The sequence below is a fragment of the Oryx dammah genome, unplaced genomic scaffold, assembly GCF_014754425.2.
Source record: "Oryx dammah isolate SB20612 unplaced genomic scaffold, SCBI_Odam_1.1 HiC_scaffold_27, whole genome shotgun sequence".
Lineage (NCBI taxonomy): Eukaryota > Metazoa > Chordata > Mammalia > Artiodactyla > Bovidae > Oryx > Oryx dammah.
The window spans coordinates 10,825,615-10,969,793 of NW_024070211.1; the positions used below are offsets into that span (position 1 = coordinate 10,825,615).

The following is a 144,179-nucleotide window of genomic DNA, read 5'->3' on the forward strand; positions in this document are numbered from 1 at the left end:
ACCCCCGTGTGCTTTATATACATCACAGCTGTGTCTCCTAAAGTGTGCTGTGGAAGTCGTGGGGCACGTGAGGTGACTGTAGATAGGACGCCAAGAACATTTTGACTTTAATACTGACATTTTATGTTTATGTTTACCCTCTATGTGTGCCAGGTGGCATTCACCTTCATTTACAGTTTAGTTCTAAAGCAACCGTTTAAATAGGCGCAAGTTTTAAAAAGTGACTCAATCTAGAGAAAAATATTTATTGAGCAAAATGTACAGATGATGCATGGATCTTGCAAAATTCATGATATGGGTACACAAACGGATGAAATTCAAGAAACACTGCTTTAGCATACAAGTATTTATCTCCTTCAGAGCTCTTTCGGTTGCAAAGTAATCAATATTATCACTCATTCAAATGAACATGAGCAAAATAGGAGAGTGTATCCTAACAAGGGAATCTCACAAGGACCCAAAGGAAGTAGCGCAGATTGGAGCGTTGAGAAGGGCTGGACGTAGGCGGGGGGAGCCAGCCAGGGGTCCCCTCTGGTCTCTGCTTGACTCTGCACATCTCTTCTCTCTGAGCAAAGCTACTATCTCTACTACGTTCATGCAGATGCCTTCCCCACCCTGCTGTGCTGGCGGCACACACCTCACACGTGTAGATACACACACACTCGCAGCTCCAGAGTTTGTATGCATTCAGGGGAGTGGCCTGCAGAACCTGAAAGAGCATCCCTGAATTTTGCTGCTTATTCCCGAGCGAGAACCTGTCTGGCCCCACAAGAGCCAGACACTCACCTCTCATCCCCTGTTGGAAGATTTAGGGGGAACAAAGTCTCAAAAACAGAGAGACTCTGGGAGGAGCAGTCACCCTGACCAAGAGGTGTCTGGTCCTCCTAACGACTCTGAGGTAGGAAAGCCAGCTCACAGTCCTTTGGCAGGAAGTGACACAGCCACAGCTTGAACCTGGGTCTGTGTGACACCAAAGCTCAAATCCACTGTTCTGTTCACATGGTCGCCTCTGCTAAGTCCAGCCCGTGGTGACTGGGCCAAGCAGGTCACTGGCCCATTGAGAGGCATTGATCAAAATCAGCTCAGTGTGCCGGAATCCAGGATCCCAGCCTTGCAGGGACACTGGCTGGCAGGGAGGATGGTTTCTGGAAATTGAGGCAGGCTCCTCCAAGCCCCTAAGTCTGAGGCTACCGGGTTCACACTGCAGGTGCTCAGGGTGCGAGAGGAGGATCAGACATCCAAAGCTCCTCAAGAGACGTTTCTCCCTCTCTTCTGCACCCAGAGTTCAAAGTGCCTGCATGCCCTAGGGATTATCGTTGCTCCCCTCACCTCCTGGGAGCTAAATCAGAGGGGCCTTCCAGAAAGTGAGGCAGGGAGGGGAGATGACAGGCTCCTTCCACCCTGGAGGCCTTACCCACCCGCAGGCACTTCTCAGCCTGAGCGTTGTTTCCCATGGACGCCTCCAGGCATCACAGTGGCCTGGAGGGCCCCAATTTGGCTTTGGCGGGCCTTGCCTGCCCACAGTGGGTGGCTGCCTCACAGGAGTTACTTTCTCAGAGCTCCTTGTTGAGACAGACAGTGGAAGTGGCGGTTGAGTCTCTCCCGCTGCCCCAGAGCTGCCCCAGGCCGGTGGAAGAGACGCATCTGATTCAGGAGAAAGGCTCCCTGTCCTAGTTTTTGGTGCATGCATGTTGTATCTTCGCTGGTCACCACTCAGTAGAGGTTTATACATGAATTAGGAAGATGTTCCACCAAGCCAGGTGGAAGTGGCTCCCCTTCCACCTGGGACACTCCCCCAGGGACTGTTGCAAAGACCTTGTGCCCGTGAGTGGAGACTGGGTGGGATCTTCCTGGCTCAGAAGGCAATCCCGAACACAGTGCCATAGCCAGGGGAGCATCCCTTTCCCCAAACCCCTTCTCTGCCTTTTCAGTGATAACAGGAGTGGTGGGCCAAAACTGTGGGCCTGGCTCATTTGGGACTGCCACCTTGGTAGGGTGAACTGGGTGACTCAGGGTTTGCTCCCAAGGACTGCCCCCCTGGTCCTGACATCCCTTCCAGAGCCATCAGACTGGGATGACTCTGCCAGCCAAGGTTATATGGCATGTGTCCAAAGGTGTCTGAAGGGGTTCATTCAAGTTCTGAATTTCCCAGCGGTCTGGTTCTGTCAGCACCCCCACCTTCGTGAGGTAGCCTCCATACTTAACCGGCCACCAGTGCCCAGGGAGGAGGTGCCAGGACCACAGCAGACACCCCCTTCCCTCCCCCACCCCTCAGGTCAGTCGATGATGTCCATGGAGAAGAAGCCTCCGGGCCTGGCTCCAACAGTTAGACTAATATTTGAGGGATTTGATAGGGGCGTCTTTGAGCTGCATGACCACTTCCGTGCCTGTCTCCGAGGTGGCCCGGGAGCACTTCCGGCTCTCGCGCATGCTGTACAACTTCTCGGTGAGGTGCTTGCGGAACTTCTTGGTGAGGAAACAGTAGATAATGGGGTCTAAGACGCAGTTGGTACTAAGGAGGCAGAGGGTGACCTGATGCGCATCGTTAATCCCCTGGTGGAAGTCGGTGTCCTGGAAGCCCAGCTCGGCCAGGGTCCAGGGCAGCTGCACGAGGTGGTGGGGCACGAAACAGATGATGAACACAGCCAGGACCGTGCAGACCATCCAGAGCGCCCGGCGCTTGACCTCGGCGTTGCGCTGCATCTGCACCTGCTGCGTGAGCAGCGTGCGGATGATGACCAGGTTGCAAAAGAGGATGATGAGGAAGACGAGGAAGAAGCTGAACACCAGGAAGATGTGGATGATGAGGACTGGGACGCTGCCCTTCTCGTAATGTTCGAAGCAGCGTGTGATGTTGCCAGAGCCGGTCTTCTTGGGCTCCCTGTTGGTCGAGTCCAGGACGAAGAAGTAGGATGCTGCGCCCACAATGGACACCCAGATAATCAGGGACAGAAGGAAGCCACGCTTGCGGGTGGTAGCCTGAGCAGTCTTGATGGGCCTTGTCACTGCCTGGAAGCGGTTGTAAGTGATGACAGCCAGGAAGGCCACTGAGCAGTAGGTGTTAATGAAGAAGAAGCAGCCAGCCAGGTTGCACAGGAATTTGGGAAGAATCCAGTCGCCCTGGTTGTAGTAGTAGACGATCCACAGGGGCAGGGTGACCAGGAAGAGCAGGTCAGCCATGGTGAGGTTCACCATGAAGATCTTTATCTCGTTGAATTTCTTGGAAGGGTACAAGCGGGCGAAGACCCACAGCACGTAGCTGTTGGCAATGACCCCCAGCACAAAGACGATGCTGTAAAAAATTGGGAAGAGGGTGTATCGGAACTCGGAGTCCACACGAAAGGAATTATTTGGCTCCATCTCTATGGGCTGGAAGCGGTGGCTGGTCATAGGATCCTGCCTGTTCCTGAAAGACCACATAGGGATTCTGGTCAATGAAGGGCCAACATGGTACTATCTTATTCACTCTGTTTCAAGACTCCTGTTTTGCACATTTTAAAAACTCTAAAATTGATGGCATTTTCCAATTAATTGACAATGTTTTTTCTTCCTACATAAAATAATGGTGTGCTTTTAAAATGAATGGCCTCTGAGATTCAATAAAAATCAGTGGCAGTGGAGTTTCTTTTCTCTTGTTTCATTTTAAAACATATCTTTTTATTCTTGACCTCATTTTGACTTAAAGTTTTAGGTAATCTATTCCTGGTGATGAAATATATAAAATTTAAAATATTAATTTAAATTATAATGATTTTAATTTTCTGACAAAATTTGAATATTTTTGTATTGATGAAATTTTAGATAGAAATTTTGATGATAATGTGTTCTATGTTAAAAAAATAATTTACATGCTCATACAAAATCTGGAAAATACAGAAATGTAAATTAGGGTCACCCAGAGAATGAAATAGCGGCTATTTATTAGAAAGAACAAGTTGGATCTGATTGTACTGACATGGAAAGTTGTCCCTAGATAATATTATTAAGTAAAACAAAACAAAAAAAATTGGTATGAACAGCATTATATATGTGTATATGATGCAGAAAATGGTCTAGAATGATATACCTCAAAGTGCTGACAAGTAAGTAACTTCTAGGAAGGTGAGGTAGAGGTGGTGGGAAGGATATTTACTTTAAACTTTTTGTTTGTTTGAACTTTTTAGGAGTGTGTTTTGCTTTAGTAATTTTAAATTTTTAAATATCATCTTAAAATAAAAGTATAGTGGAGAAACCCAAAAGACATTGCTTTAACCAAGCAATCAGGAGCAGCATCATTGTTAGCAAAACATAGCAACACCAAGTACACCTGGTATGATGTACTGAAAAGCACACATCTCTTCAGTGGTACTTTTGTCAAAAAATGCAGAATCTCAATTTAGTCATGAGAAAACATCAGACAAACTTAAACTGTGTGACAATCCACAAAATAAATGATCAAAAGTGTCAACTTCCCTGGTGGTTCAGTGGCTAAGATGCCGCACTTCCAATGTAGGAGGCCTGGGTTTCATTGGTCAGGGAACTAGATCCCACATGCCACAACTAAGACCCAGTGCAGCCAAATAAAAAATAAGGTCATGAAAGACAAGGAAAGACTGAGGAGTCATCATAGATCAGAGGATACTAAAGAGACATAGGACAACTAAGTGAGACATGGGATCCTGGGTCGGTACCTGGGGGAAAAAGTCATTAGAGGAAAAACTGGTGAAGTTCAAATAAGGTCTATAATTTAGATATCTCGGTATCCATGTTCATGTCCTGGTTTCGATCACTGTACTGTAGTTTATGAATTGAGAATGTTGGGTGAAGTCCATACATGAGCTCTTTGTACTATTTTGCAACCTTCTTAAAGGCCTAAAATCATTTAAAAACAAAAAGTATTTTTTTAAGTATGGTTGATCCTTGGACAACACAGGTTTGAACTGTGTGGGTCCACTTATACATGGATTTTCAGGTTCGATGCATGATACTGGATGCTTGGGGCTGGTGCACTGGTAGGACACAGAGAGATGGTACGGGGAGGGAGGAGGGAGGGGGGTTCAGGATGGGGAACATGTGTGTACCTGTGGCGGATTCATGTTGATGTATGGCAAAACCAATACAATATTGTAAAGTAATTAACCTCCAATTAAAATAAATAAATTTATATTAAATATATAACAAAATAAAAAATTAAATACATACTACAATACCACACAATCCATGACTGGTTGAATCCACAGATATGGAATCCCATAAAGGGAAGGCTGACCAAAATTATAAGCAGATTTTCAATTGCAGGGAGTTGTTCAAGATTCAACTGTATATTAAAGAAGATTAAAGCTAGCCATAATCACACTAATCAAAGTCTGGTCCATTTTCAACAGTTCATCACTCCCATCCACTCTCCATCAAAACCAGTGTTTCCTCCCCGCTACTCTTGTTGCTCCTACTATGGAGCCATCACATAAGCCTGGAAGCCCCTCTGGTGTTTGTGTTGCAGCTGAGGGGATGGCATGGCAAGAGACTCCGCTGGGATTAAGCAAGGCCTGAAGCTCGTCATACATATTTCACAGTCCAGAGAAAAAAGCAGGGAACTGACAGCGAGAAGCAAGGAAGACAACACTTAGGAGCGGACTTCCCTGGCAATCCAGGAGTTGGGACTCCATGCTCTCAAATGCAGGGGGCACAGGTTCAATCCCTGGTCAGGGAAGTAGGATCCTGCACGCTGCCCCCCAAAAAAATGTAGGATCCTGCATGCTGCCCCTGCAAAAAACCAAAACACTTAGGAGTACCTCTTTTGAAGCCAGGCATTCTGCTCAGTGCTTCCACAGGCACTACTTCCTTCAAGTCTCACAAAATCCCTTTGAGATAGGAAGTAAAATCCCCATTTTACAGAGTATAGTGTGGTCATGTGACTTGTCCAAGGTCACACAGCATTACGGAATGGAGCCAGAATCTCAAATCTGGTTCATTCATACATTTATCCAACAAATCTCTCTGAGCTCCAACTGCATGTCAGGCTCACTGCTAAACACAGGAGAGGCAGGAGGGACAGGACAGACAGGACCATGCCCTCGGGGAACTTACAGCCTCACAGGGGAGACAGACAAAGGCAATGTAAACAAACTTAGTTGCTATGCAAAAAAAATGGGGTGTTGATATGAAGAAAAAAAGAGACCGACTTTGAAAGAAAGTGACACTTCTCTTGAGGCCTGAAAGAGGAGCCGAGGAAGAGTGCTCCAGGCAGAGCGATCTGTGTAGGTCTAGGACTAGGGCAGGAAAGAGTTTCAGGAACTGAAAAACACGGCCTGATGACCTGACGTCTGGCTGCAGTTCCACCTGCATCTCGTGCCACCTTCTCACCAGACTCCAGCCAAAACGGACTTCCCAGGTGGGTCTCCAAGCCCATCCAGAACTCTCCTGCCTGAGCCGGCTGCATGCACACCCACGCCCCTGCCTGGAACACTCTTCCGGATCCACATATACTTCCACCTGGCCAGCTCCAACTCTTGCTTCAGACCTTTGCTTCATTTCACTCCTTCACGGAGTTTCTCAGTGAGTTCCAGGTCAGGTCAGGTCCCATCTCAAAACTCCCTGTATTTCTTAAATCTTAGCTCGATTGTCATCATATTCTTGTTTGTATGATTGCTTCACCCTCTCCCACTTAACTGTGCGCAAAACAAGATCAAGGACTTTGTCTGTTCTACTCTATTCCCAGCACCATGAACCAATAAATAAAGAAGGGGCTTCCCATGGCTCAGTGGTAGAGAATCCACCTGCCAATGCAGGAGATCCCTGGTCTGGGAAGATCCCATTTGCCGTGGAGAAACTAAGCCCATGCACCACAATTACTGAGCCTGTGATCTAGAGCCTGTGCTCTGCAACAGAAGAAGCCAGAGCAATGAGAAGCCCGCACACCTCAACTAGAGAGTATCCTCTGCTCTCTGCAACTAGAGAAAAAACCGCGCAGAAACGAACATCCAGCACAGCCAAAAATAAAAAATAACTAAATTTAAAATTAAAAAAAGGACAGCCCAAAATAAAAAATAACTAAATTTAAAACCAAAAAAAAAAGGACAGCCAAAAATAAAAAATAACTAAATTTAAAACCAAAAAAAAAAAGGTTTAAAGAAATGGGTTAGCCTTGTTAATTACACCCACCCTTTAAGGAGCCCCAGAGCACTGGAAACACTTGAAGACATCTAGGACTACTTCCAGGTGAATTTAAAGAAATTCATGGTTGTAACTGGAATTTTGTTGATTGAGAAAATTTTTGTTCTTTGCTCCATTTAGTATGGTGGTGGTTTGTCTATGTTAGCTGAATAAATGTAGGTTCCATTATTCAAATACATCATTGTGATTCCTTTAAAAACAAAAAACTCACCCTCCAGTGAAATTGTGAATTACATAGTTGATTTGAATTACATAATTCTTTAAATTTCTACCACAGTACAGTTGATTCACAATGCTGTGTTAGTTCCAGGTGTGCAGTGAAGTGAATCAGTTTCACACATACATAAGTTGCTTCCTCAGCGGCAAATTGCTAGCTTCTACTCAGCTGGGAACTTTCCCACTCCTAAAGGTGACCTATCCTGCCAGTTTATTTCAAAGGTACAGGATAATAACTCACAAAGAGTGGTCCACGTAAATGAGGGACGAGAGAAAGCTTCCGGGGGATCCATGAGGTCAAAACGATCATCATAATAATACCAAGACAATATTTGTCCTTTTCACTGTGTTGACATTTGTGCTAATGTTACAAAAAGGGTGAATAAAACTGCTGATTCCTTAGCACCAATCAAGGCAGAGACACCAAACTGTCACAGGTGCCAATTCTTCACAGCCATGCATTCCATGTAAAAAAAAAAAAAGCCAATTTCACTTTTAAATGTCCTTGATAAAGAAAGGAAATTATTTTATTAAATCTTAAGTACACTTCTTTTATTTTAATTTTTTCATTTCTTAAAAGTTTTATTTTTTAATATTTTTCTTTTTTGGCTGCCCTGAATCTTAGTTGTGGCATGCCAGATCTTCGATCTTTAGTTCCGTCATTTGGAATCTTTATTTGAGGCATGTGGGATTTTTCGTTGCAGCACGTGGGATCCAGTTCCCCAACCAAGAATCTAATCTGGACCCCAGAGCTGGGAGCACTGTTAGCCACGGGACCACCAGGGAAGTCCCTACACATCTTGTTAATAATCTGTGTATCAGAATGGGAGACACGTAGGAAAATCACTGCTGCAAACTGGAATACAGTGGTTGTCTTCAGAAAAAGACCATTGTGCCACTGTTTGAGTTGTGAGCTGTTTTTCATATTACCATTATCACTTGAAAAAATGACTGGCAAGCTACAGTGTTTTCAGAGACCTGGGTATTTGGCAGACCTTTTCTCAAATACAAATAAAGTGAACTCGTCTCATCAAGGAAAACAAATGACGCGTTCTTGTTGCCGATGATAAAACTTGAACTTAACAAGAGAAAACTAGAAGTTTTGAAAAATTGTATCTGCCAGCATGAGGTTGACAGCTTTCCAACAGCTAAAGAATGTTCTGATGAGCTTCGTAGTTACATTAATAAATGCAATTTTTATACCTTATAATTGTTGTTCTTGTTTCATAGCTGAGTTGAGTCTGACTCTTGGCAACCCCATGGACTGCAATGCTCCAGGCTTCCCTGTCCTTCAAATACCTCATAATATAATGAAAGACCTATATATCTCAGTGAACCAATGTTTTCCAAAAGTGGAAAACATAATGTTTCCAAGTTACACAGAGGTAAAAGATTCAAAGGGCAAGATAGACCAACATATTGCAGTGCTAACAGATGACAAGGGACTTCCCTGGTGGTCCACTGGTTAAGAATCCACCTGCCGATGCAGGAGACACAGGTTTGGCTCCTGGTTTGGGAAGATCTGCAGAGCAACTAAACCCGTGTGCCACAACTTCAGAGCAGTGCCTACAGCCAGTGCTCTGCAACTAGAGAGAAGCCACTGCAAGGAGAAGCTCACGCACTGCAACTAGAGAAAGCCCACTCACAGCAACAAAGATCCAGTGTGGTTAAAAAGTTAATAAATAAATAAATAATGTTTTAAGACAGAATATCATCAATTAGTCTGAAAAAGTCCATTAAAATATTTCTCCCTTTACAAATTAACAGCTGTGGGAGGGCAGATTTTCTTCACATGCTTCAACCCAAACAGTGTATCACAATAGATTGAATGAGGAAGTGGCCGTGAGAACCCAGCTGTCTTCCACTGAACCCAACAGTAAAGAGATTAGAAAAGAAAAATGTGAATTAATGCTACTCTTCTCCCTAAATTGTTTACGTTTTGAAAACTTTAGTTACTTTCTACTCAAACTATGATTTATGTTAACATGAACTGAGTTTATTATTGGTTTCATATTTAATAACAAAATGTTTTAGAATGTCATTTTTGCTTTGGAATAGAATAAACATTGGGAGATATAACCCATGTAAACAAAAGTTCCCTGGAGCCCTCAATAATTTTGAAGAATATAAAGAGATCCTGAAATTAGAAAATTTGAAAATCGATGCTCCATCATGTCAGCTCCTCCTCCTTCCCCTCATTTCTGGTGAGCCTGAGATGCCCCTTCATCTGGGACTGCCCTTGTTTCTTTTTCCTGCTGGACAAAACCCTCATGCCTTAGGGGACCTTGTTCCTGGGGTCTGAGAGGCAGGGAGGCAGCCCACAGCTGGAGACTGGGCAGTGTGTGGTGCTCACTGTGGTTCTTTAAGGAAGCCACATCCCTAACCACCCCCCCAACCCCTCTCCCCAACCAAGTCCCTTTCTCTTCTTAGGTTTAGGCTCCAGTCCAGCAGGGTAGGGAAAACTCCAGAACAATCTTTCTCCAGGCAAAGGACTCCACCTAGGACACTCTCCTGGGCCCTGACCATGCCTGTCCAGGCCTGTTGAGGAAATCTTCTTCCCTCCCAGATCAGAATTAGAGTAAAGTCTGTGAGATGTTCACCTGGGTACAAAATTTAAGGGAGCACCAAAAACCTCAGTAATCCAGATAAATAACATTTTAACGCAATTTTAAAGAATCTAAATCGGTATTACTGAGTCTTCCTTTTTGCCTCAGACCCTAGTATGGCCCTGCCTGGCACTATTACGCAGACTTCATTTAAAATTTTGGTATTTTGTTCATCATGGATTTGGGGGGGGATGGGGTTTTGGGGGGCATTAACCAATTATTTTAAAAATACTCTCACCATGTGAACGGGGCATACCACCTCACAGCACAGCTCACCTATTCTGTCACTCACTCACACCTTCACTGGACAAGCTCACAGCTGGGCAGAGTCCTGAGGCCTCTGAAAGCAGACCTTGTCTCTGTCCTTCAGGGACTAACAGGACATTTTCAAGAGAGAAATGCAGAAATAGGTAAGTGATAACTGAAGGACAGGGAAGCCTGGCGCTCTGCAGTCCATGGGGTCACAAGGAATCGGACACAACTTAGTGACTGAACAAGTGTTATGGTGGAGGTTCTAGATGTCAAGGGTCATTCTGAGTGGTGCCCATGGCCCAGACTCAAGGGTCCAGAACAACTTCTGCTTAGGCTGAAGGAAGAGAAGGAGTTAGCCTGATGCAGCTGGGAGAGAGGAAGAGACCTGGAAGAAAGTAGAGAATGTGCCTTCTTCTCTGGGAACTTGAGAAGATCGGTTTGGCTAAAACTGGAGAAGGGAAAGGCTACCCACTCCAGTATTCTGGCCTGGAGAATTCCATGGACTGTATAGTCCACGGGGTTGCAAAGAGTCGGATACGACTGAGCGACTTGCACTTTCACTTTTCACTAAGGGGATGGGGTGGTGGTGAGGAGAGACAGGACCTACAAGGTAAGCATCATCAGTCTACTGAAGTAGGGTCTTGAATTTTAGGCTAAAGGAGTTTGTATGTGATTCTGCAGAAAACGGGGAGTCATTGACGTACGTAGCATTTTGTGTTTACGGAAGATGACTGAGCATTGTGTTGATCAGTCATTAAGTCTTGTCTGACTCTTTGCAACCCCATGGACTGCAGCACACCAGGCTCCCCTGTCCTTCACTAACTCCTGCGGTTTGCTCAAATTCACATCCATTGAGTCAGGGATGTTATCCAACCATCTCATCCTCTGTTGCCCCCTTCTTCTCCTGCCCTCAATCTTTCCTAGAATCAGGGTCTTTTGCAGTGAGTCGGCTCTTCATATCAGATGGTCAAAGTACTGGAGCTTCAGCTTCAGCATCAGTTCTTCTAATGAATATTCAAGTTTGATTTCCTTTAGGATTGACTGATTTGATCTCCTCGCAGTCCAAGAGCCTCTCAAGAGTCTTCTCCAGCACCACAGTTTGAAAGCATCAGTTCTTCGGTGCTCAGTATTCTTCACGGTCCAACTCTCACATTCATTCGACTATTGTGTACAGAACAAACTGGAAGGGCTTCAGGTCAGAGGCAGAGAGATGGCGAAAAAGATCACTGCAATTGTCTGGAGAGCTGGAGGAGGCTTGGACCATGGCAGACCATAGGGAAATGGATGGCTGTGAGAATGATTTGGAGGTAGAATGGACAGAACTTAGTGATGCAAGGGACAGTGGTTGAGAGAAAGGGAGGAGACATGAATGGCCATGTTTCTGACCCAGATGATTAGAGCTGGGTAGTGTCTGTCTTCACAGAGATGACACTGAAGAGGAAGAGTGTGGGGGTAGGGAGGAGGAATTCCATGGGGGACATGTCACAGGTAGAGAGCCTAGGAAACACCCAGGAGGATCCTGAAGAGCCCAGTGTCAAAATAGAAGTCAGAGGAGGAGGGAAAATCTAGGAAGGAAGTAGGGACAGGATGGTCAAGAGACAGGAGGAGGACCAAGGGACGACCACACTGGAGTCCTCACGTGAAGAAAGTTTCGAGAGTGTGGGGAAAGTGGCCAATGGTGTGAAAAGCCACAGCAAGATCCAGTACAGTGCAGACAAGAAAGCAAGCATTGCACAGGGCCACTCGGAAATCTATGCCGTGTGATCAGAGGGAGAGCGGTTTCCTAAGCACGAGTTGAGGAGTGAATGAGAGGCGAGGAAGTAGAGTATCAAATTCTCGTTCAAGAATCTGAGCTGAGCAAATAAATGCTGTGTGTGGGCCTTGTGTGTATCCTGATTTAAACAAACTATGAAAAAATATTTGCTAGATAACTAGAACTCCAATACAAAGTATTGGATGGAATTAAGAAACTGATGCTGGGAATTCCCTAACAGTCCAGTGGTTAGGATTCCGCACTGGTCAGGGAACTAAGCTCCCTCAAATTGCACAGCACAGCCAAAAAAAGAAAAGAAACTGATGTTAATTTTGTGAGGTTGTAATTTAGATATATTGGTTATATATTTTTAGATTTTTTTTTTTTTTTTTTTTTTTGCCACACTGCCCAGCATTTGGGATCTTAGGTCACCAACCATGGATTGAACCCATCCCCACTATGGTGGAAGTTCATAGTCCTAACTCCTGGACCACCAGGGATGTCTCTAGTTTTAGATTTTAATTCCTGATCTATTATATACACAAACTAAAGTATTTATGCGAAGAGCCAACCCATTGGAAAAGACACTGATGCTGGGGAAGATTGAGGACAGGAGGAATAGGGGGTGACAGAAGATGAGATGGTTAGCTGGCATCACTGACTCAATGGACATGAGTTTGAACAAACTCTGGGAAACAGTGAAGGACAGGGAAACCTGGGGTGCTGCAGTCCATGAGGTCGCAAAGAGTCTGACACAACTTAGCAACTGAACAACAAAAAGAATTTACAGGTAGGATTATACAATATCTCAGTTTTGCTTAAAAATATTCCAGATAAAACACACCTGTGGGCTAATCTCATGTGAGAAGCATCTTCCCAGGAACCCAACTTGTGACAATGTGTACTTGGGTCTGTCCGACCCCAGATCCTTCCCAGTCCACGTGGCCCCACAGGAGGCCGAGCAGAAGTATGCCTCTTTCTTCCAGACACAGGGCCAGAATCAGTGTGGAAGTCTCAGGCGGACACCCTGCCTTTGCTCAGAGCCTCGTCCTTGGTGCCTCCAGTTCCCACCACCCAGACTCTTGCTACTTCGGCTGCTTTCCATCTAGTTCCAGGTCCCCAGGTGACGCCCACTCCTTTGGCCCTCATCCCGAATATGGTGCACAGAAGTCCCTTCACATCAACAGAACCCTTGAAATCACCCAAAATGTAACCGGTCAAGTCTCCTCGGGGTCTGGGACTCATCCATCCACACCTTCATTCCTGCTTCCCTCCCTCTCTCTGCCTGGTTGACTGCTGGTCATCCTTTAAGGCCTCTGTTCCTCCAGGGAGTTTTTCCTAGGCTTCCCTGACCCTATCATACCCTTCCCTCTCCCCCCAGGCCTGGTTAATGCCCATCCCCTGGACTCCCAAAACTCGCTGAAATTGCCTGTGTGCATCCTTCCAGCACTGGGCCATAGCTCCCAGAGGACCAAGACCATGTCCATTCATTCACCTGACACCCAACTGGGTGCCCAGCACTGTGCTGGGACATTGTGGGAATAAAACAGGCAAGATTCTTGCTCTTGAGGAGCTATACTCTAGACATGGAAAACAGACAAAAATAAGTAGAGAGATAAAAGAACAAGGTAATTTCAACTTGTGATATATTCAACAAAAGAAATAAAAAGCGTGACGTGATGATTATTGGATGGGGTCTACTTACAATAGAGTAACCAGGGAAGGCTTCTCAGAGGAGGTGACATATAAATGAAACCAAAGGCAGATCTACTGTGAGGCCAATGAAGCATAAACTTCAAGATCCCTTCCTAGGCCTTGAAGTTGTTCTTAGTTGTATATGAAGGCCTTGCTCTTAATTGTATATTTATAATTTAATATCTGTCATTTAAAGAAGGCCCCCCAAATTGTATAAACTTTAGAGTCTTACAAAATCTGTATCTTCTCATGGCTAAAATCTAAAAAATGAGAAGAAACAAGTCAGGAGAAAATGTAGATGAACAAATATATTCCAGGCATAGGGTATCATGTGCAAAGGGCCTGCAGTGGGAATAAATTCATCATACTCTAAGCCAAAAATAAAGGTGGCAGTTTCAAAGAACTGAAAGGTCAGTGTCTCCAGAGAAATGAGAAGAGTAGGGTAAAATGGGAAAGACTAGAAATCTCTTCAAGAAAATTGGAAATATCAAGGGAATATTTCATGCAAGGATGGGCACAATAAAGGACAGAAACAGTAAGGACCTAAGAGAAGCAGTAGAGATTAAGAAGTGGCAAGAATACACAGAAGAACTGTACAAAAAAGGTCTTAATAACCTGGATAACCATGTTGGTGTGGTCACTCACCTAAAGCCAGACATTCTGGAGTGTGAAGTGAAGTGGGCCTTAGGAAGCATTACTACAAAGCTAGTGGAGGTGATGGAATTCCAGTTGAGCTATTTCAAATCCTAAAAGATGATGCTATGAAAGTGCTGCCCTCAATATGCCAGCAAATTTGGAAAACTCAGCAACGGCCACAGGACTGGAATAGGTCAGTTTTCATTCCAGTCCCAAAGAAGGGCAATACCAAAGAATGTTCAAACTACCATTAAAATTGTGCTCATTTCACATGCTGGCAAGGTAATGTTCAAAATCCATCAAGTTAGGCTTCAACAGTACATAAACCAAGAATTTCCAGATGTACAAACTGGGTTTAGAAAAGGCAAAGGAACTAGAGATCAAACTGCCAACATTTGCTGGATCATAGAGAAAGCAAGGGAATTCCGAAAAAATATCTATTTTGCTTCATTGACTATGTGAAAACCTTTGACTGTGTGGATCACAACAAACTGTGGAAAATTCTTCATGAGATGGAAATACCAGACCACCTTACTTGTCTCCTGAAAAACCTGTATACAGGTCAAGAAGCAACAGTTAGAATCAGACATGGACTAACAGACTGGTTAAAAATTGGGAAAGGAGTAATCAAGGTTGAATATTGTCACCTTGCTTATTAACTTATATGCAGAGTACATCGTGTGAAATGCCAGTCTGGATGAAGCACAAGCTGGAGTCAAGGTTGCCAGGAGAATTATCAATAACCTCAGATATGCAGATGACACCATCCTTATGGAAGAAAGCGAAGAGGAACTAAAGAGCCTCTTGATGAAGGTGAAAGAGGAGAGTGAAAAAGATGGCTTAAAACTCAGCATTCAAAAAACTAAGATCATGGCCTCCAGTCCCATCACTTCATGGCAAATAGAAGGGGAAATAAGTGGAAACAGTGACAGATTTTATTTTCTTGGCCTCCAAAATCACTGTGGACAGTGACTGCAGCCATGAAATTAAAAGACACTTGCTCCCTGGAAGGAAAGCTGTAACAAATCTAGACAGCATATTAAAAAGCAGAAGCATCACTTTGCCAACAAAGGTCCATATAGTCAAAGCTATGGTTTTTCCAGTAGTCATGTACAGATGTGCAAGTTGGACTAATAAAGAAGGCTGAGTGCTGAAGAACTGATGCTTTCAAATTGTGCTGCTGGAGAAGACTCTTGAGAGTCCCTTGGACTGCAAGGAAATCAAACTAGTCAATCCTAAAGGAAATCAACACTTTAGGATTGAAATCAATATTCACTGGAAGGACTGAAGCTGAAGCTCCAATACTTTGACTACCTGATGCGAAGAGCCAACTGATTGGAAAAGACCCTGATGCTGGAAAAGATTGAAGGCAGGAGGAGAAGGGGATGACATAGGATGAGATGGTTGGATGGCACCACCGACTCAATGGTCATGAGTTTGAGCAAACTCCTGGAATTAGTGAAGCACACGGAAGCCTGGCACGCCACAGTTCGTGGGGTTGCAAAGAATCAGACATAACTTAGCAACTGAACAACAACAACAAGGATGAGCTCAGAGGGCAACAGACCCCAGATCTCTCTTATGCCACAGTAAGAAGTTTGGATTTTATTCTATAAGCACTGGAGGACTGCTGGACTATGTCAAGCAGATAAGCAGCATAATCCGACTCTCTCTGGCTGCTGGGCAGAGAATAAATGGTGAAGAACAAGTGTGGAAGCAGAGAAACTATTTCAGAGGCAAGAGATGGTAGTGACATGGACCAGAAAGTAGCATTTCCAATCCTTCTCTCTATCCCAGCACCCAACACAAACTTGACCAGAGGGGAACTTTTATTTTATTTATTTTTCAGTTGTGGCATGTGGTATCTAGTTCCCTGACCAGGGATGGAACTCGGGCCCCCTGCATTGGGAGCTCACATTCTTAGCCACTGGACCACCAGCGAAGTCCCCAGAGTAAGAGCCTGATAAACGTCTGTCTAGTAAACAAATATCTAGCAACCAATAAGATCAACTCTTGTGAGATGAGAGCTGAAAGAGGGCTGACCCAAGAAGATGGTGGAGGCCTATCTCTCCAGTAACTAAACAGCACAGTGGCTGCCGGCCCCTGAGAGCAGCCTCCAGAGAAGGCAGGGTGAGCCCTCTACAACCTCATGATGCAAATTGTGGTCCTTGCACCAGCAGTATTAGCATCAGCTGTGAGCTTTGTTAGACATGCAGAAGCTGACTCTACACCAGACTTGCTGTTACAACATCTATTTTAACAAGATTGCCCAGTGATTCATATGCACACTGAATTTTGAGCAGTACTATGCCTCAACACACTGCCAGCCACATATTTGCCCGTTCTAACACCTATGGCTCCGCCCTGCCCAGGACCAAGTGCAAGCTCCTTTCCCACCTCCTCTCTCACCAGCCTCTACTACCCCTTGCCCTCTACTCTAATCACACTGAATTTTTTTTTTCCTAATATGGTTGTATTAGGTCTTAGTTGCAGCATATGGGATCTTCACTGTGTCTTTTGGGATCCTCAGTTGTGGTGCACAAACTCTCTAGTTGCATCGCACAGGCTCAGTAGCTGCAGTGAGAGGGCTTAGTTGCTCCATGGCGTGTGGGATCTTAGTTCCCCAACCAAGGATCGAACCGGTGTTCCCTGCATTGCAAGGCAGATTCTTAACCACTGGACCACCAGGGAAGTCCCCACATTGAACTTCTTGCTGCTTCTCTAAAAACGATTTCTCCTCAGACCTCGGTGCCCTCACACATGCCACGGCCCCTCCCGAGAATGCCTTCTGCCTATCGCTTTACCCAGCAAAATCTACTCATCTTTGAAGATCTAATCTAAAGACGGCTTCCTTTGGAATGCTTTTTCTGATTGCCCCAGACAGAACGAGTTGCCGCCTTGCCTGGGTTGACATGGTACTGAGCACATTTCTCAGCATAACATGTTGTAAATATTGATTTCTGTGGCTGTTTCCTCACCAGGCTGAGAACTTTTTGAGGTTAGAGACTAGATCTTTTTAATCTCTTTTTTCTCAGTGTCAGCCACTGGGAACCGAATGCATGAATGACCATGCCCTGATGATTATTCAGAGGAAACTGGCATAAACAAAAGGTGTCCAGTCTCCCTGGGGGAGACATAGCAGATTTCGGAAAAGGCCTCTGCAGTCAAGAAGACCTGGGTTGTTACCTGACTCTGCCATTTGCTTACTGTGTGACCTTGGGCAAGTGACTTTACCTCTCTGAGCCTGGATTTCCTCATCTTCACAATCTTATAACCCTAACAAAAGTTCCAAAAATAAGCATGCAAAGTTGCCACAAATGGTCAGGACTTTCTCTCACTGTTGGCCCAATCACTTGGAGACATGGGGGTGGACTATGGGTCAGAGTCTCTAACATATTGCCTTTCCTGCCAGCTCCAGACACAGCATTGGGCTAATGCCAACAAAGCTTTCAACAACTCAGGAAGGGAATGAGCATTTAGAGGGAGAAGGAGGCGACTCTGAACCACCATCAGGGTCACCCTGATGGTTCAAGTCGAGGCAGCAAGCTCAGGCTCAACGTTTAGCTGAAGCTGGGCCAAGAGGGTATAAATATTCATGAAGACAAGAAGAATTCTACCATCTGTATCTCCCACCCTCTGCCCTGCAGACTATTCAGTCCCATCTCCCACTGGTACGAGTCTCATCTGCCTGCCAACAATCTGGCCCCTAGGGGACCTGAAGAAAGGGCTCCTGTCCTCAGCTGGACTGTCAGAGGGGAGGAACCACTGAGATCTGGGCAACAGGAAGTGTGTGCTGGGTACTTTCCCAGTGCAGACTGTGGGTTGGAAAGTTGTGTTTACCAGTCAGACTGGCCCCTAATACTGTGGCGCCATTTGGGGTCCAGAGTACAAGCGTCTAAATATTTATAAGCTAAAAATCAGTCATATCTAAGTTCATCCACATTCCATGCCTCAGCAACTCCTCACCATCCTGCAAGCCTGGGAGTGTGGGAGGAACCCAAACTCTGTGGGGGCACTCTTGCCTGGATTCAAGGACACCATGCTCTGTGGTGGACGATGTGACCGGGGGTGGGGGGAGCCACCCACCTAAGCTGAGGGCCTTGAGCATCGTTTACTAATTAAATGAACAGACACCTCTTACCCGTGATCATATTTCCTTCTCAAATCAGCCTCACAAAGTGAGTTTTACAAAATGCCCATTTTTCCAGGAAACGAAGTGAAGTCAGAGAATGAAACAGACTTGTCCACAGTCACACAACTGGGAAATGGCCAATGAGATTGTGAACTCCAAGGCCCAGCCTGTCTCTCCCAGGCCAAGAGGTGGCCCCGGCTGGAAGCAAACCACTCCGTGGCCAACTCCTCCACTCACAGACCTGTCCTATGGCCCGAGAGCAGGTGCTTCAGAGGCTGCAAGGACCCAGGAAGAGATGCCTTTGACCGGGGGCCCTGCTTTTCCCTCTGCTCCCCAAAGTGGGGAATTGAATGGGGCCATGGAAAGGAGAGTCCACTCTGTATCCATCTCACTCCTGCCAGGCAGCGGTGAAGTTGGAAGCAAATCCTGGTTCAAACACTAAACTCACTCCATGACTCTGGGTCTCTGTCTCCCTGTTGGTAGAATGAAGATTTTAAAAGGGGCCTAAGACTCTGTGTCAGTCTAGACGGGTGGGATGGGAAGGGAGATGGGAGGGAGGTTCAAAAGGGAGGGGATATATGTATACCTATGGTGGATTCATGTTAAGGTTTGACAGGAAACAGCAAAATTGTGTAAAGCAATTATCCTTCAATAAAAAAATAAATAAATAAAAGAAGAAGAAGATAAAATGGGCCTAAGAGAGAAGGAAATTAAGAAAACAATCCCAGGGACTTCCCTTGTATTCCAGGGGTAAAGAATTTGCTTGCCAATCTAGGGAACTGATTTCCATCCCTGGTCCGTGAAGATTCCACATGCCTCGAAGCAACTAAGCCCGTGTGCCACAGCTATTGAGCCTGTGCTCCAGTGCCCAGGAACCACAGCTGCTGAGCCCACGCACCCTAGAGCCTGCGCTCCGCAATAAGAGAAGCCACCGCAATGAGAGACCCACACGCTGCAACTCGAGAGTAGCCCGTGAAGCGACAAAGACCCAGCACAGCCAAAAATAAATAAGGAAAGAAATAAATAAAAATTGAAAAAAGAAAAGAGGAAGAAAACAATCCCACTGACAACAGCACCAAAAAGAATAAAATACTTAAAAATAAACTTAACCAAGGAGGCAAAAGACTTATACACTGAAGACTACAAAACGTTACTGAAAGGAATTAAAGAAGACACAAGTAAATGGGAAGACACACTATGTTTACGGATCAGAAGACTTAATATTGTTAAAATGTCCATGCTCCCCAAAGCGATCTACAGATTTAATGCCCTCTTAAAATCTCAGTGGCATTTTTTGTAGAAATAGAAAAAAATCCTAAAATTCATAAGAAATCTCAAAGTACCCACAACAGTCAAAACAGTCTTGAGAAAGAAGAACAAAGTTGGAGGCCTCACACTTCCTGATCTCAAAATATATTAGAAAGTACAATAATCAAAACAGGGTGGTATTGGCACAAAGATAGACATACAGAACAATGGGACAGAGTAGACAGCCCAGAAATGAATGCTCACATATATGGTCAAATGATCTCTGACAAGGGTGCCAAGACTACACAAGGGAAAGATAATCTCAACAAATGATATTTGGAAAACAGGATATTCACATGCAGAAGCAGGAAGGTGGACCCTTATCTCAAATCATATACAAAGTAACTCAAAGTGGGTTAAAGACCTAAACATTTAATACTGGAAAGTATAAAACTTCTAAAGGGAAAGCTTCATGACATTGGAATGGGCAATGATTACTTGGGTATGATACCAAAAGCAAGAAAAGCAAAAAGAGACATTTGGAACTGTATCAAACTTTAAAAGTTCTGTATACCAAAGGAAACAATCAACAGAGTAAAAGGCAACCTACAGATTTGTAGAAAATATTTGCAAATAATATACCAGATAAGGGGTTAATATCCAGGATATATAAAGAATCCTTACCACTCAATAATGACAACAACAACAACAAAAATTTTAAATGGGCAAGGGACTTGAAGAAACATTTCTCCAAAGACATAAAAGGCCAAGAAGCATAGGAAAAGCTAGGGAGAGAGGGATTGAGAGTTTGGGATTAGCAGGTGCTAATTATACAGAGAATAGATAAGCAACAAGGTCCTACTGGATGGCATGAGGAAATATATTCAATATCCTGGGATATACTGAGGGAAACAGAGGACAGTGAAAAAAATATCCTGTGATAAACTATAATGGAAAATAATATGGAAAAGACTATATATATATATATATATATGTATAACTGAATCACCGTGTGGTAGAGCAGCAATCAACACAATGTTATAAATCAACTATAACTCAATAAAATAAATTTGTTAAAAAATTGTCAAGGGGCAGGTGGGAAAAAAAGGCACATGAAAAGATGCTCCACATCACTAATCATCAGGGAAATGCAAATCAAAACTCCAACAAGATAGCACCTATTAGGACGGCCTCGATCATAAACACAGAAAATGACAAGTGTTAGTGAGGACGTGGAGACACTGGAACTCTTGTGCACTCACTGTTGGTGGGAATATAAGATGATGCAGTCACTATGGAAATTAGTATGAAGGTTCTTCAAAATATTAAAAATAGAACTATCATATGACCCAGACATCTCATTCCTGGGTGTATTTCTTTTTTTAAAAAAAAAAAGTGTAAACAAGATCTTGAAAAAATATTTATATACCCATGTTCACAGCAACACTAGTTACAATAGCCAGGAGGTAGGAGCAAATTAAATGTCCATCAACAGACAAATGGATAAACAAAATCTGGTAAAATACTAATATACATATAATGGAATACTATGCAGCCTAGAAAAGGAAAGAAATTCTGTCCTGAGCTACAACATGGATGACACTTGAGAATATTAATAAGTGAAATAAGCCAATCGCAAAAAAGACTGAATGATTCCACGTATATGAGGTTTTGAAAGTAATTAAACTAATAGAAACAGAAAGTAGAATATTGGTTGCCAGGGGCTGGAGGAAGAGAGAATCAGGGAGTTGATGTTCATCGGGCACAGAGATTCAATCATGCAAGACAAAAAAGTTCTACAGATCTGTGGTACAACGTGTATATAGTTAACAATACTTAAAAATTGTTAAGAGGGTAAATCCATCTTACATATTTTTATCACAAAGAATTTTAATGGGCCTCAGAAATGGCAGATTTGAAAATACATTGTATATTTTTAACTTGGAATCATATGGCTCAGCTTTTTCACTAACTTTGCAACAGTTAGTAAAAACTACTTCACCTCTCTGGACTTCATCTATAAAATGGGAACAATAACACATCTACCCTACAGAGCTTTCCATGAGCATCCAGTGAGACAGAAGATAGAAAGCATTTGGGAAAGGACGGTGGTTAAGATCACAGACTCTGGCGTCAGACAAACCTCCATTCAAACTCTGCCTCTGGTCACATCCTGGTTTCACGACCATAGTCAAGCTTATCATTCTCTGAGCCTCAGGTCCTTCCACTGTATATGGAGCTCATAATATTCCAAGCACATAGTTCCCAGCGTGATGCAAAGACTCAGTGAATAATGTAGTGCAGTTTCAGATACTCATGACCAACAGCTCTAAAAAGCTGTATTTACAGGAAGTCCAGGCAATCTGCTAATTAGATCAGATCAAATGTTTGTCAAAATAGCACCACTGTAATTGCAACTGCTCACATCAAGCTCATCTCAAGTTATATCCAGCTTGAAGCCGTTTAGATAAGACTTCCAGATATATCGTTAACCCTGAAGACCTCTCTGATGGTCCAGTGGCTAAGATTCTGCTCTCCCAATGCAGGAGGCACTGGTTTGATCCCTGGTCAAGGAACTCCCACATGTGGCAACCAGGAGTCTGCATGCCACAACTAAGACCCGGGGCAGCCAAATAAGTAACAAGAAATATATTTTAAAAAAGAAAACCCTGAAAACTTCGGGGAACCAGTCATATCATTTTATGGCAACTGGGGACAGTTGGCAAAATGCTACCAGCCAATCCTTAATGCTTTTGAACTGTGATGTTGGAGAAGACTCTTGAGAGTCCCTTGGACAGCAAGGAGACCAACCAGTCCATCCTAAAGGAAATAATCCTGAATATTCATTGGAAGGACTGATGCTGAAGCTGAAACTTCAATACTTTGGGCACCTGATGCAAAGAACTAACTCACTGGAAAAGACCCTGAAGCTGGGAAAGATTGAAGGCAGGAAAAGGGGATGACAGAGGATGAGATGGTTGGATGGCATCACTGACTCAATGGACATGGGTTTGGGTGGACTCCGGGAGTTGGTGATGGACAGGGAGGCCTGGCGTGCTACAGTCCATGGGGTCGCAAACAGATGGACACAATTGAGCGACTGAACTGAACTGAACTGAATCCTTGTCCAAGACAATTAATTTTACCTCCATGAGCCTCCGTTTACTCATCTGTAAAAAAAAAAATAAAACTAACCCTAACCCTATGTCATAAGGTTGTTGTAAAGATTGAATAGGAAATGCCTGATTCATAAGAAGAGCTCAATGAATGTTGGCTGTTAGTCATACTTCTCTACCCCAGAAGGAGTATGGGAACCACCTCTGGTTCCCATATCAGGTGTGGATATCGCTTTCCTTCCAGGCTGGGAACTCCCTGAGTATAGGGCCTCGGGCATTACACACACACACACACACAGAGTCACATTGTCCTTCATCCTTCACTTCCAAACCCTCTCACACCAGCCTCAGCCACTCCCAGCCCTTTGATTCCTGGAACCAGTAAAACACCATAGTTTAATCATTGCCCTTCTGTGAGTACTTAGTTTTCACATCTATCAAATGGAAATAATATCAACATTGACCTCACAATGTTGAGGTCAGTTGAGACTGAAGGCAGCTGAACCTCTAAAATCCTCAAGAAATAAGTTGCCACCCATTCTGGCCTCCTCTGACACTTGATACTTGTGCCCTGGCCTGCCCATGCCTTTGTGCCTCTGTTCATATCCTCCAAAAATTCCCCCCTCATGGAGTGGTTTCATTACCACTTGCCAAGGAAGCAGAGGGAGTTGAGGGGCAAAGGAAGGGAGCAAGTTTCCTGATCTCTGGGGAATTCTGCACTAGGCTCCCCATGGTTTCCAGTTCAAGGAGGCTAGCACCCCACTGGGCATGTTTATCAGTGAATGAACAGAGCTCCTTGTCTGGGGAGAGGTAGGGACAGGGTCTAGGGCCCCAGAGATGAGGGGTGGGAGGTGGCCTGGGTATCAAAGTTTCCCAGCTTTCTCTCTCATTTGGGGTCCAGCTGGTCCCAGGGATGTATATTACATTGATGAGACTCAGTCTCTGCTAGTCTCGACTCATCTGGCCTATGACATCCCCATGGAGCTGGGGGACCCTGAGCCTAGTCTGGGTCTCTCCTGGCTTCCAGATACGCAGATAGTATCTGTCTGTGAGTCACCCTCCCCACTCCTTGCCTCCTGGAAGTCAGCCGGGTCAAGGAGGGCAGAGAGGTGCTTCCTCCTCTGGGCTTCCGCAGCAAGGGCACACCCCTCCGTTATACCAGGAACCACTCTGACATCTGTGCAGGGCCTGGCCCGAGGGAAAACGAAGGGTACAGGGTGGAGGCCCTGCAGTCACACAGACCCCGATCTGCACCTGGCTTTGTTCTTTCCCAGCTGATCTTTGACCCTCAAAGCCTCTCTTCCTTCATTTGCAAAAAAGTGGTGACAATAAAACCTTCCTCACAGGGAAGCTATAAGTGCAAAATGAAGCAACTGCTACATCTGGTTATTGCTCAGTAATTGGGAGCTCCTCCCCAACCCTCAGGAAATGTTGCATGAATGAATGAGCAAACAAATCAGCCATGAACCAAAGCAGCCACCTCTCTTCCGTTAGAAGCAGCAACCAAGGTTGGATGAAGAGAAACATGAATCACGATTAGGAATTATGATCAGGGGACCTGGGCTCTGGCCTCAACCAAGCCCCTAACCATCTTGAGTGAGTCCTTCCCTAGCTTTGAACCTTGGGATCTTCATCTGCATGTGCCTCCCCCCAAAGCTGAAACATTGCTATGAAAAGCAAGATTGTTGGGAGTGAAAAAGGCTTTGGTAAACAGTCAAGAACTTAGGAAATCGAAACAGACTTTACAAACTGTGAAGGGCGCTGCACAAATTTTTGACACTCTTCTCATATCAGCCAGCTGAGCTCAACTCTAAACCTAGATCCTGAGGTTCCCCCTTCTATAGAAATAAACAGGTGGGGAGGGGCTACTAAATGATAGTTTTCCCCCCACAAATTCTCCTCCCCCTACATCTTACAGACATACACACACACACTGGCTCTGGATTCTCTTTGGCTGAAGACACAAGGGAAGAATGGAGTGCCAACCTCTCAGCTGGTTTTGTTGATGACCTTGCTTTGGGGAACTGTTGGGCTGGACAGGCCCACCTGTAGCTGGCCACACTCCAGGCACACATGGGAATACATACCCAGAGCCAGTTCTCCAGTCCACCCCACAGGCACACACGCACACACAAAGACATAGCAGAGGCTTCGCTCCCCTCCCACCATGCTGCCAAGGAACCCAAGAGCTGCTGATCAGACACATGGCTGCACGGGGGGCCCAGCAGATACCCTTCTGAGAACGGGCTCCACTCTGAAACCAGACACATTCTCCTGGGATCCATAAGGGGGCGTCCCCAGGCCAGAGCTCAGCTGGTGCCCTCTATATCCATGGGGAGGCAGAGACCAGGACGGGGAAGAAGGGACTTCACTGGAAAAGAAACAAGGGCGAGTTCGCAGGCGTAGGATAGGGAGGAAGAGGGCATTCCATAAAAGTCTTTCTATAAAAGGACAGAAAGAATCCCAGCCTCTCGTCACACCAGCCCCGGCTCCCATCAGTCCAGAGCAGAAACTCACTCCTGGAGGCCCATTTCGACATTACTACAGTAGACCATAGTCTATAGACTTCCCAGGGGGCGCTAGTGATAAAGAACTTGCCTGCGCGTGCAGGAGACAAAAGAGAGGTGAGTAGATCCCTGAAGGGGAAGATCCTGTGAAGAAGGAAGTGACAGCTCATCCCAGTATTCTTGTCCGGAGAATCCCACGGACAGAGGAGCCTGATGGGCTACAGTCCATGGGGTCGCAAAGAGTCAGACACGACTGAGCGACTTAGCCTACACACAGCAGAGACTGTGGCTTTCTTACCCAAACCTTCATTGGACAGATGGGGAAACTGAGACCCAGAGAAGAGAAAGGATTTGCCCCAAGTGACCGCAGAATCAGGAGGCAAGCTGGAACCAGATGCTGGACCTCAGGCTCACTGTCCATCCTCTTCCAGTGCAACACGCTACTTTCTCATTTCCTATTCAGTTCAGGTTCCAAGGCTGTATGACTTGCTAGACTCCACGTGAAGAGTAAGGATAAAATGAGGAACAAACAAATCCTCCTCCTTGAGTCATTTACAGTAAGAATAACAGCATCGGTACCAGCAGTAATACTGGCTCGTGTCTGCGCACCAGCTTACTATTGACAAAGCACTTTCCCACCAGCCTCTTACTGCATCCTCTCCCGCCAACGCACAGGTCAGTACTTAAACCCCAATATGCAAAGGAGGAAAGGGATGCTCCTGAATTGCCCAAGGTCCCAGCTCACAGGCAAGAGCTGATGCCAAAACCCCATTGCCGACCTCAGGCTCAGTCTCGTCTCTTTCAGGGCTTCCTTCCTTCACTGGGTAGTCAGTGCCTAAAGGCAAGGACGTCTCTTTCGTTTGTTTCCCTAGCGCCTACACACACACACACACACACACACACACACATACACACACACACCCATGCCAAGCACCTGGAACAGCTGTGTATTCAGTCAAGGGTTAAATCAGAGCTGCTTGAATACTCTGGGGAGCAACTCTGCAGGTTCCCTCATTCTTCACAAGTAAGCAAGAGTCTGAGCAGCAGCCTCCGTTCCCCACGCCCACATCTGACCTCCTGCCAGCAAAGGACTGGTGCTCCCAGCCTGTGCTCCGTCCCTACCACCTGCAACCTAATGGCGGGAACAGGCTGTGGGCCAGGACTCTTGTATCAGCAACCCTGTTATCTTCCTCATCATCCCCTCAGGAGAACCCAGCACCTAGTCAGTTCCTAGATACCCAGCCCGGTACTTGACCCTTTGCCTCCCGACCTTCCTGCTGGGGAGACGGCACTGGCCTCATTTGACACTCTAGGAAACTGAGGAGCAGGGCAGTGACGTGGCCAAGGCCACACAGCCACTGAAGCAGACAGCGCCCAGCCCCCCGAAATCTAGGCAGCCCCCCTCTCCCCACCACCTCCCAGGGAGGTCTCTGAGGTCACTTCAGAGCTGCCTTGACCTCAGAGAACCAGAGCAGGTAGCGGATTCCCTGGGAATGTCTAGTCACGAGGAATTCCTTCTAAATGAGAGCCTCTGGGTCTGGGGAAGATGCCAGAACTGTCCCTTAAAAACAGAAGCACACGTTTGCTCAGGCGGAGTCTAGGGGCAGGACTTTGATCTGCTGGGAACGCTATCACACACTTCCCCCCAGCCGGGGCAGGGCTGGGACCCCCTTACCTGTCCAGGGGCAGTGGCTGCCGCTGAGAGGTCTGAGCATGTCGGCAGCTGCGGGCTCTGTGCTGTCTGTAATTGCAGAAGTGAGGAAATAGCGTGCATCACTGCCAAGTCACCCCCAGGAGGAAATGCCGTGACCCCAGGGCCCCCCCAGCAGAGAGGACATGCCACAGAGCCTCGAGCTGGGTCACCCAGGCCCTGGGTGCCACTCGGAGGTTTTTTGCAGAATGAGGGGCAGAGTGGGGTGTGGGCAGTGGCCACCGGGAGAGAGTAAGGGAGAGTGGAGAGACACGCCGCCTAGCACAAGCGTGAGTGAGAGGAGCTGTGAGTGAGAAAGGAGAACGTGAGAGTCAAGGGAGAGGGGGCCAAGAGATGGAGAGAGAGAGGCCCACAGAGAGACAGGCAAATGTAAACAGACAGAGACAGCATGAGAGGGATGAGGAGATTCGAGGACAAAAACCAAGGGAGTGACAGAGAAAAAGATGACACAGATAGTGAGAGGGCCTGTGTGTGTGTGCGCGTGCGTGCGTGTGCACACATTTGCATGTGTGTGTGCGTGTGTGTGCATGTGTGTGTGCGTGTGTGCGTGTGTGTGTGTGCGTGTGTGTGTATGCCTGAGAGACAATACAAAAGAAAGGGAGCAAAGGAGGAAAAGGAGAGGCAGCTGGAAAATAGAGAAGATGAGAAGGGAGGAACTCCTAAGAACTGCTGCGGTCAGTGTCATGGCCGGGCTGGGCCCCCCTGGTGGCCGAGGGGCGCCGAGACCAAGGAACCCATGGGCACACAGCCCTGCGGCGCTGGGCTGGCACAGGAGGAAGGGTCATAAGACCCCAGGCAGGAATCCGGCAGCGAGTGAGTCAGTGGGAACAGGAGAGGGTGAGCAGGTGTGGGCAACTGAGGAAGTAAACACAAGCAAGAGAGTGAGCGTGTGTTTGTGTCAGAGTCCCATGTCAGAGACTGCGCGTGAACCGAGGTGAGGGATGGGCCCGAGCTCCCTGCCTCAGTTTCCCGCCCACTTATCCACTCCTTCTTTCAACCAATAACCGTTTATTGAGCTTGCAGGCCCCAGGCGCTGCAGTGGACACAAGGAAGTGAGCCCTTCAGTCAACAGCCAACCCAACAGCCTCCTTATAGGTGGCAGGGGTGTGAGGTGGGGGGGTGGAGCAGGCCTAGACAGGATCAGGGCCCCACAGTCAGGCAGGTGCCAAGCAGAGCTAGGAGATCGGGCTCCTGATTCCCCATGCATGGTCTAGCCTCAACTCCACCACGGGGGTCTGGACTGGCCCCTCCCACTCACTGGGACCCGACCGCACTGTTCCTTATCTAAGCCAAAAATGGATCTAAGGGGACAAGGCACCTCTAACATGTGGCTCAGCCCTGAGGAACTGGAGCCAAAAATCTGTCCCTCTTCCCCAACTCCAGCCCATCACATGCAGGCGAACACACTCAAACCACCTACACACAATCCTTGCACACTCAGTACAAACCAGCATACAGAGACACCCACACACACACACACTCACCTACACACTCACAAACTCAGGTGTTGCATCTGTCACACCCCCTAGGTCACACCTGCCCAGGGTTGCTCACTCACACTCTCCTCAGATCCCAAGATGCTGCCCCGGCCTCTGAGCAGGCCCCGTTTGGTCATCCCTCCTCGTCTCCCTCGGAGGCTTTTTGAGCCTTGAGTGCCTGAGACACAAAAGGACGTGGTGCTCTGTTCATCACGTTTAACCATCACGCAAACTGTCTACCTGAGTCGAGTCCTAGCTCTGCTCCCCAATTCAGACCCTCTTTCTCCAGCCTGGCTTCACCTTCTCAGCTGCCCCGCAGCCACCACTCCAGGAGCTGCCACACCAGGAGGGACAGAGGGGCCTCTGGGATCAACCTGGACTGCAGCTGCAGGACAGCTGGCTCGACCCCAGGCTCATGCCTGGTTTTCAGAGGTCCCTCGTCTAAGTGCACGGGGCAGTCACAGTTCAGCACCTCTTTGAGATGATCAGTAATCAGGGCAGGTAGGCAGAGGTTATTATCCACATTAAAGATGAGGAAACCGAGGTTGACTCTTCTCTCTCACACCTACTACATCCATGCTGTTACCAATTCTGTCTGTTCTGCTTTAACATATTTCCAAATCTGAACCTAAGCAAGCCTTTAGTGCCAACCTTCAATTTGTAGGAAACATGGGTAACAGAGGAACAAATTAATAGGCGTTTCAGTAAAGCAATCAATCAAATCCATAATGTGGGACCAGGACATTCTACAGGAGAACTGACGCGGTTCCATCAGCAGATCAACTACGTGCGAAGGGAGCGGGGTATGGGGAATGGAGAGAGGACTTTTAATCCAGGAATCTCTCAGTTAAAAGAGGCTTAAGAGACACAGAAATCAAATTCAGGGACTTCTCTGGCAGTCAGTGGTTAAGACTTGGTGATTCCACTGCAGAGAGTGTGGTTACGTGAGAAAATGTTCTTATATATGGAAATATTTAAGGATGGAATTACAGGGAATTGCTTTAAAATATTATAGTAAAATAAGGAGAGAGAGAGGAGTGGAGGGGAAAGGAGGGAAAGGAAGGGAAGGATGAAAGGAACAAAGAAAATAAAAAGAGAGAGAGGCAGAATATTGAATCTAGGGAATGGGTATTGCATAGGCTGAATAATGGCCCACCAAAATATCAGGTCCTAATCCCTGGAAGTTGTATACTTTGTCTTACATGACAAAGATTTTGCAAGTATCATTAAACTAATACTCTTAAAATGGGGAAATTATCCTGGATTATCCAAGTGAGCCTCAATGCAATCACCAGTATCTGAGTAAGAGAGGAAAGCTGGATACAGAGAAGAGGAAAAGGCAGTGTGGCCACGGAGGCAGAGAGACACAGCCACAACCCAAGAATGCCGCAACCACCAGAAACTGGGAGAGGCAAGGAAGGGACTCCTCCCTGGAGCCTCTGGAGGGAGCACAGCGCCGACTCCTTGTCCATCGAAACTGATTGTAGAGGGAGTCCCTGGCTGTGGAGTGGTTGAGACTCTGAGCTTTCACTGCTCAGGGCCCAGGTTCAATCCCTGGTTGAGGAGCGCTGTGTCGTTCAGTCCAAAAAAAGAAGAAAAGAAACTGATTTTGGAATTCTGGCCTCCAGATCTGTACGAGAATAAATGTGTGCTATTTTAACCCACCAAGTTTGTGGTCATTTGTTACAGCAGCTGTGTGAAACTAATCCGGGTATACAGAGATTTATTACACTTCCCTCTCTTCTTGTGTGTTTGGAAACTTTCCTAATAAAGTTGTGTTTGTGTGTGCTCAATTCACAACACTACTTATGCAACAGTCTTGCCAAGGAAATAGAAACAGAATTAGCAAATTCAACTACCAGTTTACAGAATATACAGAAAAGGAACAGATCATAGGGATATCCACACAAACTCAGACTGCAATGAATGCACAGAACAAACCATCTGGCTTCTCCAACAAATTATACAGGAGAAAATGATGATGGAAGAACCTATAGATTAAGTGAGAATTAAGAGACATAGCAACCAAATTGCTATGTGTGAGCCTTTTTTGGATCCCAATTCGAACAAATGAGAGAGAGAGGGGCAAAAAAAAGAAAAAAAGGAATTGCAAAACAACCAGAAATTTGAACACACTGGATATTCAACTATATTAAGGAATTAATGTGGATTGTTAGGTTAATGATTTCATGATTGTGTTAAAAGAATTCTTATCTTTTATAGGTACATATGAACTATAGGGCTTCCCTGGCGGCTCAGCGGTAAAGAACCCACCTGCCAGTGCAGGAGATGCAGGTTCAATCCCTGGGTCGGGAAGATCCCCTGGAGAAGGAAATGGCAACCCTCTCCAGTATTCATGCCTGGGATATCCCATGGACAGAGGAGGCTGGCATACTACAGTCCATAGGATTGCAAAGAATTGAACACGACTTAGCAATTAAATAACAACAACAATGACATGAAATATTTACAGATGAAATTATGTATTTGGGGTTTGCTTCAGAATAAAATGGAACATACCTCAACTGAAAAAAAAAAATGGGTTGATAATTGTTAGCGTTGGTTGATGGTACCTGAAGTGAAGTGAACTGAAGAACGCTCAGTTGTGTCTGAATCTTTGCAATCCCATGGACTGTAGCCTGCTAGGCTCCTCTGTCCATGGAATTCTCCAGGCCAGCATACTGGAGTGAGTTGCCGTTCTCTTCTCCAGGGGATCTTCCCAACCCAGGGATTGAACCCAAGTCTCCTGCATTGCAGGCAAATTCTTTACTGTCTGAGCCACCAGGGAAGCCCTCAGAACTTTTGAGTAGAAAGTTAAATCACCACCATGAGTTAAAGTTAAATGACAAGAATGTTTATCATATATTCCTGATGAGGTTTACATTTTTTACATATGTAAATACTTTTCATACTATGATTTCACGATTATGTTAAAAGAATTCTTATCTTTTAGAGACACATACAAAATATATAGGGCTTCCCTGGTGGTCCCTGGTGGCTCAGCAGTAAAGAATCCACCTGCCAATGCATTTTCAAACTATGGACAGAGGTTCATGACATTGTACAGAAGGCAGTGATCAAGACCATCCCCAAGAAAAAGAAATGCAAAAAGGCAAAAGTGTTGTCTGATGAGGCTTTACGAATAGCTGAGAAAAGAAGAGGAGCTAAAGGCAAAGGAGAAAAGGAAAGATATACCAATCTGAATACAGAGTTCCAAAGAATAGCAAGCAGAGATAAGAAAGTCTTCCTCAGTGATCAGTGCAAAAAAATAGAGGAAAACAATAGAATGGTAAAGACTAGAGATCTCTTCAAGAAAATTAGAGATACAAGGGAACATTTCATGCAAAGATGGGCTCAATAAAGGACAGAAATGGTCTGGACCTAACAGAAGCTGAAGATATTAAGAAGTAGCAATACACAGAGCTATACAAAAAAGATCTTCATGACCCTGATAATGATGATAGTGTGATCACTCACCTAGAGCCAGACATCCTGGAATGTGAAGTCAAGTGGGCCTTAAGAAGCATTTCTACGAACAAAGCTAGTGGAGGTGATGGAATTCCAGTGGAGCTGTTTCAAATCTTAAAAGTTGATGCTGTAAAAGTACTGCACTCAATATGTCACAAATTTGGAAAACTCAGCAGTGGCCACAGGACTGGAAAAGGTCAGTTTTTATTCCAATCCCAAAGAAAGGCAATGCCAAAGAATGCTCAAACTACTGCACAATTGCACTCATCTCACACGCGAGCAAAGTAATGCTCAAAATTCTCCAAGCCAGGCTTCAGCAATACGTGAACCATGAACTTCCAGATGTTCAAGCTGGTTTTAGAAAAGGCAGAGGAACCAGAGATCAAATTGCCAACATCCGCTGGATCATGGAAAAAGCAAGAGAGTTCCAGAAAAACCTCTACTTCTGCTTTGTTGACTATGCCAAAGCCTTTGACTGTGTGGATCACAATAAACTGTGGAAAAGTCTGAAAGAGATGGGAATACCAGACCACCTGACTTGCCTCTTGAGAAACCTGTATGCAGGTCAGGAAGCAACAGTTAGAACTGGACATGGAACAACAGACTGGTTCCAAATTGGGAAAGGAGTATGTCAAGGCTGTATACTGTCACCCTGCTTATTTAACTTATATGTGGAATACATCATGAGAAATGCTGGACTGGATGAAGCATAAGCTGGAATCAAGATTGCCAGGAGAAATATCAATAACCTCAGATATGCAGATGACACCACCCTATGGCAGAAAGTGAAGAAGAACTAAAAAGCCTCTTGATGAAAGTGAAAGAGGAGAGTGAAAAAGTTGGCTTAAAACTCAACATTCAGAAAACTAAGATCATGGCATCCGGTCCCATCACTTCCTGGCAAATAGATGGAGAAACAATGGAAACAGTGGCAGAGTTTATTTTCGGGGGCTCCAAAATCACTGTAGACGGTGACTGCAGCCATGAAATTAAAAGACACTTGCTCCTTGGAAGAAAAGTTATGACCAACCTAGGCAGCATATTAAAAAGCAGACATTACTTTGCCAACAAAGGTTCATCTAGTCAAAGCTATGGTTTTTCCAGTAGTCGTGTATGGATGTGAGAGTTGGACTATAAAGAAAGCTGAGCACAGAAGAATTGATGCTTTTGAACTGTGGTGTTGGAGAAGCCTCTTGAGAGTCCCTTGGACAGCAAGGATATCCAACCAGTACATCCTAAAGGAGATCAGTCCTGGGTGTTCACTGGAAGGACTGATGTTGAAGCTGAAACTCCAATACTTTGGCCACCTGATGCGAAGAGCTGATTCATTTGAAAAGACCCTGATGCTGGGAAAGATTGAAGGCAGGAGGAGAAGGGGACAACAGAGGATGAGATGGTTGGATGACATCACTGACTCAATGGACATGAGTTTAAGTAAACTCCGGGAGTTGGTGATGGACAGGGAGGCCTGGCTTGCTGCAGTCCATGGTTGCTAAGAGTGGGACACGACAGAGTGACAGAACTGACCTGAAATACTTTTCACTGTTCAACTCTTATAGCAATGATACACAGCTACAGTGCTGAGACACCCTGGCAGTTTCCAGATACCCAGTGTAGAGACCACATGTCCTAACTTACTTTTTCTTTAAGTATAACACCCAAGTTCATACTGATTTTGCTAATAAGCTAATAGTCTCAAATTAGTTCAATGTATGGTTCAAAAATTTGGTCCTGTTCGCTTACTCAGGCTTATGTAACTTTAAATGAGCCAAAGCTTGAGTCTACATGTAGCAAAATGACGTGCAATTAAAAAAAAAAACAACACTGTTTTAGTGCTACTTTTAACGTTTATGTTGTTAAGGAGGATGTGGCTTCGTAAGCTGATAATTTAATGAATGGCTAATGCATATATCAAAGTTTAGATAATTCCTTACTCTTAGGGTGTGTTGATACCTTGAATGTAGTATGCTCAGTCACTAAGTTGTGTTTAACTCTTTGACCCCATGAACTGTAGCCCACCAGACTCCTATGTGCATGGGACTCTCCTGTCAAGAATACTGGGGATCCATTATACCTTAGGTGTACTTTTGCATGAATTTTTAATGTTTTATAAGAAAGGGCTTTTTGTTGTTTGTTTTTTAAAGTAATTCAATATTTGTTTGAATTTTAGAGATAAGAACAACAGTGAAAAAGAGAACTGTCCTGAAGCCATTAAAAGCATAATTGTGTCTTGGGATGGACTTTTCCTATGATCGCATCTTCTTAGGACATTAAGTGCTGTATCTCATACAAGGTAAACGGAAGTAAAAATGATGTAACTGGGAATATTCTGTTAAATGAAAGAAAAGAACAATAACAGTAAAGATGCTGACATCAATGAGGTATATAATGGATGTGACTAAACTAGTTTCAGGAAATTTGAGCGTGTAAAACAGCATTACATATAAAATATAAATTATTGCCCAGAATGATTATGTTAGTAACTAAAAGAATAAATTAACCTGAATCACTCTGTTGTACACTGAAAACTAACACAACATTGTAAATCAATTATACTTCAATAAAAATTAAATAATTTTTAAAAAGAATAAGTTAGGGCTTCCCTGGTGGTCCAGTGGTTAAGAATCCACCTGCCAAAGCAAAAGACACAAATTCAATTCCTGATCTGGGAATATCCCACATGCCTGGGGGCAATTAAGCCTATGTTCCAACTACTGAGACAGCAACAGTAGAAAACCCAGGAGCTGCAACAGAGATCCAATGCAGCAAAAAAAAAAAAAAATTAATTAATTAATTAAGTATTATAAATAGGCATTTGACTCTAGCAGCCATTCTCACCAGGGGCTACTTTCCCTTCCAAAGACATGTGTCAATGTCTGGACACATTTGTGGCTGTCACAGGTGGCAGGAAGCGGGGGACAGGGGAACTGCTGGCATCTAGTGGGCAGAAGCCAGCAAGGCTGCCAATCAACCTACAAGGCACAGAGCAGTCCCTGCAACAAAACTGTACTTGGCTCAACATGTTGACAGTGCTGAGGTTGAGAAACTCAGGCTTATGTCATCTTCATTCCAAAGAGTTTATGTGTTCAAGCTGGCCTTAAAAAGCTTTTGAGGGAATTCCCTGTGGACCAGTGGACCCTGTGGACTCCTCCATCTCACTGCTATGGCCCGGGTTCGGTTTCTGGTCAGGAACCTAAAATGCCACAAACCGTGAAGCCAAAAAATAAAAAAATATCTTTGGGGAATCTTGTCATCAGGAAAATAAGGGACTGCTTATTTGAAGAGTGGCCTTATGTTTGGGTTTATAAGAGATTTTAAAGTTTCCTTCATCAAACAAATATTTTCAATTAGTAAATTTACCTTAAACTTTAAATGATGTTAGTTGATTGCTAGATTGATCAGTCAATCCAAAATCTGACCCATCTGCACTTTCACGGCTCAGGTCCAAGCCACCATCATGTCTCTCACCTGGCTGTGGCCCCTCACTGTTCTCCCTGCTTCCACTGTCACACCTCTTGTAGTCTGTTCTCAACACAGTAGTGCAGTTGAGCCTATTAAACGTCATCATCAGTCAGATCACATCATTCCTCTGCTCAAAACCCACCAGTGACTTCCACCTCACTTAGAGCAAAAGCTGAAGTCTTGGACTTCCCTGGTGGTCCAGTTAAGAATCCACCTGCCAATGCAGGGCACATGGGTTTGTCCCCTGGTCCAGGAAGATCCCACACGCCTCAGGGCAATTAAGCCAGTGTGCTGAATCTACTGAGCCTGTGCTCTAGAGCCTGCATGCTCTAACAAGAGGAAGAACTGCAATGAGAAGCCTCTGCACTGCAACTCGAGAAAGCCCGCTCACAGCAACAAAGACCCAGTGCAGCCAAAAAATAAATAAATAAAATTATCTTTTTAAAACCCAAAGTCCTTTAAAATGCCCCTAAGGACATACAAGACCTGAACTCATCTCCAACTTCTCGCCCTCCCCATCCCCAAGTCAGACCACCTTTGCTGATCTCCGGCAGTATAGCAGGCATGTGCCTATTTCAAGTTTTTTCACCTGCTGTTCCCTCGGCCTAGAATTATCCTCCCCAGACACCCAGAGTTAAGGTCTTTACTCAAATGCCACTTCCTCAATAAGGTTTCCCCAGTTACTTAAACAAATTGCAGCCATTCACGGACATGCCTTAGGCCATCTTACCTTGCTATATTTTTCTCTACAGCACTTATCACATTTAACACATCGTATATTTCCCTTGTTTACTTCACTCATTATCTATGTCCCCAACTAAGTTGTAAGTTCCTTGAGAGTAGGGATTTGTTTGTTGATTACAGTATTGTATCCCATTACCAGGAACACTGCCTGGCACATTGCAGGTGCTTCTTGATTAAGTTTATCGAATGAATGAATAAGGTTAAAAAGACAATGTGACTTATCCAAAGCAACATAGCTGGTAGGTGGAACAGGAATTAGAGTCTAGATACATTAAACTCTATATACCCACCCTAAACCCTAGTTCAGTCCTGCACGGCTCCTTTTTAAAATAATTTTATTTATTTATTTATTCGTTGTTGACTGTGCCGAGCCTTCACTGCTGCTCAGGTGTTTCTCTAGCTGTGGCAAGTGGGGACTGCTCTCTAGCTGTGGTGCGTGGGGTTCTCACTGCGGAGGCTTCTCTTGTTGTGGAACACAGACTCTAGGCGTGCAGGCTTCGGTAGCTGCGGCACGTGGGATCCAGAGCACAGGCTCAGTAGCTGTGGAATACAGGCTTAGTTGCTCCACGGCATGTGGGATCTTCCTGGACCAGGGATCAAACCCGTGTCTCCCTCATTGGCAGGCAGATTCTTTACCACTGAGTCACCAGGGAAGCCCTCCACAGCTGTTATAAAGGCTTTGGTGACTTCATTCTGCTCTCTCAAGCTATCCTTCACTCAGAATGATGTGGACACTGTCTTTCTGGGAACAATCCTTTCTTCACCCATCAGTGGAGGATGTGTGAGGAAGAGCATCAGAGAAAAGAGCATGGGTTCTAGAATCAAGGACACTTGAGTTCAAAACCTTGACTGCCACCAAGTCTCTGAATCTGGAAAAGCCAACTTACCTCTTCAAACTTGTTTCAGAATCTGCAAACTGAGAATATCATAAGTACTTCACTCTGTTGTGAAGAATAGGTGACAAAAAAAAAGTTATGAAGATTGAAAAAGAAGAGCAAATCATTTTCATATGCAATATGATTTATAGAAAAATTAAAGCTATTCCATGGGCAAATTATTAGAATCAATAAAAGACCTCAGTAAGATTTATGGATAGGAAATCAGTAATAAAAATCATTTATGTTCCAGAGTTTCTCTGGTGATCCCATGGTTAGGACTCAGTGCTTTTGCTGCTGAGGCCAGGGTTCAGTCCCTGGTCAGAAAACTTAGATTCTGGAGCCCATGAAGTGTGGCCGAAAAGAAAAAATAATCAATCATGTTCCTATAAACAAGCAATAAACAGAAAGTGTCATTTTTTTAAGACCCAATTTATGATACCAAGAAAACTATCTTGGCCTAAGATGTATTGAGTCTTATTGGAGGAAATTATAAAATTATTGAAAAATAGCTAAATGAGAACTAGATGCTGAAAAAATCAAAAAGGAAATCAAAATATACCTAGAAACAAATGACAATGAAAACACAACTCAAAACCTATGGGATGCAATAAAAGCAGTACTAAGAGGAAAGTTGATATAAGCCTACCTCAAGAAACAAGAGAAACATCAAATAAATGACATAACCTTACACCTAAAGCAACTAGAAAAAGAAGAACAAAACACCCACAAAGAAAAAAAAAACCATAAAGTCAATAGAAGGAAAGAAATCATAAAAATCAGAGCAAAAATAAATGAAAAAGAAATCAATAAGAACTAGATGAATGGGTAAATGCAAAATACTCATTCATGGAATTGTCAATATCATAAAGATGTAAGTTCTTCCCAATGAAATCAATAAGTTCTTCCCAATGAAATCAATAAGTTCAGTGCCAGTTCAATCAAAATCCAAATAGATATTAATTAACTATATGCTAGGAGTACTTTCACAATCTATATATATCAAATCACTATGATGTACACCTTAAATATCTTACAATTACATTTGTCAATCATACCTCAATAAAGCTGGGGTAAAAATAACATGTAAAGCACTCCAGAACTTTACGAGCTGATCCTAAAATTCCTAAAATTCCAGATGAAAAAGCAAAGAGCCAAGACTAGCCAAAAAAATTCTGATGCACACAAGAACATAGACATATGATAGAATTTCTGCTGTCTAATGTTGTTGTTGTTTTTCAGTTGCTAAGTCGTGTCTGACTCTTTGCAGCCCCACGCACTGCCGCTGCCAGGCTTCTCTGTCCATCACTCTCTCTCTGAGTTTACTCAAACTGATGTCCATTGACTCAGTGATGCCATCCAACCGTCTCATCCTTTTGTTGCCATTTTCTCCTCTTGCCGTCAATTTTTCTCAGCATCACGGTCTTTTCTAATGAGTCAGTTCTTCACATCAGGTGGCTGAAGTATCGGAGCTTCAGCTTTAGCATCAGTCCTTCCAATTAATATTCAGGACTGATTTCCTTTAGGATGGACTGGTTTGATCTTCTTGCAGTCCAAGGGACTCTCAAGAGTCTTCTTTACCACCAGAGTTCAAAAGCATCAATTCTTCAGCACTCAGCCTTTTTTATGGTCCAACTCTCACATCCATACATGACTACTGAAAAACCATAGCTTTGACTATATGGACCTTTGTCGGCATAGTGATGTCTTTGCCTTTTAAAACACTGTCTAGGATGACCCAGAAGGATGGGATGGGGAGGGAAGTGGGAGGGGTTTCAGGATGGGGAACACATGTACACCCGCGGTGGATTCATGTCAAGTATGGCAAAAATCACTACAATATTGTAAAGTAATTAGCCTCCAATTTATATAAAGTGAACAAACTAAATTCCTTTGCTAAAAAAATAAAACTGTATAGGTTTGACATAGCTATTCTTCCAAGGAGCAAGCATCTTTTAACAAGTCTTAGTATAAAGTTATAGTAGTAAGACAGGGTAGTATTAACAAAGGGACAGCAGATAGATAAAAGGAATAGAATAGAGATACTGGAAAGAGAGATCACAAAAAGAGATCATAAACATGGAAATTTGATATATATGACAGAGTTGCCATTACAGACCAGTAAGAGTAGATACTTGTGCAAATCATTGCTATCCATTCTGGGGAAAATACAACAAAATTAGATGCCTACCTCACACCATATCCAGAATTAAACTTCTATTGACATAAAGAACTAACTATGATGATAAAAAACTTTGTATAGAGGAAAATATCTTTATGAGCTAAGGGTCAGGGAAATTTTACAGATTCGATCATTAGTCAAGGAGTTAAGATCCCATATGCCTCACAGCCAAAAAGCCAGAGCATAAAACAGAAACAATATTGTAATAAATTCAATAAAGACTTTAAAAATTACCCACATCAAAAAAATCTTTAAAAAAGAAAACATTAAGACATAGAAATTATTAATATTATAACAAAGAAAAATTGGATAAATGTGATCATCTAAAGTTAAAAACTCCATACTTCAAAGGATACTACTAAAGTAGTAAAGAGGTAAGTCACAGACTGGGAGAAGATATTTATATCATATGTATCAAAGAATTTTCAGGCATAATATGATATTAATTCCTAAAAACCAGTAACTTAAAGAAAAGCCCAATAGAAAAAAATGGGTAAAGAAACAAGTAGGCAGTTTACAAAAGAAAAAGCCTGAAGGCTAAGAAACATAAAAATATGGTCAAAAGATACGGTCAAAATATGGTCAAAAATACGGTTTCAGAAAAATCAGGAGCTCAAGTTTAAACAAACCTACCATGTTGGAAAAAATGAAAGTCTGCCAATTCCAAGTACTGAGGAGGATGTAGAACAGTGGAAACCCTCATTACACAGATAAAAAGAAATGACAAATGGCGCCACCATTTTGGAAATTAATTTCATACTAAAGTTTAATGTGCACGTTCTTCTTAGGGTCACACTGGAGATATTAATATTTGTATGTTTCTCAGTGTCATCCTGTACATCAGTGTAATCCTGTACATATGTTAAAATGAACAGAGCTACATGTAATAACCTGGACAATAAACATACTAAACTAAAAAAGCAAGCTGCAGAAGGATGCATATAACATGATACTGGTTCCTAAGACTTTAAACATTAGTATTATTGGTGGACACAGCACAGATGCAACAATAGATAAAGACAGATTCAGGTTATGATTACGTCTGGGGAGAGAGGGAGGGAGCAGGGTTAGTAAGGATACACAGAAGGCTTCTATTATATCTGAAATATTCTAGTTAACTCAGCAGTAGGTGCCCAGGATTTTGTAATATGTATTCATAAATATACCCAAGCCTGGGATTTGCGGAGATAATTTAAAGAATGAGAAGTCAAGAAAGTGATACAGGGACTTCCCTGGTGGTTCAGTGGTTAAGAATCCACTTGCCAATGCAGGGGACGTAAGTTCGATCCCTGGTCCTGGAAGACCTCATACGTCAAGGAGCAACTAAGCCTGTAACTACTGAGCCTGTGCTCCAGAGCCCAACATCTTCAGCAATAGAAGCCACCAAAATGAGATGATCCCAGTTCCCACCACTAAAGAGGGCCCACTCAGCAACGAAGACCCAGCACAGCCAAAATAATTAAAAGAAAAAAAGAAAGTGCCACATTGTATATCAAGATTTACAATAAAGTTACAGTAATTAAAATAGGATGGGGTATTCCCTGGTGATCCAGTGGTTAGGAACCGAGATTTCACTGCCGTGAGCCTGGCTTTAATACTCCCTCATAGCTCAGTTGGTAAAGAATCCGCCTGCAAGGCTGGAGACACTAGGTCGATTCCTGTATCGGGAAGATCCCCTGGAGAAAGGATAGGCTACCTATTCCAGTATCCTGCCCTGAAGAATTCCATGAACTGTATAGTCCATGGGATCTCAAAGAGTCGGTCACTACTGAGTGACTTTCACTTTCAAGGAACTAAGATCTGTCAAGCTAGCCCGCAAGTGGTACTGCCAAGAAAAAAAAAAAAAAAGGACAAGGTTAGACAAATAGTGCAAATGGGCAGAATAAAGAATCCCTGGAGCGGGGAGATGACTACAAAACCAGAGCCCTCAGAGCCCGTAAGTCACTGGGGCAGCAGGCTCATTCGCTCTCCTGGGGATGGCAGCCCTGACGCTCGGCAGTCCCAAAGCCTCCATGACTCCTCATCATAGCCTCAGTTTCTCTCTCTGACTCTCTCACTTGCTCACCCTCCCTCAAACTTTGCCAGGTTGAATCCCGTCTCTGCCTTTTAACATGGTCCCCTGAGCCTCTTCATCCATGAAGCGGGAATGACACCTCCAACCTCATCATGGAATTAGGTCTGGAAAGGACCGCGCCTGGCCGCACTCTCCTCACTCCTCTTCCTCGTCTCCTCTCTCTCTCTCTCCCTCCTTTGGTCAGGGCTGAGTCCCAAGGGCTCCCTGTCTCCAGCCTGGGCACAACTTGGACAGCAGTGAGAACTGCTCCCCTCCCCTCGCTTGTAAGAGGAGTCTCCTCATCCTGCACTCGATCCTGAAAGGAAGCCTCAGGGGTGGGGCAGGGCCCCCAGGGGTGAGATAAGGGGAGAAGATGCAGGCCCAGGGGACTCAAGGGAGCAGGTCTACCTGACAATTTAGGGCAAGAGAGGACTTAGGATGGAAGGAGCCCTCCGTTTTCCAGCCCCCACTGCTCAACCTGCTAGACTGCCCCGTTAAAAGAGAGGCTGGGAATTTCCTCGCGATCCCGTGGTTAGGCACTTTCACTGCTGAGGACCCGGGTTCAATCCCTGTTTGGGGAAGAGAATGAAATCAGGTGTTCTGAGAACAAGGATAAGAGGGAATCATTTCACTGTGCATTCTTTCTTTCATATCTACTGAACTTTTAACTGGCTCCTTTGTGACTTCTTTATAACAACTTTTAAAAATTTTAATAAATAAAAAAGAGATGGAGTCTGGCTTTACAACCCCTTGAACTATAGCCCACCAGACTCCTCTGTCCATGGAATTCTCCAGGCAAGAATACTGGAGTGGGTAGCAATTCCCTTCTCCAAAAGTGAAATTGATAGTCACTCAGACTTACCTAGATCTAAATTCCATTGCTGCCTGCTAGCTGTGGCATATCAGGCATGTTTCTTAACCTCTCTGAACATCTATGGAAAAATAGCTATAAAATGAGGGTTATAATACAGTATCCATCTACTTCATAAAGGTGGTGGTAGTTTAGTTGCTAAGTCCTGTCCGACTCTTGTGACCCCACAGACTACAGCCTGCCAGGCTCCTCTCTCCATGGGATTTTCCAGGCAAGAATACTGGAGACGGTTGCCATTTCCTTCTCCAGGGGATCTGCCCGACCCAGGAATCGAACCCAGGTCTCCTGTATTGCAAAGCTGCTATTCTTTACAGACAGAGCTATGAGGGAAACATTGTATTACTTCATAAAAGTATCACATAATTAAATAAGATAGTACTCAGGAAAGCAGTGAGCTTGGTGTCTGACCCCCGGTAGGCATGTGATAAATGTTAGCTAGATTTTTAATATCAGCTTGGGCAGAGTCCCAGGATCATCAGGAAGCAGCACTCAGACAGCCAGGAAAGGCGTCCCCCCAGCCCATCATGCTCCATGACGTGGCCAGGACCCCCAGCTCTGCTCCTGGCTGCCTCCTCCCTGCCGCCGTGCACAAGCAGGGCCCAAGGTGGGAGGTGAGAAGTGGGGATAGCATTGCTGACTGGGCCCCAGCCCCTGCCTTAGCTGAGCAGTACCACCAAGGACCTCAGGGCCCTGTTTGGGGATGTGAGGCGCTTCTAGGCTATGTGTGTGTGATTGCATTGATCTCTGTATATGTGTGCATGTGTCTGTGTGGAGTAGGTTAGTTTGCTGTGAGTGAGGGGTGGAGGGTCTTTCATGTCTGGGCGTCTCATGTCCTGCATGGGTTCATGTGTTGTGTGAAAGTGAAAGTGTTAGTCACTCAATTGTGTCTGACTCTTTGCGACCCAGGGGATTGCAGCCCTCCAGGCTCCTCTGTCCATGTGGATTCTCCAGGCAAGAATACTCGAGTGGGTTGCCATGCCCTCCTCCAGGGGATCTTCCCGACCTAGGGATCAAACCCAGGTCTTCTGCATTGCAGCCGGATTCTTTCCCATCTGAGCCACCAGGGAAGCCGTCATGTGTTATACGAGTCAGTGCTACTGTGCATGCTGTGTGTCTGTAAGGACGTGTTTCGTTCTGTGGGTAATGATACACATCCCATGAGGGACTGTTGTGTCAACCGTGACAGCGTGGGTACTGTGTGTCGTGAGGAGTCTCGGGTTGAGTCAGCAGATGCTAAGGGTCTGTTGTATGATGTGTATTTGTGAAGGGCTGTGGATGGTGTCTGTGTGGGGATGACACTGTGTTTTCTATCAAGTGTGTAAGGAAATGCCATATCTGCTGGTGACTGTGTGTGATAAATATCTGAGTGAAAAAGGATGTATGCTCTGTGAGTGATAAGGGTGTTGAGTGTCCATGACGGGGTGCTGAGGGGAGGGAAATCCGACGTGCGCCTGACCAGCCTCAAGGATCCCGAGGAGCAGCCAGACAAAGCAACCAAACCTGACCCTCTCACCCAGGCCACCAGCCTCTTACCTGAGAAACTGCAGGAACAGTGGTCCAGGAGGTGGCAAAGAGGCTGAGGGGGAGGCGGGGGCCGCCGTCCTGCCGGCTTCTCAGGGGACTCAGGAAATGGGGCCAGGAACTGGGAGGAGGCAGAAGGCAGGCCCAGACCCAGGTGCATGACTCACTTTACGCTCCAGTCCCCAGTGAGCAGTGGTAGATAATGGATTAGGCTGCGGGCTCTACTGGGTGGGCACAAGGCCAGGAAGCCAGGTCCTTGGGTGGGGCCCCAACTCCAAGGTCACCAGAAATACCCACATCCCGCAGGGAGTCTTTCTCTCTCTCTGCACATCAGCTCAGCCAACAACACTGGACTGGTCCATCCGGTGCAGAACCGCTCTGGGAGGAAGGGCTAGGCCTGGGCTGGCAGAGGAGGAAGGAACTGGGCCCCTTGTCTCAGGGGAAGACGGGCCCTGACAAAGGTCCCAACCCTGTCTCAGGAGCCTAGGCTTCAGTGGGTGCAGTCTCGACTCCAGTGACCTCCAGGATGCTAGAAAAGGCCCAAAGCTGCTATCTGAAGATACCCCCGTCTGAGGGGATGCACAGCCAGTCTTGCCCACAGGAAGCCACAGTCTAATGGGTGTGGCAACCTGCCCTCAAGTGCTCCCAACCAAGGAGGAGACAGCCTGCCCTCAGGGATGCCCAGTTTGTTAGGGAAGAGGAAATTCTTCTTCCTGAAGCCAGCTCCTTGTAAGAGAAGACACATGTCTGCCCTCGTGAGCCCCCAGTTTGAGGGAAAAAAGAGATCCTTGCTCTGTGGAGTGTCTAGTCTGACCATGACAAAGCACCACAGTTCTGTCAAAGCCTAGGACTCTGCCTGGGCTCCAACTTTGCACATTCTGTGCTGAGAGTTACTCTTTATCTCTACCTTCACACCCCGCCCCAACCTGACCTTCTGAAACATCTGATGGGGCTTAGCAGGAAGCAAAGCTGTCAGGCCACAGAGAAAAGCAAAACTGGGCGGTGGCATTCTCAAATACTAACTCTATGAATCTATGAAACTAAGGTTTGACCGCTGCCTCTGGTCTTCAGCTGGAGCCTGCTCAGAACCTCAGTTTCCTGGGTCAGTAACAGTCACACATACTCCCTCCATTATCCTGACACAATGCCTGGCACATAATAGGAAGTCAGTAAGTGAACCTGTCCCCTGAAAAATCTGTATGCGGGTCAAGAAGCAGCACTTAGAACCGGACATGGAACAGCGACTGGTTCAAAACTAGGAGAGGATTACATCAAGGCTGTATATTGTCACTATGCTTATTTAACTTCTATGCAGAGTACATCATGGGAAATACCAGGCCGGGTGAATCATAGGCTGGAATCAAGATTGCCAAGACAAATATCAACAACCTTAGATATGTGGATGATACCCCTCCTCTTGAAGAAAGTGAAGAGGAACTAAAGAACCTCTTGCTGAGAGTGAAAGAGAAGAGTGAAAAAGCTAGCTTAAAAGTCAACATTAAAAAAAACAAAGATCATGGCATCCTATCCCATCACTTCATGGCAAATAGAAGAGGAAAAAGTGGGAGCAGCGACAGATTTTCTTTTCTTGGGCTCCCAAATCACTGCAGACCCTGTCTGCAGCCATGAAATTACAAGACACTTGCTCCTTGGAAGAAAAGCTATGACTAACCTAGACAGCATTTTAAAAAGCAAAGACATCACTTTGCCAACTCTGTATATTCAAAGCTATGGTTTTTCCAGTAGTCATGTACAGATGTGAGAGTTGGATCATAAAGAAGGCTGAACACCGAAGAATTGTTGCTTTCAAACTGTGGTGCTGGAGAAGACTCTTGAGAGTCCCTTGGACAGGAAGGAGATCAAACCAGTCAATCCTAAAGGAGATCAACTTTGAATATTCATTAGAAGGACTGAAACTGAAGCTCCAATATTTTGGCCACCTGATGTGAAGAGCCAATTCACTGGAAAAGACCCTGATTGATGCTGGGAAAGATTGAAGGCAAAAGGAGAAGGAGGTGGCAGAGGATGAGATGATTAGATAACATCACTGACTCAGTGGACATGAATTTGAGCAAACTCCAGGAGATAGTAGAGGACAGAGGAGCCTGGAATGCTGAGGTCCATGGGTTCGCAAAGAGTCGGACACAACTTAGTGACTGAACAAGAAGAAGTGACAACCACTTTATTTACCCAAGTTCCTGCCTGGTGTTGCTAATTCGAAGTCAGATCCATTCTCCATATCAGACTCAATTGGAGAAATTGTTAAAAATGAAAAGCAGTTTTTAACTGTTGAAAAAAAAGAAAAGCAGTTTCTCAGATTCCACTTCAAGAGTGTTTCTGAATCAGCAGCGCTGGTTATGGGACCCAGGAAATGCATTTTTTTTTTATTAGAGTGAGAAGGGACGAGGACTACTTTATTATTATTATTTTATCTTGGCTATGCTGGGCCTTCGTGGTGGCCTGCGGACTTCTCTCTAATTTCAGAGCACGGGTTAGAGCTTAGGCTCAGTGGCTGTCAAGCAGGGGCATGCGGGATCTTAGTTTATGGGCCCGGGATCGAAACCATGTACCCTTCGTTGGGAGGCAGATTCTTAACCACTGGACCATTAGGGAAATAAAAGAAATGAATTTTTAACAAGCACCCAGGTGATTCCAAGGTAGGAATGTCGTTGCAGAACAGGCTTGGAGGGAGGCTGGAGGAAGCCAGGGACTAGGCAAGGAGAGGCCGATTACCTAAAGGCTTTTTCTAGCTAGGTTCACTTGCTCTAAGCCAGAGGTGTAAGGCGAAGATTTTGACATCTCTGGTGGAAATCCAAGCTCTCTCCACCCTCCTACCTCCCAGTGGACTCTCTGCCCCTGCCTGAGTTTCCAGTGCTGGCTGGATTAACCTGGAAGCTTGTTAAAGATCGAGTTGTCTGTCTCCTCCACCCTGAATCCTGAATCCGAATCTTCAGGGAAACCAGAGAATGCTTTTTAACAAGTTTCCCAGGCGACCTCCACCCTCTGCTTTTCCACCCAACTCCTGGAACAGGAACCACCCTCCCGGAGGAGGGTTTGGGGAGAATACCCTGCAGCCCGCTGTGCCAGGCAGTGGATTCTCTGATCTCCTTCACCCTCAGGGCAGCAGATTTAAGAGATGAGGAAGCTGACTCTCAGAGAAGCTTCAAGGCTCCAGTCTGCCTGACGCCAAACACACGCCTGTTGCCTGCAAGGTCTGTCTCCTCCATTTGCAAGGTCTGTTCTCCAATAAACAGAATCTCATTTGAGTTCATGGAACAGGGACACAGAAGGTATTTTTAGCCTCATTTTACAGAAGAGGAAGCTAAAACCCAGAGAAGGTAAAATGATTGGCCAGGATTACAAAGCCAGTGAGGGACAAAGCAAGGTGACCCTGAGCCCCTTCTGAGCTCTTTCCTCCACACTCAGGGCCAGATGTTCCCACTGTCCCCAAACCCATTGGCGAGAAGTGCCGGTGACCTCCTGCAAGGGGAGAGAGGAGGTGGATGTGCTAGGACGAAAGCGGGGGTGAGGAGTCACTGAGGTTCCACCCAGAGCAGGCCCAGACCCATCCACACACACACACACACACACTCTCTCTCACACACACACACTCACATACACACACACACACACACTCTCACATATACACACATACTCTCACATACACACCCACACCCCCACACTCTCACACACACACATTCACACTCACTCACACTCACACTCTCACATACACACACACACACTCTCTCTCACACACACACACACACTCTCTCTCTCCAACCTGGAGTCTGTGAGAGGGGCCAGAAGGTGGGGCCCATCTGTGGCAGCCTCAGACAGCCTCGAAGAGTCCACAGCCGTGGGATTGGGGTGGGGGGTTTTGAGTGTCCAGACTGATGCTTTCAGTGGTTACTCCTCATTTTTACATATTTTTCGGTTCTGCCGGGTCTTCATTGCTGTGCACGGACCTTCTTTAGTTGTGGCAACCAGGGGCTACTCTTTGTCGATACACAGGCTTCGATACGTGGCTTCTCCTGCTGCAGGACATGGACTCTAGAGCATGCGGGCTTCAGTGACTGCATCTTGCAGGCTCCAGAGCGCAGACTCAGTAGTTGGGACACACAGGCTTAGTTACCCGCAACAGGTGGGATCTTCCCGGATCAGGGATGGAAACTGCGTCCTCTGCACTGGCAGCAGGATTTTTTACCACTGGACCACCAGTCCTACACCTCGTTTTATTTTTTTATTATTTATTTATTTATTTTAACCAGCTATCCATCTGATTTTTTTTTTTTTTAAATTTACAATATTGTATTGGTATTGCCATACACTGACATGAATCCGCCATGGGTGTACATGTGTTCCCCATCCTGAAACCCCTCTCCCCACTCCCTCCCAGTGCACCAGCCCTGAGCACCCTGTATCATGCAACAAACCTGGACTGGCAATTCGTTTCACATGTGATAATTTACATGTTTCAATGCCATTCTCCCATATCATCCCACCCTTGCCCTCTTCCACAGAGTCCGAAAGACTGTTCTATACATCTGTGTCTCTTTTGCTGTCTCGCATACAGGGTTATCGTTACCATCTTTCTAAATTCCATATATATGCATTAGTATACTGTGTCGGTGTTTTTCTTTCTGGCTTACTTCACTCTGTATAATAGGCTCCAGTTTCATCCACCTCATTAGAACTGATTCAAACGTATTTTTTACAGGCTGAGTAATACTCCATTGCTACACCTCTTTTTAAAGGGACGGTTCTCACTTGACATGTGAAGCTGAGGCCTAAATGCCCGGGTGCGACCCCTAACTGGCTCAGTGCAGGGTGGCCCACAGGCAGCAAGCAGTGAGCTGCAGGCGGGGAGATGGGCGGTGCTGGGATCACCTGTTACTCACAGCAAACTGCAGGAAGAAGAGTTAAGTGGTTCATCGAGCCTCCCATTCTTTCTGGACCCTGGCGTGCCTCCATCCAGCCTTTCCTGCCTGAGGCGCCCCCTCCACTATGCACGGATGAAGGGGCTGGACCCGTTGCTACAGCCATGCCTAGCCTGAGTAACATAGCTGGTTTAGTGCCTAACACACACCTCTCTCTCAGGAAAAGTCATCGTTGAAAAGATTGCTCTGAGCAGGGTTATGGGAATGGGCTGGGACCACTGCTGACCTCCCAAGTGGGTCTGTGGCTACCCTGTGCCAGAAGGGAAATGGAAAGGCGTTAGTCCATCTGGGAAAAGAGGATGTCGTGGCTGAAACCCAAATTTCTTATTATGACTTTCTGATCTCTCTGTTCTCACCTCGCCCCACTTCTCTGCTCCAGGCATGAAAAAAGGGTGTTCAGTTCCATGAATTTTCTACACTCTTCCCTCCGGGGCTTTGCACACATCGTTCCCTCTGATGGAAACATCTTCCCCTCAAGTCCTGTCCTAAGCCAGTTAGTCTGCCTTCCTTTCTTTCTTGCCAACAAGACTTTACTGGAAATAGTAGGTATCCAGTCCCAAGGGCACGCCCGGGTCTATGGGCTGCCCATCCTCCTTTGCTGTTTTCCCAGACTTACAGTTAGAGGTGGCCACATTGTACACTCTTGGGCCAATAACACCTTCGGGGAAAAGTTTTGCTTGCTGGATGCCTTCTGCTTGGCAACAGGTGTGAGCTATGGTGCTGCCACCACCCGAGACGCTGCAACTGTAAGGTGGTGAGTCCTGAGAGGAGAGAGGGGGGAGGCCAAGGAAGAGCCAGGCTCCTCGGTGGCACTGCTGAGGTCATGAACAACCCAGGAAACACCCTGCCGCCAGACTTCTGTGAGAAGATAGGCCCCATTTGTGTCCAACCTCAAAAAGGTCACTTCCTCCAGGAAGCACTCCCTACTACTTAGAACAGGATCAAAGGTCCCCTCCTCAGAGAGTGGATGCACCGAACCTTTCATGCCGGTTCACCACCCATACACTCCAGGAAGATGAGGTCAGTGGCAAGGGCCCATGGCGTTCACATTTTATTCCTAAGCCAGCATATTTGTTGGGTTCACAAGCATACCTGAAGCTGATCACTGACACAACCTTCTTGGGGACAAAGACAGGGTCTGGTCCTCACGAGCTTACAAAAGCCAGTTGAACTGTGACCACCACATAACCTCCAGGGAAGGGGTGGGCAAGTACACACCCATCCTGGAGTGACGGGGGGTGCTCAAGCTAGGAGACAATACGGGTGTTCCCAGTGCAGGGAGGTCAGCATTGCCTCAGACGTCACTCCACAGGCTGACTAAACAGTTTCCTCTCTCCCTCCCGGTCGGGTTTTAGTTAAAACCCCACGCAGCCACCCTGGTGGTCTCATCACCTGCAGTTTGGACTCAGCTGGACTTAGAAGGACAATAAGACACCCAAGCTTCTGTCCGCTCCCATAGAGAAGCAAGTCAGAAGTTGGAGGATCTCTCAACACTACAAGACATCGTACCTCGGTGATTACTAAAACTCTTTACTGCAAAACTTTGTGAAAGTCTAGCTTCAAGTCACCCAGTTTCTATCTTCACATTTCAGGTGTCACCTTTCTTTCTCCCTTGTCCCTCCCGAGAGCTAGTCCTGTCTCTCTCAGCCAGCAGGACACCAGAGTATATATACCATTGACAGGATGCATCCATATACTATTTCATTTAATCCTCAAAAGAATCAGTATTTTCATTTCACACAGAAATAACACTGGCAACACCCGCTGAGCGCTATGGTAACTACCTTATATAAGCTGTAGCTAATCCTCCCTAAAGGGGCCAGTGATCTATATTCCCATGTGCAGGTGCAAAAAACTAAGGTTCAGCACGTAAGTGGTCAGAAGCCAGGTCTGTCCAAATCCAAAGCACTCTGCGGCTGGGCCAAGCCCAACAAGAGACCCACCCGTGGAATAATAATACCTGAGCAACAATACATGGGTGGTTAGGGTATAAAAATTTATTACACATACAGAATATTACCACTAACAAATGCAGACAGGCGAGGACACCACGGAATGGGATGGAGCACGGCTAGCTCTTTGGAAAGTGAACAGGTCGGGTGGCTTGGAGCCTCATGCCACACGGGTTGGCCAGTCAGATGGGAAAGCACATGCCGAACTCCAGGGACGTCGGGGCGTCCAGTGACCGCTCTGGGTGTCGGCGGCCTTCCCATCTGATCTGGGGCTTCGAAGGACGCCACACCCAGAAGCAAGGAACTGAAGTGAGGGGGCTTCCTAAGGTGGCCCAGGCTTGTCTCTGAAGTCATGGCAACACCAGTGTCAGCAGTGTGTTTAACTGGATGATTTCCACAAACTACACACGACGCTTCTAACCATCACACTTCAGTGAAGTACAAAACATTAAGTTACAGGCTGTGGGAAGAGAAGGCAGCACCTTCTGGTCCCAGTTGGTCTGGGGGGTAAGAATGGGGGGAGGTTTCTTTTTAAACCGAGCCCCCCATTTCAATGTACAAAAGAATTACTCTGATCGGTATTAAATTGTATTGAAAACAAAATGGACTAAAAAGCAAATACTACTCTATGTTGGGGTGAAAATGGCAGGAAAGAATGAGTCCTTCAAAGCAGGAGGGAGACAGCTGGGGAAGGTTCTGTGGACGTGACCCTTGGCGGTCACTCACGCTGCTCCATTTTTACTTTTGGTGGTCTCAGGAAGGTCCGGTTTTTCTTCTCTTTCTTTCCTTTCGTATTGGCTTGGAAGTTTCGCCAGCTGTCCACGCGACCATCTCGACTTTCCTAAACACAAAAGGGGTCTGAGGTGAGGAAACCAGTTGGAGAAAGGAAGGGCTACACCTGCTCTGCCATACCCCTTGTATGCCAACCTGGCCTGGTCCTCTGGAATAATCACAGTATAACAAAGCAGAGGTTTCCCCCCACTTCCATGGGCCCAAGAAAGAGTCATACCACCCCCAAGAAGGCAGGAGAAGCCACAAGCTGAAAAGGAGGATGAGATGAGTAAAACTGATGACAATGAGGCTATCCTTTGCTGGGGGCCTCTGGCCTAAATATTTAGTGCTACTTCTAATAACGGTGCATGCTGTTTCTAATCCCCACGTGTGGATGCGAGAGTTGGACCATAAAAAAAAGGCCGAGCACGGAAGAACTGATGCTTTCGAATTGTGCTGAAGAGAAGCACCCTTGTGGAGAAAGCTCAAGCTCCAATACTTTGGCCACCTGCGGCAAAGAGCTGACTCACTAGAAAATACCCTGATGCTAGGAAAGGTTGAGGGCAGGAAAAGATGAGGATGACAGAGGATGAGATGGTTAGACAGCATCACCGACTCAATGGACATGAACCTGAGCAAGCTCTGGGAGATAGTGAAGGACACGGAAGCCTGGTGTGCTGCAGTCCATGGGGCTGCAGAGTCAGACACGACTTAGTGACTGAACAACAACATTTCTAACCCTCACAAAAAGCTGCAGTGTGTCATGCCACTTCACAAAGACACCAGGGCTCACAGGCTGTATCCTTTTCTCAAAGCCACCTGTCTGGCCAGCAGTACAGTCACTCTTTCCCCCACACCCTCCTTCTGCCCCTTAAAATTTGGATGGAGATGTGAAACCAGCATAATGGCTGGCTGGCTGTTCTGGGAGGACCACAGGAATCCTCCCCCCTTACAGAGGGGCCTTCTCATTTTTCTCTCTCTGCACACATGTGGTGGGACAGAAACAAAGCCAGCATCTCTGGTTAGCTGATCCCTACCCTGAATCCTAAATGTTAACAGACGATAAGACCAAATGTGGCTCAGTTCAGGAAACCGGGCTGAGCCTCTGAAGGATGAACCAGGATGTCAAAGAGGAATCAAGCCTGAAGTCTCTCTGCAGGCAGGACACCAGGGGTTACAAGAACCTCGGGTTCTACTCACAGACTCTAAGTGGGGCACTGCTCCACGTTTATCCCTAAATTAAATGTGTGAACCACTGTCTTGAGCCCACATGGCAGCTGTGCCTGTCGCACCCCTGCCAACCAGCTCCAGAGCAGAGAGGCGGCTGAGCCAGGACTCGGTCTCCAAAGTCCCTACTCTTCCCCACACGCACCATCTCCCTGACAGTCTGCCCCAGGCAGTCCTGGGACTGCCCAGCAATCAAGTTTCTCAGCTGGGAAGTTTTCTCCCTCTGGAATAAGAGTCCCCCATCACCTTGGAAATTTACCTCAAAATTTTTCTGCCACTCCCTTTCTCGTTTGGCTTTTTCTTGAGCTTCAATCTCTTCCTCCCGCTGTCGCTTCCTAGGAGGAAAACCAAACCACAGGATTTAGATGGCACTTGGAGACTGTGTTAACCATACAAGTTAGGCATCTTCCCCACAGAAGCCAGCATACAAAGTCAGACAACTCCCTAGGGTTCTCCTGGAAAGGGATCAGAGCACTTCACGAATGTCTCATTCTAAAACACGCAGATGAGACCGTGGCTGGGCTGTGGGGCAAAATACAGACACTGGCGTTACAGAGACAGACAGATGAGGTCATCAAAGCGCAGCCAACACTAACCAGAGGTTCTGGGCTCAGACCCTGACAAGGCCATCCTGAGAACCCAGGCCACCTTACTTCCATGAGTGGCCATCACAGCAGCAAAAGTTCTCATTCAAGAGGGTATCTGCACAAAACCCTATCCCCAAACAAGCCACTTCACACAATCCCAACTAACAAAACCTAGTTATCACTGAACACCAATCAATAATACAAAATATGTAAACTAAATTAACCTCAAGATTTTTATTTTTTTTAAATTTTTTTGGTCACATTGCTTGGCTTCTGGGATTTTAGTTCCCTGAACAGGGATCGAACCAAATCCTCAGCAGTGAAAAGCATGGAGTTCTAACCACCGAACCATCAGGGAAGCCCCATCCTCGAGATTTCTGATGAGGAAGACAAATCACATTTTAGGGCAATAAGTACACTGTAAGAGATCACACTGTACAGTACTAAATACTCACCAAAATTGCACCACTATTCACACAAAAGGCTCTGGCCTCAGTAACTGCCTACTTCACTCCAGGAAATCAGGAAGAAAACACACGCACTCTTGATTATAAATGCCCTAAGGACAAACCTATTCAATATTTCCCAGAAGTCAGACAGAATTCCTTACCCTAGTGATTCCAAAGTTTTGCTATTTCAAGTACTTAAATGATGTACTGCAGAGTAATTGCTTCATCAGAAAAATCCCCAAAGACCATCTTGGTTAATCTAGGTATTTAGACATGGCTTAAACAAATATACCAATATATACCTTTCATGCATCTCTTTGGCTTCTCTCTCTTTCCTTTTAATTTCCAGCTCAGCAAAGAGTTTCATTGTCTGTTTGTATACTGCTTGTTTGAACTACAAAAAAAAGAACAAAAGAAAAGTAAATATTTTATCAGCAATTTGAATTAAATATTTTTTGATAGAGCCTAGGACAAAGGCAAATTAGACCAACAAGGAAAAACTGATGCTGGCTCTCTCCTGGGAGATAAATAACACATACGTCTAGGAACTGTTCCACATAAGGATGATACAGAGGAGCTTTGCTCTGGTAAAAAAGCATCAGTGAGGAAAACAAAAGCAACTCAACCTGCTTATCAGAACCATGGAAATTTCAGAGGGCCCTTTCCAACTTGCAAAAATAATCTCCAATTTTTCTTTCTACACATATTTTATAATTAGTCTGAGTAAGGCCACTTGAGGCCTAGCTGTACCACTTGAGGTACAACTAGAGATACGCAGGTGCCATCAAGCAGACTGGTCCCGGAAGTCTCTCGATTGAGGCAGAGCTACTAGCTATCCCCATCTTCACCCCATTATCTCTTCCCCCTTCTTGCACGATCCCTTATCTCAAGGCACATGGCCACCCAGCATAAATGCCTGCATCTCCCAGGCTTCTCTGTAGCTAGCTGTGGCCATGTAACTGAAGTTTCAGCGAATGAGTTGTAAGGAAAAGTGATGCAGCTACTTTCTGGAATGTTCTTGGAGAGAGCGCAGAGCGCACGTCTTCCTTCCTGCCCTCTCCTTCTACCCTGCCGTCCGTGAGGGGTGACCACATCTCCTGGACTGCGAGAATGAAGTCGACACAGTCGGTGGCAGAGCTACAGAAAGGGGTACACCAAGGCCTCAAATCACACAGTCCAGCAGCCATGTTCCCAAAGACAGCTATACTGGGGAGAGAGAGGGCACCGGCTCATTCAAACCACCATCGTTTGGGGTCTCAGTTGTATGCAGTTGAACTTATATTCTGACTCACACATTGACAGAAACATGTAACACAATATCATATTTGTAACACAATATAAACACTTTGTATATTTTCAATATACAAAGAAATATAAAAAAATAACCCATCATGAAGATTTCATAGGGCTTATATCCTAAACTCAAAGACACTAGAGCAACGGGTGATATATGGAGAAAAAGGGAAATAAAGGAATCCTCAAATTACTATCACTTTCTGAATTGTTACCTGCCAGGCAGTGCTCAAGGAAAGCCATGCTGACAAAGTCCAGTCCCTAATAAGGACAATGAAAGAGGCGTTGGAAGCCATATGAATATTTCAATATTTTTAAAAGTTCCTGGATGAACCGTTTCTGGTGAGTTTCACTTTTTTATATTTCTCTGCTTTTCCTGAATTTTCTATCATTAGCATGTGTTCCTTTATGATCGGGGTGGGGGGGCCGGGGAAAAACTACAAAAAAGTTAAGGTTCTTAACAACAGAGAAGGACCAAGGAATACACGTGAGTCTTCACAAAAGACTAAAAAGGATAAAGAGAAGGCAAAGTAGGGCTAAGGAGAAAAAAACTACAATACTGAAATGAAGTAAACCCAAAATTCAGCAGGAAAACTGTTGAAACCCTAACAGTTCTCAAGAAGCAGTGTTACCACACAAAAGAGGGGACCAGCTGCTGATGGAAGGAGCTGATAGGAAGCAGCCCTAGTAGGACAGCTGCCCCTTTGCTAATCTTTTAAGATAAGCGTGTGGGTCAAGTTACTTGACCTAACTTGAGGCAAGATTAAGATGACCTGCCATTTTTCAGGCTAGTGAGGCAATGAGACACAAATATATAAGTAGAATCTCTCTCTTAACCAATCCCCACTGAAGAGCCCACAGGATCGACCGATGCTTGCCATTTCCCTGGAAGCATACTGTTACCTGAAGCACAACGGGTGCCCACAGCTGGGAGACAGCTGTGCGCCCAGGGTCACCGTGGCTGCTCCCCAAGCGGACCATCCCAGCTGCAACTGCACTGTGATTAGGTGACTTAAAACATCACAGAAATGGATGAATGTGGTCATAAAAACAAATGCTTGTTGGTGCGTCTGTTTGCTGGCTCCTCCTGACTGCATGGGCTTTTCTCTAGCTGTGGCGAGCAGGGACCACTCTCAAGCCGCGGTGCACGGCTTCTCACTGGGGTGGCTTCTCTTGCTGCAGAGCACAGGCTTCAGGCCATGCAGGCTTCAGGAGCCCCCGCGCGTGGGCTCCGTAATTGAGGCTTCTGGGCTCTAGAGCTCCAGCCTCAGTAGCTGTGGCACACGTGCTTAGTTACTCCGAGGCCTGTGGGATTTTCCCAGATCAGGGATCGAACCCATGTCTCCTGCACTGGCAGGTGGATTCTTTACCACTGAATCACCAGGGAAGCCCTTGTTGGTTCTTTTAAAACCAAGTGGAATGCTTTAGAAAGAGTCAAACATAAGACTCTAAAAATAACTGCTGTTGAATTCAAGGTACAGGTGAGGTATCTGAAAACAACAATCTAGGATTCTGCTCTTGGTCTGCTTCATAGGTACCTCAGTTTGCAATGTTCTTCAGGAGAAATTAAAAGCAGAAACTATGGACGATGCTTTGAGTGTTTTATAAAGTCAAGTGTGAGCTCCAACAAAGCAGACACATCCTCAAAGGAAAAGCCATAGTCCTCTGTCCCCAAAGAGTTGGATTTTTCAAAAGGCAGAATGAATGTACGTGTTAACATTTTAAGGTAAACTGCTTTCAGCATGCGCGCATCAGTCTTCACACCTCCCTCTCTTTAACCCATCGGCTGTGAAGCATTCACATGAGATGGCGTGGCCTTTCCCATTTCGAACCTACCAGCTCGGGGTCATCCTCCTCCACATTTGTAGGCTTTCCTTCCTTCTTTAATTGCTTTTTTCGCTCTTTCACCTAAAAAGAATTTTTTTCCCATCAAAAAATGAGCACTTAATACTTTGACAATATCCATTAAGCTGCACACATATGATGTGTGCACTTTTCTACAGTTGTAACAAAAAGTCTGCATTGAAAAAAGATAAGCCCCTGCCTCCCATCCAAACCAGCAATGCAATCGAAGAAAACGAGGAACCGGGGTCCTTTCTCCAACCTCATCTAAAATCCAACACACCAGGGGACAAACAGGGGCGCTGTCCCCAACTCACATCCCAGGCCAGATCCAAAGAGTCTTTGACACAGTGAACAGATTATGCATTTATCTTTCAGGGCTTGTGGTTATGTGTTTATAGCAAAGAAAGTAGATCTGTCAAGTTTTAAAGAAGCTACAGAATTTGTGGCATCAAATATGACTGTTTTCTGGCATTTCTACACCTGCATTCTGGGTAACTGTCACCGGGAAACCTCCTTAAACCAACAATTTTCACATCATTTTGGCCACCATTGAGATCCCCCCAGAAAATAAATATATCCATTCACATAAGAATGGCATTTACTCCAATAAATTACCATTCAGTCCAGCAAAACACCAAGTGCCTTCCAAGCTCAGAAAGGCCCTACTGCCACCCTGTGGTCAGACAGCCTAAGAGTGGTGGCTTCTTTACAGGCAAAATACAGAGGAAGGGTAACAATTACAATAATTCGTGGACAAATCGTCAGGTCCTTTCCTGGGTATCTACCAGAATTTGGCCCTCGAATTCCAGCGTCTGACCAACAAGACACAGTTATGGCAGTCTGTCTCTTCTTTTTACTCATTTCCTTCATCTAAACTGGCCTCATCACTATGACTGGTTATACAGTTGTTACAGATACCAAAGCTCTTCAAATAAAAGGTCACATCTATATTCATTCCCAATAGAAACTGCCCTTATAAAACAGCCTAAAGAGTTTTGCCCCAGGTGAAAAATTAAAACAAAGACCTTTGTTAAGATAGCTAGTTAGAAAATAGTTAAGATAGTTTCTTAACACTTCCCACCACTCAGGAGATTTAGGTATTGCAAAAAAATTAAGCCAGCTGTATCTGAATTCATTTCAGGTGAGTCCTTCCCAACCCTGCTATAACACAGACATGTACCTCCTCCTGTTTTTTTTTGTAAAAATGTACTCACATGCCCTTGCCAGACTTTCTCAAGCCCCTGTTTCAGCTCTTTCACAGGGACAAGGATAACAGTCCAGGGCCAAGCAGGGCACGGCTGCTCTAATGTTCCACTCTCAGAACAGGGCACAGGGCCGAGAGGACAGGAAGAGCTTTCCACACACGGGGGTGCTAGGGAAAGAGCTAGGTGCAGCGTCTTGGCCATGCACCCTCAGCGCCAGGAGTGAAGGCCAGCTTCAGGCACACACTGTGCATGACCACAACCACCGCAAAGGAGCGGAGGCCACGGGGCAGTCAGGCCAGGCAGGCGTTGCTATGTCAACAGTAACATTTACCCTCCTGCAGGGTGCCCGAGGCGCACCAATACTTCCTGTAAACACAGCAGCACTATAAATACTTACGGTGTGTTCCACGTATTCTTTTCCTGCCTGAATTACATCCAGGGCCCTCTTCTTTTGTTCCTGATCCAGTAGCAACTTGTAAGCTTTGTCCACAGCTAATGCAAAACATTGAAATTAACTGTTTCTGCAAACACCCTCTCAAAGTCTGAACTCTACTCAGGCAGTGCAAATGGACTTGTGCCATCTAAAAGCATTCCCTACTTTGTTAAGTTATTTACTGTTGTTACACTAATTTAAAAACATACAACTACGGCAATGACTTTCTTTGAGAGCCTTGGAAGAAAATTAAATATACACTCAAGGCTAATTACACCATATCTAGATTTAATTCAGTGATCAAATTCTTCCAATTATTTTTTATGTTCAAAGGAAAAGAAAAACGAGCCTACGCAGCAATAGTCTTTGTTGGCATACACAAGTTTTAACTAAGCAAAGTTAAGGCCTATTTCCAAACAGTAACATTCTGCTTTGAATGACAACTATTCTGAAAACCACAGCTTCTTCATGACCAGAAGACAAAACTACAACATTCTTTTCTTGATCCAGGACTAGGAACACTTAGTCCTTAGCATTGACACAATGTTACTCACAAGCAGGTAAATTTACAAATACCTTCAAAAGCCTTTTGTGCTCTGTCAGCATCATCTTGATTTTTGTCAGGATGCACCAGTATGGATAACTGTAATCAGAGAAAAGTTAGTTTTTCAGTAAGAGGAACTTTTAGTAACTCTTCACCTGCACTGCACCTCTCTACAACCAAAAGCTCTAAGATACTAGGGCAAAAACTGTTAGCCAGAAGCTTTTTTTTAAATTAATAAATGTCATAAAATGCCCAGAGGTATTATACTAGTCCTTAATAACATTCAATTATCCACAGGTAAATGCACACAGGTGGAAAACAGCTAGTTGAGAACAAATATCAGCCTGGCATCATGAAGGTGCTCTGGTAATTTGGGTGAGGGAAGGGAAAAATGAAAAGTACCAAGTTCCTTTTATGTTTCTTATATGGAGCACTAGAGAGGGTTAAACAGGTCTGAGGTATCTCTTTCCTGAAAGAATTTCTAATATGAAGCAGTAGCTCTCAGTTCCGGCTGTGCTTGAAACTTGTGAACATTTTTAGGAATACAGAGGTCTACTTTCCAGCCTGAGACCTTCTGAATGAGTCACTGGCATCTGTACTTTTTAAATCTCTTTTAAATCTCTACTAGACTGTGTATCACAGACTTCCCAGGTGGCTCAGTGATAAAAGAATCTGCCTGCCAATGCAGCAGACGCAAAAGATGTGGGTTCCTTCCCTGGGTCAGGAAGATCCCCTGGAGTAGGAAACGGCAACCCACTCCAGTATTCTTGCCTGGAAAATTCCACGGGCAGGGCAGCCTGGCAGGCTATAGTCTACAGGGTGGCAGAGAGTCAGGCATGGCTGAGCAAAGCACAGCAACAGACTGGGTATCAGATGATATTATACAAAGGAACTGGTGTTAATTTGTTAGGTGTGACAGGCAGTTATGCAAGAAAATGTCCTTTTGGGGAGGGGATCTATGTATACTTATGGCTGATTCACATTTTTGTACAGCAGAAACACAACACTGTAAAGCAATTATACTCCAATTAAAAAAGAAAAAAGAAAATGTCCTCTTTCGCTTTGGTGGGATAACTGCTTCAGCATTTAGGTGTTAAGTATCACGGTGTCTGTAATTTACAATTCAGCCAAAAATACAGCTACTGAAGGAAACTATGCACACATGGTGAATATATGGGCTCTCATTGTTTTATTCTTTCTCTTTAAAATAGAATTAAAACTTCTTATGACTATGAAATTAAAAACAAAACCCTCCACAAGTGACCCTTTCAAACAGCCAGGGTTAACCACTGACCTGTCACTGACAGACAGAAACAGCCTGAACACAGGGATTGCACTGGGATGAAAGCAAGTGGGCATCTAATTCTAAGCCCAGCACTACTGGAGCCAGAATCCTGGGTTCCAATTCCAGCTGCAATCACCAACTAGCTGTGAGACCTTGAGCAGTTCATTTACTCCACCTCAGTTTCCTCCTCTGTAAGTGGGACAATACTATATACCTTTAGATCACTGGATTGTTGTAAAGATGAAATGAGATAATGCAAGTAAAGAACTTAGCGTACCAATACACATAAACAATAGCACATAAAGAAGACCTATTCTAACTGCTTATGCGTGTAACCTCATTCAAATCCTTATTAACAATCCGCAGGTAGTCATTAGTGTTACATGAATTTTCCAAATGAGGTTAACAGGGCACAGAAAAGTTGAAAGTAACTTGCCAGAGCTCACAGTGCTTGTAAGAGGTACAGCCAAGACTGAAACTCAAGTCAGACAGCTCCAGCACAGACTCTTAACAATTAGGGCCTATTAACGACTAAATAAAAAATCTGAGTTCTTTGTATTGTTACATAAATAGTCTAAAGTTTTGACTATGAATTTGAATAAATGCTTATTTAACTGGGGAAAACTGCTAATGTACTACACTAGAAAACTAGAAATTTTAGAAAAAGAGGCAAACGCTGAACATAAGCGCAGAGTAGAACTCAGGAACCAAAAAAAGCTATCAAGTTATATCATGGGAAATGACTGGGTAGGCAAAGATTAAAAACACCTTGGCTTAATAATAGATCTGAAGACAATTATGAGTCAGCAATGGAAAGGCAATGACTGTATTGAAAAACCAATCACAGGGACTCCCTGGTGGTCCAATGGTTAAGACTCTATGCTTCTACAGCAGGGGGTGCAAGTTTGATCCTTGGTGGGGGAACTAAGATCCTGCATCCTTCACAGTGTAACCAAAAAAACTTTTTAAAATAAAGTACATAAAAGATGTAAGTTGAAGAAAAAAGAAATTTTAAAGGCATGAAATATAAAGAAATTTTAATTTCCAAAGACATTAGAGGGAGTATGATTACTCAGCTCATAGAGGAAAAGGGTGGGAGTTACTCAGCTGTCAAAATTGGACTGAAAGTCAAAGTGTTAGTCGCTCAGTTGTGTTTGACTCTTTGTGACCCGATGGACTGTAGAACGCCCAGCTCTTCTGTCCATGGGATTCTCCAGGCAAGAACACTGGAGTGGGTAGCCATTCCCTTCTCCAGGGGATCTTTCCAACCCAGGGATCGAACCCTCCTACGTTGCAGGCAGATTCTTTACCGTCTGATCCAACAGAGAAGCCCCAGACTGGAAGGGTATTTTAAAAGGCTACTATAAACTCTACAGCCTGAGTTACTGAATATTCGAAAGAGCAATAATCAGAGGTCTTGGATCTCCTTTCTGAGAGAACTTTCTGAAAGCACTCTTTATATTAAATCAGGTATCTTTTGAGTATTCATATAGGTTCACAAAAGATAGAATTATTGAGGAATGGGATCTTAAAAGTAAATCACTACTGTGAATCATTTAACATGTTCTCTCCTAGAAGCCAGGGGATTTGGTAAGTACTGTACAATATGACGCCGTGAAAGCTTTCTACCCTACCTTGTACTTCCCCCTCTTAATTAAGGGGCTGGAGAGATTCTATTTGGATGTAAAATTCATCCTATTCATAGGTAAGCTATGATCATTCAATTATTTAAGATTAAGTCACTGTAATTTTTTTTAAGAATTACAAAATTTAAGGAAAAAAAAAAAAGTTAAAAGTTCACCCAAAAGTTGTTTAACAGTAAGTCCGAAGAAAATCACGTGCTCAACACATTTTCAAAAGGCTCAAACTCTACGTATTACAGGAATACAGTACCATACCTGCCGAAACCTCTTTTTTATTTCTTCATCTGTCACTTCAGGATCTATCTGAAGAACCTGGAAGAATCAAAATCAAAACTGTAAAAGAGATTAAAAGAATTTATAGATTTAAGAGATGCCCAATAATTACAATTGGCATCTAACAGATGTCAGCATTCTAGAACAGTTCTAAAAAATGTTCAAGAAACAGAAATGAGTAAACCTGTAACACAGTAACAGCTATAGTGTTTCAGGGTTCTCGATTAATTCAGTGGTTACTTTCACTCCATCAGAAAAATAATAAATTACCCTACAACCAGTACATGCTTCTAGACCACGAGAAAAATGTTGCCTCCTCCTTCATTCACTCCTTTTCACTAAGTAGAGCACCCACCCTCTACTTATCTTTGCAAATGTGGAGAAAGTATAGCAACTCAACAAGGAAATAATTAGGCTGGCTACCTGTTTGTTTTTCTTAAATGAGGAAAAACTGTTGATTTTCAAATAAAGCACCCCCCAATAAGACTACCTGATTTTTTTTTTAACAACAGTAAAAGATGTTTATCAGTTTTCACAATCAACTAAATAAAAGGTAATTACAACTGCAAGCCATAATGTTAACATTTATAAAATCATTACATACAATTTGGAGGCTTAAGTAGAGTGATATGGTAAGTGGAGATACACATACTTGCACACGTGTTCATCCGTCCAGGCAGTCTGTCTTTTGGTTGGTGCATTTAATCCATTTACATTTAAGGCAATTATCAATATGTATGATCATATGACCATTTTCTAAATCGTTTGGGGTTTATTTTGTGTAGGTCTTTTCCTTCTCTTGTGTTTCCTGCCTAGAGAAGTTCCTTTAGCATCTGTTGTAAAGCTGGTTTAGTGCTGCTGAATTCTCTTTACTTTTGAGTGTTTGGAAAGCTTTTGATTTCTCTGTCAAATCTGAACAAGAGTCTTGCCAGGTAGCATATTCTTGGTTGGAAGTTCTTCCCTTTCATCACTTTAAATATATCCTGATTTTTCACCTCAATTCAGAAACGCAACTTGGCTCCATGTTAAAATTTACACAGCTCAATGGTTCTCAACCCAGAGTGGAAACCTGAGACCAGTGCCTGGGGCTCACTCTGGGAAACTCTGATTCCAGCTCAGCAGAACTAGCGTACAGCAAAATGGCAGGGACATCTGTTATTTTTTGCACAATATGGTTTAAAAACAAATTTTATCATTCTTCTCCAACCCTGGGTATCCTGGTGTTGACATTTCTCATCAAGGATTCTGATCCCACCACCACAACATAGATTCATTCAAACATTTACACAGTAGCTACTACCAGCTGAACATGCTGCTATACCCTTAGAAATGCAAAGATAAATAAGGGAAAACATTTTTTAAATTACCATAAATACAGTTTTTTTAAAGAAGGGTTCATTCTAAGAAATACAATTAAACCAGATGATTTCACAGTTTACTCCATAGATTCAACATAGCATCTATTTATTTACTTAGTATTCAAGGCGTAAGGAAGGGCAGAGGGTGAGAAGGTCTGTTGGAAATTCAGAAGAGCAGGCCCCACATCAGTGTGACTGAATCAGAATCAAGAGTTCAACAAGATCCCCAGGTGATCTGAATCATACATATTACAGCTTGAGATTCCTGGTTAGGAAAGATGGCAGAGGTCAGAAATAAGCGTGTTTGAGGTTTAACAGAACTGATGGTCAGTCACTAAAGGGGATAAAGAGAAAAAAAGATCTCGAAATGAAAAATACATACCAAAGAAGTCAAAACTGAAAAATAATCTGCAAAACTTAGTCAGATGCTTACAGGGTCTCAGAAAAACTTGACAACAAGTAATGTCAAGATTTATAGCAAGCTGTCCAAACATTCAAACAGCCCACCTATAGCAGCAGAGTTATTGGTAGGCAAGGAAGCTGAATGACCCCTATATTCAAGAGACTTCTGAAGGTTACTACAAGAGCATACCCATTCTCAAATATCAGGCATACAACTGGGGATGAGGGAAAAGGAAAATCTTTAAAACAAAAGACTTTTCAAGAATGAGTGTGCCCCACCATACCACCCCAAGGGAGAAAGGAATTGGGGGTGGGGGGAGTTACTCAAAAGGAAAAATGCAGCTAAATAAGATTTTCAGACAAAGGGAGATAACTGCACACACACAAATATTTAGAGAACCCTACCTTTCCTGGTTCTGAAAAAAAAGAATGCATTGGAGCAAACAAATGGAAGTCCAGCACACCCAAAAAGGTGTTCAGACAAATGTGAAAGGATAGAAATCATCCCGCCTTCACACACACACAAAAAAAGCCTCAATAAAGCTACAGTCTAGAACCAATCATGCCAAATGTATTTCATAAACCTTGACTGGTTCCCTGGTTAAAAACTAAAATAGTTATAACCGAGGGTTTTGGGGTTTTTTTTAGGACAATTAGAGTTATTTCAGTGTGGACTCTATGCCCGATGATGTTTACTGAACTGCAGTAATGTGGTCTTTCCTAGGTGCGGCAATGGTGTTGTGGTTACGTGGAAACGTGTTCTTGTTTGGAGAAGAGGCATGCTAAGATACCTAGGCATGAAGCATCAATGTCTACAGCTTCCTTTCAGATGACTTGGCAAAAATGAAGAGGGTATATATAAATATAGGGCTTCCCAGTCACTCAGTGGTAAAGAATCCACCTGCCAATGCAGGAGACACAGGTTCAATCCCTGGGTTGAGAAGATTCCTGGAGAACGAAATGGCAACCCACTCCAGTATTCCTGCCTGGGAAATCCCATGGACAGAGAAGCCTGGTGGGCTACAATCCACAGGGTCACAAAAGAGGTGGACATGATTCAGCAACTAAACAACAACAAAAATGTATAAATATACACATACCCACACACACACGCCAAAAGTTATTTTTCCAAGACTCAGATCATACATACACTGATCACTGCAACATGTATTCACTGAGTGCCTTCAAAGTTAGCTTATCCAACTCCTTTCCTATCTTTAAGCATTGGCGGTGCCATATGTAGCCATGAAACACAGTAGAGACAACAGGCCTATACCAGCCCAAACCTCTTTGAAGCCAGTTTATACATTCAATACAAATTATAAGCAATGCGGATTGCTAGATACTGTGCTCACTACTGTTCTCTTGGAATTTAAGGTCCACAAAGGAAGGAACAGACAAGTCACAAGTAATTCTTACCAAAATGATAAATACTATGTCAATCAGTATGACTCTAAGGAAGCACACAGGCCTGTTCAGACTCTTGGAAGATTTTTCTGAGCTCCTACCATGTCTCAGGCTTTGGGGATGCCGCAAAGAAAAATCCACAGTCTTGGACCTCAGAGAGTGAATAAATCATCACACAGAAATGAAAATGCTTGACTGTGGCATTTACATCAATATAATTTTCTGAATTCAAACAAAGTGCAATTGTCACCTTTAGGATCTTCTGCTTGAAAGAGAAATCCAGTCTTAGGTCATATCTGAACTCTCTGACCTGTGAATAATGTGCAAGTTCCAGAGTCCTGTGAGACAAATATCTTTCTTTCCAAAGTGCCAAACAAGATAAACAGAAAACAAAAGTCTGTGGTGCTGCCTTCTGGGGCTTTAAAGTTAAACAGAAAAAAGGAACATGAAGAAGGCAGGACTGAGGAGGAGCACAGATTCATCTAAGCTTATGAAAGGAAGTGGGGGAGGAAACATTCTTAGAATGCATAAGAGAAGGATGCTCGAATAATAGCTGAAGGTTAGAAATATGTCCCAATAGGGAGCTGGACTGAGGGCAGGAGGTGGGGGGGGGGGAATGCCCTGCGGATTAGAATTCCTGTAATAAGACCCCTCAGCGTCCCTCTTCTACCTGCTGCTCAATAAAATGGTACATAGGACGACTACTCACATTTCAATTTACAGCCAATAGGACAGCTATTATGACATCACTTCTTACCAGGAAAAGACCAGTCTGCTTACTTCTGGAGAAAAGTCTGATTCATTTAGATGTCTACAGTTGTTGCATGAAGAAACAGAAGTATTTCCCTAAATTGAAGATTTTTTTCTAAATGGAAGAGTTTTTTTTTTCTTCCTCAACAGAAAGATTTCCTAAATTTCTAGGAATACCTAATCCTGATCTAGGGCCAAAAGTCAACTTTACAAGAAGACAATGAGGGTGGAGGGTGGATGAATTAGGAATTTGGGATTAACAGATACACACTTCTATATATAAAACAGATAAACAACAAGGACCTACTACTATACAGCACAGGGAACTATATTCAATACCTTGTAATAAGCTATAATGGAAAAGAATCTGAAAAAGAATATTTACACACACACACACACACACGCACGACTGAATCACCTTGCCATACACCTGAAACCGGCACAGCGCTGCATGTCACCTACACTTCAATTTAAAAAGACGACGACAGTGACATCCACGCTATCCAGTGGCCAGCGTACTTGTAAAAAAAGAGAAAAGGCAAAAGTTCTAATGGACGGTCATGGAGTCCTACAGACTTAAACACCACCTTGCACCTCCTCAAGTGTGCCAACCTTACCGTATTCTTTACACACTCACACACACTTCCTACAACTAGGACAGGAGCTGTGGAGCAGTAAGTTCCACTACTGGCAGGAGAGCAAAATCCCAGCATGCACCCTAGTCCCAACAGTGTTACTACTCCTCATCAATCACATCTCCACGGAAAACACGAATTATCTCAACGAATAAAGGGGTAAGCTATACAGTCAAGCGATCCCCTTTCACAGTATACACTATCTCAATTTAAAATACAACAGAATGGATATATCGTCAAATGCTTTTATCACCTTTCAAATATATCATCTTCCCCTCTGCCCTCCCCAAAATCATAACTAAATGATTAATGATCAGTTAAGTTAAGCTTAATTAATGATTAGTTATGATTAAGTTTCAGCTTTTTCATTTTCTTCTCTTTCAAATATGTTAAGTGGGGGACCAGGTAAAGTAGACATCCACTTCGGGTAGGAAGTCAAGATGGCCAAAGCAGAGCGTCAGAGTCTATCTGGGACAAAGAAGACAAGAACCCCAGGAGGAGTGTCAGCCAGTCACGTGGCGCTGGAACCCAAACTGGGTGAGAAGAGCATCCATAGAACGGTAGCTCGACGGGAAGTGCCAAAGTGGGTTGAAGAGGGCATCTCTATGGACAGGCAGCCTGCCCCATGGTGTCAGAGCCTAAGCAGGGTGAGACTGCCAACATGGATGGGCATAGAGTGCAGAAGCCCAACAAGGACATCTCCGTGAAACCCAAGCCTGGCATGGGGTGTGCAAGCCGAGGCACCATGAGGTGGGTGTCCACGGGGGAGGGCATCAAAGTAACAGAGCAGCCCAACTGGGACCAGGAGCCCAAGTATTACTGGCACAAAGAGCTGGAACATGAGCAGAGTGAAGAGGACCTCCACGCAGGGAGTGACCTGGAGTATGAAGTCAGAACCCAAGAAAGGTGATGAGCGTGTTCCCAGAGGAAGGTAGCCTAACACGGGGTGTCAAAGCCAGAGCAGGACAGGAAGGATTCCTGCCTGGTGGGGTCGATGCCGGACCCAAGAAGGATGAAGACAGCTCCCAGTGGCTGGAGGGCAGAGCCAGGTGGGACCCACACCCACAGCACGCGTGACCTGGCAGTGGAGTTGAGAGTTCAGAGGTGGGGAGAGGGGTTTCTGCATAGTAAGGCAACCTGTGGTTGGTGTGAGCGTGAAGCAGGGAGAGGAGGGCATTCACATGAGGGAAGGGATGGGAGATCAGATTCATACAGGGGGATCAATTAAGTAAACCTATCTATTAGAGACAGTGGGAGGGCCTTGGTTAAGAATTTGCCTTGCAATGCAGGGAACAAGGGTTTGACCCCTGATCAGGGAACTAAGTTCCCACAGGCCAAGAACGACTAAGCCTGCGTGCCACAACTACCAAGCTTGTGTGGCACAGCTAGGGAGCCCACGCAACGCAACCAAATACTCCATACAACGCAGTGAAGATCCTGTGTGCCACAACGAAGACCCGAGGCAGCCAAATGCATAAATAAAATACCAATACTTTAAAAAATAAAGATAACAGGAGCCAGACTGCTATCAGAGAAGGGAACGATGAACATTGGAAGAAAAATGTCCTAGAATAAACCCTGTGTTGTTGGGTTGAACTTTTATGTAATACCTGTATGTGTGTGCACACACACAGACACACACACGCCTTAGCCTTATCTACCAACAGGGCCTGGGAGTAATGGCAATGGCAACAGGTATGCTCAGCACCCAAATCTTGACTTCTAAAATTCATTCCTCATTAAAAGGAATTCAAGAGATCCTCAAAGAAATGGTTAATTCAAGGCTGGGTTCAGAGAAGTACAAGAGTGCCTATGAATCAAACAATGATTAAAAAAAAAAAAAAAGACAAGCGCTGGCTTGAAAGTAACCTGCTAGTCAAATCTGGGATATCTGAGCATCAGAATAAATAATACTGAATCATAACCCACTTGAATAAAATAGGAAACCCCAGGTCTACACTGACAAATGACTAAACTGAAACCTTGACAAGGACAGTACGTTCACACATTCTCAAAGTGTCCCTAGCAAGGGGAAAAAAGTTAATTTCATAAGCAAACCTAGCAGGCACTTCTTTAAGAGATCAACTTAACATCATTAGTAATAGGCTAAATCAACATCACGTTCCACTTTACAGGTGACAGAGAGAATGCAGTGTCACTTCTGTGCTATTCTTGTCAACATTGCATAAACTGAATCTAACGAGAAGCCACTGTGACAAGAAGTCTGCACACTTTGTTGAAGAATAGTCCCCAACTCACAGCTAGAGAAAGACCCCTTGCAGCAATGAAGACCCAGTGCAACCAAGTAAATAAGTAATACTTTTTTAAAAAATCTAGACTTCAAATTAAAAAAATTTTTTTTTAATAAACAGGTGTTTTCTTAGATGGAATTATACATGACTATTCTTGCTGTTTGTTTATTTCTAATTTTTATAAGAAACATGAATTACTTTTACCATCAGGAAATGTTTGAAGTTATAAAACTAAGGAAATTCAAAAGTGTACATCCCTGTCTATAATTATATGATCATTTTTTGCTTGTTATTTTATTGTGGTGAAACAGGAAAGTTTTAACAAATAAATTAAATCAAAGACCCTAAATTTACCAAGGCTAGCTATTCCATCACACCTGAAAATAAATCTATATATATCTGGGTCACTAAAAGATGACAGCAAGCTCTTCTCACAATAAAGCCACCCAAGTTCAATTCCAACTATGCATAGTACCAATTAGGTATGTGTTTGAAGTAAGTCTGCCCACAGCTAGGTAAAATTCTTTACTGCAGGCCATGTTAACATCAGACAGCTCACCTCAAACGGGTTCAAGTTGAAGTAGGAAGAACCAGGGCGAGTCAATCTTTCAATCTGATTTTTGGACGTTAGAACTGAATCTCTCTTCTCTATTTGCTTCACCTAAAATAAAGGGAATAAAAACCTCATTAGTAAAGCCCAGTAATGAACTATAAATTGTCATCTCAACAAGTAACTTACCGACATGGTCAGCAAATATTTATTGGTGTGTCTACATGTTCAAGGTACTTTGCTAAACACTTTAGGAATAATTACAACAGCTACCAATTACTGACTTAATATAATGTGAAATTACAAAAACTTTACAGGTATTTATTCCTCTCAACAATCCCTTATGGTAGGTACCACCATTATCCACATTTTTCAGATAACAAACCTGACTTGTAACCACTCAACTTTTTTGTAACCACTCAGATTTTTGCCCAATCACTCAAGTTATATACCAGAATTTTAACCCCAACAGTCTGACTCCAGAGCAGGGAGGAAGAAGATTCAAAAATAAATATGTCACAGCTATTACCGTCAAAGAGTTTCTACTCTAACGATGGAAGATGTACTTGTGAATGTTCAAACTTAATTCACAACTTTTTAAGAAAGGAAAAATACAAGTACACTGAAATAGACACTAAAAAAAATACACCTAAAAAGTATGTGGGAGGGAGCAAATAACTCTACCTTTCTAACTCTAATAGAAAAATCCCTGACTTGAACACAATACCAAGGAGAACAAGCACCAGGCTAGCCCCAGAAAAACATCCTTGGTGCCACTGTCAGAACTGAAATTTTAGTTGGAATGAACCTCTGGCATACTATCTTTATTTCTATGGCCAAAACAGAGTTGGAAAGGATTTCAATAACAGGAAAAGCTACTCCTTCTCAGCACCTTCCCTCTTAACTCCTGTAAAACAGCACGCCACTCCCCACCTTCCACCATACTCTTTTTCCCAGTCTCATTTTTCCTGATAGCACTTACCACTACCTAACACTATATTGTACATCTGTTCATTATTCAGCCTTCTCTATAAGATGAAAGCCCTATGAAGACCGGATTCTTCTTTCTGCTGTCAACTACCATTTCTCCAAGGAGCTAAACAATACAGGATGAAGTGCATATCAGGTGTTCAATAAACATTAGTTGAATGATGATTAAATGGTCCGCCTTTAGACATTTTCTCTCATTAAACAAACCATGCCAGTGAATATGTAGATTAAAAAAAAAAAAAAGGTGTCTGCAGGGCAAGCTCTAGCACTGCTGGAGTTTCCTAAGAGATATGGCTCATTTCATTGGGGCCACAAAAGGGAAAATCAGACACCCATGATGTTTGTACAGTACCTAATATGAAACCCATAGCCCATGAGCATATAACTCATTTCATGAAAACCGTTCTGTTCATAATCACGGGTAGCTAAGATGAGAGCAAACTACAGCAAAACAGTCATAAGTCATTGCCCCCAGGAGAAAATATTCCGTCCCCCCCCCCCACACACACACAAAAAAAACAGTCATCTGTGAGCAGTTACATCTACTCGCAAATGAAATTGACATTAAAATTTAAACAAACCAGGATTGCTTTAAAAAAAAAAAAAACTAAGAAATTAAAACAAGTTCCCCTATAACTGTTCAGTACTCATCATTGTTAGTCTCTCAGTCGTGTCTGACTCTTTGCAATCCCATGGACTGTAGCCCGCCAGGCTCCTCTGTCCATGGAATTCTTCAGGCAAGAATATTGGAGAGTAGCCGTTCTCTTCTCCAGGGACCGTCCCTGCCCAGGGTTCAAACCCCAGTCTTCCGTATAACCAGCAGATTCTGGGCAGATTCTTTACCATCTGAGCCACCAGAAAACACTGGTACCAGCAAATTAACACTTCAAAGTGAATGAGACATTTTGAAAGTAGACTATAAATGGATGTACTATGTTGTTTTAAAATGTATTATTTCGGAGAAACTACTATGTAACAAAAGTGAAGTGGCTCAGTCCTGTCGGACTCCATGGTGTAGCCTGCCAGGCTCCTCCATCCATGGGATTTTCCGAGCAAGAATACTGGAGTGGGTTGCCACTTCCTTCTCCAGGAGATCTTCCCAACTCAGGGATGGAACCCGGGTCTCCCGCACTGCAGTAAGACTCTTTACAGTCTGAGCCACTGCTGCTACTGCTGCTAAGACGCTTCAGCCGTGTCCGACTCTGTGCAACCCCACAGACGGCAGCCCACCAGGCCCCCGGGTCCCTGGGATTCTCCAGGCAAGAACACTGGAGTGGGTTGCCATTTCCTTCTCCAATGCAGGAAAGTGAAAAGCGAGAGTTAAGTCGCTCAGTCGTGTCCGACTCTTAGCGACCCCATGGACTGCAGCCTACCAGGCACCTCCGCCCATGGGATTTTCCAGGGAAGAGTACTGGAGTGGGTTGCCATTGCCTTCTCCGTCCGAGCCACTAGGGAAGCCCAACTACGTAGCAAGCACTGTTACAAATACCAGAGATAAAAGGTGAATGTAACACGGTGCTTAACTCTGAATACATCACAGCCAGGTGGCGAGCAACTCCATTCCTCAAATCCACACCAAGCTAAAGAAGTTCACATCCAGCCTTGTTTTTAACTTTTACAAAATAGCTTCTTCTTTATATTTTATGAAGTTTTCTTTTAACCCTCATTAAAACTCGTTTTAATAATAAACTTCGTTCTACAAACGTGAAAATTGATTAGCAAAATCAATGGCTTGAAAGAACTGTCACAGTCACGTTAACAGCCATGCAAAAATCCAATCCGAGGTCCTATGACTCCAAGAGCCATCCTTTTCTTTCATTTATTCATTCATCCACTCATTCATTCATCCACTCAACAAATATTCACTGAGTAACTACTACGCAGTACCCGATGGAGATGAGACAGTAAATGAGGCTCAAACCAAACTTACTTCGGTCCTAACATGATACCAAACTATTATCTGCTCTAAGACCCTGAACAAATTATTTCACCTCCCTAAACCTCAGGTATGTCATCTGTAAAATGGAGACAGTGCCTAGAAGGCATGATGCACAATGCCTAGCGTTCTCGAATGTCAGAAATAACTACTACTAAAACTCACTACAGAGGACTAAGAGGAGAGAGTGCTTCCGTTTTGAATACAATCGGGGACCAAGCCGTTTAACCCGCCTCCAGGTAGACCCACTCTCCCAGCCGCAGAAAGCACCCGACTACGCGAACTTGGGGAACTCTGCGCGCGCCCAAGCACTTCGTTGGCCAAACTCGACGCCTCCCCGCAGACGTCAGACCCCCGCCCCTTTTTAGTTTTGCAGGGGATCCCCCCTGCAGTATCAGGAGGAGACGCACACACACGTCCCCCACCTCCCAAAAGGCCAGACAGGAGGGGCCGCCCAACGGTCCAGGCCAGGAGGATCCCTGCCTTCTCCCACTGGGAGGATAGCCCCGGGCGGGGTCGCCCCGGTGCCGCCATTCCTCACTCCGTGTTTACCTCACTGTAGAAGGTCATAAATGCTTCCTCCGTGCTGCCGCCTCCACCCGAAGCCCCGCTCTCTCCTGGAGCCGCCATTTCCCCGGCCCAGCGACCACGTGACTCTTCTGCGCAGGCGCCACCTCACGTGATTCTTACAGGCCCGCCTCTCTAACCCCGTCTCTTTCCTTGCGTCTCTTAAAGGAGTCGCCGCCCAGCCAGATACCTTTAAATAAACTTTTAAAATGGGATTCCCCAGGTGGCGATAGTGGTAAAGAACCCACCAGCAATGCAGGAGACACAATGAGACAGGGGTTCGATCCCTGGGTTGAGAAGATCCTCTGGAGGAAGGCCTGGCAACCCACTCCAGCATGCTTGCCTGGAGAATCCCATGGACAGAGGAGCCTGGCAGCGTACAGTTACGAAGAGTACAATACGACTGAGGCTACAGCTCATACGGTCGCAAAGAGTCGGAGACTGAAGTGATTTAGCACGCATGCACAGATGCCATACAGTTAACCATTTTAAAGTGAACAAGTCAGTGGTCTTTAGTATATTCCCAGTATTGTGTAATCACTACCTCTGTCTAGTTTCAAAACAGTTGCATCTCCCCAAAAGGACACTTAGTACCTAATAAGCAGTTTCTTCCCATACTTGCCAATGTCTCTGTGGACTTACTTATGCTGGATGTTTCATGTAAATGCAGTCATACAACATGTGACCTTTTGTGTCTGGCTTCTTTCACTTAGCATGTTTCCCTGGTTCTTTCAAAATATAGCATACATCATTACTTCATCACTTTTATGGCTGAATAGTATTCCATCATATGTGTATCCCACAATTCGTTTATTCACTTGTCAGTTGATGGACATTTGGGTTGTTTCTATCTTTTGGCTATTGTAAAATGGTTCTGCTATGAAGGTGTGAGTACCAGTTTTCTACTGGGGGGAGGTATGTACCTAGAAATGAAATTGCTGCTGCTGCTGCTGCTAAGTCACTTCAGTGGTGTTCGACTCTGTGCAACCCCATAGACGGCAGCCCACAAGGCTGCCCCATCCCTGGGATTCTCCAGGCAAGAACACTGGAGTGGGTTGCCATTTCCTTCTTGAATGCATGAAAGTGAAAAGTGAAAGTGAAGTCGCTCAGTCGTGTCCGACCCTTAGCAACCCCATGGACTGCAGCCCACCAGGCTCCTCCGCCCATGGGATTTTCCAGGCAAGAGTACTGGAGTGGGGTGCCATTGCCTTCTCCCTGAAATTGCCGAGTCATATAATTCTATACTTAACCTTTTGAGTAACTGCCAAGCTATTTTTCGAAGTGGCTGAACCATTTTACAATCCCACTAGCAATGCAGGAGGGTTACAATTTATCCACATCCTCACCAATGCTTGTTGTTTTCCATTTTTTAAAATTGTAGCCACCCTAATGCCCCTATGGATCTTTTGCACAAACTCACCAAGACCTTCCACTGGATGCCCACCCAGGAGATAACCAAAAAACATTATCTGAGAACCAGAAGCAGAGTTTCTGAAACAGATGCTGTGCTGTGTGCTTAGTCACTTAGTCTCATCTGACTCTTTGCAACCCCGTGGACTATAGACCACCGGCCTCGTCTGTCCATGGAGATTCTCCAGGCAAGAATACTGCAGGGGGTTGCCAGACCCTCCTCCAGGGGATCTTCCCAACCCAGGGATCAATGCAGGGATCCTGCATTACAGGTGGACTCTTTACCATCTGAGCCACCAGGGAAGCCCTCTGAAACAGGAATGGCACTGAAGTATCTAGAGACACACACAGTTATTATCACTAAGTAGTGGGCTTACGCGTGATTATTATTTCTAGCCTTCTGCTTTCATGCCTTTTCAAGTTTTGTGAAATGAACATTTGAAAATGTGCCCCGCAGCCATTTCCTCCCATGTAAGTCATACAAACCAGGGCTGGTATTTTTCCAGCGAAAAGGTGATCACTAAAAACCCTTCAACAAAGTCACAGAAAGCAAAGAAGTTATTTTTATAATCATGAATGAGATCTGGCCCAACTCTCTCAACTAAAGGAGAAAAAAACTGGACCCAGAGGGAGAAAATGACATAGGCAAAGGCTATGAACTACTATTATCTTGATGACATTTGTTAGATGGCTAACGGAAGACCAAGGTAATGTCTTCCCTAGACGCCTACCTATGCTCTTTTCAACTTGATTGCACCACACTCAAAAGTCCTGTTATCAAGTCCATTTTTGATAACACATCAATGCATCTCGCAAATATTAATTTAGTAATGACTTGACAACTTCATAAACTCGAAGGCGCAAAAAGACAAAAAGAACAAAACAGTGAGCTATTGATAGAATGACGGAGGGCAGAGAAGTTTTCTCTGAGCTGAAGTTTTAGACTTGAGAGTGAAATGTCAGTGCAACAACAGCAAAAAAACCATAGATTCATACATTAAAAAAAAAAAAAAAATCCCACAACTCTAAATGACTACGTAAGGGCACCCTGGACGTCAGCATCATGGACAGAGCCGCCCACTCCGCCCCCCGCCCCCTTATTACCCATCTTATTGATGCTAGTAGTCCAGAAAAATGAAGGCTTCCTTTGGGTGTTTAACAATAACGTGAGAGTAGGAATGGTGAGGTGGGGGTGGACGCCACGCCTAGTTCTGATAGATCCAAGAGCCGAAACCTTGGCTACTGCCTCTCTGTTCCACCTTTTCCCCAATCTCCTCCATTATTTTTCTCCAGTCCTTTGACCCTGGAGCCCTTGCTAGGGGTTGGCTAAGAATTGGCCCGCCCCTTTGCTGGATTCGCCACAAACTACAGGAACCCCGCCTCTCCCTCGAATGATTCGCTATTCCTGGCTTCATCACGCCTCTCCAGCGAAACGATTGGCTGCCTGGCCAGCGGCAGTTAGCGCCTGCGGAGAAGCTGCGCCTAAGGAGACGCTGAACTTCAGGTCACTGGAGGGGTGCTTCGCTGACTGTAATGGCAGCCACGGCGTTGGCGGCGCGTACCCGGCAGGCCGTCTGGAGCGTCTGGGCAATGCAAGGCCGAGGCTTTGGCTCGGAATCGGTACGCCAGCGGCAGGGTCCGCTGCCCCAGCCCTGAGCGCGGATTCCTCCTCTCCCTTCCTCCCGCGTCTGTACCAATGCCCCCGTCTCTCTCCGCAGGGAGATAGTGTTAGGTCCAGTGCGGGCGCGGTCCGGGACGCCGGTGGGGCCTTCGGAAAAAGAGAGCAGGCCGAAGAGGAGCGATACTTCCGGTGAGGCCCTGGGGACCCCGAGTCCAGCCCTAGATCCCTCTCGGCCTTCCAGCCCCTCTTCAATTGACAGTTGCCCCCACGCATCCCTTCCTGGCGTCCTGCGGCGTCCCATCCACACCCGACCCCACCCCATCTCACCCTCCCAGAAAGACCTAACAGGCCCCTGAACCTGTTAACACCCAATGCTTGAGGGCCCGACTGTCGCCACCTGTGGGCTCCCGGTGGCCTGCCGAATCCCACGGCCCCCATATCCAAGTCATTTCCACCTGCGGGTCTGCAGATCTCGACTTATCTCTTCCTGAGTCATCCTCCGTCTCCACCCATGGAGTTCTACCCGCGTCGTGCAGATGCCCCCCAGATTGCTCCCAGAGCATCTAGATCCGACGGTTCCACTATCTGCAGACTCACTGAGCCTGACTCTCTCGGCCCTCATCCCAGGCCTTAGCTTGCCAGCCCCGCAAGGATGAATTCCCTGATCCTTCAGACCCTCAGCCATTTCTAGACCCTTCTGCTCCTGCAGCTCGCCTCAGCAAGTGGGATCGTAGGAGCATGTGGCAGCTGCACGTGGTTTGGACACCTATCCCCTCTTTTCCTGGAGACTTGGCCCGCTCAGCCCAGCCCAGCCTTTAGGAGCACGGATTGGGCTGGGCCTGTCTACCCTGTTTACCAGCCTCGAGTTATCTTATACAGACTTGTATCCACAGTGGGGAGCAGCGTGGAACTAATCTATCTTCTGCTCTCCTTGGCCTATCTTTTCTGCCCTCTCTTGCTCACTATTAAGGATTATCGCCATGGCACCTGTCATACCAGAGAGATAAGGTGCAGCCCTTAGAGACCATCTAATTGGCCTCCCACATTTTACATTTATGGAAAACAGAAGCCTGTATATAGCCAAGCCAACATTTGAATCATCTGTTCTTGAGACCTAAATTGGACTCGAGACCACTTTTATTTTTCCTCCCCTTCATTTTGGCCTTTACAGAGGGCCTTGCAGTCCTCAGGCAAAGACAGCCCTAGATAAACTGTGGTAGGACACATATATTTGTCCTTTAACTATGCACCTTTATATCTCTCCCGCTCCTTTTGCTCTTTTCCCCCCAGAAAGGGATTCTGTTCTCTGGGGTGTTTCTCTCATAAGTCCTTCAGGTAGGGACTTAAGTCACACCTCTCTGGAGTTTTCTACTGAATCTGAAAGGACTCCTTCATTAGCGCAGGAATTTCAGGCACTACCACCAGGACAATGGAGTCATTTTTGGCCGTCTCCTGTAAATGTTGTATCTTAGGATGGAGTCGTCGTTCATAGTGGGGCTTGAAGAGGGTGGAAGAGGATGGTGAGCCAGACTCCTGTGGGGTTGGGATGCCTTTTTGCCTTAGGTGTTTCAGGTGCTTAGAGATCTCTTTGGGGTGAAGAATTGGGATTAAACCAAGAGCCACTCTGTCCTGTAGAGCTCGTGCTAAAGAACAGCTGGCCGCCTTGAAGAAACACCATGAAAATGAGATCTCTCATCATGCAAAGGAGATTGAGCGCCTGCAGAAAGAAATTGAGCGGCATAAGCAATCGATCAAGAAACTAAAACAGAGTGAAGATGACGACTGAGTGCGCCAGTTCTCCATAGAATGGCTACCTATTATTGCCCACTTCTATGTAGACATAGTTCTGGTTTAACCAAAAGCAACCTGTGTGCTTCCAACAAATTATAATAAATTGTCATTAGTGAACTGTGTCTAATGTTTTGTCTGAAGAGAGGTAAGGGGACACACTACTGGGCCACTAAAATGAATCAGAAGACAGGGTACACGCAGTAGGGAACTTGGAGCCAAAGCACAGTGTGATGAGTGCTGTGCAGCAGAGGCAGGAAATAGCATGACAGGGAGAACAGAAAGTCCCTTTTGCCCGTCAGACACTAGGCAAGAGGCAGCAGAGAGAGCTTCCTAAGGGATAGATGTCAACATATAAGGTCAAGAGCAGCCTGGAAAACAGGAGTGGTTGCTTCAGTTCAGTTCAGTCGTTCAGTTGTGTCCGACTCTTTGCGACCCCATGAACCGCAGCACACCAGGCCTCCCTGTCCATCACCAACTCGCGGAGTTTACCCAAACTCATGTTGATTGAGTTGGTGATGCCATCCAACCATCTCATCCTCTTCATCCCCTTTTCCTCCTGCCTTCAGTCTCTCCCAGCATCAGGGTCTTTTCCAATGTGTCAGCTCTTCGCATCAGGTGGCCAAAGTACTGGAGTTTCAGGTTCAATCTCAGTCCTTCCAATGAACACCCAGGACTGATCCCCTTTAGGATGGACTTTAAAAGTTGTAATTCAAGGCACCTCACTAATACCATTTTGCATTTATAAAATGGATTAGACAACTCCGTGTGAACTAATTACCCTTGTTCTAATTATCCTCATGCAGGTTGAGAAGGCTGGAATTAGAAATCGTGTCACCTTGGCATCCAGGTGTTTAGAGTCCTAATCTGTTAATAGCGCAGAATCAGAATTACCACTGAAGTTACATTTTGCTTTGCCGAGCATCCTCTTGCTTTAGACTTTAAGGCCTTGATTATTATACAAACTATTTGTGTAACTCTTATAGACAAAAATGCAAAAAACAACTTCAAGTGACATATGGGCCATTGGCAAGATATTTTCAATTCACCAGTTCAATAGTAGATCATTTGCCCCAGAATTGTGATGCCATTTGTTTTAAGACAGATGACTTTTGTTTACACAAAAGGCCTTAGGACCATTGAGTGATAACATCTTGGACAAGTCGTTGACCCTGTCCTTGCAGACCAGACACTTGATGGCTGTTCCCAAAACTTACCTATAGTGCTGCTGATGGAAAGTTTATTTCTAGATACTCTTGAGGTATGAGTGCTGAGATTCTAGTGGGCAGCAACAAAATGACGTTAAAGATGAGGTACAAGAAATGGTCATATTAACTCACATACCTTTTTAAAATTTTAAAACACTGCAAAATTTGAAATTTTAAAAACTGGTTGAGGAACACGGAACATCTTCCATTTTGGACTTTTGTGACCAAAAAAAAAAAAAAAAAAGGCACACAAAATCTTGGGAATTCTCTGGTGGTCCAGTGGTTAGGACTCTGCTTTCACTGCCATGGGCCTGGAGTTTGATTCCTGGAAATAAGATCCCACATGTCCCGAGGCCAAACAGGCAAAGGAAAAAAAAAATTGAAGATTATAGTGTTTTGTGACTTCTTATAATCAATACTTTCCTTATTGGGAATGATGTTCCTAAGTTGATTCCTCAACAGCAGTGTATCATCTACTCTTGTCCTATGTTTTAAATAAAAATCAGTCTAATGATGATTGAATCAAAGAGTTGAAACTTTAAAGTGAAGACAAATAATCATGAGTTCAATTTTTTTTTTCTTTTTTTGCCTCACCTGGCAACATGTGGAACTTCCCCATCAGGGATCAACCTGAAACCCCTGCAGTGTAACTCCAGTGGTTAAAACTGAGTTTCAACTCTTAAAAAAAGTTTTTGGAGCTGCCTAGTTTAAAACTACCTGAGCTTTATGAAAATGGTAACTCATGATCTTTTTGTTAGGACATACCTGTGGTTAGTTTTCCTATCATGCTATAGTAACGGAAAGATATGACTCTGTTTTAAAATACTTTAAAAATTTTAAACAAGTATATGTTAAAATCCTAAGATAATTTATGTGATATGAACCAGTTACCACAGACACAACACAGGCCATGAGATTAACCAAAGACCCAGAAGCACCCTCAGGTGGTTCTTAGAATTTGAGAAATACTACAGCAAGGGATTCTTAAGCCACAAAGCAGCAGCAGCAGTATCACCTGGGTACTTGTTAGAAACGCAGATTCCCAGGCCACATCCCAGACCTGCTGAAACTGAGGGTGGAATCCAGCAATGTCATTAAACAAGCTCCCTCAGGTGATTCTGATGTGCCCTGACGTTTGAGGACCATTCTAAATTCTAATGAAATTTGCTGACATTCTTGAGCACAGGGCACTTTTAATAATCATCAGACATAGGCAACATATGTGTCAACATAGGCAGATTATTAAGTACAATGAAGATAACTATATATTTAATATTTTAAATATTATATCTATTTGGTTGTGTGAGGTCTTAGTTGCAGCATGTTGGGTCTAGATCCCTGACCAGGGATAGAACCTGGGCCCCCTGCTTTGGGGCATAAAGTCTCAGCCACTGGAGCACCAGGAAAGTCTCTGATAGAGTTCTTAATATGAATGCTATTTTAGGACTTTTAAAAAAATGTGTTAAGAATTATTCTGTACAAAACATATTAGCATTTTCAAACATTGCATTCCACAGAATACAATTCGGAAAATGCTACACTGGTTTATTGCATTAGTTAAAATCTTTTTTGTTTACAAGTAACAGAAACCAGCACTGGCTGGCTTATGGAGAAGAAAAACAGTAATTTACTGGAAGAACAGGCTATTGCCTCACAGAATCTCAAGACCTGAACAAACAAAACTCAGGAAAGGCAGGGGCCAGAGAAGCCCTGAAAAGTGCAGGAGATCTAAGTAGCTTTCTAACCACCTGTGTCAGAAACATTAAAAAAAAAAAAATTTCTGTGGAATTTTACACGAGATTATTTAACAATTATTTAATAATTGCACAACAATTTATGGAGCACTTTATTTACTCATTAAATCTCATGATATTTCTGGTAAATAGGTTCATACACCGTAAGCTTAATTTTATAACCAAAGTAACAAAAGCAGGGAATTGGGAATAACTATCTCAAGGTCACACAAGCAGGTTTGTGCTGAGCAAGGACTTTACTTCAGAACTCCTGTTCCCACGGTCTTGAGTTGCCGTGGTTCAGCTACCCGTTAGCTCCCTCCTCAACGTGGAACAGGTTGCGGGTGGGGGGTCTTGCCAGGACCATTGGGGATGACCCAGGGTTATTCCACTATTTTCAAATATGCACTGCTGCATATTCTATGGATTCCAGTTTCATACTTCTAAAATATATTCATTTAATTTTCAATATAAAAATTATATTTAGTATCTACTACATGCTGGACACTTGGTAAACACTGGGAATTCAACTACAAAATAATTCCCACTGCTGTCCTTATGGAACCCACAGCCTATTGGCAAAGTCAAGTGGTTAAACAACAATGTCGTTTTAATGGAGTGAGTTTAGAATGTTGGGGGAGGTCGTGGGACAGGCAATCAATGCTGACCTGGGAGACATAACAGCAGCCAGGTAAACAGGAGAGACTGGCATTCAAGACTGAGTGACAGCATCTGGCATTGAGAGAGGTCCTTGGACCCCTTTATCTGCTGCTCGGAGGGATTGTGGCGGGGATGGGAAGGTGGGAGTGTAGTAAGTTCTGTGACTCTGCCCAGGGCTGAGCTGGCCACCTGTAAGCTGACTCAGTCACTGTGTCCCACTTCTCAGTTCTTTCTTTCTTCTTTCCATCCTCTCTCCCTCCTTGGCTCCTTTCCCTCTTCTTTTTAAGTACAGTCATTTCCTAGAGCAGAAAACACCTAAACCACTTTTACCCTTGAGGAATCTTCAACCTCAAACATCAGAAAGGAACAAAAAGCTTGGGAGCAGGCAAAGGAACAAAGAAGTACAAGGAGATGTATACCAACGCTTCACACGCTGGGCCACCCAGCACAATCTCGCAATTAGCAGATGCCACAGGTTCCCCCTTGCTCATCATCCTTTTTATTAACTTGAGATAAAATTCACATGACATAAAATTAATCATTAACCATTTAAAGTGTAAAATTCAGGGGCATTTAGTATATTCACAATGTTGTGCAAACATTGCCTCTATTTAGTTCGAGACATTTTCATCACCCCAGAAGGAAATTCCGTACCCATTAAGCTGGCACTCTCCATTTCCCTCTCGACCCAGCCCCTGGCAACCGCTAGCCTGCTTTCTGTCTCGATAGACTTGCCTATTCTGAATCAACATGCAAATGGAATCATACAATATGTAACATTTTGTGTCTAGCTTCTTTCACTTAGAGTAAGGTTTTCAAGGTCCATCTGTATAACATGGTTTAAACTTTTATGTATTTATTTTTGACTACACTGGGTCTTCGAGGCTGCACGTGGTGAGCAGGGGCTCTAGTTGCAGTGCCGGGGTTTCTTATAGGGATGGCTTCCCATGGCTCTAGGGCACATGGGCTTAGTCGCCCTGCAGCACATGGAATCTTCCCAAACCAGGAATGGAACCTATGTCACCTGCATTGGCAAGTGTATTCTTAACCACCTGACCACCAGGGAAGTCCCATTCCATTTTTTAAAAATTATTTATTTTTAATTGAAGGATAATTCCTTTACAGTATTGTGTTGGTTTTCTGCCAAAGGTCAACATGAACCATCTATAAGTTTACATATGTCCCCTCCCTCTTGAACCTCCCTGCCACCTCCCTCCCCATCCCACACCTCCATTCCATTGTTTAATAGCAGAATAATATTCCATTGTGTGGCTATATCACACTTTTGACTATCCATTCATCAACTGATGGACATTCGGCTTGCTTCCACCTTTTGGCTGTTGTGAATAGTGCTGCTAAAAATATTCCTATGCAAGTATTTATTTGGACACCTGTTTTCAGTTCTTTTGGATAAATACCTAGGCGTGAAACTGCTGGATCATAGAGTAATTCTATATTTAACCTACTGAGGAACTGCCAATCTGTTTTTGCACAGCAGCATTTTGCATTCCCACCAGCAATGTACAGAAATCCAGTTTCTTCACACCCTCACTGACACTTGTTACACGTGATTTTTTTGATTCTAGCTATCCTAATGTGGGTAAAGTGGTAGCTTGTCATGGTTTTGATTTGCATTTCTCTGATAACCAATAATATTGAGCATCTTTTTGTGTGCTTATTGGCCATTTGTCTGTCTTCTTTGAATAAACATCCCTTCAAGTCCTGTCCCTATTTTGGATTGGATTATTTGTCTTCTTATCATTAAGTTTCCAGAATTTTTAAATTAATTAATTCATTTGACTGTGCCAGGTCTTAGTTTCAGCACACAGGATCTTTAGTTATGGCATGCGGACTCTTAGTTGTGGAATGTGGGATGTGGCTCCCTGACCAAGGGTGGAACCCAGGCCCTTTGCATTGGGAGCTTGGAGTCTTAGCCACTGGACCACCAAGGAAGCCCCCAGAATTCTTTATATATGATGGCTGCTGCTGCTGCTGCATCACTTCAGTCGTGTCTGACTCTGTGTGACCCCATAGACGGCAGCCCTCTAGGCTCCTCTGTCCCTGGGATTCTCCAGGCAAGAACACTAGAGTGGGCTGCCATTTCCTTCTCCAATGCATGAAAGTGAAAAATGAAAGTGAAGTCGCTCAGTTGTGTCCGACTCTTCGAAACCCCATGGACTGCAGCCTACCAGGCTCCTCCGTCCATGGGATTTTCCAGGCAAGAGTACTGGAGTGGGGTGCCACTGCCTTCTCCGATATATGATGGCTGCTAGACCTTAATTGGACTTCCCTGGTGGCTCAGATGGTAAAGCGTCTTGCCTACAATGTGGGAGACCCGGGTTCAATCCGTGGGTCGGGAAGATCTCCTGGAGAAGGAAATGGTAACCCACTCCAGTATTCTTGCCTGGAAAATCCCATGGATGGAGAAGCCTGGTAGGCTACAGTCCATGGGGTACAGAGTCCAACAGGGCTGAGTGACTTCACTTTCACTTTCAGGCCTTAATTGGCTATATAATTTGCAAAATTTTCTCCCACTCTGTGATTTTAGATGAGGTCATGAGAGTGGGACCCTCACAATGAGATTAGAGCCCTTCTAAGAAGAGACATCAAACAGCTTGCTTAACTCACTCTCTGCCATCTGTGGACAGCGAGAAGGCAGCCATTTGCAAGCCAGGACGAGAGCTCTCCTCAGAACCCAACATGCTCGTACCTTATCTTGGACTTCCAGACTCCAGATTCTGACAAAACAAATTTTGTTTTTCAAACTTACCCAGTCTACGATATTTTGTTATGGCAGCCTGACCTAAGATAGGCATCAAAAATATCCACAGAAATAAACTTTGAGAAGTTTTTACAGTTAGCATCAAGAGAAATATACTTGTTTACAGTCTTTGACTCATGAATTTGCTCCTAGAAACTTAACCTAGACTAATCAGGAATATGATGCAATATTTTGTATGTAAGAGTTTCATCTCACTTTGACATAAAATATTGAAAAATGTCTAGCAATAGATATTAATGAATGTGACACGTGAACATTCTACAACCATTAAAAATTATGTTGTAGGGGAATTCCCTGGTGGTTCCGTGGCTAAAGCTCAACTCTTTCTGCCACAAGACATCAAGAACCTTCATGAAAACATCAAGAGCTTCATTTAAAAAAAATTACTGAAAAAAAGAAAACCTATCAGTAAAATCATGTTATTATGAACTTTAAACAAATTAAGTTTAAAGAACATTTAATTTTCAAAAATCATCATGAATTATAGTAAGTAGAAAAAGCAGGCTCCATAGCCATACATAATTTTTATGCTGTTTAGTCGCTCAATCGTGTCGGATTCTTTGCAATCCCATGGACTGTAGCCTGCCAGGCTTCTCTGTCCACAGGATTTCTCAGGCAAGAATACTGGAGTGGGTTGCCATTTCCTTCTCCAGGGGATCCTCCTGACACAGGATCCAACCCAAGGCTCTTGGGTCTCCGGCATTGGTAGGCAGATTCTTTACCACTGAACCACCTGGGAAGTGCACATAATTTATATACTGTAAATATAAACATAGTTTAAAGAATTAGTATATAATAGTAACATTATATTTATATATAATAAATATACGCAAAAATAAAAGCCAATGTGTTAACATTGAATCTCTCTTGGTGGTAGGATTAGAATTTCAAAGGGATTCTCTCTACTACCTTCCTCCCCCCCACCCGCTCCCCGGCCCCCCCCAACTTCAGTTCTTTGAAAGTATCTTTTATTTTTTAAGTTACAAATGTACTACATCTTGGCTTTTAAGCGATTATTAAACAAGTGTAGTGTATAAAGTCTTATAATTTCTCTATTATCCCTTTACCTCAGAGGTAACTGGATCCTAACAGTTTGTTGCAAACTGCACATATTTCCAGACTTTTGTTGCCTCTGTGTAATCACCAACATATCTACATCATTCTGAATGTATCACTGTGCATGTTTCTGTTTCTTTGCTTTAACCTAACATTAAATTCAGCACATCTTTTCATTTCACGTAGAGCACCTACAATACAGCGTATAACTATCTCCTGCTTCTGTGCGGCATTATGCTTCCTGTGTAGACCAATCTGTTTATTACTTTAACCAGTCCTCTTTGATGAGCATTTTGGTTGTTTCTAGGTTTATACTTTCACAGCAATAGAACAATGAACAGGAGTAATACCGGTTTAGGGTAGAAAGCGTCAAAAATCTTTTTTTAAAGGGGGGAGGGGATATTATTTCGGGTTATTTCTTTTGTAGCTTTATCCTTTTCTGTACTTTCCAGTATTCTGCAATAATATATGTTACATAATTTGGAAAGGAAAAACATGAACTAAAACCAAAAGTTGATTAACAGAAGAAAAGGAAACGGTGAAAAAAAGAAATGGAAAGCTAACGGCGTAGTCCTCTCCCCCTCCCCTGGGGGCGGGATCGGACGGAGGGAGGGGCGGGCCGCCGCAGTCCGCACCAATCAGAGACCGGTTGATTAGCGAGGAGAATTTGGAGACACTCCACGCCCAGCAATCAGCCTCGGGGTTATGCTTCCCTCTGCGGCCTGGAAACCAGCCTGGGCCTATCCCGAGTGCCGCTGCGGGCTGCTACTGGCTGCCAGATAGCCCCGCCTATCTTCCTGCTCATTGGCAGCCACAGACTTCATTAGGAGAGCCTGTTGCTGAGCAAAAAGAAGTAGGCGCCGCAGCTTTTGCTCGGGAGAGACTTTTAGACTGCAAAGGTACTGGGCGCCCTTGGGTCAAAAAAGCAACATGACTAACCTTCTTTTATTCAGTCCCTGCTAAATGCCAGGCTTCGTGGTCCAAAGTTTTAAATTTAATTGTCATGACCACTTTCTTGAACACCCGACTATCTACCAGTCACTGAGCTAGGTACTTTAAAATAAGAACAGTTTAGTTCAGTCGCACACTCGTGTCTGACTCTTTGCGACCCCATGAATTGCAGCACTCCAGGCTTTCCTGTCCATTACCAACTCCCTGAAGCCTACTCAAACTCATTTCCATGGAGCTGGTGATGCCATCTATCTCATCTTCTGTCGTCCCCTTCTCCTCCTGCCTTCAGTATTTCCCAGCATCAGGGTCTTTTCTAGTGAGTCATTTCTTTGCATAAGGTGGCCAAGGTATTGAAGCTTCAGCTTCAGCATCAGTCCTTCCAATGAATATTCAGGACTGACTTCCTTTAGGATTCACTGGTTTGACCTCCTTGTAGTCAAAGGGACTCTCAAGCGTCTTTGACACTACAGTTAAGTACTAGTTAAATGATCATTACTGTTTATTGAGCACCTAATCTTCATCAAGCCTGGTTAAGAGACTCATATGCATTAACTCTTATCCACACAATAACCCCTGAAAGTAAACATTATAGCTCCATTTTACGAAACAGGAAACAAGTTCAGAGAGGTGAAGTGACTTGACCATGTTCCCACAGCTCTAAAGTGTTGGAACTAGACCCTTCAATTCTGACATCCTGCTTCCAAGTACAACTGAGGGAGGGGAGGGGTGGATAACAAAAGGCTTCTGAGGGTAGGAAGAGGTGGAAAGGGATGATGGCAAGGCTCTGGGGCACTGCTCCAGTGATAGGCCTCAGGGTGATTGTCTGCGAATGGAATATATACAGCCTCGGGGCCTGGAGGACAGGGGGAGAGAGGGTGAGCAAAACTCCAGTTCAAAGACACTTCTCTCTGGAAATGGGAGGCTCTTGGGGCAGTCTGCAGGTGGCCCTAATTGGGGGCCTGGATCCCAAGGTTCTAAATTCTGCTCTCTGACCAGCTTCTTGGGAGACCTTTGGCAAATGCCTTCTCTCTGGACTTCAGGATTCCTGCCTATAAGGTGAGAGAGTAAGTCAAGATAACATGAAGTGAATTTGGGCAAGGGGCAGAGGAAAGCGGGGTGGTCTCCGGGAAGTCTGGTTCCTGCTGGCAGCAAGGGAATCCTCATAGTCTTAGCTGTTGCCTGGCCTTTTTTAAGGATCTGACAATTCTGGGAACTCAAAAATCTACCTTTTTCCCCAGCCAGTTCTGAGCTATAACAGAGTCCTGCCTGCAGGGTGCGCTGAGGGCTCACAGCCTACTGAACCAAACTGGAGCTCAGGTTTTGTGTTTTATTTTTTAAAAGGGGTGAATTTTGTTTTTAATTTATTGGGGTTTTCGGGCCGCATCTTGATGAACTTCCTCCACAGAGGATCATCTCGCAACCCCTCCAGCAGAAGCGGCAGAGTGTTAACCACTGGACTGCCAGGGAAATCCAAGAGGGGTGAATTTTTTGAAATCTGAAGATTTCTGTCCTCAGGATACAATCAAGTTACCTGAATTATATGTAATGCCCAACACCAGTTCTTCTCACACTTCCTCTGGAGAGTTAGAGCTATTTTCAATTCCTTTGTTTTCCAGATGAAGAAATAGATCCTAAGAGATTGAAAAAAATTTGGATCACATGGCTAAAAACTAGAACCCTAGTTGCCTGATTCCTGGGCAGGGCTCTTCGGAGAGGGTTAGTTCTGCTTTCAAGAGTCTGTGGCTGTTCTGCCCCCTAATGCACAATTCCTGGGGACAATGTCAATTTTGGTTGTATAGCTTGACAGCTCAGGACCTGTCAGCCAGAAGGCCCTCCCTCAGCACCTAGCAGAATGTCTGCTGAATGAGTAATTAAATGAATGAATGTGTGAATGAGCCACAGAGATTGAGTCTGCTTTGGTTTTGTCAAATAAGTCACCCGGAGTTGGATTTCTTTCCTGAAATTCCCTCAAGGCAGAAATGATATTCTAAAATGGAAGGGGAGGGTGTGGCAAACAATAAGAGCTCAGAAAATTACATCTGAGTTGATAAATCATAGCCCCAGATCTGGTCAGGGTATAAAAATATTCTATCGTATTGCATTTGGGATTAGAAAATTAATTTATGAAGAATGAATTCAGAACAGATGAGAATTCCATTAGGGTTAAAATCTGTGAGAGGGTCTGAAGCTAAAGGAGCCTCAGAAACATTTCAAATAGCATCTAGATGTACCTTCAGGACTGGAATGTGACTGAGGAATAAAAGAAAGCTTTGACCAATCAGTGGCCTCAACAGAGCTGATTCAAGAGTGGAGAGAAGGGCAACAGAAGGTGGATCTTTCCTGAACCAAAAATATGAGCCATGGGGGAGGGGAGGAACAAACTTGGCAGTATCACCTGGGCTGGAAGCTTCAGTGCTGGATTTCCGAGTCCGGCACAGTTCCTGATACACACTAGATGGTCAATAAATGTTTAGTGAATGAAAGAGTGAGGGAAGAAGCCTGAGCCCCAACCAGCACGTTCGCCATGGAGGTGGTTTAGTGATTCATCTTTTCACTGGCTCCTTTTGCTCAGATTCCAACTACCCTAACTACTTTCTGATGATAATTTGGCTTTTCATGGTATAAAGAGGTTCTGGCCTATCAATTATGAGCCACTTAACAATTATGTTTCTCACTCCCAATTAATATATTGGAATTCTGCTTTACGCATCAGTTCCTTGTGCCAGCCTGCTTCTTACATATTCAGGTCTTTCATTGGTGATGCAGTGTCATTCCTGTCTAGATTTGAATTCTTACTCAATATATTACTAAGCTGTCTGACATTTGCCAACACACCTCTCAAGCCTCAGTATCCTCATCTGTCAGATGGGGGCATAATGCCTACTTCATGATATTATGGTGAGAATTACATGAGATAACAGATGAATCTTGGACTATCCTTGGAGCTCAGTAAGTAGTAGTATCTGTGTTCCTTCCAAGCTTTCCTTCAAAGGAGATTGGGTCACAAAATCTCATTCAATTGAGAATATCAATATCTCTTGCTTTTCACAAATTTACTGACTTTGTAAGTGAAGCCTTGAGAATGATTTAGTCGTTTCCTTGAAGGTTCTAAAGAGTCATTCTACAGAGGAGGGCAACTCATATTCATTAATATAGAAGTAGTTCCCAAGGACTCACTGATGCTGCAGCACCAATACTTTGGCCACCAGATGTGAAGAACTGACCCATGAGAAAAGACCCTGATGCTGGGAAAGATTGAAGGCAGGAGGAGAAGGGGACAACTGAGGACAAGATGGTTAGATGACATCACCTACTCAATGGACATGAGTTTGAGCAGGCTCCGGGAGTTGGTGATGGACAGGGAAGCCTGGCATGCTGCAGTCCATGGGGTTGCAAAGAGTCGGACATGACTGAGCAACTGAACTGAACTGCGGACTCACTACATGCTAGTGGGAGACAGAAACAATAAGACACAGTTCCTGCCTTCAGGGAGTTCTGACACAGTCTGGTGCAATCAAAAGAAGACATTATGTGACCCTGACACAAAGTTTTACTTTTCTGAGTTTGGGTTTCCTCACTTTGCAAATGTGGTCAGTAACATTCTATTGCTGGTTGCAGAGAAGGGGTAAGACATGCAAATATGATAACAAGACTGCATCAGATTTGAAGACAAATGGTACAAAAATGTAGAAACAATGTGTTGAGGAGTTAAACGGTGGTAGAGCTTATTTACAGCTCAGTTGAAAAAAGCAATACTTTCTATGCTGCTGCTGCTGCTGCTAAGTCGCTTCAGTCGTGTCTGATTCTGAGCAACCCCATAGACAGCAGCCCACCAGGCTCCCCCATCCCTAGGACTCTCCAGGCAAGAATACTGGAGTGGGTTGCCATTTCCTTCTCCAATGCGTGAAAGTGAAGTCGCTCAGTCGTGTCCAACCCTCAGCGACCCCGTGGACTGCAGCCTTCCAGGCTCCTCCGCCCATGGGATTTTCCAGGCAAGAGTACTGAGAAAGTGGCATTTTAAAGCTTTCATTCAGACCACAGTTACTAATAAAGGCATTAATTGCTGGGCTAGAGTTCAGTGGCCAGAGATTTGCAGAGAGAAAGGCTTGAAGATCAAACAAGGAACATGAAGGTGGCAGGTGATTAGGTTAGAAAAGATATATTGAGGCAGATCTTGGCAGATATTGAATGCCAGTATAGGGGTTGGAACTTCATTCTGTGACTGATGAAATACCTGTAAAGTTGATCTAAACATTTGACATTACAGAGTATATTTTAAAAGTAAAAGCTGAAGCTGACATACTGGAGGAGAGTGACTTAGAGGGGAATTCAATAAGGAAGATTTAGTCAACAAGGGCATGTTATTGGCAGGATATTTTGTTAGGTGGCACAAGGCAGAAGACAACGATGTCGAGATGTGGACCCTGCCCTCAAGGAGCTTATAATCAAAACTCATGTCCACAGAAAAGTACAACACAAGGTAGACTGTAATAAGTGTTATAACAGAGCCCCAGCCCAAGGGTCTCAGCTTGGCTGAGAATGAGGTTAATTTACCTCTCTCAAGAGTCTGACCAAGTCAGGCTTGGGAAGCCTCAGAGGGTCTGTTGGAGGTCATTCAGTCCACTTGAGCTCCTGCTGGGATTCTCTATCCCTGGTAAACATTAACTTTGAAACAAAAAGTGGAGCTCTGAAGAAAAACTGTCAAGAGGCTGTGGGAAGTAAATAGAAGAAGATGAAGTCAGCTTTGAGGTGCTGGTAGAAGCGACTTCTCCCAAATGGAGAGTTGAAGGCCAGGAAATGGATGAGATGGGGAGGGAGAGTGTGCCTGGGGAGAGGAAAGATGAAAACAGAAACTAGGGGAACACCCACGTTCCAGGAGGTGGGAGGAGAAAGAAGAGTCAGAGAAGGAGTGGCCAGAGAGAGAAGGGAGCGCGGGGCGGGGAGGGGGGGAGGGAAGAGTAGAATACCTTGTCAAAAAGTTTTTAGGAGAGAGGGGAGAGAACGCAAGGTGGGAGGCCCCAAGGGAGCAGAATAGGGGAAACTGCAGCAACAGGGTTTGAGGTTAGACATGAAGTTGCCAAGGAGATTCCAATGAATGAAGGCTTCTCCAGAGACTCCAGAAATAAGCTGGATTCCCTGTGTCTGGTACATTCTAAGGTGGAGCCTTCCCGGAGGCCAGAAGAACAGGGCTGTGTGCTCCGATCTCCAAAGATCGGGCGGTCAGCTCTGTAATTAGCACTACCTCTCCTAACCAGAACCAGTCCCTCCAGGAACCGAAAAGCTGAAGAACATACTTGGGAGGGATTTCACACCCGTGTGTCTCTGGCCCAGCCCGGTGAAGTCCCGTTTCATCATGCAGCTTTAGTGACTCTGCGGGGCTGTCACTCTCATCTGGTATTGCCAACATTCTGACTAAAGCCTCTTGCAAAAGTTTGCAGCATTCGCCGGAGGCTGACTACAGCTCCCAGAATTCCCCGGGAGCTGCCCGGTGCCGATTGGCTGAGCCCCAGGCTCCTGAGGGGGTGTTCCCCCGCCTCCCCGGGAAACAGGCATCTGATTGGCTGCAGTGCAAGGGGCTTTTGTGTCCCCGCCCTTCCCCAGGGACCGCAGCGGGCAGAGCGTTTCTGCTGGTGTCAGAGCCGGGCAAGCGCTGGCAGTTCCGAGGCGGAGATGCTGAGGAGCGCTGGGTTCGCTAGCAGCGCTGGCCACTGCGGACTCCCGAGGAGCTCCGGACCGTGAAAATCCCTGTGCCGCGGCCAATCCCGAGGCCATTCACCCCTCCAGAAGCCAGACAAGCGGAGAGTCCAGCGCAGCGGCGGCTGTTCCCGGATCCTGGGCTTTCGGAGCGTTCTGAAACCCCGAGAGACAACCCCGCGGGCTCTAGAAGCTCCCCCAGCGGCCCCCAGTCCCGGCTTCCCGCGCGCGACTGTCTGAAAGCCCCTCGGGTGCACGGGCGGTCGCCGAGCCGCGTCTGGGTCCTGGCGCACACCATGATCGTTGCGGACTCCGAGTGCCGCGCGGAGCTGAAGGGCTACCTGCCCGGGGCTGGAGAGGTAAGCAGCGGGCGAGCGACGCCACTCTTCCCTCGAACCCAGAGCCGCGTCCAAGCTTCGGGTTGTTGCGAGCTGAGTCTGTCAGCCGCCCCCTCGGCCGGAGGAGGGGGAATGGAGCGCGTAACCCGGAGTGGGGTTGCATCAACCGGCAGCCTCGGCCCCCTCTGCCTCCGCCTCCTCCCCCCTCCCGGGAGCGGGGGGCGGGGATGGGGTAGGGATTGTAGAGCCCTCCGCGGCTCCCTCAGACTCCCGGCCAAAGAGAGGGGAGCCTTCTCGAGGTTATCTTGGGTTTGGGCCCTCGTCTAGGGAGTGTTCAAGTCCAGGCAAATCCCGGCGCAGCGGCCGGACCACTCCTCCTCCCCGCCCCCTTCCGCAGATCCCTTCCTCTAGGCTGGGGCTAGAGGAACCGTTTCTAGGTAGGATGTGTACCGGCTCCAGTGCCCCCGCTCGGTGATGGGAGTACTTGGTGCTGGCCCACGAAGGTCGACCCCGTCCCCCGCCCCCACCTGCACCCCCGATTTGCACTGAGGGCGCGGGAGCTCCGGGGCCTTGGCGGACTGCCGGATATGCCGCGGTGAAAGCTCGCAGAGAGGAAAAATCTTGTCCGCGGCTTCCGAAGCCAAGCGCCGATTTGGCTGTGCCCTACTAACTGATCTGACGTCCCAGAAGTTTGTTTTGCAGGGACTGCCTTTACAGTAAGGCTGGGAATACGGCTGCACCCAATCTGACACCCCCCTGCCCCATTACCACCACCACGGACCATGAACATCTTGTTTATTACGCACCTACTGGATGGCAGGCTCCGGTTCAGCCTTTTCTCTGAGTCCTCAGGACTTAAACTAGCAGAATATGAGCTATACTGTTACCGCTCATTTAGGAGATGAGGAAATTGAGGCCCAGGAGGGGCTGTGGAGAGGCTTCCTTGGCTCACCCTGCAAAGCAGCTCATTCTTTGACTGTCGTATGTTTAGGATTTCCCAGTGTGGTTCGCTCAGCAGGGAGTTTTGCTTGTTTCTTTGGTTTCCAGGCCTGGAGCCTGGTGCAGGTGTCTTACTGGGGTTGGGAGTCAGACCTGTGCTAGTCCTGAACTGTGATCCTGGGAATAAATGGCTGCACTTTTCTGAGCAGCTTGGTTTCTGGGGGTCCTCGGTTTTCTGTTAGCTTGTCACGCCCTGCCCACCCGTCATGGTTTAGGAGCCCAAGTGAAGGAAGGAAAACTGCTCCTGCCCCTTCTCAGCTGTGTGACTTTGACCAAGTCATCTTACTCTCTGAGTCAGTTTCCTTCTTTGTGAAACAAACAAACAAAAAATAATTTTCTTTATTGAGAGCACCTGGGCACTAGAGCAGGTGTGCCCCCGGTTCATGCCCCCCACCCCTCCTACTTTCTTGCTCTGTGACCCTGGCCAAGGGATCCCTTCTCTGATCAGCAGCTTCCTTCCATCGGGTTTGGCCCTGTCTCCGAGGGATTGGTGGGGGAGTTAACTGAGAAGACATGCAAAGGCCCGTGCACAGTGCCTGGAGCATAGCAACTAAGTCCTGCGTCAAACACGCTAGGTATTGTTAGAATGTGGCCGCAGCATGTATTTCCCCTTCCCCAGAGTCTCTCTTGCAAGGGGTGTCTGAGCCCGCCCCTCCTGCCTGAGGCGAATGTTGGCTCATCTCTCTTCGGGACAGCGTCTGGGAAGTGATATGGGGAGAGAAGTGAGCTCCAGGTGGACTGGGCAGACTCTGAGGGCGGGGCCTTTAGATGGAAGCTTGCTAGCTGTCAGCAGCAGAAGGGGTTGGGGGGATTGGTAATGTCAGACCCCCTTCTACATATTCTTCTCTCTCAAGAAAAGAGGACCTTGGGAAGATGTCTGTTTTAAGCAGAATAATTTAGAAGACAGTAGGGTGCTGAACTTACAGAGCCCTGTGCCCAAGCCCTAAGGGAAGCTGGACAAGTACATACAAGTACATACAAGGAATGTACAGTCCTCTCAACTCTCATACTGTGACACACAAGTCAAGGCCTTCAGACACTTCACTCTAGTACTGTTAGTGTGTTCTCAGAGCCCTCCTGAGCTCTTGAAACATCACTGCTTCAAGGAAAGTCTTTCCTTCCCCACCTCTGCATACCTGCTTCCTGTCCCCCTTCTTCATTGCAAGAGCTGTTATCCCAGTTATAGTGTAGCAGTTGTGTAATCAGGCATTTCTTGTCTGTGTACCTTGCTAGACTGGAAACACTGTAGGCCCCATCACCAGCACTGTTCTTAGCACCTAGTAAGTGCTCGTAACTATTTGCCCTTGTTGGCTTAGCTGACCCTTGTGAACTGTGCACAGGCTTTGAAGTCAGATCTGAGCTTGCCTGTCTGGAACAGGTCTCCAAAAGAGCCTTAGTGAGCTGTCTCTGAAGAAGGGATCAGTTCAGTTCAGTCCCTCAGTTGTGTCTGACTCTTTGCGACCCCATGGACTGTAGCACACCAGGCTTCCTTGTCCATTATCAACTCCTGGAGCTTGCTCAAACTCGTGTCCATGGAGTCGGTGATGCCGTCCAATCATCTCATCCTCTGTCATCCCCTTCTCCTTGTGCCTTCCATCTTTCCCAGCATCAGGGTCTTCTCCAATGAGTTGGCTCTTTGCATCAGGTGGCCAAAGAATTGGAGCTTCAGCTTCAGCATCAGTCCTTCCAATGAATATTCAGGACTGATTTCCTTTAGGATTGAAGAAGGAATAAGAAGACCTATTTCCCTCCAGGTGATTGTGAGAAATCAGCCAGATCACAGTGGGGAGATGAGTTTATGGCACCACTCACACATGCCTCTCCCAAAGGAGGACTCTGACTCCCTCTCAAGTGTAAACCCAGGCAAGTATCTTGAATTCATCAGCCCACGGGGAGGGGAGTCTCTACCCATGCCCAGCTGGCAGAGTAACCTCGAAGGAGTCTGTAATTCAGTCCTGGAGATGGCAGGCCTACCAGGAATAAAGGCTGAGGCTGATCCGGGTGGCAGACCGAACCCTTGCAAGCCAGACTGAGCTGAATTCAAATCTAGAGTTGGCCACTTGTCAGCTGTGGCTTAACCTTTGGAACCTTAATCTTTCCTTGTGTGCAGAAGAGACCCCTACTCCCACTCCCGAACTTATGAAATTAAATGTAACCAGTGTGCTCGTGTCAGAGTTAATATGAAAGGGAATTGTGAGTTGACGTGTAAATCAGGAGCCAGGCATGGAGCGTTGAAGTGATTGATCCTCTCCTTACAACCATCCTGATGCCATCTCAGTTGAGTGACCTCCCAGCTAACTGACCTCAGTGTTCTCGCTGCCCTGGGTGGTCCTCTCAGTTGAAACTCACTGGTTCTTTTCTCTGCCCCACCCTAGTTGTGTTGCCTTAGGTGGGTCACCTGCCCCACTCTCGTCTCCCTTTCTTCATCCATATAGTCAGGGAAGGGATCTTGCCTTTATCAGGTGTGTGAACATGGATCCTGAGGCACATGTGGCTATTTAAATTTAGATAAATTAGATTTTATTGAATTTAAACATTTTTAGCTGCACTCGTTGCATTTCAAATGCTCAGCCGCTGTATGTGAAAGTGTTAGTCGCTCAGTTGTGTCCGACTCTTTGCGACCCTGTGGACTATAACCCACCAGGCTCCTCTGTCCACGGGATTATGTAGGCAAACAAACTGGAGTGGGTAGTTGCTCCCTTTTCCAGGGGATTTTCCCAACCCAGGGATTGAAGTCAGGTCTCCTGTGTTATAGGCAGATTCTTTACCATCTGAGCCACCACAGACGCCACCAGGGAAGTGACTTGGGGCTACCATCTTTATTGGACAGTGCAGATGAACAATATCCATCATTACAGAAAGTGCTATTGGACTTGCTGTGCTAAGGACTGGGGTCCCAACAGGGAACTCGATCCAGGGTGTGCTCTCAAGGTATGGAACAACGCAGGATAACTAGGGCTGTTACTGGGGCAGTGGATCCCCTGGACATGTGGACAGGGAGAAGGAGCCTCCCATTCCTGGTGAACCCCGGAGGCAAAGCCTTGGGGCCACTGAGACCTTGAGAAGTTTATAGAATGGGAATAGTTTCTGCAGTTGAGGAAATGTGATTTGTATCCTAACCCTGCCACTTCTTTCCTGGCTGAGCGACCTGACCTCTCTGAACCTTATTCCCCATCTGTAAAATGGGAACTCCTCAAGTGCACATGAAATAAAGGCTTAGCCCATGGCAATCAGTGTTATCTACCATTATTATTGACTTCCTACTCCAGGAAATAGGGAAGGGCTGGTTTGGAGGTGTCATTTCTTGGCGGTGGGCCTCTGCTCTGTCCGCTTCCTCTCAGGTTTGGGGTGTCTGGGTTGGGGAAGCATGCAGAGTATTGGAACTCTGGATTAGAATCTACTCAGTCTTGCCTTCAGGGCTTTGAACCTTCCGCTACCTTTGCCTGGAATGCTGTTTCCCTATATCTCTGTAGGCCCTTTAGAGGCCCATCAGCTCATTTACATGTTTGATATTTAGATACCAGCTTAAAGGTTGTCTCCTCAGTGGCTTCCCCTGTCTAGGACTGGAATACTGCACATACTTCTCCACCCCATTATACACTCTCTTATTGCTCTTTTACTCTATAGAATCTGTGATTTGAAATCCTATTCATCATTTGTTTAATTGTCTTTCTCCTTTGTAAATTCTAGGAAGACTAGAATTTACACTCTGGTACTCTTGCTGCCTATAATGTAGTCATAAAAAATATTTGTCAAGGGACTTCCCTGGTGGTCCAGTGGCTAAGACTCCATGCTCCTGATGCAGGGGGGCCTGGTTTGATCCCCTGGTGAGGGAACTAGATCCCACATGCCACAACTAAAGATTCTTGATGCTGCAGCTAAGACCCAGTGCACCCAAATAAATAAATAAATAGTTTAAAATTTTTTCTTTCGAATGAACAGATTAATTCTGGTTCTATCTGGAAAGCACTTAGCACAGTGCCTTATACTTGAGAAAGCAATCAATGAATGGAGTGAAACAGTGGCCCTCCCTGGCAAATTGTGCCAGGTCCCACCCAATTAAATTAGAATTGCTGGGCCTTGGCATTGGTATTTTTTTAAAAGCTTCTCAAAGGGATTCTACCTGTACAGCTTGGGTTGAGAAGCCCTTGTTTGAAATAACAATGAGGTTAATGATCGCTGACTTGCTAAGTGCTTGCTGTGATAGAGGTACTGAAGTAAGGCCTCCATAGGCATTATCCTCATTAAATCCCCATGACTACCCAGTGAAAGTAGGTACTATTATTACCCCATAATTCGGAGAGGAAACTGAGGCTCACATCGCTAGCAGATAATAGGGGATGGAGTTGTCTTTTGAGCCCAGGCATTTTGTGTCAACAGTCCCTATCTTTTAAGGGTACTCTGCTTTATTGTCCAAATCATTATCATCATCTTCACTGAGGCCGATAACGTTGGTAGATCCGGACCTATCACGTAAAGATACACAGGCCTCAGTTTCTTCCTTTGAGAGCTCCTAGGGCAGACTTTAGAGAAGGAGGGGCTTCCTGAAACTGTTCTCTGGCCCTCCCTACCTAGTACCCTGGTGGGCCCTCCCTGTCCCCCCGCCCCGCCCGACTCCCCCAGTTCCTTCCTGCCCTTCCCCACCACACCTGGCTGTGGTTTTCTGTCTGTCCTTAGGTCGCCTGAGGGGGAGGGCCCAGTTTGTGGAGTCAGCAATCCTTATCTCCCAGACAGAGCTGTTAGGCTTTTTCTCTTTGGTGGGGGAGGAGGAAAGCTGAAATAGGAGTGCTTGGGGATTGTGCTAGTTTCTAAGCCGGACTTGGACCAGCCTGGTCTGGTAGATCCCAGAAGTATGGGTTGCAAAGGACCTGAGCAGTCTGCCCAACTGCCTTCTTTGTCCAAGATTAAAGCTCAGAGAGTCTAAGTGACTTTCTTGGAGTCACACAGCAAGTTAGTGGCAACAGAATTGGTACTCATACCGGGGACTTTTGTACCCTTGTTCTTTCCTTTGTGGTCTTTCAGAGCCCCAGAGCTCTGCCTCCCTCAGGGGGCTTTTCAGTTCAGCCCCTCAGTCCTCTCCACCTCTTTGCAACCCCATGCACTGAAGCACACTAGGCTTCCCTGTCCATCACCAACTGCCGGAGCCTGCTCAAACTCATGTCCACTGAGTCAGTGATGCCATCCAACCATCTCGTTCTCTGTAGTCCCCTTCTCCTCCCACCTTCAAATCCTTCCCAGCATTAGGGTCTTTTCAGATGAGTCAGTTCTTCACATCAGGTGGCCAAAGTATTAGAGCTTCGGCTTCAGCTTCAGTCCTTCCAATGTTTGTGTGATGGGGTGGCTTTTAGCTATGTGAAAAAGAAGGTTCACTTATCCTTAGTCTCTGGACACCTGGGGATTAACACTAAGTCTAGATTTGTATGAGGAGGGGTGAGTTAGGGCGACATCATCTCTGTTCAGTGAGGATATGACTCTGGCTTGGATAAACTGTTTCTAAAGCCAGTGCTGAGACAACCCCCGCCCCCAACCCCTGCCGCCCAGGTATCAAAACAAATGAGTAAATAAAATTGGTGGTTTCCATAGAGGCTCCTACACCCACGTCAAGATACAGCTGCTGCCATCAGCGTTGCCCTCCATGTAGCTCTGGTTTCTTCATTCACAGACTAGTGTGAATTACCTGGCCCTGCTCTTCACAAAATGTAATCTGGAAATACGGAGACCTAAATCAGATAACTAGAAGGCGATGCTTTCAGAAGCAAAAGCACTGGGAATTGTGGGGTCACAGATGAGGGTCAGAAGAAGGTGCTCAGACCTTGGAAAATGGAGTTAATTCTACAAAAGGTGTGACCACTGAGAGGGATCTGAGCCACTATCTGGAAGGCAGTAGGAGGTGGAGGCAGGATTTTAAGCCAGTTGATGAGATTTGCACTTGAGAAAGTTTACTCTGGCTATTGAAAGTCTGGCCTCCTTAGTAACCACCACAGTCATGTACTCACTCGATCTGCTCCTGGTCCCCGAAGTGGGGTTGCGGGTGGATGCTTTATTTATTCACTCATTCTGTTGTCTTGGGAGAGGATGGAGAAGGGGCCAGGGCTGTGGAGGCAGGTAGACCATTGGTGAGGCAGTGGGTGGTGGTCCAGACAAGGGACAATGGTGTCTACTAGGTGGTGGTGGATAAAGAAATGACAATGAAGCTATATCATAGGAATCTAGGAGGCTTGGTAACCTGGTTTCAGGATATAAACAAGGGAGGTTCTCATACAAGTTCTCCAGGGGTACCAAAAGGTGGCCTCCTGGGAAAGTGCAACACTGTGGCTGTATAATTTCCTTTGCCCTAGCCCCTGCAACTCAGTAGGGGGACTCCTGGGTCACTTCCCAGTTCCTGAAGAACTCAGCCTGTGGGGTGAGCTCTCTTGCTTGTTTACCCTTTCTTCACACACCAAGCTGCTCTATATCTCCACCTGACTCCTGGTGCACCAGAAAAGTGATTCTAAAATTCACTCTGGGAATTTCCTTGGTGGTCCAGTGGCTAAGACTCCACACTCCCAATGTAGGGGGCCCAGGTTTGATCCCTGGTCAGGGAACTGATCCCACATGCCACAGCGAAGATCAAAAATCTCATGTGCCTCAACTGAGACCAGGCATAACCAAATAAATAAATATTTAAAAATAAAATCAAAGCTCAGTGTGGCCCCTCCTTATTGTGGTAAGGAGAGAGAACTATCTTTTTAGTCCTCCCTTTTACCTCTGACTGACCATGATGTGTTTCCTTCAAGGAGCAGAGAGAGAGCCGCGTCCGACGAGGCCCCCGAGGGCCCAGCGCCTTCATTCCAGTAGAGGAGGTAAGCTTGGCAGGGGTTAGGATTGTTGTTGGTCCCTGGGAGGAAAGGACATGGGGCACTGAGTGGGTGGGGTTTTCTGGTCTCTTGAAATTGCAGCTTTGAAACTACCCCTTCAGGTTGCTGACTCATTTAATCCACAAAACAGCTCTGCTCAAAGCAGGCATCTCAGCCCCATTTTACTGGGAAGAAACAAGCTCCAAGAGATAAAATGCTAACAACACAGCTATGTAATGAACAAACTTGTGGTTCCCAGAACAAGACTTGTTTTTCCTTAAGAAGGCAGAACTATCTGTAGTTATCTTCTCACCCTTGAATGTACATGTATTAAAGTGGTTTTTTTTTCCAACTTCAAGTGTAATGGATGTTCATTATTTTAAAATTCCCTGTGTTTCAGAAAACTTCAGTTTCTTGTAATCCCAACCCCACTGAGATAATCACTGTTAACCATTTGCCACTGTTTTCCAGACTTCTTTTCATTTGGAGCCAAGGTCATAGTTTGTAACATGATTTTGTTAGTGTTGTTCATTTGAGGAGTTGGTTTTTTTTTTTTTCATTGGTTGTGTTTTGTTATTTCACATAATACATCAGAGACATCTTTCATCTACTGAGTCAGATCATGCATTCATTTATTTAACAGGTGTCTGTTGAATGATTAATCTGTCAGGCACTGTTCTAGGTGCTGGGGATACAGATGAGAACAAGACAAACAAAACTCCTTGCCATCACAAAACTGCCATTCCAGTGGGGGGTTTGTGGTGGGGAGAACTTCAAAACACACACACAGACAAATTAAAAAATAATCGTTTCCTTCTTTTCCTTTGGTCTTCACTGAACAAAGACAAACATTTCCTTGCCTTCCTAAATGTGTAGGCCAAATAGTTAATGAGCTGTTAACAAATGTCTGAACTCTCCAGTTCTTTCACCCTTTGTAAATGGATGAAAGCACCCAGCCACCTGCTGTAGCCCAGAATGTTAAACTTAAATATTTTTATCTTTTTTTTTCATTGATAAATAACTACTCTTCTTCTGTAAGAGAGGAAAGAAATAGTCTTTGAACTTAATTGGGAATTGAATCCTGGTTCTTCATTTATCAGATCTGTAACCTTGAGCCAAGAATGAAACCTCTCTGGGCCTTGATTCTCTCATGTGTCAGTGGAGGAAAATAATACTATTCACCTCACAGGAAGTTGGGAAGAACTGATGAGATAATATAGACAGGGAAAGCTCCAAGCTCAGACCTGGCGTGGAGAAAGCACTCAAGAAATGTGAACTGTTTTGCATCTGCTTCCAATGACTGCACAGCTTTGCACCATTACTACCAAGGGCCCAGGTTCAATCCCTGGTTGGGGAACTAAGATCCCACAAGCCACGAGGCGTGGCCAAAAAAAAAAAAAGAAGCTCTATGAAAGTAGGGGAAGCTGTATTCTAATCTCTGTGCCTGAGTCTTTCTATCTAAACTTGGAGAAAATAAGTCTCTAATTTCATAGTTATGAGGGTTAAGAGAATCAATATGTATAATGTGTTTGAATAGCAAGCATTGTATCAGTATCGACTACTATTGTATAAAGTGTCCAATAAGTATTTTATTAATCACTTAATGAAATATCTTTTCCTCCGCTGATCTCCTTTTTGTTGGACATGGTGGTTCTTGCTATTAAAATCACAATGAATGCAGTGAATATGTTGGTTTCTCTGGTGGGGAGGGCACGAGGGAGTCACCCTTTCCTCACGTTTGCTTGGCAGGTCCTGCAGGAGGGAGCCGAGAGCCTCGAGCAGCACCTGGGTCTGGAGGCACTGATGTCCTCGGGGCGGGTGGACAACCTGGCCGTGGTGATGGGCCTGCACCCTGACTACTTTACCAGCTTCTGGCGCCTGCACTACCTGCTGCTGCACACGGATGGGCCCCTGGCCAATTCCTGGCGGCATTACATCGCCATCATGGTGAGCTGGTCTGAGCCTGACTTTTGTAGAGGTGGGTTCATTGTGGGGTGCAGCCCTCAGATCTCTTTGCTGGGGGCTTGATTCCACAAACAGGAGAAGAGGAGGCTTAGAGCAGAGCCCTAGCTTTATCTGACCCTCCATCAAATTTTAGATTTTTTTAAGTAGGAAATTTAATTTTTATTAAATTTAATTTTATTTTATGTCAGAGGATCATTGCTTTACAATGTTGTTTTAGCTTCAAGTGTACAGCAGAGTGATTTAGATATACATTTATCCATTCAAAAAGATACTGTCTCACTCAGGACCACCCAACCAGTGGCAAAGCTGAGGTTAGAACCTAAGTTTCCTGCCTCTCAGGCAACAGTGAGGCTTATGACGTTTCCCTCCATGGGGTGCCCACCCCGAGCAGGGCACAGGAAGAATAGGGTGACCTGGGCTCTGTCCACCACCTCCAGGCTGCTGCCCGCCACCAGTGTTCCTACCTGGTGGGCTCCCACATGGCCGAGTTCCTGCAGACTGGTGGTGACCCTGAGTGGCTGCTTGGCCTCCACCGCGCCCCTGAGAAACTGCGCAAGCTCAGCGAGATCAACAAGCTGCTGGCCCATCGGCCATGGCTCATCACCAAGGAGCACATCCAGGTGCAGTGGGCAGGGAGGCGGGTCCCCGGGGGAGCGTGGGGCTGGGATGGGGCTTGGCAGGCAGCCCAGGGCAAAGCAACTGAGCAAGTCTGGCCTTGCCTTTTCTCTCCAGGCCTTACTGAAGACGGGTGAGCACAGCTGGTCCCTGGCCGAGCTCATCCAGGCCCTGGTCCTGCTCACACACTGCCACTCGCTGGCCTCCTTCGTGTTCGGCTGTGGCATCCTCCCTGAGGGGGACCCTGAGGGCAGCCCCGCTCCCCAGGCCCCTTCACCCCCCAGTGAGCAGAGCACACCCCCTAGCAGGGACTCGCTGAACCACTCCGGGGTAAGTCAGGGGCTTGAGTCTTGCTGGGAGAGGAAGCGGGCGGGGTGGGGGTGGGGGGGGTGCCTCTGGTCCTTAGGTAGAAGATGGTGCCTCCCTGTCTGCAGCTGCTTCCTTATCACACCCTGGGAGACCTTAGAAAAGTCTTTTCTTTTTTTTTAAAGGTGTATTTATTTATTTTTGGCTGCACTGGGTCTTCCTTGCTGTACCAGGGCTTCCTTTAGTTGCAGCCAATAGGGGCTACTCTTTGTCACGGTTCGCAGGCACTGGAGTGCAAGCTTAGTAGTTGTAGTGCACAGGCTTAGTTGCCCTGCAGCATGTGGAATCTTCCCAGATCAGGGATCAAACCTGTGCACCCTGCATTGGCAGGCAGATCCTTAACCACTGAACCACCTGGGAAGCCCCAGGTCATTTGGTTCTGAAACTCAGTTTCCTCATGTGGAAGATGAGAATAAAGACTCCTTCTTCATTAAGGGTTGTGAGCCTGAGATGAAATGACCATGTGACTGGCCTCAGCATGGTACCCCTTGGGCTCAAAGTAGCTGACTTTTAACACTGTAACAATACAAAGGTTGCCTCTTATTCTGTAAAGTGGCCTTGTTTGTGTGTATTTTAAAAATACAGATACTTTAAAAAGCCCTTCCCTGTGAGGGGAGCTGACCCTCAGAGAAGACCTGTCTGTTCTATAGCTGCTTAAACATTACTTCCGGAAGCACAGGCCACATGAGCTGTCCAGCACAGAGAAGGCACTGGGCCTTCATGATCGCTCAGAAAAGCCCTGCATGTGAGAAAGACGTGTGGGGTTTCTGGGGTCAAGGGAGAAGGGACGGATGGTCACTGCCGGGTCAATCCTACAGGGTTTTGAGGCTGCCCGCGATGTGGAAGCTCTGATGGAACGCATGAGGCAGCTGCAGGAGAGCCTGCTGCGGGATGAGGGCGCCTCGCAGGAGGAGATGGAGAGCCGCTTTGAGCTGGAGAAGTCAGAGAGCCTACTGGTGACCCCCTCAGGTACAGGGTCATAGGCGTTCAAGTTCAGGGGCTGCCCCCTCCTTGCACCCTCTCTGCTGGGAAGCTGGCACCTTCACGTTACTGCACCTCGGTAGCCACACCCCAGCCACCACTTCCAAGAAGTTCTGAGCATGGGCTCTGGGGTCAGGCCTGGGTTTAAATCCTGGCCTGCTAGCCTTTCTTCTTTTTGGCCAAGCCATGTAGTATGCAGAATCTTAGGGATCTTAGTTCCCTGACCAGGCATGGAACCCATGCTCCCTGCAACGAAAGGCAGATTCTCAACCTCTTGGCCACCAGGGAAGTCCCTGTTAGCTTCCCTGGCAGTGTGACGACTGATAAGTCACTTGATGTCTCAGGTCCCAGTCTCCTCCTCCGTGAGGGATTCATGTGTAGGGAAATGAGACAACAAAAGCAAAGTGCTGAGCACAGAGCCTGGCCCAGGGTAAGCGGCTCCATAAGTAGCCACTGTTGTTAGGATTGCTGTTATTATTACGGGGGCCTTAGCCCCTGGACCACGGGTCTGATTTACCGCCTCCCCCAGGCCTGGCTCCTGCCGAAGTCCTGGTTCCACTCACTGTGGCGAGGGGTGTTCTTGGGCCCCCTATTACACGTTCCCCAGCACCCCTTCCCCACTGATGATTAATGAGGAGTGGAGGCCTCTGTGCTCCATGCCTTGGCTTCACTGTGACCTCTTTCTGACATCCTCAGTGGACATCCTAGAACCCTCTGCAAACCCAGATATGCTGTGCTTTGTGGAAGACCCCACTTTCGGATATGAGGACTTTACCCGGCGAGGGACTCAGGCACCCCCCACCTTCCGTGCCCAGGTAGGTTCCCCCTACTGGTCTTACCATTGCTTTTTTAAAATTAATTAATTATTTTTTTTGGACCGCTCTGGGTCTTCACTGCTGTGTACATGCTTTCTTTAGTTGTGGTGAGCAGGGGCTACTCTGTTGTGGTGTGAGGGCTTCTCGTTGCTGAGCATAGGCTCTAGAGCACAGGCTCAGTAATTGCGGTTCAGGGGCTTGGTTGACCCATAGCATGTGGGATCTTCCCAGACCAGGGATCGAACCCATGTCCCCTGCTTCGGAAGGTGGATTCTAAGCCACTGAAACTCCAGGGAAGTCCCAGCATTGCTTTACAAACAAGCAGGAGTGGGTAGTTTGTGTGATCAGTGATTTGGGCACCTTCTCTCCCTCAAGATTCCATGAAAGAAGTGGGAGACCCTGAAGGTGAAAAGACCCAGCTGGGTCCTAAGCTCAGGGGATCCTGACCACAGGAAGGAAGTCATCACCAAGCTGCATCCTCCTCAGCTTCTCAGGTCCAGACCAAGCAGCGGGTTAGATTTGTGTGGGTGGAGACAGGCACTATGGAGATCCCAGCTGTGCTGCAGAAGATGGCGTCTCTCTGGCCAGCCTCGGGCCCCAAGGATTCTACTCACTGACTGACCCCTTTCCACGTTTCTCAGGATTATACCTGGGAAGACCATGGCTACTCACTGATCCAGCGGCTCTACCCTGAGGGTGGACAGCTGCTGGATGAGAAGTTCCAGGCAGCCTATAGTCTCACCTATAACACCATCGCCATGCACAGTGGGGTAGATACCTCCATGCTCCGCAGGGCCATCTGGAATTACATCCACTGCGTCTTCGGCATCAGGTAAGTGAAAGTCCCCTCATCCGGGCATGGTGTACCGCAAGCCCTCCATCCGAGCTCACAATTGTTTCCTTTTTCTCTTTGTCTTTCTTTCCCTTTCTTCCTGCCTATACTATTCTTCAAATCAAATATATTCCTTGGCTGATTATAAAAGATAATAGCCATCCTCAGTTCTTGAAAGTCTTTAATTCCACCCCCAGGAATAACTAGGGAGATTACACACACACACACACGTATACTTACACACATACACACATATATACATACAAAGAGAGTTATGTTTGTATTTCCATTCCAAGTAGCAGTTCTTCTCTCATAATAAAGAAAAACAACAGAAATGCCCAATGGTGAAATTTGATTTTTAGTAAATTTAGAAAAAAAGAGAGAACGAAAAGAAGAAAATAAAAATCTTTCATGATCCCACCTGCTCTTTTGTCAGGTATTGGCTTGGTCAAAGAGTCCATTTGGGTTTTTCTGTCAACAACTTCTAGAAAAACCTGAATGCATTTTTTGGCTAACCCAATATTTCACTGCATGGGCTGAGCTGTGCTTTATTGGCCAATCTCCCGCTGGCCAACCTCTTTTGACAAGTCTCCAATCCAGGAGAAGCCAAGGATCATGGGCATCTTAGGGTGTATATGTGGCACACCGTGGCCTCCCTTGGTGCCCAGCTTCCAGGTCCAGGCTGCTCTACTCTGCAACATGGCCCGCGCTCCTAAACCTTTGTTTACCAAATCTGCCCTCTAGTCTAAAACCGGTCTTCCTCATCCACACTGATCCGTGATGACTCACTGGCTCGCTGGACTGGGGAGGAACAGAATAGCTTCTAGACTTGTCACCAACTTGCTCTTTGACTTTGAACAAGCTGATTGCCTTCCATAGGCCTCAGTTTGCCCATCAGTAAAATGACTACCGACTCCTTTTTCCCTTTCCCTCTTCCTTCTCCAGGGTAAACATTCACACTGATCTCCTGCCCCTCTTCCATATATGGCCTTAGCTGTAAAGTGGTGACTATGAGCATGGAGGCAGGCAGAACTGAGTTTGAATTCCATTCCCAGCTGTGTGACCTGGGACTTCACTTCTCTGAACCTCCATTTCATCTATAAAGTGAGACTGATGAATACAGTACGCTGTATACAATAGTTTTGTATCCAGTCCTGTACTGGTTTCGAGGATGCTGTGACTATGTGTCCACATGGTCAGTGCAGCGTGCTCAGCCTCTGTGCATTCCCTTGTGAGTCCCGTGGCCTGTGATATATGACATTAGCTGCTTTTCTAAGAGGAACCAAGCTTCTAGCTGCTTCCTACCTTCTGCCTTTTCTTGCTGCTCTCTGTCCCCCTTCTGCAGGGTGGGGCTGGGGGAGAGGAGCTCTGTGGGAGCAGAGGTATGAGTGATTCTTTCTGGTCTTTCCATCCAGATATGATGACTATGACTACGGGGAGGTGAACCAGCTCCTGGAGCGGAACCTCAAGGTCTATATCAAGACAGTGGCCTGCTATCCGGAGAAGACCACCCGAAGAATGTACAACCACTTCTGGAGGCACTTCCGCCATTCAGAGAAGGTGCGGCTCGTAGGGGAGGAACAGGATGGAAGCCTGTGGAAGAGGCGAGGGCTCGGGACCAGTGAGGTCCTGACCCGGGGATCCAACCTGCGTCTCTTCATGTCTCCTGCATCGGCAAGCAGGTTCTTTACCACGAGCGCCCCCTGGGAAGCCCATTTACTCACCTGTAAAATGGGTGTCCTCAGTGGCAGCCGGAAGGACCTGGATTCAAATCATAACAGTATCACTTGAGAGCTGTGTGACCTTGGGCAGGTCATTTTGCTTCTCTGAAATTGTTATCTTGACAATAAAAATTTTAAAACTGCCTGTATTTCAAGGTCACTGTGAGGAAGAAGCGAGAAAATGAAGGTAAACCTCTGATCTCAAATAAATGCTCAGAGGTAGCTGTTGTTTTTAGCTTTGGGGGATAAAGAGGTTAGTGATGATCGGGATAAATGTGCTTGAAATTCTCCCACAGTCCTTGCACCAAGTTACTCAGAGCATTAGGAAAGGGAAGGATGAAATGGGTGGTCAGGGATGATGGCACTCTGGCAGGGAAGGGGATGGTGAGGAGTGACATCAGTTGCCAACAACCCTCGTCTGTGCCCCCAGGTCCACGTGAACTTGCTACTGCTGGAGGCCCGCATGCAAGCCGCCCTGCTCTATGCCCTTCGCGCCATCACCCGTTACATGACCTGACTCACGTGCAAGATCTGCGCCTGGAACAGCTGACCGTGGGGGGCATCCTTCTCGCTGCAAGGACTTCTCTGTTTGGAGACAGACCCTGATCTCTTACTGTCCCATACCCACCTACCCTACTCTGGGGGTGGGCCTGGGGTGTGACGTGCAGCCTCCCCAGCCACACCCTCCTTCTCACTGGAATGGACAGGACCATCGCACTGACTCTGGTATCTCAGCTCTGCCCCTGGGGCGTCGGGGGCTGGAAGAGGACCATAGCGGATTCCCAGGTGCCAGCCGCTTCTAACCGCCCTTACCCTCAGAGGCCAAGGGCACAGGAAGGAAAATGGACTGAGCGTGGACTTGTGTGCCAGTAGGCGGGGGCCCAGGCAGCACAAGTACTTTGGCCTTCCTGGCCTGGGAAGTCCCTGGCTGGCCCCAAGGGAGAGGGGCAAACACCTCCAGGGACTGACACTCCAAGCAGCTTCACCTCTCCTCCAGCTCCCTCCTCCACAAGGTTTCATTACCTCCCACCTGCCATTCACCCATCAATGTGAAAATCAGGGTCACAGCCGGTCTGTGCATCTGGCTCCCCAGAAGCCCGTTCTGTCCAGCAGCCCACAGGCCCCTTGCTCCCTGGTCACGCCAGTCCTAGTTCAATTCTCTTGACCCCCTTTGCCCTCTTACCCTTTTCTCCACCACCTGGTGGAGTGAGGCCCCAGGAGAGAGACCAAGCACGTCAAGCAAGTAGATTAGCTCTAGAGTTCGAAGTCTCTGTTGGTCACTTTGCCTTCAGATGAGGAGAGAGTATTATATGATGAATTCTCTATGTTTTGGTTTTACGTGAGTGAGGTTCTTTGCTGCCCACCCCTAGAGCCTCAGGCAGTGTCTGAGGGCAGGAGTGTTTCCCCAGAGCTGACCTACCAGGTGGAAGCTGGCACCCCATGCTGTCCCATCTCCCCTGGCCCTGCCACAGACATTTGCCAAAAAAGTAAGCCTTTCCAGGTGGTTCCAGGGGCTCAGGGAGGCAGGCAGGAGACCCCAAGTTTCTTGCGTAGGCCCTGTCATGGCCAGGTCAGCCCCATTTCCACAGTTACAGACTGAGGGGTAGGACCCCATTTTGTGATATCTGGGCCTTCACTCAGGTTCTGAGCCCAGCCTGCCAGCAGCCAGCTGCACGCATTGCAGGATCCCGAGGGCCTCTGGGGATTTTACACACACACACACACACACACATACACACACACACACACACGCATACCCACACACACACACACACCTGCAGTCAGTCTCTCCGGGCTACCTGCCAAGGACCTTCCCACCCCCATCCCAGTTTCTATCCTTTCTCGGTTGCTTTTAGGTGGATCCCTTGGGGGCAGAAGCAGCCAAGGACTGATCCCAGGCACTCTGTGTAGCAAACAAACTGTGAATTCTGACTTCCCTTGCCCTTCTTCCAGTCGTAGGTGCCTCCCCTCCGATCGGCTGGGAGGGGACTGAAGAAAGGCAAGGGCCAAGATGCTGCTGCTTCTGACCCTCCTCTCTGGGGCAGGGCAGGAGAGGCGCCTGGTTCATTGTGCCACATTTCATACCTGTGCAGGCATGGGTGAGTGACTGGCACCCCTTTCCGGCCTAGCGCCCTCCCTGCAGTGAAGCTGGGCGGGAGGAAAGAGGCCCCAGCACTGGGGTTTGGATTCTAGAGGGGACGTGATGACCGGCAGTATCAAGTGCAGAAATCTTTGCCTTTGCTACCATTTCTGTATGATGAGAAATAAAAGTTCACCAAGGTTTTGTTTTGTACTTCTTGTTAATAGGCTGTTTTTCCATTTCCTGGGGGTCATGGTTCACCTCTTAGCATAAGCAGGGAACTGCGATTGCATCAGGGACCTGACCTAGCAGCCCGTACCCTGCTGAGCACTTGTGCCCAGTGACCGCAGGGTTGGGAGTGGTTGGCACTCAAAGTCTACTTTTGTCCCTTGGGTGTCCAGCCCCGCCACCCCTCTGTGGCTGGCCTGGTGCTGTGAAATAATAATGGCTGTGTTATTTTTCTCACTCCGCCTGGCCCTGGGCTGGGTACTTGGAGGTCATTTCTCTGAATCTGCAGCAAAATCTTTCAAGAGAATTGAGACTCATGGGCCAAGTGGCATTACTGAGGCCATGTCAGGTCAGTGATAGAGCCAGGATTCTAGCTGGGGTCAACTTGATTGTGAAGCCATGGCATATCCCCTTGCTGTTTTCCCACTATCGAGATCCTCCTGAGGCAGAAGGAGGATATATGAGAATTTCTTGGGGGACCTTCTGTTTCTCCTGCCCTGTCACTTCATTCTTTCTGGCTTCTCACCCCTTCCCTCACTCCCTCCCCAGAACCAAGGAGACAGGCATGAGGAGTTAACGTGACTCCAAGTTGTACCAGTGCCATTTAGTAGTAGCTGTGTGACCTTGGTCAATCATCTTAGCTTCTCTGGGCATCAGGAACTCCAGCAAACTTATCAGAAAAACCACATTATGACTAAGAGTTAAGACCGCTCCTGCTGGTTTCCCACTTCCTCTTAATGCTGCCGTCACAAAATGAAAACCAGGTCTCCTCCAGGAAGCCTCCCTTGATTGACTTCCCTGTAACCCTTTCCTCCCTTCATCTTTTAAAAATTCGTGTATTTTAAAAAAATATTTATTTGGCTGTGCCAAGTCTTATTTGCAGCATGCAGGATCTTTAGTTGTGGCATGAAAACTCTCAGCTGTGGCATGTTGGATCTAGTTCCCTGACCAGGGACTGAACCCCCCTGTCCCCTGCATTAGGAGCACAGAGTCTTAGCCACTGAACCACTAGGGAGGTCCCCTTTAAATTTGTTTTTAATTGAAGGATAGTTACTTTATATTAATGTTGTGTTGGTTTCTACTGTACAACAACATGAATCAGCTATATGTCTACATGTATCCCCTCCTTCCATCCCACCCCTATAGGTCATCACAGAGCACTGAGCTGAGCTCCCTGTGCTATACAGCAGCTTCTCTCTATTTTACATGTGGTAGTATATATCCCTGCTTCATTTTTGCAATGTTCCTATACACTTTTTCTTCTTTCTACAGTCATCTGAGACGGTGGGAGAGAAAATAAGTCAGACTTGGAGTACAGAACTTAGATTCTGGTCCTGACCTATCATTTATTATCCCTGGGAGGGGAAGGGTTAATTAGTTTCACAGTGTCTCAAGTTTGCACAAAAAACCAGGGCAAAACATTTTCTTTTCCAGGTAGCATTATTGAGTGACTGTTGCCTAATGTAATCACTCCATCTGCACAGCAACCCAGTGAGAAAGGAGCGGTGGTCCCATTTTACAGATGTGGAGAAGGAACCTCAAGATACAGCCTAAGAATATGATAGACAGAACCAGGTTCAAATTCCAACCCTGACACTTAATGTTTTACCATAAGCAAGTTACTTCAATTCTCTCTCCTCAAGTTCTTTATCTATGCAACAGAATTAATATACCTAGGATCACAGGAGGGTTGTGTGGATTAAATAATGCATGGAAAGCACTTAGCACAGTTCAGGTACCTCGAACTAAATCATTCCGTATTCAGATACCTGCTCAGCATCACAGAACAGAGACAGAATTTGAACCCATGTCAGTCTGACTCCAAAGCATTACTTTAGTCCCCAGACCCCCTTATGCCCTCAGTCTGCATCTCTAAAAATCATGTTCAAGTTGATTTGCCTGTAGAATCAAAAACTCCTGGCTCCAGATTGGATCAAATGAATTTGTTTTAAACTTCTGCAACCTGCAGTCCAGGACCTGGGCATGTTTACCCAGGTCGGAGTTCGTGGAAACTTTCCGGTAGCTTAATTTTTGGTTGGTCTGGCTTTTGAAGGCTATTAAGAGTAGGTAGAAACAGGAGCTGGATGAGTCTCCCCTGCTGCTGCTGCTGCTGCTGCTGCTGCTGCTAAGTCGCTTCAGTGGTGTCCGACTCTGTGCGACCCCATAGATGGCAGCCCACCAGGCTCCCCCGTCCCTGGGATTCTCCAGGCAAGAACACTGCAGTGGGCTGCCATTTCCTTCTCCAGAGTCTCCTCTAGCAGATTTCAAACATTCACCAGAGCCCTGGGACAAGTAGAATGGAGAAGTGGCTCACAGAATTTTTGTGCCTCAGAATCTCCTAGAGGGTCAGTGTTTAGAGGTAGAGCTCAGAAATTTGCAGCTTTAACAGCTTCCTTGCTGTTCTGATGTCAAGGTCATTCTTTCATTCAACAACAGATGGTGTGCACCTAATATGTAAATGCCCTGGACACAGAGTAGTAGAAAAGACAAGCATGGCTCCTGCCTTCTTGCAATTTATTATCTAGTGGAGGAGACAGATATTAGATCATTACACAACTAATTGTTTCAATTATAATTGCAATCGGCACCTCAAAAGGAGAGATTCAAGGTGCTGTCAGAGTATTTTCAACCTAGCATCAGAAGCTTTTCTTCCAAGGAAATATGTTGGGTTTCTGCAGAAACGAACACACATCCAAGAGGAGTGATTTTCCCACCCACTGAAGCACCTTCTTGGAACCCAAAGTCTCCGTGGAACAGTTAGAAAACTGCTAACCTACATTCTTCTCTAATGGATGCTGTTGTGTGCAACACAGACTGTGGAAGGCATGCCTTCCTACACGCCACACTCTGTTGGGAGAGTGGATTGCTGGGTGCCTTTCTGGGAACTGCCCTGAGTTAAAGGGAGCAACCAAGTTCATGGTTATGTCCCACCAGGCAGTCTAGTCTGCCTCCAAGGCCTGGTGGATGGGAGAGGAGTATGCAAAGGTCTGACCTCTTTGCCTCTATTTGAAGCAACTCAAGGATTGCCCCAGTTCTACTGCTGCCTTCGAGATCAGCTGAGGTCCATGTTGCTGCTGCACTTGCAGTCCAAATTCTGTCTGATTCTAATCCCCAATAAAGCTGTGCAACTTTCCATCTCAGAGTCTGCTCACCAAGGTACTTAGCCTAAGACATACTTATTGCAGATGGTGAAAGTAAAGACCAGAGAGGAGAAATTTCTTGCTTGCGGTCTCACAAGCCTGAACCTTTAGATCCTCTTCAGAGTTTGTCACCGCCCTCTGTCAGAGTCCTACAACTTCCTGTCTCAGCTTTCCTTTCCCAAGGCTGGAGGCGACAGCTGCAATGCTGTCAGGGCCACAAAAGATCCTCTCTCCCATGCCCACTGCCAAGGCTGGAGACCTTGGACAAGTTACTTGCTGTCTCTAGGGGAATGTTAAGTACACTCACTGCCTGAGTGTCCTACCTTCTCTTAAGCCACCCTGTGTCATGGCCCCGGTTCTGAGAAAAACCATGTCTCAGCTGAAGAGCTTCTTTCCCCTTCTCTCTGAATCACCTCTAACCTCAATGTTGCTTCCCATTCAGGGAACCCTTGAGCTTCTGTCCCAATTCCAAGTTTCTAAACTCCCAAAGAGGAGCCCCTTTTCTAAGTTCATGCCCACAACATCAGGTGCTTACACTGTTGCAGACACTGCTGGATGGCGGCGGTGTAGCGGTGGATGAGACACAGTCCCAGCCCTCAAGGACCTGAAAACCCAGTGTTAAAGATGAACAACCCGCAAGTACTTTGACGAGTCCTGGGCGGAAAAAAAAACAAAATGCACAGGGAGCCATGAGAACACGCAGCAGGGGAATGTCCATACTCAGGATGGGAGTTCCCAGAGAAATACCTTGGACATGAAGGATGAGAAAGGACCAGTCAAGGATGAGAGGAGAGAAAGGGGGTGAAACCAAAAACGATTTCTGGCTGGAACTTCCCTGGTGGTCCAGTGGCTAAGACTCTGCATTCCCAAGGCAAAGAGAGGGCCAGGGTTCAGTCCCTGGTTGGAGGACTAGATTCCACAAGCCATAGCAAAAGATCCCATATGACTCAACGAAGAAGATTCCACATGCCACAACTAAGACCTGTCACAGCCAAATAAATGAATAAGTATTCTTTTATTAAAAAAAAAAAAAAAAAGGTTTCTGGCAGAGGAAATGGCATGAGAGATTTAAAACAGGAAGGCAGCCTGGCAGGGGCAGAGAGAGCAGAGAGAATATGAGGAAGGGAGAGGTAAGGAGAAAGCCCTGGGCAGGCAGTCATATTAAGAATTTTGAACTTTATCCTATTGGCAAGGGGAAGTCTTCAGAGATCTTGCTATTTATGACAAAATAGACGCTGTGGACTGAATGTTTGTGTCCTTCTCGAATTCATATGTTGACACTCTAAATCCCAGTGTGATATTATCTGAAGACAGGACCTTTGGGAGGTAATTATGTCATGACTGTGGACGCCTCTTGATGGGATTACTGCCCCTATGAGAAGAGACAGGAGGGAGCTTGCTTTCTCTCTCTCTCTCCCCTATGTGAAGACATAGCAAGGACGACAGTTCTCATCAACAACTGGTCTGGCTAGTACCTTGACCTTGAACTTCCTAGCCTCTCAGTTCAGCTCAGTTCAGTCACTCAGTCATGTCCAACTCTTTGCAACCCCATGGATGGCAGCACATCCTCCCAGCCTCTAGAACTGTGAAAAATAACTGTCTGTTGTTTATGTCACTCAGTCTAAGATTATTTTTGTGATAGCAGCCTGAATTAAAACAATAGGTTGCCTTTATTAGAAGGAGTAGAGAAGGTCATGAGACTTAGGACTGCCTACATGCCAGGTCCTCCATAAGTGATTCACAAGCATGACCTCATTTCTTTCTCCCCACAGCCCTGTAGAGTAGAGCCTGGTATTGTCTCCCTTTTACAGATGGACGTAATGGAAATGAGGGCTTCCCAGGTGGCACTAGTGGTAAAGAACACGCCTGCCCAGGCAGGAGATGTGAGAGACTTGGGTTTGATCCCTGGGTCGGGAAGCTCCCCTGGAGGAGGGCATGGCAACCCACTCCAGTATTCTTACCTGGAGGATCCCATGGACAGAGGAGCCTGGAGGGCTACTGTCCATAGGATCACAAGAGCTGGACATGGCTGATGCAACCTAGCCCATCATACATGATGGAAACGAGACTCAAAAGTCCCCTGAGTCAAAAAAAGCTTCTCTGGTTCCCCATCTCCACCCTCAGTATACATCTTCCTCCTTTGACCTAAACTTAGCAAGGGCTTCTGTTTTTCGAAGGCATTTTTTTTCCTAATATTATAACCATGACATGGCTCACTAACCTCCCCACTTGACTGCAAGCCCTGTGAAGGCAGAGGATATTTGTCTAGCATGTTTCCGGCTTGATATCCAGGGCCTAGAGTAGGACCTGGCATGTGGTCAGGACTGAAAAAATAAAATAGGTGTGGAATATATGTTTGTATCCAGCAGGATGGGCTCAACTGGTAAAGAATCCACCTGCAATGTGGAGACCTAGGTTCAATCCCTGGGTTGGGAAGATCCCCCGAAGAAGGGAATGGCAACCCACTCCAGTATTCTGGCCTGGAGAATCCCATGGACAGAGAAGCCTGGCAGGCTACAGTCCATGGGGTTGCAAAGAGTCAGACAGCTGAGCGACTGAGCACAGCACATCCTGGTCTAGTATGCCTGGTCTAGTGCTGGCTCTGGGCAGCAGTGTTCCAGAAATAACAACCTCCCCATGTTTTGAACTTGGACTTGGCTCCGGGTGTTTGTCTGTTACGTCTCCAGCTCTCAGACTGTCAGCGTCAGTCTGGTGTCAGGGAAAGAGCTTGGACTTTGGAACGCTGAAGACGAGGCTGAAACCCAAGTGCAAGTCCATCTGGAATGAAGCAGAAGATAAGTAAACAAAACCAGTTACCTATATGGTCTTTGATAACTTTATTTAATTTTATCATCTATAAAATAAGAATATTACCATCAAAAATTACTAGTGTCAGGATCAAAAGAGAAAATGTTCACAGAGTACGTGTTTAGTTCATTTAGTTCCTCCCTTCCATGGAAGACAGGGGTTAGATCAATGTCATTCTCTCAGATGAATTGCCTCTGTTTCCTCATCTGTGAAATGGAAGTTGTGAGATGAAAGATGATATGGAATTCCCATGACCTAGAATGCTTCCCTCCCAGACCTGTGTGGCGCTAGCTTCTTCTAAACCTTCTGTCCTCACCTTTAACATCATCTCGTCAAGAGGTCTGACCTGATCCCTGCTTCTCAACCTAACTCCACCCCTTTTCTCTTCAGCATCTTTCATAATCTTTATTGTTTCTTGCCTGTCTCCTTGCTTGCTGTTGTATCTCCACTGTCTGCCACAGACAGTGCTAGCATAAATGCTCAATAAATATATGTTGCTTGCATTAAATACATATTGATTACTTATTCACCAACCAGGGACTGTTCTCAGCAATCCTAACCACAGCCCTGAGACATAGGCAGGGCAGGGATTTCATTCATTTTACAGCCGTGGAAGCTGAGGTCTAGCAATATATATATCCCTGGTGACCCAGTGACTAACACTCCACATTCCCAATGTGGGGGGCCTGGGTTTGATCCCTGGTCAGGAAACTAGATCTCACATGCTCTAACTAAAGATCATGCATGCCACAACCAAGAGCCACCACAGCCAAATAAATATTTTTAAAAATATATTGCCCAGGAATTTCTCAAGCGTATTACCAGGAGTTCTAACTCTTTGACCTGTGCTGTCTCCACCCAACTTCCCAATGGAGAAGGAGAATTGGAAGCCCAGGAATTGGAAGCTGTAAGATTTAGGTTAAGATTCCCTTCCTGAGGCTCAGTTTTCCCAACTCTACAATGGGTAGAAGGTAGAAAAATCCTTGCCCTAACTAGTGGTTAAGGTGAAAGTCAGATGAGATAGTGAGCTGAAAGCATGTAATAAACTGAAGCACTATACTTGTTCATGGAATATTTTTTATATTAATATGCAGAATCAATACTGACTTCAAAAATGAATCATTGTAGGCTGGAAAGGCCAGGGAACTTTCCTGGAAGTGGTGACATTTCAGCTAGGCCTTAAAGATAGGTAAGATTTGGGTGGGGGAGGGAAGCTCAGAGTTGAAGTCACAGACCAACCAAAGCAAGGCTTGCCAGGTTCTCTAAGTTTTACTTTTTCCCCTTTAAGGTTGGTATTCTTCTCTAAAAATTTTCCTTTCAAATAAAACTCATTGAAGTATAATTTGCATGCAATAAAATGCATATGTTCTAAATGCACAGTTCCATGAGTTTTGACACCTATGTAACTAATCAAATGCTACGCAACTAACCCAAATAGGAAAAGGAGTATGTCAAGGCTGTATATTATCACCCTGCTTATTTAACTTCTATGCAGAATACATCATGAGAAACGCTGGGCTGGAAGAAGCACAAGCTGGAATCAAGATTGCTGGGAGAAATATCAATAACCTCAGATATGCAGATGACACCACCCTTATGGCAGAAAGTGAAGAGGAACTAAAGAGCTCTTGATGAAAGTGAAAGAGGAGAGTGAAAAAGTTGGCTTAAAGCTCAACATTCAGAAAGCTAAGATCATGGCATCTGGTCCTATCACTTCATGGGAGATAGATGGAGAAACAGTGGAAACAGTGGCTGACTTTATATTTCTGGGCTCCAAAATCATTGCAGATGGCAATTGCAGCAATGAAATTAAAAGACGCTTACTCCTTGGAAGGAAAGTTATGACTAACCTAGACAGCATATTAAAAAGCAGAGATATTACTTTGCCAACAAAGGTCCATCTAGTCAAGGCTATGGTTTTTCCAGTGGTCATTTTATGGATGTGAGATTTAGACTATAAAGAAAGCTGAGTGCAGAAGAATTGATGCTTTTGAACTGTGGAAAAGCATCCACAGTTGGAGAAGACTGTTGTAGAAGACTCTTGAGAGTCCCTTGGACTGCAAGGAGATCCAACCAGTCCATCCTAAAGGAGATCAGTCCTGGGTGTTCATTGGAAGGATTGATATTGAGGCTGAAACTCCAATACTTTGGCCACCTGAAGCGAAGAGCTGACTCATTTGAAAAGACCCTGATGCTGGGAAAGATTAAGGGCAGGAGGAGAAGGGGACGACAGAGGATAAGATGGTTGGATGGCATCACCGACTCAATGGACATGGGTTGTGTGAACTCCGGGAGTTGGTGATGGACAGAGAGGCGTGGCATGCTGCAGTGCATGGGGTCACAAAGCGTCGGACACGACTGAGCAACTGAACTGAACCCAAATCGAATTCCCTTGTCTCCCTGTGCAGTGAGTCCCCAGTCCCCTTTCTCGTGTCCCCAGACATCTACTCTGCTTTCTGTCGCTACAGGTTAGTTTGTTGTTGTTATTGTTGTTCTTTTTTCCTTAACACTTTCCCCCCCACCAACATTTTAAGGCAAATTTTGCAACATTTTGAAAGTCTGAAAGAATTTACAGTGAAACTGTATACCCACCACCTAGATTCTACAATGAACATTTTGCTGTAGTTGTTTAATCACATATACTCTAGCCATCCTGCTATTGATTCAACTTATTTCTGGTAAATTTAAAAATAAGTTACAAATATTGATACATTGCACCCCAATCACTTTGGCATGCAAAACTTTTACCTAGAATTTGTTGACCTGAAACACAGGTCAGGTGAGTTCAATTCAGTTCCGTTCAGTCTCTCAGTCATGTCTGACTCTTTGCAAGCCCATGAACCACAGCACGCCAGGCCTCCCTGTCCATCACCAACTCCTGGAGTTTACCCAGACCCATGTCCATTGAGTTGGTGATGCCATCCAACCATCTCATCCTCTGTTGTCCCCTTCTCCTCCTGCCCTCAATCTTTCCCAGCATCAGGGTCTTTTCCAGTGAGTCAGTTCTTCACATCTGGTGGCCAAAGTACTGGCGTTTCAGCTTCAGCATCAGTTCTTCCAATGAATATTCAGGACTAATTTCATTTAGGATGGACTAGTCAGATCTCCTTGCAGTCCAAGGGACTCTCAAGAGTCTTCTCCAACACCACAGTTCAAAAGCATCAATTCTTTGCCATTCAGCTTTCTCTATAGTCCAACTCTCACATCCATACATGACTACTGGAAAACCATAGCCTTGACTAGATGGACCTTGGTTGACCAGGTAAACAGTTATTTTTACCAGCAAAACAGGGTTATTCGGGAGCAGTAAAGAACTGCAACTCAAGACATGCAACTGTGGTGAACCACTTGCACATCTGTGTTGTTGTTAATCACTCACTTTTTTATTAGTAAATCACAAAGTTTTGCATTCAAAAATTAGAACAAAAAAGAAAATGCAACAAAAAGTATTATTTCACCAGGCTTAGGACAATATTTTCATTCTAGGCATTTGCTAATGAACATAGCAGTCATTAGATAATTGGTTTCCCTGGTGGCTCAGATGATAAAGAATCTGCGGGAGACCCGGGTTCTATTCTTGAGTCAGAAAGATCCCCTGGAGAAGGGAATGGCTACTCACTTCAGTATTCTTGCCTGGAGAATTCCATGGACAGAGGAGCCTGGTGGGCTACAGTCCATGGGGTCGCAAAGAGTTGGACGTGACTGTGCAGCTAGCACTTTCAATGGTAGAAAAGAATTAGTAATAATCATAATTTATCCATTTACTGAAGACAAGTTGAGCACTGATTTAAAACTATGCCTACAGATTTACGAGAGGTACAGATATGCTTACTTACATATACGGCAATATTTTAAATTTAATTCAAATATTTTGAAAGTCATTTTTAAAAGAAAGAATTAGGGAGCAATAGTCATTATCCAATTTTTCTGATCTTCCTTTAATTTCATGATAAACAAATTAAGAGTGAATCTGGGACTTCCCTAGGGGTCCAGTGGTTAAGATTCCACGCTTCCACTGCAGGGGGTGTGAGTTCCATCCTTGGTTGGGGAAGTTCCACATGCCACATGGTGTGGTCAGCAAAAAGGAAAAGAATGACTCTGAAATTTGAAAGAGATGTCAACTTAAGGAATAAATGGGGTGAAATGACAAAAGTTTTGTTTCAAGTTCTCGTTGAATAGGAAGACAGTTATTATACCAAAGAGAAAGTAAATCATCAGGAGAAGTGTTTACTCTAAATTTAGATAGTGATAAACCTTAATACCTGGCCCATGTTACTGGGCTAAACTATAGGAACTTTTTAAAAATGAGATTTAATATAGGGAATTAGACATACAATTATAGCTTAAAGGAGAATAAAGCTGAAAAAAGATGCTGAGGTAACCCAGAGACTGAAAACTGTAGAAAGAAGTTACAACCTCTCAGGAGAACAAAAGGCCAAAGGTGGGGTGTTACTAGAACATTGGCGCTCGGAGGAGAGATGACCACACAACTGACGGCAACTCTTTTTAAAAAACATTTAAAAAATATATTTATTTAATTATTTGGTTGCTTCAGGTCTTATTTGCTGCACATGGGATCTTCATTGCAATGTGAGGGCTTCTCTCTAGTTATGCCACGAGCTTAGTTGCCCTGCAGAATCTGAGAATCTCAGCTCCCCCACCAGACCTGTGTCCCCTGCATTGCAAGGCAGATTCTTAACCATTAGACCACCAGGTTAGTCCCTATTTTTTATTTTTTTAAATTTATTTTATTGAAGTATAGTTGATTTACAATATTCTGTTAATTTCTGCTGTACAGCAAAGTGATTCAGTTATACATATATTTATACATTTTTATCATATTCTTTTTCATTGTGGTTTATTACAGGATTTTGACTATAGTTCCCTGTGCTACACAGTAGGACCTTGCTGTGTATACATTCCAGTTTGCCTCTGCTAATCCCAAGCTCCCAATCCGTCCCTCCTGCACTCCCCTCCCCCTTGGCAACCACAAGTCTGTTCTCTGTGTCTGTGAGTCTGTTTCTGTTTTGTAGACGTTCATCTGTGTTATATTCTAGATTCCACTGTGACTCAGATGGTAAAGAATCTGCCTGCAGTGCCGGAGACCTGGGTTTGATCCTTGGGTTGGGAAGATCCCCTGGAGAAGGGAAAGGCCACCCACTCCAGTATTCTGGCCTGGAGAATTCCATGGACTGTATAGTCCATGGAGTCACAAAGAGTCGGACACGACTGAGAGACTTTCACACACACACTAGATTCCACATATAAGTGATATCTTATGGTATTTGTCTTTCTCTTTCTGACTGTCTTCATTGAGTGTGATAATCTCTAGGCCCGTCCATGTTGCTGAAAATGACATTATTTCATTAGTTTTTATGGCTGAGCAGTACAGCAACTCTTAAAAAAATATGCTATTTAAAGTGTGAAAAATCACCAAAGTATATAAGAAAGGAAATGAGATTATCTTCTCACTGTTCTAATCACATCAAACAGGTGTGAAGTCATTTGGTCAGTCCCCATCTTACTGATGAAGTTATACAGTCACCACAATCTTGATATGGAAATTTTTAATCCCCCTCAAAATTTCCTTGAGTTTCTTGTCATCAGTCCCTTCCTCCAATCCCGTCCCCTAAGAACCACTGGTTAGCTTTGTCACTATAATTATGATTTTTCTAGAATTTCCTATAAATGGAGTAAGTGTTCATGGTGTAATCTTTTGGGGCTGACTTATTTCAGTTAGCATAATGCTTTTGAGACTCATCATGTTGTTGAGTGTATCAGTAGTTCATTCTTTTTTATTGCCAAATAGAATATTAGTGCATGGATATATAGAAAATTGTCTACCCACTCACCAGTTAATGGATATTTCAGTTATTTGTAATGTTGGCTTTTATGAATAAAGCTGCCATTTGTACGGGCATAGGTTTTTATTTCTCTTAGGTAAAAACATAGGAGTGAAATTTTGTGGACATATAGTAAATGTATATTAGTTTTATAAGAAATTTCCAAATCATTTTCCAAAGGGGCTGTGAAAGTTGCTCAGTCATGTCTGATTCTCTGGGATCCCGTGGGCTGTAGCTTGCCAGGCTCCTCTGTCCATGGAATTCTCCAGGCCGAGATACTGGAGAGGACCAGTTCAGTTCAGTCACTCAGTCGTGTACAACTCTTTGCAACCCCATGAATCGCAGCACGCCAGGCCTCCCTGTCCATCACCAACTCTCAGAGTTCACTCAGACTCACGTCCATCGAGTCAGTGATGCCATCCAGACATCTCATCCTCAGTTGTCCACTTCTCCTCCTGCCCCCAACCCCTCCCAGCATCAGAGTCTTTTCCAGTAAGTCAACTCTTTGCATGAGGTGGCCAAAGTACTGGAGCTTCAGCTTTAGCATCATTCCTTCCAAAGGAATCCCAGGGCTGATCTCCTTCAGAATGGACTGGTTGGATCTCCTTGCAGTTCAAGGGACTCTCAAGAGTCTTCTCCAACACCACAGTTCAAAAGCATCAATTCTTTGGCACTCAGCCTTCTTCACAGTCCAACTCTCACATCCAGCCATGACCACTGGAAAAACCATACATAGCCTTGACTAGACGGACCTCAGTCGGCAAAGTAATGTCTCTGCTTTTGAATATGCTATCTAGGTTGGTCATAACTTTCCTTCCAAGGAGTAAGCATCTTTTAATTTCATGGCTGCAGTCACCATCTGCAGTGATTTTGGAGCCCCAGAAAATAAAGTCAGACACTGTTTCCACTGTTTCCCCATCTATTTCCCATGAAGTGATGGGACCAGATGCCATGATCTTCATTTTCTGAATGTTGAGCTTTAAGCCAACTTTTTCACTCTTCACTTTCACTTTCATCAAGAGGCTTTTTAGTTCTTCACTTTCTGCCATAAGGGTGGTGTCATCTGCATATCTGAGGTTATTGATACTGGAGAGGATAGCAGTTCCCTTCTCCAGGGGATCTTCCCAACCCAGGAATAGAACCCACATCTCCTGCATTGCAGGCAGATTCTTTACTCTCTGAGCCACGAGGGAAGCCCAAGAATACTGGAATGTGTAGCCTATCTCTCCTCCAGCTGATCTTCCCAACCCAGGAATCAAACTGGGATCTCCTGCATTGCAGGCAGATTCTTTACCAGCTGAGCTAATTCCATCAACAACATAGAAGAGTTCTCATTGCTCTGCATCCTTGTCAACACTTGGTATTGTCAATCTTTTTAACTTTAGTCATTCTCCTAGGTATGTATTGGTATCTCATGAGTTTTTAATTTGTGTTTCTATGATGACTAAGGATGTTGAGCATCTTTGATGTACTTACTGGCCTTTTGTATATCTTGTGTATCTGTTGCAGTGTCTTTTAAAATCTTTTGGTCATATTCTTTATTGTGTTATTTTCTTATTATTAAGTATTTGTATATTCTAGATATTCCAGATTTATCCTTTCTCAGATATATAAATTGCACGTATTTTCTTTCAGATCATGGCTTGCCTTTTCATTCCCTATAAAAGTGGAAGACTTAAATTTTGATGGAATTCAATATATCAATTTTTTTATATTTTGTGCTTTTTGTATTTTATCTAAGGAATCTTTGCTTAACCCAACATCATGGATGTGTTTTCCTGTGTTTATTCCCCCACAAGTGTTATTCTTAACATTTATTGTTCATTTCATGTTAGTTTTTATGTATAGTGTGAAGTAATAGTGGAGGTTCATTTTTTTCCCTTCAAATATCCAGTTGTTCCAGCACCATTTGTTGAAAAGACTATCCTTTCTTCATTTAATTATCTTGTTACTTTTGTTGAAAATCAATTGACTAAACATAATATATTGTTCACTATTTGATAATGTGTATTTCCTATAAGTAAACTCCCTTCCTTCATTAAGTTAGACAGGAAAAAGACAAAGAAATGTTTTCTGATCATTTTAGAAAAATCAGAAAATACAGATAAACAGATATAAGAAAATAGAAGTTGCTAGTAATCCACCCCTAGAGAGTACTACCAGGCTTCTCTGGTGGCTCAAACAGTAAAGAATCTGCCTGCAATGCAGGAGACCCAGGTTCAATCCCTGAGTCAGGAAGATCCCCTGGAGAAGGAAATGGCAACCCATTCCAGTATTCTTGCCTGGAGAATTCCATGGACAGAGGAGCCTGGCAGGCTACAGTCCATGGGATCAGAGTCAGATATGACTGAGTGACTAACTCACTTTTTTTCAGAGAGTACTATGTTTTGGGTTTTGGTTTTTTTTGTTTTTTTTTTTTTGCAGAATTTGTCTTTTAGATTTATGCTGATGCTTTTGAACTGTGGTGTTGGAAAAGACTCTTTAGAGTCTCTTGGACTGAAAGGAGATCAAACCAGTCATTCCTAAAGGAAATCAGTCCTGAATATTCATTGGAAGGACTGTTTCTGAAGGTGAAGCTCCAATACTTTGGCTACCTGAGGTGCAGAGCTCACTCACTAGAAAAGACCCTGATGCTGGGAAAGATAGAAGACAGGAGGAGAAGGGGATGACAGAGATGGTTGGATGGCATCACCGACTCAATGGACATGAGTTTGAGCCAGCTCTGGGAGATGGTAAAGGACAGCCTGGCATGCTGCAGTCCATGGGGTCGCAAAGAGTCAGACACAACTGAGCAACTGAACAGCAACACCAATCTTCTAGATCATTCTTCTATGTTTAAATATGCTAAAATGGCAACATATTAAACAGTCTGTTTTTTAAAAACAGTCTGTTTTACAATCTGTTTTCCCCTTTCCTCAGTATATCATGGAGTCTATTTGAGCAAATCATTCTCATCCTGGAATGATTTTGCTCCCGGGACGTTTGGCAAACTCTGGAGACATGTTTCAGTTGTCACAAGTGGGCAGGTGCTACTAGCATCTGGTAGACAGAAGACAGGCATGCTGCCCTACAAGGCACAGGGCCGTCCTTTGCAACACATCCAGTCCAGAAATGTCAGCAGTCTCAAGACTGAGAGATTCTGAATGAAATAATGTACTTAATGTGTGCAATACAACACTTGGCACATATCAACTGCTCAATAAATGAAAAACAAATAACTTTAGGGAAAAAAAAAATTCCAGAAACAGGAATATGAATTTGGTAGATCCAAATTGCCCATGGTCCCTTTCCCAAATATCTAGCTACAAGGTTGTTAGGAACTGAGGAGGCTCACAATGGAGAAGTGGTTTTATCTCCACAAATTCCTTTGAAACCAAAAAGTAAGGAATATGTCCAAGATAGAAGGCCCGAGGCCTTGGACTTTGGGCTCCTCTATTGGGGAGGAGGAGACAGCTCCCACATTTCCCCTCCCCCTCCAGGTAATGTCTTCCTTGGCTGGTGTTCCAATTGTTTTCTGGATTGGTGCAAAGACCTTTGGGCTGTTCCAGATCCAGGATTTACAGTCCATGAACTCCTCCCAGTTTACAGGAGTGCTGGGAAGACATATTCCAGGTCAGCAGGAAGGTCCCATGGTCCGATGACACAAACCACAGTCCAGGGGAAAGCGCAGCCAAACCAGAATGTGAGTCAATTCAACAGAGCCAAGCATTTGGCTACATTCATTGCACTCCTACTGTGTTCCAGGAACTGTTTTTCTCCAATGCGGAAGGCTGTTTGGAGTAGTGGTTAGGAGCATAGCCTATATAGAAAAGCATTTTTGAGTCCCAGGTCTGCCAGCACCAGGTATTTGACCTTTATAAGGCATATTATGATATGCACGGTATATTTGTTCAATAAATTACGTACGAGTGTTTCAGGTATCACAAAAAGCTGGAACGTAAGGACCACCATCTTCCCTATTTTACAAAAGAATAAGTCAAAGCTCAAAGAGAGGAAGGGCTTTGTCTAATGTCACAGGACAAATTAAGTGGCAGAGGACTGCTGTGACAGACTTTTAGGAAATACAAATGTAAGGGGAACCACTGACTGAAACCACCCACCCTGGCCAGGTACCACAGTAACCATTTGCATGAGTTATTTTGTGACAGGAGATCCTGGTAAGGAACACAGAACTAACTAGCCACCACCAACCGGAAGAATTCAAGAAAGTTCAAAAGGACACAGAAAGATACAAGTCCATGTGTCCTCCCAGAATCCTTCTTGCTGGAACCCATCTTGGCTGAGTGATGTATGTACCACCAGGAAGACCCGGAATGAGAATGATTGGCCAGAGACAACCCAGAAACTAATCCCATCACCAGAAAACCTGAGACTGCGAGCCACACGGCAGAGCAGTTCTTCCCGGTTCCCTTACCCTGCGGCTTTTCATGGAACACCCCTTCCCAATAAAATCTCTGGCTTTGATAACATGTATCTCCTTGGGACAATTTATTTCCAAGTGTTAGACGAGAGCCCACCCTCAGGCCCTGGAAGGGTCCCCCTTTCCAGCAACAGAAAGATGAATAAGATGTAGTCATTTTCTTCAAGAAACTAAGAGTCTCATAAGGGAGGTAAAGATGGGTAAAAGTCTAATTCCAAGCAAAGAGACATTGAAAGAGGTGTTGAAATGAAAGTCGCTCAGTTGTGTCCGACTCTTTGCAACCCCATGGAATTCTCCATTCTAGAATACTGGAGTGGGTAGCCTATCCCTTCTCCAGGGGATTTTCCTGACCTGGGAATTGAACCAAGGTCTCCTTCATGGCAGGTGGATTCTTTATCAGCTGAGCTACCAGGGAAGCCCCCGAGAGAGGTGGTTATAAGGAGCATTCAGTTGGGGTAGGGCAGAGTGGAGGTCAGTTACAGGTGGGGGCAACTAGGAATGCTTCATAGATGAAATGGTAGTTAAGCTGGTGGTCTTTGAAGATGAGTAGGCTTCAAAGTAGATGCCAAGAATCTTCCTTCAGAGTGAGGTCCTGAGAAGTATGGTTGGGCCATAGGATGTGTGCTGATGGGACAGAAACAGATGACCTGGCTGAGAACATTAATAAATTGGGGTAAGACTGTTTGATGGAAATGGGCAGAGGAGATGTTCAAAAAAGTTAAAAACTGGAAGGGGATAGGCATCAGCTAATCAGAATGGATAGCGAGTTATAAACAACCCCCATGGACACACTGTTGGGGACAAACAGATTACCATGCTGAATATCCTGGAAAGGATGTCGGCATTTACCCACCCAGCTTGCTTTACACCTTTTGGAAACTGCACGCTCCTGTTGTACTTTAGAGACTCGCTTATCCTACTCTCATGCTATAAAGCTCTGGTGGGCCCAACTCCATCTTTATTTCTCTAGATGAGAGCACACAATGAAGTCTGATCTATCTAACCAATTAGAGCACAACAGTGACTGCTACAAAGATGGACATAGAACCCAAGCTGGGCCATTGAGAATGCTCTCCAGCACATCTGTTGGAACTCTGTGGGGGAAAGGAGCTGTGTTTCACCAGGGAACCAGGAGAAAGGAAAATCAAGTTTAGAGATTGAAGAGACAGACAGACACAGAGATAGGGTCAGAGAGAGAGAGAGGAAGGGAGGCAGAGAGAGAGAAATTCTTTTTTTTTTTTTTAAGATTTTTTTCTGATGGACCATTTCTAAATTCTTCCCTGGTGGCTCAGAGGTTAAAGCATCTGCCTCCAATGCGGGAGACCCGGGTTCGATCCCGGGGTCGGGAAGATCCCCTGGAGAAGGAAATGGCAATCCACTCCAGTATTCTTGCCTGGAGAATCCCATGGACGGAGAAGCCTAGTAGGTTACAGTCCACGGGGTCTCAAAGAGTTGGACACGACTGAGCGACTTCACCTCACCTTATTTCTAAATTCTTTATTGAATTTGTTACACTATTGCTTCTGCTTTATGTTTTGATTTTTTGGCGAGTCATGTGGGATCTTAGCTCCCCAACCAGGGATCGAACTCACACCCCCTGCCTTGGAAGGCGAAATCTTAACCACTGGACCTCCAGGGAAGTCTTGAGAAATTCTTCAGGTTTGTGTTTGAGTTTCTAAATACAGATATGTCTGACGTTTCCACCTATCCTCTTCAGTTACAGGGGGCTGGTTTTTTGGTCCCTTGCAACTAGAAGAATTCTAACTGATACAATTATAAGAAGTCTCAAATATTCTAAGGAATTCTACATGGACTTGAGAGAGTTATGGAAGGGAGGAGAAAACAACCAGCAAGACAGTAAAGGAAGGCAATTACTGAAGGAGGCTCCATAGGGGTGAAGAGCCTCAAAGTGCAGGGAAAGGAGAGAGAGTACCTACCAGACCCCTCTTCTCACTGAAAGAGGGCATCTGAGTTCTTGCCTTGAGTTAAGGAGACAGAGAATCCAAGAAATTAGTCTGCTATCATCCATTGCTTTCTCTCTGAGTCAGCACTTAATGTCCTTCTGTACATCTGATTTTAAGCATGCCAAAACAAACTAGAAAGGCTTCATTAGGTTGCAGAACTTAAAATGTCATTCAGCCATTAAAATCATGTTATGGGCTTACTTAGTGCTTAAGGGGTTAAGAATCTGCCTTGCAGTGCAAAGGATGCCGGTTAGATCCCTGGGTCCGGGAAGATCCCACATGCTATGGAGCAACCAAGCCCATGCGCCACAACTATCAAGCCCACGTGCTGCAAGCACTGAAGCCCCTGCTCATGGAGCCTATGCTCTGCAACAAGAGAAGCCCTCCCAATGAGAAACCCAGGCACCACAACAGAGTAGCCCATCTGCTACAACTAGAGAAAGCCCGTGCAAAGCAACGAAGACACAGTGCAACCAAATGATAGTAAGAAACAAATAGAAAATTATAAACTAAGCCATGTATTATAACATAGACCACGTATTAAAAAGCAGAGACATTACTTTGCCAACAGAAGTCTATATAGGCAAAGCTATGGTTTTTCCACTAGTCATGTATGGATGTGGAGTTGGACCGTAAAGAAAGCTGAACACAGAAGAACTGATGCTTTTGAACTGTGATTGGAGACTCTTGAGAGTCCCTTGGACTATAAGGAGATCAAACCAGTCTTAAAGAAAATCAACCCTGAATATTCCCTGGAAAGACTGATGCTAAAGCTGAAGCTCCAATACTTTGGCCACCTCATTCAAAGAGCTGACTCATTAGAAAAGACCCTGATGCTGGGAAAGATAGAAGGCAGGAGGAGGAGGGGATGACAGAGGATGAGATGGTTGGATGGCATCACCGACTCAATGGACACAAGTTTGAGCAAGCTCCAGGAGATGGCAAAGGACAGGGAAACCTGGAGTGCTGCCATCCATGGGGTCACAAAGAGTCGGACACGACTGAGCGACTGTACAACAACAACAATTGTGTCTAGATACAGTGCCTGGAACTGTGGCAACCATATTTCAACCATGAAAGAGAAAATGCCAACAGGCTAAGAATGGAAACACTGAGAGATGGAAAGAACTTGGGTCTGTGATGAAATCTTTGAACCACTGAAATAAATGATTCTAGAGCTTCTCTACTTCAGGACTTTATAATACGAGAGAGAAATTTTTCTTAAACCATCCCATGCATTTTTTAGGATAATTTTTGAGATGAAATTCACATAACACACAACTAACGACTTGAATTCAATCACATTACATGCCACAGTTTAGTGGCATTTAGTAAGTACAGTCACAATGTTATACAACCACCACCTTCAATGTCAAACTATACTCATCACTCCAGATTAAAACACCTTTACACTCTATAAACAGTTTCACCCGCCCTCCCTCCTTCCATCAGCCCCTGGGAAGCACCAATCTGTTTTCTGTCTCAGTGGATTTATCTATTCTGTGTGTTTCCTATAAATGGAATCATACAATATATTATTTGGGGTCTGGTCAATATATGACCATCTGTCATGTAGCGTAATGCTTTTTGAGATTCATTCATGCTGTAGCATGTACTGCTACTTCATTCCTTTTTACAGCTGAATAACATTGTATTGCACATAAGTATGATCATTTGTTTATCTGGTTACTCACTGATGAATATTTGGGCTGTTTCCACTTTTGGCTATCGTGAATGTTGCTATGAACATATGTCTACATGCACTTGTTCGAACGTTTGTTTTCAGTTATTTGGGGTATACATCTAAGAGTGGAAATTCAGGGTCATGTGGTAATTCTATGTTTCACTTTTTGAGGAGCTGCCAGATTATTTCTCACAGAGGCTGAACCACATTGCAGTCCCACCAGCAATGTATGAGGGTTTCCAATTTCTCCACATTCTCACCAGTACTTGTTATTTCTCCCCCTTTTTGTTTCTGTTTTTGTTTTCATTTATTTATTTGACTACAGCCATTCTGGTGTATTTGAAATGATACTCCCTTGATGTTGCTAAAAACAGAAATTCACTTGCAGCTGAAAACGGAAATTGAGTCAGAGTAGTGGAATTATTTAAGCTCTTATAGTGTACCAGTACTGTATTTAACATTTTACATGCACAATATCATTTGTTTCTAAAAAAAAAAATCTATAAAATGAGTAAATACTAAGGTGAGAGAGGAAGAGTAATGTACTCTAAGACAGAGCTGATAAAGGGTGGAGGCATGATTTGAATATAGTGCCCAGGATTTTTTTAATTAAAACTTTTCTTAAAAACAAAACAAAACAAAACAAGGACTTCCCTGGTAGTCTATTGGCTAAGACTCTACGCTCCCCATGCAGAGTGCCCAGGTTCAATCCCTGGTCAGAGAACTAGATCCCACATGCCACAACTAAGCCAAATAGATAAATAAATATATTTTTTAAAAGCCAGATCAAATTAAACTTTTAATTTTCAGACAATTATAGACATGCAGTTTTAAGCTATGCAAAAAGATTCTATGTACCCTTTACCTAATTTCTCACAATAGTAACATCTTGCAAAACTATAGCACACTATCACTACACTGATACAATCAAGACACAGAATATTCCATCACCACAAGGATTCCTCACATTGCCCTTTTATAGCCATATCCAGTTCCCTCTTGCCTCCATCCCCTCCTTAACCCTTGGCATTAATAACCTGATCTTAATTTCTATACTTTTTTTGGCCACCCAAGCAGGATCTTAGTGCGTGGCCAAAAAGTTTCAGACCGGAGACTGAAACCACGCCCTCATTGGGAGCTTGGAGTCTCAAACACTGGACCACCATTGAAGTCTGTCCATTTCTATAATTTTGTCATTTCAAGAATGTTATACAAATGAATCGTACCAAGTGTAACCTTCTGAGATCAGTTTTTCCCTGCTTAGCATAATTCTCTGAAATTCCATCAGGGTCATTGTGTGTATCAGTATCTTCTTTTCCTTTCACGGTTGAGTAGTTCTCTAAGCTGAGTGGTATTCCATAGATACAACGTAGTTTAACTATTCACCTATTTAAGGACATCTGGGTTGTTTCCAGTTTTTAGCTACTACAAATAAAACTGGAGGGCTTTCCTGGTAGCTCAGCTGGTAAAGAATCCACCTGCAATGTGGGAGACTCGGGTTCTATCCTTGGGTTGGGAAGATCCCGTGAAGAAGGGAACTGCTACCTACTCCAGTATTCTGGCCTGGTGAATTCCATGGACTGTATAGTCCATGGAGTAGCAGAGTTAGACATGACTGAGTAACTTTCACTCACTTAATAAAGCTGCTCTAAACATTCATGTACCGGGCTTTGTCTTAACACAAGTCTTTGTTTTTCTGGGATAAAAACAAAAGTTTTTAATTGCTGGGTTGTATGATAGTTTTGTGCTTAGTTTTTAAGAAACCGGCAAACTCTTTTCCAGAGTTTGGAGGCCAGGGTTTTAATATAATACTTATTCTATTGCCTGTAAATGAATGTTAGTAATACACTAAATTAAATACACTATTAAAAAAACACAGTATAAGTTATTTTTTAATTAAAAACAATATTCACAGTACCTTTACACTTTGGAACACATAGGCTACTGAGCTGCTGGTCTGGGAGGGGCTGAAGCACTTTGTCTTCTCCGGCATGTGGTCTCTGGGGACCCCCAGGTGCTGGGGTCTGTAGAACAGGCTCTGGGCTCACAAGTTCACAAGAAGCCCCTGCTCTGCCCTGGTGTGGGTGTAATTTGTCATTTTCTGAATCAGGGTCCTTTCAAGTGTAAGTAACGGAAATCTGCTAAGTTTTAAACTAAAACGGGGACTCAGTTATGAAGATACAGGAAGTATAGCTATCAGTGCAAAGGATTAGCGCTAAGAAATAGTAAGGTTCCTTAGATCCAATCAGCAAGTCTAGGGACCAGTCCCCTGGTGCAAGCGTGATTGCAGGCAAACAAAATCTTTTAAGATCTCTGGCTCAGAAGTCTGTGACTTGGGATGAAATCCTGGTTCTACCACTTACAAGCAGTTTGACCTTGGGCAAATTACTCAGCTTCTCAGTACCTCAGTCTTCTATCTCAGAATGGGGTAATCTACCTTATTGGGTTGATACGAGGTTTGAAGGAATTTATCTCTGTAAAATGCTTTAAAAATAATGCCTGGCATATAGCCAGTGCTAAGGTTATTTACTGTATTATTACTATTCCAGTATTAAGTGAGAAGGCTCTTAAACTATAGCACAGTGTCTGGCAAGAGTTCAGTGTAAGCTCTTGGTATTTTCCTTTTTAGTTTTGGCTGCTCTGGATCTTTGTTGTGGCACTTGGGCTCTCTCACCATGGCATATGGGATCTTAGTTCTCCAACCAGGGCTCAAATCCACATTCCCTGCACCGGAAGGCAAATTCTCGATGACTGGACCACCAGGGAAGTCCCATTCTTAGTATTATTTTGAACAACTTTATTGAGATACAATTCACATACCCTGCTGCTGCTACTGCTGCTAAGTCGCTTCAGTCATGTCCGACTCTGTGCGACCCCATAGACAGCAGCCCACTAGGGTCCTCTGTCTCTGGGATTCTCCAGGCAAGGACACTGGAGTGGGTTGCCATTTCCTTCTCCAATGCATGAAAGTGAAAATCAAAAGTGAAGTTGCTCAGTCGTGCCTGACTCTTAGTGACCCCATGGACTGCAGCCTACCAGGCTCCTCCATCCATGGGATTTTCCAGGCAAGAGTACTGGAGTGGGGTGCCATTGCCTTCTCTTCACATACCCTATGAGTGTACAATTCAAAAGTTTTTAGCATGTTCACAGTTGTGCAATCACCATCACAATAAATTTTAGAACGTTTTCATTCCCCCTCCCCACAAAAAATCACTGCATCATCTCTTAGCCATCACCCCTCAACCCTCATATCCTGCCAGTCCTGGGCAACTACTGATATACTTTTTGTCCTTCTAAATGTGTCTATTTTGTTTATTTCATGTAAATGGAACCATACAATATATAGTCCTTTTGTGATCAGCTTCCTTCACTCAGCATGTTTTCAAGGTTGATTCACATTGTAGCATGTGACAATATTTTATTCCTTTTTATTCTTTGAAAAATCATTTAAAATAAAAGTTTACTTATTTATTTTAATATATTTATACATTTTATTTTCTTTATATAATTATAAAATATTATTTTATTTATTTTTCTGATCTTTGTTGCTGCATGGGCTTTACTCTAGTAGCTGTGCTTGGGCATCTCATTGTGGTGGCTTCTCTTGGTGCAGAGCATGGGTTCTAGGGCAGAAGAGCTTCTGTAGTTGCAGTCCCAGGCTCTAGGGCACAGCCTCAGTAGTTGCAGAGCATGGACTTAGATCCCAGAGGCATGTGGAATCTTCCTGGATCAGGAATCAAACCTGTGTCTCCGCATTGGCAGGCAGATTCAAGTGCCACAAGTATTGATTTTTATAATTAGTAAGACAATCACAGCCTTGGATCAGTTTTCTATTTCTTTTGTAACAAATGATCTGAAACATAGTACCTTAAAACAACAGAAATATACTCTTACAGTTCTGGGGGTCAGAAGGCAGAAACGATGAATCTTATGGGGCTAAAAGGGGCCTTCCAGGTGGCGGTAGTGGTAAACAACATGCTTGCCAATGCAAGAGACACAGGGATGCATGTTTGATCCCCGGGTCAGGAAAATCCCCTGGAGGAGGGCATGGCAACCCACTCCAGTGTTCTTGCCTGGAGAATCCCATGGACAGAGGAGCCTGGTGGGCTACAGTCCATGGGTAGCAAAGAATGAGACACGACTGAATCAACTGAGCACACATGCATGCTTGGGGCAAAAATCCAGGTTTGGCAGAGCTGATTTCTCCTGGAGGTTGCAGGGAAGAATTCATTCCTTGCCTCTTCTGGCTTCTGGTGGCAGCTTGCATTCTTTGACTTGCTATCACATTACTCTTATCTGCTTTTGCCATCACATTGCCTACTCCTCTTCTGCAGTCAAATATTCCTCTATCTCCCTCTTCTAAGGATACCTGTGATTACATTTAAGGCATACCTGGGTAATCTCTCCATCTCAATATCCTTAACTTAATTACATCTACAAAGTCTCTTTGGCCATATGAGGTAATATTCACAGGTTCCAGAGATCAGGATCTGGATGGTTTGGGGGACAGTTTTCAGCCCACCACATCCCTTGGTTAAAAATGTCTTTCTCTTCTAATATTAGGAAATAAATCCAGTAATCAATTGTTGTTCAGTTGCTAAGTCATATCTGACTCTTTGCAACTCAATGAACTGCAGCACACCAGGCTTCCCTATCCTTCACTATCTCCCGGAATTTGCTCACACTCATGTCCATTGAGTTAGTAATGCCAACCAATCGTCTCATCCTCTGTCACCCCCTTCTCCTCCTGCCTCCAGTCTTCCCCAGCATCAGGGTCTTTTCCAATGAGTTGGTTCTTCGCATCAGGTGGCCAAAGTATTGGAGCTTCAGCTTCAGCATCAGTCCTTCCAATGAATATTCAGGGTTGATTTCCTTTATGATTGTCTGGTCTCCTTGCTGTCCAAGGGACTCTCAAGAGTCTTCTCCAGCACCACAATTCAGAAGCATCCATTCTTCAGCACTCAGCCCTCTTTATGGTTGAACTCTCACATACATACATGATTACTGGAAAAACCATAGCTTTGACTAGATGGACCTTTGTCAGCAAAGTGATGTCTTGGCTTTTTAATATGCTGTTGAGGTTTGTCATAGTTTTTCTTCCAAGGAGCAAGCATCTTTTAATTTCATGTAATTAATCAATACAGAGGCAATGGTACAACCGCCCTTGGGCCTGTATCTGTGACAGTGATACTGATTACTTTTTCGCCACTTCTGACTGAGTGGGAAAGGACCACCATAATGTAAACCCTTAGCTGAGGGGATGAGGAGGCAATTCCAGTCCAGAGTGGAGAAAGAGATTTGGGTACAGGATTCTAATAACAATGTATAGAAAGTTTTCTATGCTTCAGGAAACTTACATCTTTTATCTTGAAAAGACAGTTTTGCGAGGTGGGCTTTATACAGAATATGGACATTGAAACCTAGCATGGGTAAGCCACCTGCCCAAGGTCACGAGGACGATAGCAAACAGGATCAGAATCTGAACTCAGTTCTGTATAATGTGGACACCAAAAGCTTAGACCCTAGCCACTACATCAAGCTGCCTCTTGAGAAATGAGGGCTCCCCAGCTTCTAACATGTTCCCCTGTTCGTGACATTGGCCCTGGGTGGTTGTTAGACCACAATAACAACCCAGAGATCTTGTCTACATCTTAAGAAGCCCAGTTCAGTCATCTGTGATGCCTCAGGGACCAGAGTTCACAGTCTGTGCTTGGCACTTCCGTCAAGGCTTTGACAAGCAACATGTTTGTCAGACACGATGTCCTTTCAGAGCTCAACCAAACAGCCCCAGCCTACCCGCACTGACCAGCAGAGCAGGCCCCCAGGCTGAGTCACCACCCAGGTTGTTTCACAACCTGTTTATGCACAGAGGCCACAGAGGCAGGGAAGGTCACTATGGATGGCTAGCATCTTCTTGAGTTCCTGGGCAGAAAGGTGGTTCCCACTGACAGGGCCAAGAGAGCTTGTCTCACCCCGTGTCCATCCAGTCCTCATCCAGAAATTTCTTCAATGTCTTCTAGGCTCACTCTTTGACCGTGGATACAATCCTGAGCCAAGGGAAGTTTCCACAAGCCTCGTTTCCTCCCCTATAAAATGGGAAATGTACACATGTTTAAATTGTTGCACACTCCACATGCACCATATAATTTAATATTTATAGTAAACCAGTGAGATGTTTAATTTTACCAGTGTAGACACTGAGCGCCAGAGATGTTACATCTCATAGATAGTTTACGCAGGGTCAAGAATCGACCCCAAGTCTGTATGACTAGAGAACTTGGGTTCAGAAGGAAGGAGCAAGAGTAAAGTCTGGCCATGGTTCAGGGCTTGCCATTCTATGCTGAGTCATTTAGGCACGTCCCTTCTGCTTGTGGGCCTTGGCTTCCCTGTCTATTCTGTGGGGTGGGGGAGAGGGGGTTGATCATGTCTACTGGTGGCTTGCAGGAAGGACCATAGTTCCCCAACCAGGGATTGAACCTGGACCTGGCAGTGAAAGCATCAAATCCTAACCACTGGGCAGCCAGGGAATTCCCAGAGTTGATAATCTTTAAGACTATGATCCTGTGCTTTCATGTCAACAGGTCTTTCCCTAAGTCACCCCTTGGGCATGGTCTCTGTTTCCTAAACAGCCCACTCTAGGGGAAGAGCGGCAACAGTAGTGAATGATTCTTCCAACCTGGAGATTTCTCAGAAAGTCTCAGCTCTTTCTTACATTTTGTTTTTCTTATGACTTCCACTGAGCCATGTCCACATCCATAAAATTGGGATGACCGCAGCACCAGCAACCCAGTTACTGGGTTACATACCACGGTGATAGGCGTGTCATATACATGTCCTTCCATCCACACAGTGGCCATAGGAGAGGACGTCACCATCTGAGATCACCTGGCTTATAGGAGGTGGAGCTGACATCTCAGCATGGGTGAGGTGTGTCTGTCTCTTTGTCCTTTGTCGCACATCTCCTCCTCTTACTTCTTATCCCTGATGGTGGGAGAATGGAGTGAAACGAATGAAAAGCACTTGGTGAACTTCACTTTAAGAGTCATTTACTAGTAATCTTATTCCCACTGTGGTGGGAGCGGGGCCGGAGTCTTGCACCATTTTGCATCCCCAAATAATGCCAAGGTGGGACTTTCTATGGGTTCTTGGTGTGTAATTGCCGACTGATACCATTCTATTCATAAAGGACAATCAATCAATCAACAATACTCGCCAGTCACAGGAAAGACAATGATGTTGGGAATTAGCTCCCTGGTTGACTTGGTCATTACTGAGAACCCTGTGCCAACTACATCCTTCATTTATTTTCAGCTTTTCTCTGCCACCATGATTTTCGTCATTGCCACAGTGTCACTCCTTCCCCCAAGGGAAGGGAGGCCAGAACGCTAAGAGCAAGTAGAAATGCCAGTGAAATACAATTCCTTATCAGTTCACCTCTTCTGATATCCAGTCTCACTTCCTTCCCACCTGTGGGGATCTCATAAAGGTCACACACCTGTCCTGCCATCTCTGAGGGCCTTATCTTCCACAGGGCTTCTCCTGGATTTCTGTAGTTTTTACTGGGTGTAACATTCTAGTCACTCTTCTAGCTTCCTCATGGCATTAATTCTCTCTTTACTGTTTTTTTTTTTAACCAATATTTATTGTGTACCAAACCCTGTGCTTAGATTTGCAGTGACTTTCCAATTTCTCAAAATAGAGAATGTAAACTTTGCCTAAATATTTGAACTTTTTCAAACATATTAGAATTTCTGGGACTTTCCTGGTGGTCTAGAGGTTAAGACTTCACCTTCCAGTGCAGGAGGTACAAGTCTGATCCCTGGTTGGGGAGCTAAGATTGCACCTGTCTCATAGCCAAAAAATCAAAACAGAAGCAAGACTGTAACAAATTCAACAAAGACTTTAAAAAATATCATGAGATGACCATTGCAAGTTCAATGCATGAAGCAGGACACTCAAAGCTGGTGCTCTGGGACAACCCAGAAGGATGCAGTGGGGAGGGAGTGGGAGGAGGGTTCAGGATGAAGGGACAATTGTGCACCTGTGGCTGATTCATGTCAAGGTATGGCAGAAACCACCACAATATTGTAAAGTAATTATCCTCTAATTAAAATAATTTAATTAATTAAAAATAATTTAAAATCTTAAAAAATAAAATATTAGAATTTATTATAATAAGCATGAAATGCTATTGTAACCAGAAAAAAACTGGAAAATTTTTCATTATTTTAATCAATTTTATTGCAATACTTTTACATACAATTCAAATACGCCCATTTAAAGGTACAGCCTGATCAGTTTTGACAAATATACACACCTCAGTAACCACCACCACAATCAAAACAGAGAACATTCCCATTTTCCCAAAAAGTTCCCTTGTGTCTCTTTGCAATTAATCCTTCTCATTTCTTACTCCAGGCAAGCCGAGATCACATTTATTTCACTATAGATTAGTTTTGTCTGTTTCAGAATATCTTGTACATAGAATCACAAATTATATATTTTTTCATGTTTGGGTTCTTTCACTTAGAGTGTTTTTAGAGTCACCTATCTTGTTGCACCAACCTAGATAGCATATTCAAAAGCAGAGACATTACTTTGCCAACAAAGGTCTGTCTAGTCAAGGCTATGGTTTTTCCAGTGGTCATGTATGGATGTGAGAGTTGGACTGTGAAGAAAGCTGAGCGCCAAAGAATTGATGCTTTTGAACTGTGGTGTTGGAGAAGGCTCTTGAGAGTCCCTTGGACTGCAAGGAGATCCAACTAGCCCATTCTAAAGGAGATCAGCTCTGGGATTTCTTTGGAGGGAATGATGCTGAAGCTGAAACTCACGTACTCATGAGTACTCAAACCCAAAGTACACATGAGTACTTTGGCCACCTCCTGTGAAGAGTTGACTCATTGGAAAAGACTCTGATGCTGGGAGGGATTGGGGGCAGGAGGAGAAGGGGACGACAGAGGATGAGATGGCTGGATAGCATCACTGACTCAATGGACGTGAGTCTGAGAGAACTCTGAGAGTGGGTGATGGACAGGGAGGCCTGGCGTGCTGCGATTCATGGGGTCGCAAAGAGTCGGACACGACTGAGCGATTGAACCGAACCGATCTTGTTGCATATATCAGTACTCTGTTCTTCTTTTTATTGCTGAATACTATTGTGTTTGGATGAATATATCCCATTTTGTTTATCCATTTACCTCTTGATGAACATGTGGCTTGCTTTAAGCTTTTTAGGTAACACATGCTCATCAAAATTTGGAAAACAGAGACAAATAGAAGAAAAATAATCTCTGGTCTCATTAACCAAAATCAATTACTGTTGATATTAGAGGTTTTTTCCCTCTGTGCAGAGATGCTTTGGAGGCTATATAGCTAAAATCACATCATACATAGGATTTTCTGGCTTTTAAAAATTGACATCATATGCGTTTTTCACATTATTTCCTTTGTAACCATTTTAATGGTATGTAATGTTTGATCTCTAAAACGTAGGCCTGTAAGGGGAGGGATTTAGGTTGTCTGCTCTTTCTTTAAAATTTTTATTGGGGTATAGTTGCTTTATAATGTTGTGTTAGTTTCTGCTGGTCTTGCTTATTCTTGTATTTTAAGAGCCTAGTACAATGCTTGGCCTGAAGCAGACACACAATTTATATTGACTAAACTTTATGCCACAGCTTGCCTTGCTATCTTTGTATAAGGACATGTCATTCTCCTTAAATTTTTTAAAACTTTTAAAACAAATTTTAATTGCAGTATAGTTGCTTTACAATGTTGTGTTAGTTTCCACTGTACAGCAAAGTAAATCAGTCATACGTACATATATATCCTCTATTTTTGGATTGCCTTCTCATTTAGGTCACCACAGAGCCCTGAGCTGAGTTCCTTGTGATATACCCTAGGTTTTCATTCATTATCTATTTTATACATGGTATCAATAGTGTATACAAGTCAATTCCAATCTCCCAGTTCATCGTATCCCCTTCCCCCCTTGGTAGCCATTGATTGTTCTCTACATCTGCGTCTCTATTTCTGCTTTGGAAATAAGATCATCTATACCACTTTTTTTCAGATTCCACATATATGCATTCGTATATGATCTCCTTAAAATTTTATTTTTATTTGTTCTCTTTTTAATGTTTTTGCCCTGCCTCCACAACCAAGCTACTTGAAGGCACTGTCTGTAAATACCTATTACATGCTCAACACATTGCATGTGCCATAATGTGCTCTTCACAGCAATCCTGTCAAATCCTGGATCATTTCCCTGTTTTACAGGTTAAGAAACAAACTCAGAGAAATTAAGTGACCAGTTCAAGGCCACACACCAGTATGCAACTGGGTCCAGATATGACCCGTGTTTGTTTGTTTTTAACCCACATTTAATAGAATCCAACTCCTGAAATCAAAATGAGAATAGTTAAAATTACTATTGATACTTGCTATGTGCCAAATGTATCAGTCAGTCCTCATAACAACCTTAAAGGGAAGCACTAGCATGTCGCCACTGGAGAGAGAACATGAGCTTCACAGAGGCAAAGCCCATTGCCCAAGCTTACATGGCTAGACAGTGATAGAGTTTTAACCCAAGTAGCTTGACTTCAAGATCCATCTTATGTTCTAAGCACTAGTGTGTTGACCCTGGCCCTTCTTCTTCTCCATGGAGCCCCCCTGGGCTTCTTTAGCTCCTCTGGGCTATATGCAGAGTGTCCTACAGGAACGGTTTGAGTTGATAGTGTATAATCCTCCAACTCAAAGAAGGGGTTAATGACGATGAAATCTTAGGGGATCTGAAACAAACTCTTACTTCCAAAGATACCACATGGCAGACTCACAGTTCTTGCAGCTATGAGAGTGGAAGAACACCACCTGCTTCAGAAGGTGGGTGTGGGGAGTAAATGAGTGATCTGGATTCACTGAAAGTGCTTACCCCAGAGTCTGGTACAGTACACAGTAAGCCCACACTAAAGGGGCCTCTGTCTAGGAAATCTGAGACCCAGTGGGTTAATTATCCTCAGACAGAAAACAACACTGACTTCCCCACACAGACCTAAGAGGGGAGAAACCCAAACAGACAGTTACAGTTCAGCTAAAACAGAGCTAATCTTTAATCTTTTATGGATATGTGTAATACATTAACTATTATAGCCTATCCCCTGAGGCACCTTGACACCTGGTCAACCAGAGGCTGGAGTTGGGCTGGCCGGGCTAAGTGGAAAGCAGCAAGTAAATAGGCCAATTACTCTTCTGCAACAGACTTTCTTAGGTCCCCGCCTTAAGATTAAGAGGTTGAATTGGCTGATGCTGCCTGTCATACGAGGGTGGGGTAAGAAGGTGAACTCTTGAGTCAGCAGCCAATGAAGAATACTAGGCACAAAATAACCTGGGGTGTTTTACTTGTCTCTCTGCAAACCAAACACCTTTAGAGCCAGAATTGTATTATTTATTATTTGTCATTGGGTGTTTTGCTCATGATGGTTATTAATAATGATGTTGGTGTTTTCATAATAGAAAAAAAATCCAGAGGCAAAGAATTACTAAAGCTAGGTGTTCTCCATGAATTATGATATCATAAGTTTCAACTACCTTATTTTTTCAACTCTAAAATGTACTTTGTGTCCATGTTTATCAGACTTTGCCTTTTAATACATATGTGCTTGTTTATGGAGGTGTTTCTCAACTGCCTAAAACTTTTTATGTAAATGCCGTGGCTTAACAGTGGCTATTGTCCGAGAATCAAAGCAATGTAAGCGTTCAATCTCCCACTCCAGGCAAGAATTCTTTCTACCATAATCTCGGCTTCAATATTGCCACTGGAAAGGAATTTATTTATCCAAGCAGTCCTCTTCATTACTAGACATCATCACTGTGACCAATTGTTCCTTACATGGAGCCAAAATCTGTCTATAATTTTTTCCCATCATTTCTGGTCCTTTCCTCTGGAATTACACAAAATAAATTTTTCTTAGAATGCAGAGTGGCTCAGAACAGTAAGAAAATATCTGAAGGCAGACAGATCTGGGTTTTGACCCCGACTCTACCAGTTATCAGCAAATAACTTAGTTTCTGTTAACTTATTTATTAAGTGGATTAAATTACCATCGTTGTGAGGTTTAAATTAGATATATGAGTACAAAGTATCTGGCATCTGATGCTCAATAAAAGTAAGCTATTTCCTTCCTCTTTCTCTATACTCTTTCCTTGCTAGATTTGTTATAATTTTATATATTTGAGGACAGATGTTATTTCCACCCTCTCAAGTCTTTTCCAAATTAAACATTCCGCAGTTCCTAAACCATTCTCCTAATGATAGCTCTGATTCATTGCATACCTGCAATACACAGTATGTGCCAGGCACTGCTGAAGGCCTAGGAATGTAAATAACTTGCCTAAGGCCATGTAAACAGTAGCCAAGATTCAAACCTAGATCAGTCAGGCTTTAAATCCATATCTTCAAATCTAGATCCTACAGCAGTGCTGTCCAATTTTTAATATTCTAGCCACATTGTAAAAAATGAGAAACAAGTGAAATTAAATTTAATCATTTATTTTATGAAACACTAAATATCCAAAATATCATTTCAACACGTAATCAATATATAAAGTCCATAGTAGGTCTTCAAAATCCAATGTGTATCTTACACTGAGAGCTTAAATCAATTTGAACTAGGCACTTTTCAAGTGGTTAATAACCACATGTGGTTCACTGCTGTCATATTAGACAACACATGCCTAGAAGAAAGATGCAGTGTTTCCCGTTTGGAATTTAAGGACTTAGGTTCTCCTGCCGAATTCAGGGCGGACTAAATTCAGGAGACCAAGAAAAGCATCTAGTAACCTCTGTTCTCTTCAAATCAATATCTCAAAAAAAGTAGTATTTATTAAGTGTATGCACCATGCCAGGCATCATTCTGGGAGCTGGGAATACTGTAGTAAATAAAACTCTGCTTTCATAGAACTTGTGATTTTAATGGGGAGGGGAGCAAATACACAAGTAATTGGTAAATAGGCAGTATATCACCTAGTCAAATGTCCTGTGAAGAAAAATACAACAGGGTATGAGGGAATACAGGGTGGATAGTGGATTACAATTTGAAATGGGTGCTCAGGGAAGGCATGCCTAGTAAAGATGCGAGAAGAGACCAAAAGGAAACAAGGAAGTGAATTCTGCAGTTCAGTAGGAAAGGAGCGCTCCAGATTGACTGGACCACAGTTAAGATGGGAGCCTCCATGACACGTTCAAGTGAGACCAATGAGAACAGTGTGACTGGAGCTGAGTGAATGGAGCGGGGGCAGGCACAGATGGAAATGGTCAGAGAGGTAAAAGGTCATGAGGGCAGACCGTGTGGGCATAGTGAGAACTTTGGTTTTTACTCTGAGAAGTGGCATGAACTTATAAGGATGGTGGAAACAACTAGACTGAAAAGAGCAGTTAAACATTTCCCTGAGGACTATGCACAGGAAGCAGCTTTTCCTAGGGAAACTAACTAGTTTGTAACACTAAGGTTGATAGCATTTCAGATAACAGAGAGATAGATCTGTCAATTTATATCAGACTATTCTAGAAAAGTGATGAAAGAATTGTGTATGGGTAAGTGTGCCCTGCAATCCATGTTGATGGTCTGCTGTTCTGATGAAGACTGGCCAAGAACTAGTCTTACTCCTTGGAGCCCAGTCTAGTGATGGGCTAGGAAGCATTAATGTATGACATTTTCTCCTTCTTTGGTGCCATTAATTGTAATAATTGAGGAAATTCACCGTGGAGAAAGAGCCCATGAATTCAGAGGGAGGCATGGTAAATCGATAGGTTTATAAGTGAAAGAACTGATTTTGAATCTGAGTCCTGCCATTTGCTGGTGATTCGGCTTTGGGCAAGTCACTTCACCTCTCTGAACCTCTTTTTCCTCCTCTGTAAAATGGAGATGGTAATAGCTACCTTTGGGAAGTATTTGACATAGTTACACACATACAGTATAAAGTTGTATATAGCAACTGTTCAATAATTGGTAGTCATTTTGATGTGTTCAACATTTTTGAACACCCACTACCTATAAAGTACATTGTTGTAGACAGAATGTTTGTCTCTCCTCACTAAATCCTTATGGTGAAACCCTCCTACCAATGAAATGCTACTGGTATTGGTGAAATACTACTACCAATGTGACAGTAATAGGAGCAAGGGCCTTTGAGAAATGGCTAGGGTTAGAAGAGGTCAAGAGGAAAGGGGGGCCCTGTGAATGGGATTAGTGCCCTTAATGAGAGTTCAGAGGGAGTTTTCTCTGGTCTTCACCATGTGAGGCTACAAGGAGAGGTTGGCAAGCTGCAACCTTAAGAGGGCACTCATCAGAACCCAACCATGTTGGAACCCTAAGCTCAGATGTCCACCCTCCAGAACTATGTAAAATAAATTTCTGTTGTTCATAAGCCATTTCATTTATATTTTGTTACAGCAGCCTGAGCTGTCTAAGACACAAATATATAAAAGGAAATACATGATTCCTCCCTTCAAGATGTTTATAATCTACTTTGGGGGATGCTGCTGTTGCTAAGTCACTTTAGTCATGTCCAACTCTGTGCGACCCCATAGACGACAGCCCACCAGGCTCCCCTGTCCCTGGGATTCTCCAGGCAAGAACACTGGAGTGGATTGCCATTTCCTTCTCCAATGCATGAAA

At 44.8% G+C, this 144,179-nt stretch overlaps 4 protein-coding genes and 1 non-coding gene across 5 annotated transcripts; 3 read left to right on the forward strand and 2 right to left on the reverse strand.

Moving 5' to 3' along the window:
• Positions 1–225: 225 nt before the first annotated feature.
• Positions 226–27,348, reverse strand: PTAFR (platelet activating factor receptor). The gene is made up of 2 exons (XM_040229820.1): positions 26,989–27,348; positions 226–3,406 (listed from the first exon to the last, which is right to left on the reverse strand). The coding sequence occupies exon 2, from the start codon at positions 3,388–3,390 to the stop codon at positions 2,332–2,334; it is 1,059 nt and encodes a 352-aa protein (XP_040085754.1). The 5' UTR covers positions 3,391–3,406; positions 26,989–27,348; the 3' UTR covers positions 226–2,331.
• Positions 27,349–50,590: 23,242 nt separating this feature from the next.
• On the reverse strand, positions 50,591–73,323 carry DNAJC8 (DnaJ heat shock protein family (Hsp40) member C8). The gene is made up of 9 exons (XM_040229832.1): positions 72,955–73,323; positions 69,486–69,587; positions 62,105–62,161; positions 58,954–59,020; positions 58,342–58,436; positions 56,731–56,802; positions 53,904–53,995; positions 52,825–52,900; positions 50,591–51,408 (listed from the first exon to the last, which is right to left on the reverse strand). The coding sequence occupies exons 1-9, from the start codon at positions 73,030–73,032 to the stop codon at positions 51,286–51,288; spliced, it is 762 nt and encodes a 253-aa protein (XP_040085766.1). The 5' UTR covers positions 73,033–73,323; the 3' UTR covers positions 50,591–51,285.
• A 2,479-nt stretch (positions 73,324–75,802) lies between these two features.
• Positions 75,803–77,908, forward strand: ATP5IF1 (ATP synthase inhibitory factor subunit 1). Its single transcript, XM_040229849.1, has 3 exons — positions 75,803–75,999; positions 76,098–76,189; positions 77,636–77,908. The coding sequence occupies exons 1-3, from the start codon at positions 75,913–75,915 to the stop codon at positions 77,784–77,786; spliced, it is 330 nt and encodes a 109-aa protein (XP_040085783.1). The 5' UTR covers positions 75,803–75,912; the 3' UTR covers positions 77,787–77,908.
• Positions 77,909–91,795: 13,887 nt separating this feature from the next.
• On the forward strand, positions 91,796–109,633 carry SESN2 (sestrin 2). Its single transcript, XM_040229802.1, has 10 exons — positions 91,796–92,231; positions 99,986–100,051; positions 101,795–101,992; positions 102,448–102,630; positions 102,743–102,955; positions 103,810–103,960; positions 104,669–104,787; positions 105,429–105,619; positions 107,035–107,179; positions 107,771–109,633. The coding sequence occupies exons 1-10, from the start codon at positions 92,169–92,171 to the stop codon at positions 107,855–107,857; spliced, it is 1,416 nt and encodes a 471-aa protein (XP_040085736.1). The 5' UTR covers positions 91,796–92,168; the 3' UTR covers positions 107,858–109,633.
• Positions 99,721–99,793, forward strand: TRNAG-CCC. The gene has a single exon. It is a non-coding gene; the product is annotated as a tRNA-Gly (tRNA).
• Positions 109,634–144,179: the final 34,546 nt, after the last annotated feature.

Coding starts and splice junctions, on each gene's coding strand:
- PTAFR (XM_040229820.1), bottom strand. CDS start 3,390: ATGACCAGCCACCGCTTCCAGCCCATAGAGATGGAGCCAAATAATTCC.
- DNAJC8 (XM_040229832.1), bottom strand. CDS start 73,032: ATGGCGGCTCCAGGAGAGAGCGGGGCTTCGGGTGGAGGCGGCAGCACG. Junction 52,901..53,903: donor GCCAAAGAGATGCATGAAAG/GTATATATTGGT, acceptor TTTTCCTCCTAG/GAAGCGACAGCGGGAGGAAG. Junction 51,409..52,824: donor AGTGGCAGAAAAATTTTGAG/GTAAATTTCCAA, acceptor TTTTGTGTTTAG/GAAAGTCGAGATGGTCGCGT.
- ATP5IF1 (XM_040229849.1), top strand. CDS start 75,913: ATGGCAGCCACGGCGTTGGCGGCGCGTACCCGGCAGGCCGTCTGGAGC. Junction 76,000..76,097: donor GAGGCTTTGGCTCGGAATCG/GTACGCCAGCGG, acceptor CTCTCTCCGCAG/GGAGATAGTGTTAGGTCCAG. Junction 76,190..77,635: donor GAAGAGGAGCGATACTTCCG/GTGAGGCCCTGG, acceptor TCTGTCCTGTAG/AGCTCGTGCTAAAGAACAGC.
- SESN2 (XM_040229802.1), top strand. CDS start 92,169: ATGATCGTTGCGGACTCCGAGTGCCGCGCGGAGCTGAAGGGCTACCTG. Junction 92,232..99,985: donor ACCTGCCCGGGGCTGGAGAG/GTAAGCAGCGGG, acceptor GTTTCCTTCAAG/GAGCAGAGAGAGAGCCGCGT. Junction 101,993..102,447: donor GGCATTACATCGCCATCATG/GTGAGCTGGTCT, acceptor CACCACCTCCAG/GCTGCTGCCCGCCACCAGTG.